This window comes from Pseudophryne corroboree, chromosome 7 (assembly GCF_028390025.1).
Source record: "Pseudophryne corroboree isolate aPseCor3 chromosome 7, aPseCor3.hap2, whole genome shotgun sequence".
Classification (NCBI taxonomy): domain Eukaryota; kingdom Metazoa; phylum Chordata; class Amphibia; order Anura; family Myobatrachidae; genus Pseudophryne; species Pseudophryne corroboree.
The window spans coordinates 343,533,065-343,677,243 of NC_086450.1; the positions used below are offsets into that span (position 1 = coordinate 343,533,065).

General features: G+C 48.5%; 1 protein-coding gene across 1 annotated transcript; it reads right to left on the reverse strand.

Moving 5' to 3' along the window:
- Nucleotides 1-29,451: 29,451 nt before the first annotated feature.
- ARL6IP1 (ADP ribosylation factor like GTPase 6 interacting protein 1) lies at nucleotides 29,452-115,060 on the reverse strand. Its single transcript, XM_063934390.1, has 6 exons — nucleotides 114,927-115,060; nucleotides 64,893-65,026; nucleotides 51,941-52,060; nucleotides 43,526-43,643; nucleotides 43,272-43,356; nucleotides 29,452-29,951 (listed from the first exon to the last, which is right to left on the reverse strand). Exons 1-6 carry the CDS (start codon nucleotides 114,960-114,962, stop codon nucleotides 29,833-29,835), a joined length of 612 nt encoding a protein of 203 aa, XP_063790460.1. The 5' UTR covers nucleotides 114,963-115,060; the 3' UTR covers nucleotides 29,452-29,832.
- Between the last annotated feature and the right edge of the window lie 29,119 nt (nucleotides 115,061-144,179).

Genomic DNA, 144,179 nt, shown 5'->3' on the forward strand with positions numbered 1-144,179 from the left:
TGTGGCAGGCCTGCCACAGAATGAGCAAGCTGAATTGTACTACAAATCCAACGAGCAATAGTCTGCTTAGAAGCAGGAGCACCCAGCTTATTGGGTGCATACAGGATAAACAGCGAGTCAGATTTCCTGACTCCAGCCGTCCTGGAAACATATATTTTCAGGGCCCTGACTACGTCCAGCAACTTGGAGTCCTCCAAGTCCCTAGTAGCCGCAGGCACCACAATAGGCTGGTTCAAGTGAAATGCTGAAACCACCTTAGGGAGAAATTGAGGACGAGTCCTCAATTCTGCCCTGTCCGTATGAAAAATTAGGTAAGGGCTTTTATAGGATAAAGCCGCCAATTCTGAGACACGCCTGGCTGAAGCCAGGGCTAACAACATTAGCACTTTCCAAGTGAGATATTTTAAGTCCACAGTGGAGAGTGGTTCAAACCGATGTGATTTTAGGAACCCCAAAACTACATTGAGATCCCAAGGTGCCACTGGAGGCACAAAAGGAGGCTGTATATGCAGTACCCCCTTGACAACCGTCTGAACTTCAGGAACTGAAGCCAGTTCTTTTTGGAAGAAAATCGACAGGGCCGAAATTTGAACCTTAATGGACCCTAATTTTAGGCCCATAGACAGTCCTGTTTGCAGGAAATGTAGGAAACGACCCAGTTGAAATTCCTCTGTAGGGGCCTTCCTGGCCTCGCACCACGCAACATATTTACGCCAAATCCGGTGATAATGTTGCACGGTTACTTCCTTCCTGGCTTTGATCAGGGTAGGGATGACTTCATCCGGAATGCCTTTTTCCTTCAGGATCCGGCGTTCAACCGCCATGCCGTCAAACGCAGCCGCGGTAAGTCTTGGAACAGACAGGGTCCCTGCTGTAACAGGTCCTCCCTGAGAGGAAGAGGCCACGGATCTTCTGTGAGCATTTCCTGAAGATCTGAGTACCAGGCCCTTCGAGGCCAATCTGGAACAATGAGTATTGTCTGCACTCTTCTTTGTCTTATGATTCTCAATATTTTTGAGATGAGAGGAAGAGGAGGAAATACGTAGACCGACTGAAACATCCATGGTGTCACTAGGGCGTCTACTGCTACTGCCTGAGGGTCCCGTGACCTGGCACAATACCTCCGAAGCTTCTTGTTAAGGCGTGACGCCATCATGTCTATTTGAGGAATAACCCAAAGACTTGTTGTCTCTGCAAAAACTTCTTGATGAAGTCCCCACTCTCCTGGATGGAGATCGTGTCTGCTGAGGAAGTCTGCTTCCCAGTTGTCCACTCCCAGAATGAAGACAGCTGACAGAGCGCTTACGTGATTTTCCGCCCAGCGAAGAATCCTGGTGGCTTCCGCCATCGCCACTCTGCTCCTTGTCCCGCCTTGGCGGTTTACCTGAGCCACTGCTGTGACGTTGTCTGATTGAATCAGAACCGATAGGTCGCGAAGAAGATTCTCCGCTTGTCGTAGGCCGTTGTATATGGCCCTCAATTCCAGTATGTTGATGTGTAGACAAGCCTCCTGGCTTGACCATAGTCCCTGAAAATGTCATCCTTGTGTGACTGCACCCCATCCTCGGAGGCTCACGTCCGTGGTCACCAGAACCCAGTCTTGAATGTCGAACCTGCGACCCTCTAGAAGGTGAGCACTCTGCAGCCACCACAGGAGAGACACCCTGGCCCTGGGGGACAGGGTTATTTTCTGATGTATAAGTAGATGGGACCCGGACCACTTGTCCTGAAGGTCCCACTGAAACGTCCTCGCATGAAACCTGACGAAGGGGATGGCCTCGCAGGCTGCCACCATGTTTCCCAGAACTTGAGTGCATTGATGAACAGACACTCTTTTTGGTTTTAGCAGTTCTCTAACCGTGTTCTGGAGATCCTGGGCTTTTTCCAATGGAAGAAAAACCCTCTTTTGTTCCGTGTCCAGAATCATGCTCAGGAATGATAGCCGAGTCGTTGGAACCAATTGTGACTTTGGCAGATTGAGAATCCAACTGTGCTGTTGCAGCACTTTCAGGGAGAGCGACACGCTCTTCAGCAATTGGTCTCTCGATCTCGCCTTTATCAGGAGATCGTCCAAGTATGGGATAATTGTGACTCCCTGCTTGCGCAGGAGCACCATCATCTCCGCCAATACCTTGGTGAAAATCCTCGGGGCCGTGGAAAGCCCAAACGGCAACGTCTGAAACTGGTAATGACAGTCCTGTACAGCGAATCTCAGGTACGCCTGATGAGGAGGATATATGGGGACATGAAAGTATGCATCCTTTATGTCGAGTGACACCATAAAATCCCCCCCTTCCAGACTGGAGATCACCGCCCGGAGCGATTCCATCTTGAATTTGAACTTTTTCAAGTACAGGTTTAGGGATTTTAGATTTAAAATGGGCCTGACCGAACAATCCGGCTTCGGGACCACGAACAAGGTTGAATAGTACCCTTTCCCCTGTTGGATTAGGGGAACCCTGACAACCACTTGCTGTTGACACAGCTTTTGAATTGCAGCTAACACCACTTCCCTCTCCGGGGGTGAAGCTGGCAAGGCCGACTTGAAAAATCGGCGAGGGGGCACCTCTTCGAATTCCAGCTTGTAGCCTTGGGAAACAATTTCCATCGCCCAAGGATCCACGTCTGAAAGAATCCAGATCTGGCTGAAAAGTCGAAGGCGTGCCCCCACCGGTGCGGACTCCCTTAGGGGAGCCCCAGCGTCATGCGGTGGATTTTGTAGAAGCCGGGGAGGACTTCTGCTCCTGGGAACTAGCCGAAGCAGGTGTTCTCTTTCCTCTACCCTTACCTCTGGCAAGGAAGGAGGAGCCCCGACCTCTTCTGGACTTATGCGACCGAAAGGACTGCATCTGATACTGTGGAGTTTTATTTTGCTGTTGGGGAACAAAAATAAGATTTTACTCACCGGTAAATCTATTTCTCGTAGTCCGTAGTGGATGCTGGGAACTCCGAAAGGACCATGGGGAATAGCGGCTCCGCAGGAGACTGGGCACAACTAAAGAAAGCTTTTAGGTCACCTGGTGTGCACTGGCTCCTCCCACTATGACCCTCCTCCAAGCCTCAGTTAGGACACTGTGCCCGGACGAGCTGACATAATAAGGAAGGATTTTGAATCCCGGGTAAGACTCTTACCAGCCACACCAATCACACCGTATAACTCGTGATACTATACCCAGTTTAACAGTATGAAAACAACTGAGCCTCTCAACAGATGGCTCAACAATAACCCTTTAGTTAACAATAACTATGTACAAGTATTGCAGACAATCCGCACTTGGGACGGGCGCCCAGCATCCACTACGGACTACGAGAAATAGATTTACCGGTGAGTAAAATCTTATTTTCTCTGACGTCCTAGTGGATGCTGGGAACTCCGAAAGGACCATGGGGATTATACCAAAGCTCCCAAACAGGCGGGAGAGTGCGGATGACTCTGCAGCACCGAATGAGAGAACTCAAGGTCATCCTCAGCCAGGGTATCAAATTTGTAGAATTTTGCAAACGTGTTTGCCCCTGACCAAGTTGCAGCTCGGCAAAGTTGTAAAGCCGAGACCCCTCGGGCAGCCGCCCAAGATGAGCCCACCTTCCTTGTGGAATGGGCTTTTACTGATTTAGGATGCGGCAGTCCAGCCGCAGAATGCGCCAGCTGAATTGTGCTACAAATCCAGTGAGCAATAGTCTGCTTAGAAGCAGGAGCACCCAGCTTGTTGGGTGCATACAGGATAAATAGCGAGTCAGTTTTCCTGACTCCAGCCGTCCTGGAAACATACATTTTCAAGGCCCTGACTACGTCCAGCAACTTGGAATCCTCCAAGTCCCTAGTAGCCGCAGGCACCACAATAGGTTGGTTCAAGTGAAAAGCTGATACCACCTTAGGGAGAAACTGGGGACGAGTCCTCAATTCCGCCCTATCCATATGGAAAATCAGATAAGGGCTTTTACATGACAAAGCTGCCAATTCTGACACACGCCTGGCTGAAGCCAAGGCCAATAACATGACCACTTTCCACCTGAGATATTTTAGATCCACGGTTTTAAGTGGCTCAAACCAATGTGATTTTAAGAAACTCAACACCACGTTGAGATCCCAAGGTGCCACAGGAGGCACAAACGGGGGCTGAATATGCAGCACTCCTTTCACAAACGTCTGAACTTCAGGTAGTGAAGCTAGTTCTTTCTGGAAGAAAATCGACAGAGCCGAGATCTGTACCTTAATGGAGCCTAATTTCAGGCCCATAGTCACTCCTGCTTGTAGGAAATGCAGAAATCGACCTAGTTGAAATTCCTCTGTTGGGGCCTTTTTGGCCTCACACCAAGCAACATATTTCCGCCATATGCGGTGATAATGCTTTACAGTTACATCTTTCCTGGCTTTAATCAGCGTAGGAATGACTTCCTCCGGAATGCCCTTTTCCTTCAGGATCCGGCGTTCAACCGCCATGCCGTCAAACGCAGCCGCGGTAAGTCTTGGAACAGACAGGGCCCCTGCTGTTATGATTCCAGTACTTCTGACCAGAGGAGATCTTATGACAGAGGCCAGAGTACTGGAAGGAAATGCTGGTTACGGGAGCGGGAAAGCCTAGTAACCCCTGGCGCCCTAACTCCGTTGTCTCGCCCGTGTAATCAGAAATCCCCTGCGAGACTATGGTTGCTTGAGCCCATGGCAGCCGCGTTTGAAGGGCGGATTATGTCTGCCCAACTCCGATGCCCCCTCAGGTCTTAATGGGAGACAAAGGGAAATCCGAGACAGGGTGATAACAAGGGGCCCTCTGACTCAGCAACCAGGCCAGGGGCTACAAGCTAACTAACTTAAACCAGAAGTATGTGCGGACAAACCGCCAGGGAAAAGGACAACCAAAAATCCACTAATCCGTTACTCCTATCCAGCACCGCTGGATACCAGAGTGGATTTGTGGGAGCGGAATCCTCCGCAAAAGGCTCCGAAACACAATATAACCAAATAATAAATAGTAAGCGGTCAAGCCGCAACACACGGCTACGCCGCGACTCACGAACACCACAGGATGTTAAAGGTGCTCGGTCTGGACTCCAGGAAAGGATGACAACTTCCGAGTACTGGATCACTGAGGACAGGAACGACCGGATAGAACAGGACTGGAAAACTCTCTGCAACTGACACAGCAAACAGGAAGCTATAACCGGCGTCTGTGAGAAGTCCTGAGAGTGCCTTTAAATGGAAGCCCTCCAATCAGGAGCCAGACAGGGCTAATTACAACATGCCGTGCAGCTGCATGCTGCACGGCCAGGAACCAGTGAGGTGATTAACTTAGACCCAGCAACGGGGAACGCGGTCCGACAGTGGCGTCCCCGTTGCTAGGGTCTGTGCGGCTCCGTGCGCCCGGCGTCTAGCGTTGCTAGGGAGCCGGCGGCTGTCCGCATGCGGCGTCCCTAGTTGCTAGGCGCCGGGCCGCACTGACGAGCGGACCCTCGGCGCCTAACAGTACCCCCCCCTTGAGGAGGGGTCAAGGAACCCCTAAGGCCAGGTTTCTGAGGAAATTCTCGAAAAAATGCCCTCTTGAGCCTCGGGGCATGGAGATCCTTATCCAGGACCCAAGACCTTTCTTCTGGACCATAACCTCTCCAATGTACCAGAAAATAAAGCCGACCCCGGGACAACTTGGAATCGAGAACCTTCTCCACCAAGAACTCCTGCTGACCCTGTACATCTACTGGTGATTTCCCCTGAGAGACCTTTCGAGGAAATCTACTGGAAGAAACGTATGGTTTCAACAAGGAGCAATGGAACGTATTTCCGATCCGGAGAGTTCTTGGTAAACGTAACCGGAAAGCAACTGGATTGATCTTTTTTATAATATGAAATGGTCCAATAAATTTGGGGCCCAATCTGGCTGAGGTTTGTCGAAGTTTAATGTTGCGAGTCGACAACCATACCCTATCTCCTACTTTAAAAGTGCAAGGCTGCCGGAGCCTGTCAGAAAAATTTTTCTCCCGAAATGCCGCTTTTCTGAGAGTGAGGTGCACTTTTCTCCAAATGAGTCTGAGATGAGAGGTCAAGGTCAGCGAGGAGACAGAGGAATGTTGAAAAAAGGAATTAGCCCTGGGGTGAAAACCGAAAACTGTAAAAAATGGAGACACATTGGTGGAGGAATGACAGGCATTGTTGTAAGCAAACTCCGCCAAAGGAAGAAACTCGGACCAATCATTTTGGAGTTTGGCCGAGTACAAACGCAAATACTGTTTTAATGATTGATTAACTCGCTCAGTCTGCCCGTTGGATTGGGGATGGTAGCCGGACGTTAAAGACAATTTCATCTTTAATGAGGCACAAAAAGACTTTCAAAATTGTGCAATGAATTGTGGACCCCGATCAGAAACAATATCAGTGGGTAATCCATGGAGTCTGAAAACATGGCGGAGGAACAAAACTGCCAATCCCTGGGCAGATGGCAGTCGGGGAAGAGCAATGAAATGGGCCATCTTGCTAAAACGGTCCACTACTACCCATATGACTCGGCATCCGGCTGACAGAGGGAGGTCTACCACAAAATCCATGGAAATATGAGACCATGGCCTGAGAGGAACATTTAAGGGCATAAGTTGACCGATAGGCAAGGAACGGGGAACTTTATGCTGTGCACAGACTTGACAAGAAAAAACAAACTCCTTAATGTCTTTGGAAAGACCAGGCCACCATACTGAGCGGGAGACTAATTCCAAAGTCTTAGAGATCCCCGGATGCCCGGCAACTTTGCTATCATGAAACTCAGTCAAAACAGTTGCTCTCAAAAACTCAGGGACATAAAGACGACCAGCAGGAGTATTTCCAGGAGCTTGATGTTGAAGCTGCTTTAACTGGGTGAATAAATCTTGTGTGAGACCTGCCCGAATGACTGAAGACGGAAGTATGGGAGTAACAGGACTGTTATCATGAACTGGAAGAAAACTGCGTGACAGGGCATCCGCCTTGGTATTCTTGGAACCTGGCCTGAAGGTGATAAAAAACTTGAAACGAGTAAAAAATAAAGCCCAACGAGCCTGCCGGGCATTCAGCCGTTTAGCTGATTCGATGTACTGAAGATTTTTGTGATCAGTCAAAACTGAAATGGTATGTGTTGCTCCCTCAAGCCAATGCCTCCACTCCTCGAAAGCCCATTTAATAGCCAGTAATTCCCGGTTACCAACATCGTAGTTGGATTCAGCAGAAGAGAATTTCCTGGACATAAAGGCACAAGGATGTAATTCTAGAGAGTCCGGATCCTTCTGAGACAGGATAGCCCCTACTCCAACCTCCGAGGCATCAACCTCAACAATGAAAGGCAATTCTGGGTTGGGATGTCTGAGGACTGGGGCTGAGATGAAGGCTTGTTTCAAGGCCTGAAAAGATACTTCAGCTTCACGTGACCAGTTGGTTGGATCCGCTCCCTTCTTAGTCAGTGCCACAATGGGAGCAACCAGGTCGGAGAAAGAATGAATAAATCTTCTATAATAATTCGCAAACCCTAAAAAGCGCTGAATTGCTTTTAAGTTGGTGGGTTGCGCCCAACTAAGGATGGCTTGGAGCTTCTTTGGTTCCATACAGAATCCCCGAGGGGAAATAATGTACCCTAAAAAGGATACTTCCGTGACATGAAATTCACACTTCTCCAGCTTGGCATATAGGTGATTTTCACGTAATTTTTGAAGAACCTGACGCACCTGGGTAACATGTTGTTCAATAGAGTCAGAATAGATCAAAATATCGTCTAAGTAGACGACTACGAATCTTCCAAGAAAATCACGGAGCACATCGTTAATGAGATCCTGGAAAACTGCCGGAGCGTTAGACAGGCCGAATGGCATAACCAGATACTCGTAGTGACCCGATTGAGTGCTGAATGCCGTTTTCCACTCATCTCCTGACTTGATTCGGATGAGGTTATACGCTCCTCTCAGGTCAATCTTAGAAAAAATCACAGCCGAACGTAGCTGATCAAAGAGGACAGAAATCAGCGGCAAAGGGTAAGTATTTTTTACTGAGATCTTATTCAAGGCTCTAAAGTCAATGCAGGGTCTGAGTGATCCATCTTTCTTCTCCACAAAGAAGAAGCCTGCACTTAAAGGGGATTTAGATGGCCTGATAAATCCTTTCCCTAGGCTCTCTTTAACATACTCATTCATGGCCACAGTTTCTGGTCCGGACAATGCATATAACCTTCCCTTTGGCAATGTGGCACCAGGAATTAGCTCAATAGCACAATCATAAGGCCGATGGGGAGGCAGAATGTCCGCATTGCCCTTGGAAAATACATCAACAAAATCCTGGTATTCCACAGGAATGGGTGCGGGAATGACAGCAGCAATTCTGAGGGGAAGCGTAATACATTCCTTATTACAGATGGTACCCCATTGTGAGATCTCCCCCGACTGCCAATCAATGATGGGGTTATGAAAGGCCAGCCAAGGGTGACCCAGAACCACTGGAACTGCTGGGCAATGGTTAAGGAAAAATTCAATTTTTTCGGAATGAAGAGCTCCAACCGAAAGTAGAACAGGGGGTGTACAGAGAGAAATAACCCCATTGGATAAGGGACTCCCATCTAAACCATGCATGGTGATATGCCTACCCAAGGTTAACTGAGGAATACCTAAGGCCTTGGCCCACGTTAAGTCCATAAAGTTCCCTGCAGCTCCACTGTCAACGAAAGCCGACACCGAAGAACAGAGGCTGCCAAAGGAAACTTTAGCTGGGACTAACAGGGAATTATTCGAGGAGATAAGCTGCAGACCAAAGTGAACCCCCTCACAATTCACTTGGTCGAGGCGTTTCCCGACTTGCTCGGACAATTACGGGCAAAATGTCCTTTACCCCCACAGTACAAACAAAGACCAGAATTTTGCCTTCTGGTTCTTTCTTCAGGAGACAGCTTGGAGAGACCCATCTGCATGGGCTCCTCTATGTCCACAGGAATGGAAAAAACACAAGGGGTAGACCCGACAGGTGCTCCTTTTTCAGCCCTCCGCTCTCTGAGACGACGATCAATCTTAATAGAAAGCTCCATGAGTTTATCGAGAGTCTCAGGAGCGGGATACTGAAGGAGACTGTCTTTTATAGACTCAGATAAGCCGAGGCGAAACTGACTGCGCAGGGCTGGGTCATTCCATCCACAGTCGTTCGACCAACGGCGAAACTCCGTACAATAAATCTCTGCGGGATTCCTACCCTGTCTGAGAGCACGTAACTGACTCTCGGCGGATGCCTCTCTATCAGGGTCATCATACAATAGCCCTAAAGACCCCAGAAAGGCGTCTACAGACAACAATGCCGGATCCTCTGTTCTTAAACCAAAAGCCCAGGTCTGGGGATCCCCCTGAAGTAAAGAAATAATAATTCCGACCCGCTGAGATTCCGTACCTGAGGAGACTGGTCTTAAACGAAAATAAAGTTTACAAGACTCTTTAAAATTAAAAAACTGCTTCCTATCACCAGAAAAACGGTCAGGCAAATGCATTTTCGGTTCAGGAACGACCCTCGGGGAAGTCCGTAAAAGATCTTCCTGTGACCTCACCCGAAGGGAAAGATCCTGAACCATCTGAGTAAGTTCTTGAATCTGGCTAACTAGAAGCTGGCCAGGATTTGGCCCTAAACCAGTGGGATTCATGAGGCCGACAAATCTTCTAAACTGAATAAGGGAAAAAATCAAACCCTGTTAAATTTTAAGTTTTGGTCTGGCCGGTTATAATGTTATGATTCCAGTACTTCTGACCAGAGGAGATCTTATGACAGAGGCCAGAGTACTGGAAGGAAATGCTGGTTACGGGAGCGGGAAAGCCTAGTAACCCCTGGCGCCCTAACTCCGTTGTCTCGCCCGTGTAATCAGAAATCCCCTGCGAGACTATGGTTGCTTGAGCCCATGGCAGCCGCGTTTGAAGGGCGGATTATGTCTGCCCAACTCCGATGCCCCCTCAGGTCTTAATGGGAGACAAAGGGAAATCCGAGACAGGGTGATAACAAGGGGCCCTCTGACTCAGCAACCAGGCCAGGGGCTACAAGCTAACTAACTTAAACCAGAAGTATGTGCGGACAAACCGCCAGGGAAAAGGACAACCAAAAATCCACTAATCCGTTACTCCTATCCAGCACCGCTGGATACCAGAGTGGATTTGTGGGAGCGGAATCCTCCGCAAAAGGCTCCGAAACACAATATAACCAAATAATAAATAGTAAGCGGTCAAGCCGCAACACACGGCTACGCCGCGACTCACGAACACCACAGGATGTTAAAGGTGCTCGGTCTGGACTCCAGGAAAGGATGACAACTTCCGAGTACTGGATCACTGAGGACAGGAACGACCGGATAGAACAGGACTGGAAAACTCTCTGCAACTGACACAGCAAACAGGAAGCTATAACCGGCGTCTGTGAGAAGTCCTGAGAGTGCCTTTAAATGGAAGCCCTCCAATCAGGAGCCAGACAGGGCTAATTACAACATGCCGTGCAGCTGCATGCTGCACGGCCAGGAACCAGTGAGGTGATTAACTTAGACCCAGCAACGGGGAACGCGGTCCGACAGTGGCGTCCCCGTTGCTAGGGTCTGTGCGGCTCCGTGCGCCCGGCGTCTAGCGTTGCTAGGGAGCCGGCGGCTGTCCGCATGCGGCGTCCCTAGTTGCTAGGCGCCGGGCCGCACTGACGAGCGGACCCTCGGCGCCTAACACCTGCTGCAGCAGGTCCTGTCTGAGCGGCAGAGGCCATGGGTCCTCTGAGATCATCTCTTGAAGTTCCGGGTACCACGCTCGTCTTGGCCAATCCGGAACCACGAGTATTGTTCTTACTCCTCGTTTTCTTATTATTCTCAGTACCCTTGGTATGAGAGGCAGAGGAGGGAACACATAAACTGACTGGTACACCCACGGTGTCACTAGAGCGTCCACAGCTATCGCCTGAAGGTCCCTTGACCTGGCGCAATATCTCTCTAGTTTTTTGTTTAGGCGGGACGCCATCATGTCCACCTGTGGCCGTTCCCATCGATTTACAATCAGCGTGAAGACTTCTGGATGAAGTCCCCACTCTCCCGGGTGGAGGTCGTGCCTGCTGAGAAAGTCTGCTTCCCAGTTGTCCACTCCCGGAATGAACACTGCTGACTGTGCTAGTACGTGATTTTCCGCCCATCGGAGAATCCTTGTGGCTTCTGCCATTGCCATCCTGCTTCTTGTGCCGCCCTGTCGATTTACATGGGCGACTGCCGTGATGTTGTCTGACTGGATCAGTACCGGCTGGTGTAGAAGCAGGGATTTTGCCTGACTTAGGGCATTGTAAATGGCCCTTAGTTCCAGAATATTTATTTGTAGGGAAGTCTCCTGACTCGACCATAGTCCCTGGAAGTTTCTTCCCTGTGTGACTGCCCCCCAGCCTCGAAGGCTGGCATCCGTGGTCACCAGGACCCAGTCCTGTATGCCGAATCTGCGGCCCTCTAGAAGATGAGCACTCTGCAGCCACCACAGCAGAGACACCCTGGTTCTTGGAGACAGGGTTATTAGGCGATGCATCTGAAGATGCGATCCGGACCATTGGTCCAACAGGTCCCACTGAAAAATTCTGGCATGGAACCTGCCGAAAGGAATTGCTTCGTAAGAAGCCACCATCTTTCCCAGGACCCGCGTGGAGTGATGCACCGATACCTGTTTCGGTTTCAGGAGGTCTCCGACTAGAGATGACAGCTCCTTGGCTTTCTCCTCCGGAAAAAACACTTTTTTTCTGGACTGTATCCAGAATCATACCCAGGAACAGTAGACGTGTCGTCGGAACCAGCTGTGATTTTGGAATATTCAGAATTCAACCGTGCTGGTGTAGCACCTCCTGAGATAGTGCTACTCCCACCAACAACTGCTCCTTGGACCTCGCCTTTATTAGGAGATCGTCCAAGTACGGGATAATTAAAACTCCCTTTCTTCGAAGGAGTATCCTCATTTCCGCCATTACCTTGGTAAACACCCTCGGTGCCGTGGAGAGTCCAAACGGCAGCGTCTGGAATTGGTAATGGCAATCCTGTACCACAAATCTGAGGTACTCCTGGTGAGGATAGTAAATGGGGACATGCAGGTAAGCATCCTTGATGTCCAGGGATACCATGTAATCCCCCTCGTCCAGGCTTGCAATAACCGCCCTGAGCGAATCCATCTTGAACTTGAATTTTTTTATGTATGTGTTCAAGGATTTCAAATTTAAAATGGGTCTCACCGAACCGTCCGGTTTCGGTACCACAAACAGTGTGGAATAGTAACCCCGTCCTTGTTGAAGTAGGGGCACCTTGACTATCACCTGCTGGGAATACAGCTTGTGAATTGCCTCTAGCACAGCCTCCCTGCCTGAGGGAGTTGTCGGCAAGGCAGATTTTAGGAACCGGTGGGGTGGAGACGCCTCGAATTCCAGTTTGTACCCTTGAGATACTATTTGCAGGATCCAGGGATCCACCTGTGAGCGAGCCCACTGATCGCTGACATTTTTGAGGCGGCCCCCCACCGTACCTGGCTCCGCCTGTGGAGCCCCACCGTCATGCGGCGGACTTGGAAGAAGCGGGGGAGGACTTTTGCTCCTGGGAACCTGCTGTTTGTTGCAGCCTTTTTCCCCTACCTCTGCCTCTGGACAGAAAGGACCCGCCTTTTCCACGCCTGTTTTTCTGAGTCCGAAAGGACTGTACCTGATAAAATGGCTCCTTTTTAGGCTGTGAGGGAACATGGGGTAAAAATGCTGACTTCCCAGCAGTTGCTGTGGAAACTAGGTCCGAGAGACCATCCCCGAATAACTCCTCACCCTTATAAGGCAAAACTTCCATGTGCCTTTTTGAATCTGCATCCCCTGTCCACTGGCGAGTCCATAAGCCTCTCCTAGCAGAAATGGACAATGCACTTATTTTAGATGCCAGCTGGCAGATCTCCCTCTGTGCATCTCTCATGTATAAGACTGAGTCTTTTATATGCTCTATGGTTAGCAGAATAGTGTCCCTGTCTAGGGTGTCAATATTTTCTGACAGGGAATCTGACCACGCAGCGGCAGCACTGCACATCCATGCTGACGCAATAGCTGGTCTAAGTATAATGCCTGAGTGTGTATATACAGACTTCAGGATCGCCTCCTGCTTTCTATCAGCAGGTTCCTTGAGGGCGGCCGTATCCGGAGACGGTAGTGCCACCTTTTTAGACAAACGTGTGAGCGCTTTATCCACCCTAGGGGGTGTCTCCCAACGTGACCTATCCTCTGGCGGGAAAGGGAACGCCATTAGTAACTTCTTAGAGATTACCAATCTTTTATCAGGGAAAGCCCACGCTTCTTCACACACTTCATTTAATTCTTCTGATGGGGGAAAAACTACGGGTAGTTTTTTCTCCCCAAACCTAATACCCTTTTTAGTGGTACCTGGGTTTATATCAGAAATTTGTAACACCTCTTTCATTGCTTCAATCATGCAACGAATGGCCTTAGTGGACATTAGACTAGACTCATCGTCGTCGACACTGGTGTCAGTATCCGTGTCGACATCTGCGTCTGCCATCTGAGGTAGCGGGCGTTTTAGAGCCCCCGATGGCCTTTGAGACGCCTGGACAGGCACGAGCTGAGAAGCCGGCTGTCCCGCATTTGGCATGTCGTCAAATTTTTTGTGTAAGGAGTCGACACGTGCACGCAATTCCTTCCATAAGTCCATCCACTCAGGTGTCTGCCCCGCAGGGGGTGACATCCATTCTATAGGCATCTGCTCCGCCTCCACATCATTATCCTCATCAAACATGTCGACACAGCCGTACCGACACACCGCACACACACAGGGAATGCTCTAACAGAGGACAGGACCCACCAAAGCCCTTTGGGGAGACAGAGTGAGAGTATGCCAGCACACACCAGAGCGTTATATAATGCAGGGACTAACCGAATGATGTCCCCTATAGCTGCTGTTATATATACTGCGCCTAAATTTAGTGCCCCCCCTCTCTTTTTTACCCTTTTCTGTAGTGTAGACTGCAGGGGAGAGCCAGGGAGCTTCCTTCCAGCGGAGCTGTGAGGGAGAAATGGCACCAGTGTGCTGAAGGAGATAGCTCCGCCCCTTTTTCGCGGACAATTCTCCCGCTTTTTTATGGATTCTGGCAGGGGTAATTATCACATATATAGCCTCTAGGGCTATATATTGTGGTATTTTTGCCAGCCAAGGTGTTTTTATTGCTGCTCAGGGCGCCACCCCCCCCCCCCCCCCCCCCTAGCGCCCTGCACCCTCAGTGACCGGAGTGTGAAGTGTGTATGAGGAGCAATGGCGCACAGCTGCAGTGCTGTGCGCTACCTTGGTGAAGACTGATGTCTTCTGCCGCCGATTTTCCGGACCTCTTCTTGCTTCTGGCTCTGTAAGGGGGACGGCGGCGCGGCTCCGGGACCGAACACCAAGGCCAGTTCCATGCGGTCGATCCCTCTGGAGCTAATGGTGTCCAGTAGCCTAAGAAGCCCAAGCTAGCTGCAAGCAGGTAGGTTCGCTTCTTCTCCTCTTAGTCCCTCGCTGCAGTGAGCCTGTTGCCAGCAGGTCTCACTGTAAAATAAAAAACCTAATTATATACTTTCTGTCTAGAAGCTCAGGAGAGCCCCTAGTGTGCATCCAACCTCGGCCGGGCACAAAATCTAACTGAGGCTTGGAGGAGGGTCATAGTGGGAGGAGCCAGTGCACACCAGGTGACCTAAAAGCTTTCTTTAGTTGTGCCCAGTCTCCTGCGGAGCCGCTATTCCCCATGGTCCTTTCGGAGTTCCCAGCATCCACTAGGACGTCAGAGAAAGGTAAAAAGGTAGACTTACCCGCGGTAGCTGTGGTAACCAGGTCTGCGAGCCCCTCCCCAAACAACACTTCACCCTTGTAAGGTAAAACCTCCATATGCTTCTTAGAGTCTGCATCACCCGTCCATTGGCGGGTCCATAGAGCTCGTCTCGCAGAAATAGCCATGGCATTGGAACCCAGCAGCCCAACGTCTCTTTGAGCGTCCCTCATATATAAGACTGCGTCTTTAATGTGGGCTATGGTTATTAAAATAGTATCCCTGTCTAGGGTATCAAGGTCAGCTGACAAGGAATCTGTCCATGCTGCAACTGCGCTACATACCCATGCCGATGCTATTGCCGGTCTGAGTAAAGCACCTGTATGCGCATAGATAGACTTTAAAGTAGTCTCTCGTCTGCGATCAGCAGGATCCTTGAGGGCTGCCGTGTCCGGAGACGGTAGCGCCACCTTCTTGGACAGGCGTGTTAAAGCCTTGTCCACCCTGGGAGAGGATTCCCAACGTACCCTGTCCTGTGCAGGGATTCCTTTTGGGAATCTGCAGTTTCTTATCGGGAGTTTCCAAAGCTTTTTCAAATAACTCGTTAAGCTCATGAGATGGGGGAAAGGTTACCTCAGGTTTCTTTTCCTTATACATGCGTATCCTCGTGTCAGGGACAGAGGGGTCATCTGTGATATGCAAAACATCTTTTATTGCAATAATCACACACTGAATACTTTTTGCCACCCTTGGGTGCAATCTTGCATCATCGTAGTCGACACTAGAATCAGAATCCGTGTCAGTATCAGTGTCTACTATTTGGGATATGGGACTTTTTTGAGACCCAGAAGGCCCCTGTGACCCAGTCCAATCCGTGGATTGACTCCCTGCTTTCTCCTTGGACTCTGCTTTGTCCAGTCTCTTATGTAATGAGGCCACACTTGCATTCAACATATGCCACATGTCCATCCAATCATGAATCGGCGTTGCCGACGGAGACACACCACTCATCTGCTCCACCTCCTCCTTGGACGAGCCTTCCGCTTCAGACATGCCGACACGTACGCACCGACACCCCCACACACTCAGGGATATATCTATAAGGGGACAATTCCCCAACAAGGCCCTTTGGAGAGAGAGAGTATGCCAGCACACACCCAGCGCCAACTGAAACTGGAACACACCCAGATAGTGCTTTTTATATATAATCAATGTGTATACACACTCACTGCGCCCCCCCCCCCCCCCCCCCCGCACCCATCAGTGCCTGTTCCGTGTGTGTAGTGTGTGGGAGCAATGGCGCACAGCGGTACCTCAGTGAAGATCTGAAGTCTTCTGCCGCCTTAAAGTCCGGCTCTGCGAGGACGGCAGCGCGGCTCTGGGACGAACGGCGGGGTGAGACCTGCGTTCCGACTCCCTCTGGAGCTAATGGTGTCCAGTAGTCTAAGAAGCAGAGCCTATCAGTTAAGTAGGTCTGCTTCTCTCTCCTCAGTCCCACGATGCAGGGAGCCTGTTGCCAGCAGTGCTCCCTGAAAATAAAAAACCTAACAAAATTCTTTTTCAGAGAAACTCTGGAGAGCTCCCCTGTAATGCACCCTATCTCCTCTGGGCACAAAATCTAACAGAGGTCTGGAGGAGGGGCATAGAGGGAGGAGCCAGTGCACACCCATACTAATAGTTCTTTTTAGTGCCCATGTCTCCTGCGGAGCCCGTCTATACCCCATGGTCCTTACAGAGTCCCCAGCATCCTCTAGGACGTAAGAGAAATGATGACTTACCCGCGGTAGCCGTACATACCAAATCAGCGAGGCAGTCACCAAACAATACACAACCTTTATACGGTAGAGACTCCATAGCTTTCTTAGAGTCAGCATCAGCATTCCATTGATGAATCCACAATGCTCTCCTAGCCCAGACTGCCATGGCATTGGCCCTTGATGCCAAGAGGCCAATATCTCTTGCAGCTTCCTTTAGGTAGACTGCAGCGTCCCTGATATAACCTAGTGTCAAAAGAATGCTATCCCTATCCAGAGCATCTATTTCAGATGACAAGTTATCAGCCCATTTTTCGATAGCACTACTCACCCACGCAGATGCAATGGCTGGTCTGAGTAGCGTACCCCTGGTGACATAAATGGATTTCAATGGATTTTCCTGCCTACGATCCGCAGGATCCTTTAGGGCTGCCGTGTCAAGGGACGGAAGAGCCACCTTTTTAGACAGCCGTGATAGAGCTTTGTCCACAATGGGGGGGGGGGTGATGACTCCCATTTTTCCCTATCCCCAGAGGGAAACGGATACGCCACTGGAATCCTTTTGGGAATCTGAAACTCTGTCAGGATTTTCCCAAACCTTTTCACAAAGCGTGTTCAGTTCATGAGAGGGAGGAAACGTTACCTCAGGTTTCTTTCCTTTATACATACAGACCCTAGTATCAGGAACAGTAGGGTCCTCGGTGATATGTAATACGTCTTTTATTGTCACAAGCATGTACTGAATGCTCTTTGCCAGTTTTGGATCTAATCTGGCATCACTATAGTCGACACTTGAGTCAGTGTCCGTATCTGTGTCTGCCAGTTGGGCAAATGAACGTTTTTGTGACGCCGAGGGGGTCTAGACTTGTAACAACACACCCTCTACGGATTTCTTCCATGCCTGGTTCTGAGACTCAGATTTATCAAATCTCTTATTTATCAGAGCCACATTAGCATTCAAAGCACTCAAAACATTCACCCAATCAGGTGTCGGCGGTGCCGACAGGGTCACTCCCACAGCCGTTTGTGTCTCTAACATAGTCTCCTCCTGGGAAGAGCACTCCGCCTCAGACATGCCGACACACGTGTACCCAACAAACACAGACACACTGGGCCTATAGGGGACAGACCCACAGTAAAGCCGGTCAGAGAGACACAGAGTTATTGCCAGCTCGCACCCCAGCGCTCAATCCCGGTCTGAAACACCACAGAAAATGCACCAGACCTGCAGCGCTTTTACAATTAACATATAATGCACCAAAATAACTGGAGTCTGGAGGAGGGGCATAGAGGGAGGAGCCAGTTCACAGCCCTTTTAAAGTCTTAAAGTGCCTATGTCTCCTGCGGATCCCGTCTATACCCCATGGTTCTTGATGTGACCCCAGCATCCTCTAGGACATACGAGAAACAAACCAGAAATTGCTTCATGGTCACACACTACAGAAGGAGATTATTAACTACTAATTTCTTTAACAATTGACCAGCACAGGAAGAATTGGAAGCAAAACTAGACTAATAGTCAGAATGGGGCAGTGATGATTTTATGAAGCCAGCTCTCACAAGTTGCGCACTTTCAAGTCAATTGAAGCCATACACTAAAGAGGTGCCTTCATAAAAATAGAAAAAAAATAAAAATAAGAATTTACTTACCGATAATTCTATTTCTCATAGTCCGTAGTGGATGCTGGGAACTCCGTAAGGACCATGGGGAATAGCGGCTCCGCAGGAGACTGGGCACAAAAAGTAAAAGCTTTAGACTAGCTGGTGTGCACTGGCTCCTCCCCCTATGACCCTCCTCCAAGCCTCAGTTAAGATACTGTGCCCGGATGAGCGTACATAATAAGGAAGGATCTTGAATCCCGGGTAAGACTCATACCAGCCACACCAATCACACCGTACAACTCGTGATCTGAACCCAGTTAACAGTATGATAACCGTAGGAGCCTCTGAAAAGATGGCTTCCAACAATAAACAACCCGATTTGTTTGTAACTATATACAAGTATTGCAGACAATCCGCACATGGGATGGGCGCCCAGCATCCACTACGGACTATGAGAAATAGAATTATCAGTAAGTAAATTCTTATTTTCTCTGACGTCCTAGTGGATGCTGGGAACTCCGTAAGGACCATGGGGATTATACCAAAGCTCCCAAACGGGCGGGAGAGTGCGGATGACTCTGCAGCACCGAATGAGAGAACTCCAGGTCCTCCTCAGCCAGGGTATCAAATTTGTAGAACTTAGCAAACGTGTTTGCCCCTGACCAAGTAGCTGCTCGGCAAAGTTGTAAAGCCGAGACCCCTCGGGCAGCCGCCCAAGATGAGCCCACCTTCCTTGTGGAATGGGCTTTTACAGATTTTGGCTGTGGCAGGCCTGCCACAGAATGTGCAAGTTGAATTGTATTACAAATCCAACGAGCAATCGTCTGCTTAGAAGCAGGAGCACCCAGCTTGTTGGGTGCATACAGTATAAACAGCGAGTCAGATTTTCTGACTCCAGCCGTCCTGGAAACATATATTTTCAGGGCCCTGACTACGTCCAGCAACTTGGAGTCCTCCAAGTCCCTAGTAGCCACAGGTACCACAATAGGTTGATTCATGTGAAACGCTGAAACCACCTTAGGGAGAAATTGAGGACGAGTCCTCAATTCCGCCCTAACCGAATGAAATATCAGGTAAGGGCTTTTATAGGATAAAGCCGCCAATTCTGATACGCGCCTGGCTGAAGCCAGAGCCAACAGCATTACCACTTTCCATGTGAGATATTTCAAATCCACTGTGGCAAGTGGTTCAAACCAATGTGATTTTAGGAACCCTAAAACTACATTGAGATCCCAAGGTGCCACTGGGGGCACAAAAGGAGGCTGTATATGCAGTACCCCTTTGACAAACGTCTGAACTTCAGGTAGTGAAGCCAGTTCTTTCTGGAAGAAGATCGACAGGGCCGAAATTTGAACCTTAATGGATCCTAATTTTAGGCCCATAGACAATCCTGCTTGCAGGAAATGTAGGAAACGACCCAGTTGAAATTCCTCCGTAGGGGCCTTCTTGGCCTCACACCACGCAACATATTTTCGCCAAATGCGATGATAATGTTTTGCAGTTACATCCTTCCTGGCCTTGATCAGGGTAGGGATGACTTCATCTGGAATGCCTTTTTCCTTCAGGATCCGGCGTTCAACCGCCATGCCGTCAAACGCAGCCGCGGTAAGTCTTGGAACAGACAAGGTCCCTGCTGGAGCAGGTCCTTCCTGAGAGGTAGAGGCCACGGGTCCTCCGTGAGCATCTCTTGCAGTTCCGGGTACCAAATTCTTCTTGGCCAATCCGGAGCCACGAGTATTGTTCTTACTCCTCTCCTTCTTATGATTCTCAGTACTTTTGGTATGAGAGGAAGAGGAGGGAACACATATACCGACTGGAACACCCACGGAGTTACCAGAGCGTCCACCGCTATTGCCTGAGGGTCCCTTGACCTGGCGCAATATCTGTCCAGTTTCTTGTTGAGACGGGACGCCATCATGTCCACCTTTGGTTTTTCCCAACGGTTTACAATCACTTGGAAGACTTCTGGATGAAGTCCCCACTCCCCCGGGTGGAGGTCGTGTCTGCTGAGGAAGTCTGCTTCCCAGTTGTCCACCCCCGGAATGAACACTGCCGACAGTGCTATCACATGATTTTCCGCCCAGCGGAGAATCCTTGCAGCTTCTGCCATTGCCCTCCTGCTTCTTGTGCCGCCCTGTCTGTTTACGTGGGCGACAGCCGTGATGTTGTCCGACTGGATCAATACCGGTTGACCCTGAAGCAGAGGCCTTGCTTGACTTAGGGCATTGTAAATGGCCCTTAGCTCTAGGATATTTATGTGAAGAGACGTTTCCATGCTTGACCACAAGCCCTGGAAATTTCTTCCCTGAGTGACTGCTCCCCAGCCTCTCAGGCTGGCATCCGTGGTTACCAGCATCCAATCCTGAATGCCGAATCTGCGGCCCTCGAGAAGATGAGCCTTCTGTAACCACCACAGGAGAGATACCCTTGTCCTTGGAGATAGGGTTATCCGCTGATGCATCTGAAGATGCGATCCGGACCATTTGTCCAGCAGATCCCACTGAAAAGTTCTTGCATGGAATCTTCCGAATGGAATCGCTTCGTAAGAAGACACAATTTTTCCCAGGACTCTCGTGCACTGATGCACTGACACTTGTCCTGGTTTTAGGAGGTTCCTGACTAACTCGGATAACTCCCTGGCCTTCTCCTCCGGGAGAAACACCTTTTTCTGGACTGTGTCCAGAATCATCCCTAGGAACAGTAGACGTGTTGTTGGAATCAGCTGTGATTTTGGGATATTTAGAATCCACCCGTGCTGACGTAGCACTACCTGAGATAGTGCTACTCCGACCTCTAACTGTTCCCTGGACCTTGCCCTTATCAGGAGATCGTCCAAGTAAGGGATAATTAATACGCCTTTTCTTCGAAGAAGAATCATCATTTCGGCCATTACCTTGGTAAAGACCCGTGGTGCCGTGGACAATCCAAACGGCAGCGTCTGAAACTGATAATGACAGTTTTGTATCACAAACCTGAGGTACCCTTGGTGAGAAGGGTAAATTGGGACATGTAGATAAGCATCCTTGATGTCTAGAGATACCATATAGTCCCCTTCTTCCAGGTTCGCTATCACTGCTCTGAGTGACTCCATCTTGAATTTGAACCTTTTTATGTAAGTGTTCAAAGATTTTAGATTTAAAATTGGTCTCACCGAGCCGTCCGGCTTCGGTACCACAAACAGCGTGGAATAATACCCCTGTCCCTGTTGTAGGAGGGGTACCTTGATTATCACCTGCTGGGAATACAGCTTGTGAATAGCTTCCAATACTGCCTCCCTGTCGGAGGGAGACGTTGGTAGAGCAGACTTCAGGAACCGGCGAGGGGGAGACGTCTCGAATTCCAATTTGTACCCCTGTGATACTACCTGCAGGATCCAGGGGTCCACTTGCGAGTGAGCCCACTGCGCGCTGAAATTCTTGAGACGGCCCCCCACCGTGCCCGAGTCTGCTTGCAGAGCCCCAGCGTCATGCTGAGGACTTGGCAGAAACGGGGAAGGGCTTCTGCTCTTGGGAAGAGGCTGCATGGTGCAGTCTTTTTCCCCTTCCTCTGCCCCGAGGCAGGAATGAGCGGCCTTTTTCCCTCTTGCCCTTATAGGGACGAAAGGACTGGGTTTGAAAAGACGGTGTCTTTTTCTGCTAAGAGGTGACCTGGGGTAAAAAGGTGGATTTTCCAGCCGTTGCCGTGGCCACCAGGTCCGATAGACCGACCCCAAATAACTCCTCCCCTTTATACGGCAATACTTCCATATGCCGTTTGGAATCCGCATCACCTGACCACTGTCGCGTCCATAACGTTCTTCTGGCAGAAATGGACATCGCACTTACTCTAGATGCCAGGGTGCAAATATCCCTCTGTGCATCTCGCATATATAGTAATGCATCCTTTAAATGCTCTATAGTTAATATACTGTCCCTATCCAGGGTATCAATATTTTCAGTCAGGGAATCCGACCAAGCCACTCCAGCGCTGCACATCCAGGCTGAGGCGATCGCTGGTCGCAGTATAACACCGGTATGTGTGTATATACCTTTTAAGATATTTTCCAGCTGGTTCCTTGAGAGCGGCCGTATCAGGAGACGGTAACGCCACTTGTTTTGATAAGCGTGTGAGCGCCTTATCTACCCTAGGGGGTGTTTCCCAACGTGCCCTAACCTCTGGCGGGAAAGGGTATAGTGCCAATAATTTATTAGAAATCAGCAGTTTTTTATCGGAGGAAACCCACGCTTTATCACACACCTCATTTAATTCATCTGACTCAGGAAAAACCACTGGTAGTTTTTTCACCCCCCACATAATACCCTTTTTTGTGGTACTTGTAGTGTCAGAAATGTTCAATGCCTCCTTCATTGCCGTGATCATGTAACGTGTGGCCCTACTGGACATTACGTTTGTCTCGTCACCGTCGACACTGGATTCAGTATCCGTGTCAGGGTCTGTGTCGACCATCTGAGGTAACGGGCGTTTTAGCGCCCCTGACGGTGTCCGAGACGCCTGAACAGGCACTAATTGATTTGTCGGCTGTCTCATGTCGTCAACAGTTTTTTGCAAAGTGCTGACATTGTCACGTAATTCTTTAATTACTACCATCCAGTCAGGTGTCGACTAACTAGGGGGTGACATCACTAACACAGGCAATTGCTCTGCTTCCACATCATTTTCCTCCTCATACATGTCGACACAATCGTACCGACACCCAGCACACACACAGGGAATGCTCTGATAGAGGACAGGACCCCACTAGCCCTTTGGTGAGACAGAGGGAGAGTTTGCCAGCACACACCAGAGCGCGCTATATATATATATATATATATATATATATATATATATATATATACACAGGGATAACCTTATATAAGTGTTACTCCCTGTTATAGCTGCTGTATTTATATATTAGCTGCCAATAGTGCCCCCCTCTCTGTTTTACCCTGTTTCTGTAGTGCAGGACTGCAGGGGAGAGTCAGGGAGCCGTCCTTCCAGCGGAGCTGTGAAAGAAAATGGCGCTTGTGTGCTGAGGAGAAAGGCTCCGCCCCCTTCACGTCGGCCTTTTCTCCCGCTTTTTTCAGGAAACTGGCAGGGGATAAATGCATCCATATAGCCCAGGAGCTATATGTGATGCATTTTTTTAGCCATATAAGGTTTTTATATCGATTTTATTGCGTCTCAGGGCGCTCCCCCCCAGCGCCCTGCACCCTCAGTGACCGGAGTGTGAAGTGTGCTGAGAGCAATGGCGCACAGCTGCAGTGCTGTGCGCTACCTTATTTGAAGACAGGAACGTCTTCTGCCGCCGCTTTCTCCGGACCTCTTCGCTCTTCTGGCTCTGTAAGGGGGCCGGCGGCGCGGCTCCGGGACCCATCCAGGCTGAACCTGTGATCGTCCCTCTGGAGCTAATGTCCAGTAGCCAAGAAGCCCAATCCACTCTGCAGGCAGGTGAGTTCGCTTCTTCTCCCATTAGTCCCACGATGCAGTGAGCCTGTTGCCAGCAGGACTCACTGAAAATAAAAAAACCTATTTAAACTTTTACTTCTAAGCAGCTCAGGAGAGCCACCTAGCTTGCACCCTTCTCGTTCGGGCACAAAAATCTAACTGAGGCTTGGAGGAGGGTCATAGGGGGAGGAGCCAGTGCACACCAGCTAGTCTAAAGATTTTACTTTTTGTGCCCAGTCTCCTGCGGAGCCGCTATTCCCCATGGTCCTTACGGAGTTCCCAGCATCCACTAGGACGTCAGAGAAATAAGATTTTACTCACCGGTAAATCTATTTCTCGTAGTCCGTAGTGGATGATGGGAACTCCGTACGGACCATGGGGAATAGCGGTTCCGCAGGAGACTGGGCACAACTAAAAGAAAGCTTTTAGACTACCTGGTGTGCACTGGCTCCTCCCACTATGACCCTCCTCCAAGCCTCAGTTAGGATACTGTGCACGGAAGAGCCGACACAATAAGGAAGGATTTTGAATCCCGGGTAAGACTCATACCAGCCACACCGTATAACTCGTGATACTATACCCAGTTAACAGTATGAACTATAACCTGAGCCTCTCAATAGATGGCTCACAACAATAACCCTTTAGTTAGGCAATAACTATATACAAGTATTGCAGACAATCCGCACTTGGGATGGGCGCCCAGCATCCACTACGGACTACGAGAAATAGATTTACCGGTGAGTAAAATCTTATTTTCTCTGACGTCCTAGTGGATGCTGGGAACTCCGTAAGGACCATGGGGATTATACCAAAGCTCCCAAACGGGCGGGAGAGTGCGGATGACTCTGCAGCACCGAATGAGAGAACTCAAGGTCTTCCTCAGCCAGGGTATCAAATTTGTAGAATTTAGCAAACGTATTTGCCCCTGACCAAGTTGCTCGGCAAAGTTGTAAAGCCGAGACCCCTCGGGCAGCCGCCCAAGATGAGCCCACTTTCCTTGTGGAATGGGCTTTTACTGATTTAGGATGCGGCAATCCAGCCGCAGAATGCGCCAGCTGAATTGTGCTACAAATCCAGCGAGCAATAGTCTGCTTAGAAGCAGGAGCACCGAGTTTGTTGGGTGCATACAGGATAAAAAGCGAGTCAGTTTTCCTGACTCCAGCCGTCCTGGAAATATAAATTTTTTAAGGCCCTGACTACGTCCAGTAACTTGGAATCTTCCAAGTCCCTAGTAGCCGCAGGCACTACAATAGGTTGGTTCAAGTGAAAAGCTGATACCACCTTAGGGAGAAACTGGGGACGAGTCCTCAATTCTGCCCTATCCATATGGAAAATCAGATAAGGGCTTTTACATGACAAAGCCGCCAATTCTGACACACGCCTGGCCGAAGCCAAGGCCAATAACATGACCACTTTCCACGTGAGATATTTCAGATCCACAGTTTTAAGTGGCTCAAACCAATGTGATTTTAGGAAACTCATCACCACGTTGAGATCCCAAGGTGCCACATGAGGCACAAAAGGGGGCTGCATATGTAGCACTCCCTTTACAAATGTCTGAACTCCAGGCAGTGAAGCCAGTTCTTTCTGGAAGAAAATCGACAGAGCCGAAATCTGGACCTTAATGGAACCCAAGTTTAGGCCCATAGTCACTCCTGACTGTAGGAAGTGCAGAAAACGACCCAGCTGAAATTCCTCTGTTGGGGCCTTCCTGGCCTCACACCACGCAACATATTTTCGCCAAATACGGTGATAATGGTTTGCGGTTACTTCTTTCCTGGCTTTTATCAGCGTAGGAATGACTTCCTCCGGAATGCCCTTTTCCTGTAGGATCCGGAATTCAACCGCCATGCCGTCAAACGCAGCCGCGGTAAGTCTTGGAACAGACAGGGCCCCTGCTGTAGCAGATCCTGTCTGAGCGGTAGAGGCCATGAGTCCTCTGATATCATTTCTTGAAGTTCTGGGTACCAAGCTCTTCTTGGCCCATCCGGAACCACGAGTATCGTTCTTACTCCTCGTTTTCTTATTATTCTCAGTACCTTTGGTATGAGAGGCAGAGGAGGGAATACATAAACCGACTGGTACACCCACAGTGTCACTAGAGCGTCCACAGCTATTGCCTGAGGGTCCCTTGACCTGGCGCAATATCTAGTTTTTTGTTTAGGCGGGACGCCATCATGTCCACCTGTGGCCTTTCCCAACGGTTTACCAACAGTTGGAAGACTTCTGGATGAAGTCCCCACTCTCCCGGGTGTAGGTCGTGTCTGCTGAGGAAGTCTGCTTCCCAGTTGTCCACTCCCGGAATGAACACTGCTGACAGTGCTAAGACGTGATTTTCCGCCCATCGGAGAATCCTTGTGGCTTCTGCCATCGCCATCCTGCTTCTTGTGCCGCCCTGTCGGTTTACATGGGCGACTGCCGTGATGTTGTCTGATTGGATCAGTACCGGCTGGTTTTGAAGCAGAGGCCTTGCCAGACTTAGGGCATTGTAAATGGCCCTCAGTTCCAGAATATTTATGTGTAGGGACGACTCCTGACTTGACCAAAGTCCTTGGAAATTTCTTCCCTGTGTGACTGCACCCCAGCCTCGAAGGCTGGCATCCGTGGTTACCAGGACCCAGTCCTGTATGCCGAATCTGCGGCCCTCTTGAAGATGAGCACTCTGCAGCCACCACAGTAGAGATAACCCGGTCTCCAAGGACCAGGGTATCAGCCGATGCATCTGAAGATGCGATCCCGACCACTTGTCCAAGAGGTCCCATTGAAAGGTTCTTGCATGGAACCTGCCGAATGGAATTTTGCTTCGTAAGAAGCTACCATTTTTCCCAGGACTCGTGTGTAGTGATGCACCGATACCTGTTTTGGTTTCAGGAGGTCTCTGACTAGAGATGACAGCCCCATGGCTTTCTCCTGCGGGAGAAACACCTTTTTCTGTTCTGTGTCCAGAACCATCCCCAGGAACAGTAGGCGTGTGGTAGGAACCAGCTGTGACTTTGGAATGTATAGAATCCATCCGTGCTGTTGTAGCACTTCCCGAGATAGTGCTACTCCGACCAACAACTGCTCCTTGGACCTCGCCTTTATAAGGAGATCGTCCAAGTACGGGATAATTAAAACTCCCTTTTTTCGAAGGAGTATCATCATTTCTGCCATTACCTTGGTAAAGACCCTCGGTGCCGTGGATAGTCCAAACGGCAGTGTTTGGAATTGGTAATGGCAATCCTGTACCACAAATCTGAGGTACTCCTGGTGAGGATGGTAAATGGGGACATGTAGGTAAGCATCCTTGATGTCCAGGGATACCATGTAATCCCCCTCCTCCAGGCTTGCAATAACCGCCCTGAGCGATTCCATCTTGAACTTGAATTTTTTTTATGTATGTGTTCAAGGATTTCAATTTTAAAATGGGTCTCACCGAACCGTCCGGTTTCGGTACCACAAACAGTGTGGAATAGTAACCCCGTCCTTGTTGAAGTAGGGGCACCTTGACTATCACCTGCTGGGAATACAGCTTGTGAATTGCCTCTAGCACAGCCTCCCTGCCTGAGGGAGTTGTCGGCAAGGCAGATTTGAGGAAACGGCGGGGGGGGAGACGCCTCGAATTCCAGCTTGTACCCCTGAGATACTACTTGAAGGATCCAGGGATCCACCTGTGAGCGAGCCCACTGATCGCTGAAATTTTTGAGGCGGTCCCCCACCGTACCTGGCTACGCCTGTGGAGCCCCCGCGTCATGCGGTGGACTCTGAGGAAGCAGGGGAAGAATTTTGATTCTGGGAACTGGCTGACTGGTGCAGCTTTTTCCCTCTTCCCTCGTCTCTGTGCAGAAAGGAAGCGCCTTTGACCCGCTTGCTTTTCTGAAGCCGAAAGGACTGTACCTGATAATACAGTGCTTTCTTAGGCTGTGAGGAAACCGGAGGTAAAAAATTTTCTTCCCAGCTGTTGCTGTGGATACGAGGTCCCAGAGACCATCCCCAAACAATTCCTCACTCTTATAAGGCTCTATGTGCCTTTTAAAGTCAGCATCACCTGTCCAGTGTCGGGTCTCTAACAGAATGGACATTGCATTAATTCTGGATGCCAGCCGGCAAAATATCCCTCTGTGCATCCCTCATATATAAGACGACGTCTTATGTTCGCAAAATAGTATCCCTGTTTGAAAGGGGTCACAGACCACGCTGCAGCAGCACTATCTGCAGGTCTCAGTCTAGTACCTGAGTGTGTAAATACAGACTTCAGGATAGCCTCCTGCTTTTTATCAGCAGGTACCTTCAAAGTGGCCGTATCCTAAGACGGCAGTGCCACCTTTTTTGACAAACGTGAGAGCGCCTTATCCACCCTAGGGGATATCTCCCAGCGTAACTTATCCTCTGGCGGGAAAGGGTACACCATCAGTAACTTTTTAGAAATTACCAGTTTCTTATCGGGGGAACCCACGCTTTTTCACACTTCATTCACTCATTTGATGGGGGAACAAAACACTGCCTGCTTTTTCTCCCCAAACATAAAACCCTTTTTTAGTGGTACTTGGGTTAATGTCAGAAATGTGTAACACATTTTTTATTGCCGGGATCATGTAACGGATGTTCCTAGTGGATTGTGTATATGTCTCAACCTCGTCGACACTGGAGTCAGACTCCGTGTCGACATCTGAGGGAGCGGGCGTTTTTGAGCCCCTGATGGCCTTTGAGACGCCTGGGCAGGCGCGGGCTGAGAAGCCGGCTGTCCCACAGCTGTATAGTCATCCAGCCTTTTATGTAAGGAGTTGACACTGTCGGTTTAGACCTTCCACCTATCCATCCACTCTGGTGTCTGCCCCACAGGGGGCGACATCACATTTATCGGCATCTGCTCTGCCATCACATAAGCCTCCTCATCAAACGTGTCGACACAGCCGTACCGACACACCGCACACACACAGGGAATGCTCTGACTGAGGACAGGACCCCACAAAGCCCTTTGTGGAGACAGAGAGAGAGTATGCCAGCACACACCAGAGCGCTATATAATTTAGGGATTAACACTATATTGAGTGAATTTTTCCCAATAGCTGCTTGTATATACAATATTGCGCCTAAATTTAGTGCCCCCCCACTCTTCTTAACCCTTTGAGCCTGAAAACTACAGGGGAGAGCCTGGGGAGCTGTCTTCCAGCTGCACTGTGAAGAGAAAATGGCGCCAGTGTGCTGAGGGAGATAGCTCCGCCCCTTTTTCGCTGACTTTTCTCCCGCTTTTTTATGGATTCTGGCAGGGGTATTTATCACATATATAGCCTCTGGGGCTATATATTGTGATATATTTGCCAGCCAAGGTGTTTTTATTGCTGCTCAGGGCGCCCCCCCCACAGCGCCCTGCACCCTCAGTGACCGGAGTGTGAAGTGTGTATGAGGAGCAATGGCGCACAGCTGTAGTGCTGTGCGCTACCTTGGTGAAGACTGATGTCTTCTGCCGCCGATTTTCCGGACCTCTTCTTGCTTCTGGCTCTGTAAGGGGGACGGCGGCGCGGCTCCGGGAACGAACACCAAGGCCAGTTCCATGCGGTCGAACCCTTTGGAGCTAATGGTGTCCAGTAGCCTAAGAAGCCCAAGCTAGCTGCAAGCAGGTAGGTTTGCTTCTTCTCCCCTTAGTCCCTCGATGCAGTGAGCCTGTTGCCAGCAGGTCTCACTGTAAAATAAAAAACCTAAAATAAACTTTCTTTCTAGGAGCTCAGGAGAGCCCCTAGTGTGCATCCAGCTCAGCCGGGCACAGAAATCTAACTGAGGCTTGGAGGAGGGTCATAGTGGGAGGAGCCAGTGCACACCAGGTAGTCTAAAAGCTTTCTTTTAGTTGTGCCCAGTCTCCTGCGGAGCCGCTATTCCCCATGGTCCTTACGGAGTTCCCAGCATCCACTAGGACGTCAGAGAAAGTGACAAAAATGAGCTACCAAAGTACTTGTATATTCTAGATTTTATTACATCCACTGACAGGTACACACATTTATATTTACTTTGCAGAAAAAACAAAAACAAATCCAAGACAATACACACGGAAATAAATATTTACAGAAGGGGACATAAAAATGGTAAAAAGGAAAGATTTTGGATTCAGGACAAGACCAAGATTACAGCAGTTTGTAAGAGACACACAGGAATATGGACTTTATACACTTCAGAAAGACTTAAGATTTCAGTGCAACAGGTTTCAAAGATACAGCATTGGCAATTATGGGGGAACTGAATGTTAACATGAAAGGTGAGACTGGTCTTATCCCAAAACGTTCAACAAGAAAATGCTCCCATGGAAGGTTTAGTATTGTATTTAGCAAAATTCTCTTTATTCATTCTTTTTCTCTTTTTGCTTGATCAGTTTGTTTATTTCACGCTTTCCCATTCCTACAAACTTCGTAATAATTCCATGTTTATTGAGGCCAGGAACCAACAGCACAAAACTCACTGCAATTAAAGAAAAAGCTCTTGTTAAAACAATTCATGTCAACCTGATTGGATCATACAAACAGCAAACGCCAAGCAGTGCATTCAAGGAAACAAATGTATGTTCCATGCTCAAAGCCATTAGGCAGTGGTTTAGCTTTGAATGATGGGAACAGGCCCTGAACTATGACTAAAGTATGAGAACTCAGGGGTTCTCATACTTTAGTCATAGGGCCTCAATCATTGCTGACAAGCAAGATAAGCTATGGGCAGAATATATCACACAGTGGCAGCAATTACATTTATAGCCCTTTTCCACTGCTGCAAAAACCGAGGTCATTGCCGGGTTTACTCAGGTCTGGCTCAGTGGAAAGGGTCCCAAAAAAATAACCGAGGTCCAGTTACCTGGAAAGGACCAAGGTAATGGGGCAGTGTAAAATGGGTGATACGGGTCATTCGACACAGGTCCCGTTAAAACCCTATGGAGTGCCAGCTCACCGGCACTTGGAGATGATGTCATCCCCAAAAACCGACAGAGGGAAGTCCAGGTGCAGCCAGCACTTTAAGCGGGTTTCAAGCCAGAGAGTGTGTTCAGTTACTTGGGCTGGACCTAGGTTTTAGATGGAACAAGGGGGGTAATTCCAAGTTGATCGCAGCAGGAATTTTGTTAGCAGTTGGGAAAAACCATGTGCACTGCAGGGGAGGCAGATTTACCATGTGCAGAGAGAGTTAGATTTCGGTGTGGTGTGTTCAATCTGCAATCTAATTTGCAGTGTAAAAATAAAGCAGCCAGTATTTACCCTACACATAAATAAAATAACCCACCCAAATCTAACACTTTCTGCACATGTTATATCTGCCTCCCCTGCAGTGCACATGGTTTTGCCCAACTGCTAACAAAATTCCTGCTGCGATCAACTTGGAATTACCCCCTAGGTTACTAGTTTCAGTGGTGGCTTCGGAGGTGGGGCTACAGCACAGTCCAAAATTCAAACAGGGGAGTCTCCCCTATTTAAATTTTGGACTGTGTTGCAGCCACCCATCAGGAGGCGAGACTGCTAGTATGGCACATGTACTAGACTCTACACAGGAAAACAACCCTGGTATCCAAAAAAGAAAAATAAGAATTTACTTACCGATAATTCTATTTCTCATACTCCGTAGTGGATGCTGGGGACTCCGTCAGGACCATGGGGGATAGCGGCTCCGCAGGAGACAGGGCACAAAAAGTAAGCTTTTAGGATCACATGGTGTGTACTGGCTCCTCCCCCTATGACCCTCCTCCAAGCCTCAGTTAGGTACTGTGCCCGGACGAGCGTACACAATAAGGAAGGATCTTGAATCCCGGGTAAGACTCATACCAGCCACACCAATCACACCGTACAACTTGTGAGTTGAACCCAGTTAACAGTATGATAACAACGAAGAAGCCTCTGAAAAGATGGCTCACAACAATAATAACCCAATTTTTGTAACAATAACTATGTACAAGTATTGCAGACAATCCGCACTTGGGATGGGCGCCCAGCATCCACTACGGACTATGAGAAATAGAATTATCGGTAAGTAAATTCTTATTTTCTCTAACGTCCTAGTGGATGCTGGGAACTCCGTAAGGACCATGGGGATTATACCAAAGCTCCCAAACGGGCGGGAGAGTGCGGATGACTCTGCAGCACCGAATGAGAGAACTCCAGGTCCTCCTTAGCCAGAGTATCAAATTTGTAAAATTTTACAAACGTGTTCTCCCCTGACCACGTAGCTGCTCGGCAAAGTTGTAATGCCGAGACCCCTCGGGCAGCCGCCCAAGATGAGCCCACCTTCCTTGTGGAGTGGGCATTTACAGATTTAGGCTGTGGCAGGCCTGCCACAGAATGTGCAAGTTGGATTGTGCTACAGATCCAACGAGCAATCGTCTGCTTAGACGCAGGAGCACCCATCTTGTTGGGTGCATACAGGATAAACAGCGAGTCAGATTTTCTGACTCCAGCCGTCCTTGAAATATATATTTTCAATGCTCTGACAACGTCCAGTAACTTGGAGTCCTCCAAGTCGCTAGTAGCCGCAGGCACCACAATAGGCTGGTTCAAGTGAAAAGCCGAAACCACCTTAGGCAGAAACTGAGGACGCGTCCGCAGTTCTGCCCTGTCCGAATGGAAAATCAGATATGGGCTTTTGTACGATAAAGCCGCCAACTCTGATACTCTCCTGGCTGAAGCCAGGGCCAGTAGCATGGTTACTTTCCATGTAAGATACTTCAAATCTACCGATTTGAGCGGCTCAAACCAATGGGATTTGAGAAATTCCAAAACTACGTTGAGATCCCACGGTGCCACTGGAGGCACAATCGGGGGCTGTATATGTAGTACACCTTTGACAAAAGTTTGTACTTCAGGCACTGAAGCCAATTCTTTCAGGAAGAAAATCGATAAGGCCGAAATTTGAACCTTAATAGACCCCAATTTGAGGCCCATAGACAATCCTGCCTGCAGGAAATGTAGGAATCGACCCAATTGAAATTCCTCCGTTGGGGCCTTCTTGGCCTCACACCACGCAACATATTTTCTCCAAATGCGGTGATAATGTTGTGCGGTCACTTCCTTCCTGGCTTTAATCAAGGTAGGAATAACTTCCTCTGGAATGCCCTTTTCTTTTAGAATCCGGCGTTCAACCGCCATGCCGTCAAACGCAGTCGCGGTAAGTCTTGGAACATACAAGGTCCCTGCTGAAGCAGATCCTATAATTCTCAGTACCTTTGGTATGAGAGGCAGAGGAGGAAACACATACACGGACTGGTACACCCACGGTGTTACCAGAGCGTCCACAGCTATTGCCTGAGGGTCTCTTGACCTGGCGCAATATCTGTCCAGTTTCTTGTTGAGGCGGGACGCCATCATGTCCACCTTTGGTTTTTCCCAACGGTTCACAATCATGTGGAAGACTTCTGGATGAAGTCCCCACTCTCCCGGGTGGAAGTCGTGTCTGCTGAGGAAGTCTGCTTCCCAGTTGTCCACTCCCGGAATGAACACTGCTGACAGTGCTATGACATGATTTTCCGCCCAGCGAAGAATCCTTGCAGCTTCTGTCATTGCTCTTCTGCTTCTCGTGCCGCCCTGTCTGTTTACGTGGGCGACTGCCGTGATGTTGTCCGACTGGATCAACACCGGCTGACCCTGAAGCAGCGGTTTTGCCAGGCTTAGAGCATTGTAAATCGCTCTTAGCTCCAGTATATTTATGTGAAGAGACGTCTCCAGGTTTGACCACACGCCCTGGAAGTTTCTTCCCTGTGTGACTGCTCCCCAGCCTCGTAGGCTGGCATCCGTAGTCACCAGGACCCAGTCCTGTATGCCGAATCTGCGGCCCTCTAACAGATGGGCACTCTGCAACCACCACAGAAGAGACACCCTTGTTCTTGGTGACAGTGTTATCCGCTGATGCATGTGCAGATGCGATCCGGACCATTTGTCCAGCAGATCCCACTGAAATATTCGTGCGTGGAATCTGCCGAATGGAATTGCTTCGTAAGAAGCCACCATCTTTCCCAGGACTCTTGTGCATTGATGTACTGACACATTTCCTGGTTTTAGGAGGTTCCTGACAAGTTCGGATAACTCCCTTGCTTTCTCCTCCGGGAGAAACACCTTTTTCTGAACAGTGTCCAGAATCATTCCCAGGAACAGCAGACGTGTCGTCGGGGTCAATTGAGATTTTGGAAGATTCAGAATCCACCCGTGTTGTTGAAGCACTACTTGGGTTAGTGCTACTCCGACTTCCAGCTGTTCTCTGGACCTTGCCCTTATCAGGAGATCGTCCAAGTAAGGGATAATTAATACGCCTTTTCTTCGTAGAAGAACCATCATTTCAGCCATTACCTTGGTAAAAACCCGAGGTGCCGTGGACAAACCAAACGGCAGCGTTTGAAACTGATAATGACAGTTTTGTATCACGAACCTGAGATACCCTTGGTGTGAAGGGTAAATTGGGACATGCAGATAAGCATCTTTTATGTCCAGGGACACCATGAAGTCCCCTTCTTCCAAATTCGCTATCACTGCTCTGAGTGACTCCATCTTGAACTTGAATTTCTGTATGTACAGGTTCAAGGATTTCAGATTTAGAATAGGTCTTACCGAACCGTCCGGCTTCGGTACCACAAATAGTGTGGAATAATACCCCTTTCCCTGTTGTAGGAGGGGTACCTTGACTATCACCTGCTGAGAATACAGCTTGTGAATGGCTTCCAATACCGTCGCCCTTTCTGAGGGAGACGTTGGTAAAGCAGACTTTAGGAACCGGCGAGGGGGAGACTTTTCGAATTCCAACTTGTAACCCTGAGATACTACCTGCAGGATCCAAGGGTCCACCTGTGAGCGCGCCCACTGTGTGCTGAAAATCTTTAGTCGACCCCCCACCGCCCCTGAGTCCGCTTGCACAGCCCCAGCGTCATGCTGAGGGCTTTGTAGAAGCCGGGGAGGGCTTTTGTTCGTGGGAAGTAGTTGCTTGCTGCAACCTCTTACCCCTTCCTTTGCCTCTGGGCAAATATGACTGTCCTTTTGCCCGCTTGTTCTTATAGGAACGAAAGGACTGCGGCTGAAAAGACGGTGTCTTTTTCTGTTGGGAGGTGACCTGAGGTAAAAAAGTGGATTTTCCGGCTGTTGCCGTGGCCACCAGATCCGATAGACCGACCCCAAATAATTCCTCTCCTTTATACGGCAATACTTCCATATGCCGTTTGGAATCCGCATCACCTGACCACTGTCGCGTCCATAAACTTCTTCTGGCAGATATGGACATCGCACTTACTCTCGATGCCAGAGTGCAAATATCCCTCTGAGCATCTCGCATATAAAGAAAAGCATCCTTTAATTGCTCTAAAGTCAATAAAATACTGTCCCTATCCAGGGTATCAATATTTTCAGTCAGGGAATCCAACCAAACCACCCCAGCACTGCACATCCAGACTGAGGCTATTGCTGGTCGCAGTATAACACCAGTATGTGTGTATATACTCTTCAGGGTAGTTTCCAGCCTCCTATCAGCTGGATCCTTGAGGGCGGCCGTATCAGGAGACGGTAACGCCACTTGTTTTGATAAGCGTGTGAGCGCCTTATCCACCCTAGGGGGTGTTTCCCAGCGCGCCCTAACCTCTGGTGGGAAAGGGTATAATGCCAATAACTTCTTTGAAATTAGCAGTTTTCTATCGGGGTTAACCCACGCTTCATCACACACATCATTCAATTCCTCTGATTCTGGAAAAGCTACAGGTAGTTTTTTCACACCCCACATAATACCCCCCTTTGAGGTACCTGCAGTATCAGAGATATGCAAAGCCTCCTTCATTGCCGTGATCATATAACGTGTGGCCCTATTGGAAAATACGTTTATTTCTTCACCGTCGACACTAGATTCATCTGTGTCGGTACCTGTGTCGACTGACTGAGGTAAGGGACGTTTTACAGCCCCTGACGGTGCCTGAGACGCCTGGACAGGTACTAACTGGTTTTCCGGCCGTCTCATGTCGTCAACTGACTTTTGCAGCGTGCTAACATTATCACGTAATTCCATAATTAAAGCCATCCATTCCGGTGTCGACTCCCTAGGGGGTGACATCACCATTACCGGCAATTGCTCCGCCTCCACACCAACATCGTCCTCATACATGTCGACACACACGTACCGACACACAGCAGACACACAGGGAATGCTCTTATCGAAGACAGGACCCCACTAGCCCTTTGGGGAGACAGAGGGAGAGTTTGCCAGCACACACCAAAGCGCTATAAAAATGTATATAAACAACCCTAAAAGGTGTTGTTTCTGTTATATGCGCTTAATATATAAAAATATCACCAAAATATGCCCCCCTTCTCTGTTTTACCCTGTTTCTGTAGTGCAGTGCAGGGGAGAGTCCTGGGAGCCTTCCTCACAGCAGAGCTGAGCAGGAAAATGGCGCTGTGTGCTGAGGAGACTAGGCCCCGCCCCCTAAAACGGCGGGCTCTTCTCCCGGAGTTTGCGATATATGGCAGGGGTTAAATACATCCATATAGCCTCAAGGGCTATATGTGATGTATTTTAGCCATAGAAAAAGGTATTATACATTGCTGCCCAGGGCGCCCCCCCCCAGCGCCCTGCACCCTCAGTGACCGCTGGTGTGAAGTGTGCCGACAACAATGGCGCACAGCTGCAGTGCTGTGCGCTACCTTATGAAGACTGAAAGTCTTCTGCCGCCTGTTTCCGGACCTCTGGACCTCTTCAACTTCGGCATCTGCAAGGGGGGTCGGCGGCACGGCTCCGGGACCGGACTCCATGGCTGGGCCTGTGTTCGATCCCTCTGGAGCTAATGGTGTCCAGTAGCCTAAGAAGCAAATCCATCCTGCACGCAGGTGAGTTCACTTCTCTCCCCTAAGTCCCTCGTAGCAGTGAGCCTGTTGCCAGCAGGACTCACTGAAAATAAGAAACCTAAAAAACTTTTTCTAAGCAGCTCTTTGAGAGCCACCTAGATTGCACCCTGCTCGGACGGGCACAAAAACCTAACTGAGGCTTGGAGGAGGGTCATAGGGGGAGGAGCCAGTACACACCATGTGATCCTAAAAGCTTACTTTTTGTGCCCTGTCTCCTGCGGAGCCGCTATCCCCCATGGTCCTGACGGAGTCCCCAGCATCCACTAGGACGTTAGAGAAAAATAAGATTTTAAACCTACCGGTAAATCTTTTTCTCCTAGTCCGTAGAGGATGCTGGGACTCCGTAAGGACCAAGGGGATAGACGGGCTCCGCAGGAGACATGGGCACTTTAAGAAAGACTTTGGATCTGAGTGTGCACTGGCTCCACCCTCTATGCCCCTCCTCCAGACCTCAGTTAGAGAAACTGTGCCCAGAGGAGACGGACAGTACGAGGAAAGGATTTTTGTTAATCCAAGGGCAAGATTCATACCAGCCACACCAATCACACCGTATAACTTATGATATACTAACCAGTTATCAGTATGAAAACAACATAGCATCAGTCCAAGACCGATGAAAACTATAACATAACCCTTATGTAAGCAAAACTATATACAAGTCTTGCAGAAGAAGTCCGCACTTGGGACGGGCGCCCAGCATCCTCTACGGACTACGAGAAAAAGATTTACCGGTATGTTTAAAATCTTATTTTCTCTAATGTCCTAGAGTATGCTGGGACTCCGTAAGGACCATGGGGATTATACCAAAGCTCCCAAACGGGCGGGAGAGTGCGGATGACTCTGCAGCACCGATTGAGCAAACAGGAGGTCCTCCTCAGCCAGGGTATCAAACTTATAGAACTTTGCAAAGGTGTTTGACCCCGACCAAGTAGCAGCTCGGCACAGCTGTAGTGCCGAGACCCCTCGGGCAGCCGCCCAAGACGAGCCCACCTTCCTAGTGGAATGGGCCTTAACCGATTTTGGTAACGGCAATCCTGCCGTAGAATGCACCTGCTGAATAGTGTTACAGATCCAGCGAGCAATAGTCTGCTTTGAAGCAGGGCCGCCGACCTTGTTGGCTGCATACAGGACAAACAGTGCTTCTGTTTTTCTGATCCTAGCAGTTCTGGCCACGTAACTTTTCAAAGCCCTGACCACATCAAGGGACTCGGAATCCTCCAAGTCATGTGTAGCCACAGGCACGACAATAGGTTGGTTCATATGAAAGGATGAGACCACCTTAGGTAGGAATTGAGGATGGGTCCGCAATTCCGCTCTATCCATATGGAAAACCAGATGGGGGCTTTTATGTGATAAAGCCGCTAATTACGAAACTCGCCTAGCCGAAGCCAAGGCTAACAACATGACCACCTTCCAAGTGAGATATTTCAACTCCACTGTTCTAAGTGGTTCAAACCAATGTGACTTAAGGAAACTTAACACCACGTTAAGGTCCCAAGGCGCCACCGGAGGTACAAAAGGAGGCTGAATATGCAGTACTCCCTTCACAAAAGTCTGTACTTCAGGTAGAGAGGCCAATTCCTTTTGAAAGAAAATGGATAAGGCCGAAATCTGAACTTTAATGGAGCCTAATTTTAGGCCCAAATTCACTCCAGTTTGTAGGAAGTGAAGAACGGCCTAGATGGAATTCTTCCGTAGGAGCATTCGGTGATAATGTTTAGATGTCACGTCCTTCCTAGCCTTTATTAGCGTAGGAATTACCTCATCCGGAATACATTTTTCCGCTAGGATCCGGCGTTCAACCGCCATGCCATCAAACGCAGCCGCGGTAATTCTTGGAACAGACAGGTACCCTGTTGCAACAGGTCCTGTCTTAGAGGAAGAGGCCACAGAGCATTTCCTGCAGATCCGGATACCAGGTCCTTCGTGGCCAATCCGGAACAATGAGTATTGTTCTCACTCCTCTTTTTCTTATTATTCGCAACACCTTGGGTATGAGAGGAAGAGGAGGAAATACATAGACCGACTGGAACACCCACGGTGTCACTAGGGCGTCCACAGCCACCTCCTGAGGATCTCTTGACCTGGCGCAATACCTTTGTAGCTTTTTGTTGAGACGGGACGCCATCATGTCTATTTGGGGCAGTCCCCACCGACTTGCAATCTGTGCGAAGACTTGCTGATGAAGTCCCCACTCTCCCGGATGCAGGTCGTGTCTGCGGAGGAAGTCTGCTTCCCAGTTGTCCACTCCCGGAATAAACACTGCTGACAGTGCGCTTACATGATTCTCCGCCAAACGAAGAATTCTGGTGGCATCCGCCATCGCCACTCTGCTCCTTGTGCCGCCCTGGCGTTTTACATGAGCTACTGCGGTGACGTTGTCTGACTGGATCAGAACTGGTTGGTCGCGAAGTAAGGTCTCCGCTTGACGTAGGGCGTTGTATATGGCCCTTAGTTCCAGGATGCTGATGTGAAGACAAGTCTCTTGACTTGACCAAAGGCCTTGGAAATTTCTTCCCTGTGTGACTGCTCCCCAACCTCGGAGGCTCGCGTCCGTGGTCACCAGGATCCAATCCTGAATGCCGAACCTGCAGCCCTCTAGAAGGTGAGCACTCTGCAGCCACCACAGGAGCGATACCCTGGCCCTGGGGGACAGGGTGATCCGCGGATGCATTTGCAGATGTGACCCAGACCATTTGTCCAATAGGTCCCATTGGAAAGTCCTTGCATGGAACCTGCCGAAGGGAATGGCTTTGTACGTCGCCACCATTTTTCCCAGGACTTGAGTGCAATGATGTACTGACACTTGTTTTGGCTTCAACAGGTTCTTGACTAGAGTCATGAGTTCCTGCGCTTTTTCTATCGGAAGAAAAACCCTTTTCTGGTCTGTGTCCAGAATCATGCCCAAGAAGGGCAGACGAGTTGTAGGATTCAGCTGCGACTTTGGAATATTGAGAATCCAGCCGTGTCGCTGTAACACCTTCAGTGAAAGTGATAGGCTGCTCAGCAACTTCTCCCGTGATCTCGATTTTATGAGGAGATCGTCCAAGTACGGGATAATTGTGACACCCTGCTTGCGCAGGAGCACCATCATTTCCGCCATTACCTTGGTGAAAATTCTCGGGGCCGTGGAAAGCCCAAACGGCAACGTCTGAAATTGGTAATGACAATCCTGTACCGCAAATCTCAGGTACGCCTGATGAGGAGGATATATGGGAACATGCAGGTATGCATCCTTTATGTCCAGAGATACCATAAAATCCCCCCCTTCCAGGCTGGCGATGACCGCTCTGAGCGATTCCATTTTGAATTTGAACCGTTTTAAGTAAAGGTTCAGGGATGTTAAATTCAAAATGGGTCTGACCGAACCGTCCGGTTTCGGAACCACAAACAGTTGAGTAGTACCCCTTCCCTCTTTGAAGCAGGGGAACCTCGACCACCACTTGTTGAAGACACAATTTGTGAATCGCATCTAACACTATCTCCCTTTCCAGGGGAGAAGTCGGTAGCACAGATTTGAAAAACCGGCGAGGAGGCACCTCTTTGAATTCCAGCTTGTATCCCTGGGAAACAATTTCTATTGCCCAGGGATCCACCTGTGAGTGAACCCAGATGTGGCTGAAAAGTCGAAGACGTGCCCCCACTGGAGCGAACTCCCTCAGGGGAGCCCCAGCGTCATGCGGTGGATTTTGTAGAGGCCGGGGAGGACTTCTGTTCCTGGGAACTAGCTGTGTTGTGCAGCTTTTTCCCTCTGCCCTTACCTCTGGCAAGAAAGGACGATCCACGTACTCTTTTGCTTTTATGTGAACGAAAGGACTGCATTTGATAATGAGGCGCTTTCTTAGATTGTGAGGGAATATAAGGCAAAAAATTCGATTTACCTGCCGTAGCTGTGGAGACGAGGTCAGAGAGGCCCTCTTCAAACAATTCCTCACGCTTGTAAGGCAAAAACTCCATATGCCTCTTTGAGTCGGCATCACCTGACCACTGTCGGGTCCATAAGACTCGCCTAGCAGAAATAGACATAGCGTTTATTCTGGAATCTAGTAAACTAATGTCTCTTTGAGCATCCCTCATATATAAGACAGCATCTTTTATATGCCCTAGGGTCATTAAAATGGTATCCTTATCAAGGGTCTCAATATCCGCTGATAAGGAATCTGTCCATGCTGCTACAGCACTACAAACCCAGGCCGACGCAATTGCCGGTCTGAGTAACGTACCAGAATGTGTGTAAATGGACTTCAAGGTAAACCTCCTGCTTGCGGTCAGCAGGATCCTTGAGGGTAGCCGTATCTTGGGATGGGAGCGCTATGTTTTTTGATAAGCGTGTCAAAGCCTTGTCTACCCTAGGGGAGGATTCCCACCGTATCCTGTCCTTTGGCGGGAAAGGATACGCTATAAGAATCCTTTTGGGAATCTGCAGTTTTTTGTCTAGAGTTTCCCACGCTTTTTCGCATAATTCGTTCAGCTCATGTGAGGAGGGAAAGGTGACCTCGGGTTTCTTTCCCTTATACATGTGTACCCGACTGTTCCTCTGTGATATGCAAAACATCTTTTATTGCAATAATCATATATCGAATACATTTAGCCACTTTCGGCTGTAATTTTGCATCATCGTAGTCGACACTGGAGTCTGAATCTGTGTCGGTATCTGTGTCTACTATTTGGGATAGTGGGCGCTTCTGAGACCCCGAAGGTCCCGGCGACATTGGGACAGACATGGGTTGACTCCATGACTGTACCATAGCTTCAGCTTTGTCTAATCTTTTGTGCAATAAATTAACATTAGCACTTAAAACATTCCACATATCCATCCAGTCAGGTGTCGGCGCTGCCGACGGAGACCTTACATTCATGCACTCCTCCTTAGGTGAGCCTTCAACCTCAGACATGTCGACACACGCGTACCGACACCACACACACACACACACAGGGAAGCTCTTTTCTGAAGACAGGTTCCCCACCAGGCCCTTTGGAGAGACAGAGAGAGAGTATGCCAGCACACACCCCAGCGCTATATGACCCAGGAAAAAACACAGAATGTTTACCCAGTAGCGCTTTTAAAGTATGTATATGCGCCAATTATGTGCTCCCCCCCCCCCCCCCTCTACTTTAAAACCCTCTTTCACAGTGGTATCAAGCAGGGGAGAGTCCGGGGAGCTTCCTCTCAGCGGTGCTGTGGAGAAAAATGGCGCTGGCGAGTGCTGAGGGAGAAGCCCCGCCCCCTTGGCGGCGAGCTTCTGTCCCGCTCAAAATTCTTAAAAACATGGCGGGGGCTCTTTATATACATGTACAGTGCCCAGCTGTACATGTATATATGTACATTTGCCACAGGAGAGGTTTATATTGCTGCCCAGGGCGCCCCCCCTGCGCCCTGCACCCTTACAGTGACCGATGTGTATGAGGTGAATGGGAGCAATGGCGCACAGCTTCACTGCTGTGCGTTACCTCTATGAAGATCAAGCTGTCTTCTGCCGCCTCTAAAGTCTTTTCCCCTCATACTACCCGGCTTCTATCTTCCGGCTCTGCGAGGGTGAGACCTGCGTACCGATCCCTCTGGAGCTAATGGTGTCCAGTAGCCTATGAAACAGAGCCCTGAAACTCAGAGAAGTGGGTCGGTTTCTCTCTCCTCAGTCCCTCGATCCAGGGAGTCTGTTGCCAGCAGGCTCCCTGAACATAAAAAACCTAACTAAAATACTTTCTTTACAGGAAACTCAGGAGAGCTCCCTGAAATGCACCCAGTCTCCACTGGGCACAGTATCAAACTGAAGTCTGGAGGAGGGGCATAGAGGGAGGGGCCAGTGCACACCCAGATCCAAAGTCTTTCTTAAAGTGCCCATGTCTCCTGCGGAGCCCGTCTATCCCCATGGTCCTTACGGAGTCCCAGCATCCTCTAGGACGTTAGTGAAATACAGCTTCATATAACCACCTTTCAAGCCATCATCAGATCTAAGCTGTACAGAAGTCTATTTTGATAGACTATGTTCCTCACCTTAACGTTCACCTCCTGTCCTGGGAAGTGATGTATCCTGCACATTATGTGACAGACTCTTAGTTTTAAGCAAAGCATGCAAATGAGGAAACCCCACACACCACATGCAGCACCTTTTACACTTTGGGAAAGCCATGTTGCACTGCAGGTGGGTCAGACTTACAGTGTGCAGAGATTAGGTCTGGGAGATGAGTGTCCAAACTGAAATCTAAATTGCCCAGCATTTGCTGCCTGCAGTACATGGAGGTCCATATTTACCCTGTATGCATAAATAAATGTATTTGAACTCCTTGCAGTGCAACATGGTTTGTTTGGTACATTTTGCTTTGCTCCGAACGCAGAATCAGCACCTATATCTTTGAGGGCTCAGAGTTTGCTCTCCTAGATTTAAGAGATGTGTGCTCTCTGAATGTTAGTGTGTGCCTGGAGGTCTTATACTAGGAAAGAGCTGAATTAGCTCAGCAACTGACAGCAGCTAAAGGATTCCCTTCTAAAATGATTCTGTCTTCAGTTTGCCTTTTCCTATTGCAGTCACTTACGAGTTTTAAGGTTTATATTTGTAGGTCTTCTATTTGCATGTAGCTTTAACTTGCTGGATCAAGCTTTTCCTTAAATGGAAATGTAACCTTTATAATGATTTCTGAGTAATAACCCTGGCTAATGTGAGACATTCTAGACCCCCCCCCTTGTCTAAAACAGCAAGAACAAAGATGTCACTGTGATCACAAATAATGGAGGAAATAAACATCTAATCTCCAGCAATATATAGAATCGATTATATTGTCTATGTGACTATACTGTATGAGTGGACAAGGAATCCACTAAGATATCCTAAATCTCTTCATGAAAGCCGAAAGAGCCCAGAGCGCTAAGCCATGGAACATTTAAGAGGATGTCTGATCTTCATGTAGGACTCTGTCCCCAGATATTTTAGCCAATACTTACGAAGTAGGTACGTCAGAAACAGGTTATGGACCTGCTGCCCAATCCAAGCAACAACAGCAAGAGCAGATATCATTGACATGAAATACTGGATGGAGAAAAACAAAGTTGGATCAATGACCTGAGCACAACATAGCTCATATACATATTACGTTATAGTGGTTAGAGATAATGGTAAAAAGACACGTGTCCTTCATATGAAAAAAATTATAACAGGATTGAGAGTATAGAGAATCATTTGTGACAAACAGTCCTACCATTTTAGGCTTCTCCTCCTTAAGGACAAAGAGGCGCTTCCACCAGCCAATAATCCGTCGCCGGGTTTTCACAAGGTTGCTGCAAATTTCATGCAGCCTCTGCTGCTGTTCTGTGGTCCTACAGTAACAGAAATATAACATTACGGGGCTGGGATGAAACAATACACCTGGAAACAGGCATGTGGTTATCATTTTGCCAGAGACTTCATTTGTTCCAACGGAAATATATCCATCGAATTCTATTTAGATGCATGAAAAATACAAAAACGAGAACTGCATGTACGCGTGTCCCCCCCGCCGCCTTGTATATAATCAACCTTATCCCACTGTCTGACCTATAGTCAAGCATTATGCCAAGATTAAGCTCTATCAAGTAGTACGACATGAACAATAACTGGACATTTTGAACAGTTTGCAACTATAAAGTTTATAAAACAAATATTTAAAACTGGGGTCATAGGGGGCGTGGCCTGGCAGGCAAGCAGGGTGGACGTGTCTGGAAGGAGCTCCCGCACTCAGCCTCCTAAAGTGCCTCTTCTGGCCCTATTGCAGAGCCTATATAACTCTCCCTGCCTCTCACCCCTATACCTGGTGTGTGGGGTCCCGGAGCCGGAGGGGGCCTTCTGCCTCCTTACGGGTTGGGGCCTGCACACCCTCCAGAAGCCGGGGGCTCAATTTCTGCTCCGACCGGTGCCGGGAGTTCCCCGCCGTGGGAATCACAGCTACGTCTGCTCTGTCCGGCGCCCGGCCTCCTGCTGTATCTGGCTCCCTCCACCTTCACACTGTGCTGATCATCCTCCCTGTGTGCGCCTGGTGGAGCGGGTAAGCGGGCTCCGGTCTCTGCGCCCGTCCCGAGGCCTACTTCCGCCCACTGAGCCAGGAGCTGTGGTGACGGCGGCTGCCGCGCGCTCCCGTGAGCCTGCAATCGGGCCGGACGCCTCCGCGGCTGGCCGGGAGGTGCTCCCTCCTGCACCGTGCGCATCCCGTTTCTCTGCACCTGGCACCCGTGGAGCCTGCTCGGCTGTGCCTGTGAGGCGTTGGGCCCTGGAGGCTCAGTCCTCTCCTGACGCCGGCGGCCATTTTGGATAAGGGCACTGTGGAGCTCCTGCCTTTCCCACTGGCTGATGGTCACAGTGAGGTGCCCTGGCTTTTGGCTGGGGCCTTCCACCAGGTAGGCACTACACCTCCTGCCGCTTGGGAGCACTGGGAGGGGGGGGGGGGGGGGGGGGGGGGGGAGTTGTGGGGAAAAAAGAAGATCTCCACCCCCATCGCATATTTCCCTATCCTTATTCTCACTGGATCCCTCCTACAAACTCACCACAATTGGGGGCCTGACCGCACTGCGCCACGGTGTTGGATATCGGTGGGGATGCCCCCATTAGGGCCTCTATTGCTACTACTGTATTTTTTCTTTTTGCTTCGCCTCGGCTGCTTTGCTTTATGTATGATAATTGAGGGTGGAGCTCCATCTACTGGTGGCTTTATTGTTGCATTCCAGCTGCCTGAGAGAGAGACAACTTTTCCAGTGATGTGATCCGCAGAATTCTGTCCTGAGTCCTGGGACATCTTATGTTATAATCTACACAGTATACTATCCCTACTACCGGGACTTTTCTAACTCTGTAATGCAGTGATCTTCTCCAGCTGTTCTACACGTAAGTTCCATCATGCCCAAAGGAGGCAAAAAGCAACACGGAGCGGATTTGAGCCAGAGCCTGAAAAAATTTGCCTACTCAAATGCTAAATCTCCGGGACAGGGGGCTCCCTCGCAGCCTGATATATCGGATTCAGAGGACTCAGATCATTCCCCATTGACCCGGAAAGATCTGCAAAGGCTTTTCCGTGAAATTCAGGAGACGAGGAAATCAGTACAGGCGGAGGTGCATACGGCCATAGCCTCTCTTAAGGCTGACGGTACGACCTTGGAGACAGAACGGACCACTTAAAGTCCAAAATGGATGAGGTGGTTGCCTTCCATCAGGGAGTGGGAGATGAAATTCACAGTCTCAAGCAGGAAATGCAACTGCTCCTAGAACGCCAAGAAGACCAGGATAATAGGGCGCGACGAAATAATCTGCGCATCCGAGGTGTCCCTGAGGACGTTGATATGACGTCCCTACACGATTACCTTAAGAAACAGTTTGTGCACCTGTCGCCCTCAACTCCGGTAGTCAACTCTTATTGGACAGGGCCCACAGGGTTCTCCGCCCTCGAACTCAGCTCAGCCCAGAGATGTTATTCTGCGATGCCATTACTATTCGGCTAAGGAGGACCTGCTCAGGGAGGCTAAGAAGCTCTCCAAGCTGGAGTTCATGGGACATTCTCTCCAAATGTTCCAAGATATTGCACCTAGCACCCTGCTCAAAAGGAAAGAATTCCGACCCATCACCTCGGCTCTTCGGGACAGTGGCATTCGCTACAGATGGGGTTTCCCCTTTCGCATTCTGGTGTGGCATCACAACCGCCTCCACTCGGCCAGGGACCTAGCCGAAGCTAAAGGACTCTTGCGTGACCTGGGTCTTTCCCCACCTCCGGCCTTGTCCGAGTCTCCGCGGCGGACGTGCGAGGCCTCTTCCGTAGAGTCGACTGCCACTCCGAGACGCTCTCTGAATCGAGACTGGTCGAGAGTACCCTCTGCGCGGAAATCTGCCTCGGCTGGCCCCCCCCCACCTGATGCCTTACGTGTTTAATTATTTAATTTCTATAATATATTACTTTACCGCATGTTTATTTTGTAGAGATGTACTTTCTCTCTTTTTTCGTTCCACTACTAGCCCGATTCCCCATTATACCTTGCATATGCACCTAGCCGCTTTGCTTCTATTACCGTAGCCGCTTATGCAGAGAGGCTATAGGGCTGAGGCTCCCCTTCTGGGAATTGCGTCCCCCAGTACTGGAACTGACACCTTTTGTATTATTTACTGTTTGCTAGTGCTATCCTCCGCCTACGGTGATGTTTGTTTCAGATATGGATAGTCACTATTGTTTTCATAGCTGTCCTATATGGTAGTGGGCTGTAGGAAAAGTTGTTTAATCTCTTATCCCCTTGACATTGGTCCCTAGACTCGGGACACACGTTGGTAAGTGTCCGCTGCTCTCGATGTACCTGGCCCGGCCAGGCCGCGTCCCCCTAGTCGGGTCTTATACCAGAGTCCGGTTGTTGTCACCTAGTGACCCCTTTCTATTATCCCCTGACCGGCACACTAGGCCAGATGTAGTTCTTTCTGGTCTCCAATCTTCCCCTTTCCCCTACTCTTCCCAGGTCTTGTTTCCCCTGTTCCAGACTTCTCTTTTTCTTCTTGATCAGATGTGTAGAAATGTTCGCTGATTGCCATGGGTATTCACAATGTTTTTGCTTTGGTTTGTTACAGGGCTGCGGTGTCCGGAGGGAGGTGGTGAGGCGTTCCGAAAACTCGCTGGTCATGGCTCTTAGGATCTACTCCCACAATGTTAAAGGTTTGAACAGCCCTCACAAACGCACCAAGCTCTTTCTCTCCCTTAAACAGACCAAGGGCGATTTAGTTTTCCTACAAGAAACCCACTTTAAGAAATCCCTCCACCCTGACTTAAAGTCTAAAGCCTACCCTATCACTTTTCATGCATGCGATGCTACACACAAGGGGGTCCCCATTTTGATAGCGGCCCACCTTACGTTTGAATTGGTGGACAGTCATGTGGATAAATCAGGTAGATGGCTCATTCTTATTGGGAAACTAAATGACATCCTATGTACCCTTGTTAATGTCTATGCACCAAACCAGAATCAGGCTGCATTTTTTAGGAGGTTGAATGTGCATTTGACTAGACTCTGTAGAGGGGAAGTCATAGTGGCAGGCGATTTTAACGAAGTGCTTGACGCCTCGTTGGATAGATCCTCCCCTCCCTCTTTTCGTTCTTTTATTCCTACACGCCCGACATCGGCATCTCTGGCCCTGCTAGACCTTTTGAAACTCCAGTTGCTATTTGACTCTTTCAGGCTAACTGACCCTACTATACTTTTTTTTCCTCTGTACATAAGTCCTATTCTAGGATAGACATGATCCTACTCCGTCGAGACCTGTCCTCTAAACTTAAATCTACTAGTATTCTTCCTAGGATATGGTCCGACCACTGCCCGATCGCGGTTGATCTCCACTCTATTGCCCCCCGTCCCCCTCCTGCCTCTTGGCGGTTGAACGATTCTCTATTACATAATCAGGAAGTCCCTAACCAGATTAAATGCTGCCTCACTGACTACTTTCTACTTAATGACCTTCCGGAGACTTCACCTATTACCCTTTGGGAGGCACATATGGCTGTCTTACATGGCCATTTGATTAGTCAGGCGTCCAGGTTTAAAAAGTCCCAGGAAGCTAGCTTCCTCTCCCTTTCCACCAAACTTCAGACCCTTGAGCGCCAACATAAACTCTCCCCTACCCCTTCCAACTTAGAGTCCTTGCTGGAAGTGCGGTCTGCGATCTCGCTATCTTTGTCAGAGCGTACGGCAAAGACTCTCCAGAGGCTTAATCAGACCTTTTATGACAAGGGGGACAAAGCTGATAGACTCCTGGCATCCCGCCTTAAGAGCACAGAGGTCACGGAATAACATTCTGGCGGTGCACACTGAGTCTGGTAGGGTCACATATGCCCCAGAGGGTATAAACAGGGTGTTCAGGGACTATTATAGCAAGCTCTATAATCTAAACTCAGCCGACTCAGGCCCCGGTCCCCCAGATGCCTTAATATCAGAGTTCCTGCATCGGGCTAATCTCCCTCGACTATCTGAATTCGACTCTTCGGAGCTGAACAAGGATATCACGGATGAAGAAATAGCTGCCGTTCTGAAGACTTTCAAATCTTCTAAAGCGCCGGGCCCTGATGGCTTTACGGCCTCTTACTATAAAAAATTTGCCTCCACTTTGGTCCCCCATCTCAGGGTACTGTTTAATGCTGTACTTCATGGCACCCCATTCCCGAGTAATATGCTGGAGGCCAGGATTACAGTTATCCACAAAGAGGGCAGGGATCCTCGGAAATTGCGCTAACTATCGGCCGATATCCCTATTGAATTTGGACATCAAACTCTGCAAAAATTTTGGCTACTCGCCTCAATGGTATGCTCCCTGGTCTGATACATTATGATCAAGTGGGGTTCATCCCTGGACGTCAGGCCAGGGACAACACTAGGAGAGCGGTCGACCTTATCCAATTGTTGAATCGCAGACAAACCCCATCCATTATCCTTTCTCTCGACGCCGAAAAGGCGTTCGATCGTATGTCATGGCCTTTCTTATTTCAGACATTACAGATGTTTGGGATATCAGCAGACTTTTTGACGGGAGTCTCTGCCCTATACTCCTCCCCTATAGCTAAGGTCCTCACTAACGGAATATTATCCCCTCCCTTCCCGCTGTCTAATGGCACGAGACAGGGGTGTCCTCTCTCTCGCCCCTAGTGTTTGCCATGGTCATTGAACCCCTGGCCACTATGATAAGAAACTCTGACGGAATTAGGGGAGTGAAGGTGGGCTCGCAGGAGTCTAAGATTTCGCTCTTTGCAGACGATGTTTTGTTGTCTCTTACTCAGCCGCAGTCTTCTCTCCCCGCCCTATATCGGATTATAGAGGAATATGGTTCCCTGTCGGGCTATAAAATAAATTTCATTAAATCCGAAGCTATGTTATTACATGTACCTGGAGATCTCAAACGCTCCCTGCAGTCCTCCTATAACCTTCGTTGGCAGACCACTAAGATCAAGTATCTTGGTGTTTATATCACTTCTCACTATAAATTCCCTGTACTCTGAAAATTTCCTGTGACTGTTGACCAAGATTAAATCTGATCTGGCAAAATGGAGATCACATTATATCCTGGCTGGGTAGGATCATTGCTCTCAAAATGACAATCATGCCGCAACTTCTCTACCTTTTTCAAACTCTACCTGTGAGGGTTCCGGAGGGGGTTCTTAGGGATGCCCAGGCCTCATTCGTGAGGTTTGTATGGAACGACAAACCCCCACGAATAGCCTTCACTGTGATCCGGCTACCCCGCTCAGAGGGAGGCCGTGGATTCCCTGATGTTAAATTTTATTACTTGGCGAGTCATCTAAGTCAAATAGTGGCCACCTTTGCGCCCCATGGTTCTATTGCCTGGGTGGATTTTGCAGCTCTTTCATTGGGAGTTCGGTCATTGGCCTCGCTGTGGGGTCTGGGCAAATCACACCAGCTCACTCTAACGAGCTCCTCTCCTTCTCTTAAATTCCATCTCTCTATTTGGCATAAATCTCTTACGAAATAGAAGCTGTCCTCCTCATGCTCCCCTCTCACACCCCTCTGGGACAACCCTGATTTCCCCGCTGGGATTTCACCCTATCGGTTCACACCCTGGTTTGGTGCTGGGATCCATGTGGTGCATGATATTTCTCTACAGGGCCATTGGATGTCAATAGACGATATCAAATGTAGGTTTTCCTCGCTATTCCCTCCCTTTTTTTGAATACTTTCAGCTCCGTCACTTTCTTCTTTCCCTGCCCCAGGCTGATGCTCTGCGGGATCTTACCTCCTTTGAGTCTCCATGCACTACAAAACCTATATGTGGAGGGTTAATTTAGCTGATCTATTCTATGTTGGTTGGAGTGTCCTCGGGGCCGCAGACTCGCCATGAGCGGGAGTGGGAAAGGGACCTGGGTCCCCCACCAGACGATGCCTGTTGGGAGGAAGTTCGGGAGGGTATTGCTAAAAGCTCTCTCTCTACGAGACTCAAGGAGACATCCTATAAACTATATTATAGGTGGTATTACACCCCGGACAAACTATCTAAGATGTTCCCTTCTGCCACCCCGTTTGTTGGCGGGGATGCGGTCAACGTGGAACTCTCTTCCACATTTGGTGGACATGTCCACGTATTGTTCACTTCTGAAATAGGGTACTCGATATATTGAACTCCATATCTGGTTTAGCACTCGACCTGGACCCGTGGATGTTTTTATTGGCCCGTCCACATCCAGATCTTGACCCTCTTTTGAATAAACTGTTTTCACATATATTAGTGGCTGCTAAATCATTAATAGCTAAAAATTGGAAGGCCTCCGCTGCTCCTACTATTCCAGCTTTGAATAATTATATTTGGTTCGTTGCTAATATGGAAAAGATCACTTATTATCTACATGACTGTCCCCCCAAATTTGAACTAGTTTGGGGCCCCTGGTTGCTTATGATGTCTCCCCCAATTTGATGCTCAAACCGTTTTTTTTTTTTTTTTGTCCCCGTCCTCTGAGCTCCTGACCGTGCTGTACCTGGATCCTCCCTCCGGGCGCCGCCATGCCCTCCTTGATCTTTGATTATTGAGTGATGTCTAGCTGAAAGTGTCTATATAGTTATTGTAATGTGTATGCATTGTTCTTAGAATCATTCGATGTTCTTTCCTCCTCATGACATAGATTGGCTCTGTTCTTTTTTCTGCATCTGCCCCTCTTCTTTCTCTTTCTGCTCCCCCCCCCTCTCTCTTTCCTCTTCCCTGTTTTTTTCTTTTATGTATATGGTCCTCGTATAGGGGACGTCTTTGTTTGTTTGTTAAATACGATCAAAATTATTTGAACGAAAAATTTCCATGGAGACTGATTCTCACCCTTTAATGTACAACTATGTCAGTAATGTCTAACTTTGTCTCTCCTGGTATAAAGAGTTTATAAAAAAAAAAAAAAAAAACTGGGGTCATAATATCCTGAAGAAACTGCTAAAAATAAAAGACCATATATAAAATAAAAAAAAATAAAAAAAAAAAACACAACACAACCCAACAACATCAATACATCTTATTTTCGACTATTACAAGAGCCTACATTTTATTACTATACAAGTGGTCATCAAAATATATGAATATAAGATATTCATCCTGCAGGAATCCATATTTATACAGATGACAGTTTTGGTACAACTGCTATACTGCCATGGAATGGCAGCACATATGGTGTAATAGGTAGCCCAGCATCTCTGTAGCCCACACCCCCATTAGTGATGCCAACAACTGGGCACGTTCCCATCAACTATTTGACACCACTTAATTGCCTCAAATACTTTGCTTATGGTCAGTAACAGCCTTCTACACTGCCCTGCTATCTTATATGCCCCTTTTTGGGGATTCAGGAGAATATCCCCACTGCATCATGCTCATTACACACTGCAGTGAGTTAAAGCGCAACACAAGCACAATGGCATTTCCGATTGATTACAGGGGAATCGGGAGATGCATGCTCTCACAGGTTTGCTATTAGTGAATGCTTAAATGGTGTCAGGGCATGCTGGGGCATGTAGTGTCACGACAGCAGGAGGTTGACCAAGCCTGCACTACTCCATAAAAGGTTCTGCTGCTAAAGTCTGCATTATTTCCTCCAGAATAAGTGTAACAATACGGATTTAGAAAACAGAAAGCTACAAACCATTGGTTGGAGCCAAAAATCTTGGGAGCCAAAGCTGGAACAAGATAGTCAGCCAGGCAGAAACACATAACGAAACAGGATACACCAGAAAGAACTGATGGGTCCAAGTAATAGATCATCCTGTAAGAGAAGTACATTTTAGTATAAACAGTTGAAATTAAAAATACAGAAATTAAGTCAGCAACTCCTATTACTCCATTTATTGATTGCTAGGTGGAAACCATTTGTCATTCAGTGTCGTAGCTCAGACCAACCAAAAACAAAAAATAGGATTTTGGTACTTACCAGGTAAATCCTTTTTTTTTGAATCCATAGGGGGCACTGGAGTACTCTTGGGATATGGACGGTTCCACAGGAACTAGGCACTGAATAAATTAAAATTTGAGACTACTCCTCTCCTCCATATCCCAGAGTACCTCAGTGTTTTTTACTGAGCCGAACAGGAGCTATAGAGGTTGACAATGGAGAATTACATATAACAAAACGGACAACAATAAAGTTGACACATAACGTTACTGACAACTAACAGTTGACACCAAACCCGATAGAACTTGCTAATTTGAAGCAGTTGGTGAGAGTGTGTTACCATAAGATTCTCTGAACCTACCACAACCAGGTAAAACTGCTCTGGCTGGGCGTCCAGTGCCCCCTATGGATTCAATGAAAAGGATTTACCTGGTAAGTACCAAAATCCTATTTTCTTTTTCATCCACTAGGGGTCACTGGTACGTCCCAAGAGTACTCCAAAGTTTCCCCCGTGGGCGGGAGAGCCGTTTGGCACCTGTAACACTAGACGGCCAAAGCTAGATGCTGATGCCGCAAAAGTATCAAACTCGTAAAAGCGCACAAACGTGTGCACTGAATACCATGTAGCCGCACGGCAAAGCTGTGTCGTAGAAGCTCCACGACCAGCTGCCCATGACGTTCCCACAGAACGTGTGGAATGAGCTGTTACTGATGTAGGCGGCTGTAACCTAGCATGAAGGTAAGCCTGACGTATGCTCAGTTTTATCCATCTGGATAAGGTCTGCTTAGAAGCTGGCCAACCCATCTTGGCCGCATCATAGAGGATAAACAACGTATCCGTCTTACGAACTGTAGACGTTTGGGATACATAAACGCGTAGTGCGCGTACCACATCCAAGGTTCCAGAATCTCCTGTTAACACAGGAACTACTATTGGTTGATTGATGTGAAAAGAGGACACTACTTTTGGTAGGAAAGCGGGATTCGTCCGGAGTTCCGCTCTATCATCATGAAACACTAAATACGGTGGCTTGCATGACAAGGCACCCAAATCTGAAACACACCTTGCCGAAGCCAAGGCTAGGAGAAAAATTGTTTTCCAAGTGAGAAACTTAATATCCACTTGTTGTAAGGGTTCGAAATAAAAAGACTAAGAAATCTTAAACCAGATTCAAGTCCCATGGCGCAGTAGGTGGAGTGAATGGAGGCTGTACTCGGAGGACACCCTGCATAAAAGGTGTGTACCGACGGCAATAGAGCCAATCTTCTTTGAAAATAAATGGACAACGCAGATATCTGCACTTTTAATGTGGATAAACGCAGACCTCCATCTAACCCCATCTGTAGAAATAACAAAAGACGGGATAACTTGAAAGATGATGTCGGAAACTTCCGAGCTTCACACCAACCTATATAGGCACGCCAAATTCTGTAATAAGGAGCTGCCGTAACCGGCTTCCTAGCTCGTAACATGGTTGGTATAACAGATTCTGGAATGCCCTCTCTTCTTAAGAGGGCTGTCTCAACAGCCATCCCGGCAAACGCAGTCGCGCTAAATCGGGGTAAAGGAACGGACCCTGTTGTAACATGTCCGGACGTAGTGGGAGCGGCCAAGGATAGTCTGCGAGTAGACAGCGGAGATCCGAAAACCAAGCTCTCCGAGGCCAATGAGGCGCCACTAGTATGACTGTGACGGACTCTCTTTTGATCCGTTTTAGCAACAGAGGGAGCAGCGGAAACAGATACACGATACTGTATGGCCACGTGATTGTGAGAGCATCCACCGCCACTGCCTTTGGATCTCTCGTTCTGGACACGTACTGGGGCGTTTGATGATTGTGGCGAGATGCCATCAGGTCCACTTGCAGGTAACCCCACTTCTGGACCAGCATGTGAAACACTTCTGGATTTAATGCCCATTCTCCTGGATGAAAATCCCGACGGCTCAGAACTTCCGCCTCCCAGTTGTCCACTCCCGGAATGAATACTGCCGACAATATCACTTGGTGATACTCGGCCCAATTGAGGATTCGAGCTACTTCCCGCATTGCCATGCGGCTTTTCGTTCCTCCTTGTTTGTTGATGTATGCGACCGCCGTCGCATTGTCTGACTGCACCTGAACAGCCTGAGCCTGCAGCATATGCACTGCTTGTCGTAGCGCATTGTAAATTGCCCGGAGTTCCAGGACATTTATAGACAGCAATCTTTCGTGATCCGCCCAGAGACCCTGGAGCTGATAATTTTGAACTACAGCTCCCCAACCTCTGAGACTCGCGTCCGCCGTGAGAATTATCCAATTCCAGGCGCCGAACCGTTTTCCTGCGGTTAGATTCTGTACTTTGAGCCACCAGAGTAGAGACACTCTGGCCCTTGGAGACAACCTCACCCTGCGGTGAATCTGCAGATGCGAGCCCGACCACTGTGCGAGCACATCCAGTTGAAAAGGACGTGAGTGAAGTCTTCCGAACTGAAGCGCTTCGAAAGCCGCCACCATTGTGCCTAAGAGGCGAATGCACAAATGAACAGAGACTGTGCGTGGCTTAATCACTAATTGTACCAGATGACGAATGACCTGTACTTTCTGTTCGGGTAGGTAAATTCTTTGATTTACCGTATCGAGAATCATACCTAGGAATTGAAGTCGTTGAGACGGAATTAGATGTGATTTCTTGAAGTCGTCAATCCAACCGTGGTGAACCAGTACATTGTATGTCAGCAACGCCTGTTGAAGGAGCATTTGTTGAGACGAAGCTTTGATGAGTAAATCGTCCAAGTACGGAACTATTATCACTCCCAGGGATCTGAGATGAGCTATCATCACATACATCACCTTGGTGAATACCCGAGGCGCTGACGAGAGGCCAAACGGTAGAGCCTGAAACTGGTAATGGTTCTGCCATATTGCAAACCGCAATAACCTTTGATGAGGTGGCCAAATCGGAATGTGTAAGTACGCATCCTTGAGATCCAGGGCAATCATGAATTCCTGTGGCTCTAGGCCTGCAATTACTGACCGCAGAGATTCCATCTTGAATCTGTAGTAAGTGACGTACTGATTGAGACCCTTTAAGTTCAATATTGGCCTGACCGAGCCATCCGGCTTTGGTACCACAAACAGACTGGAATAATAACCCTGACCCTGTTGGTGTACAGGGACCGGAATCAAAACTGCTGCATCCAGCAGAGACTGAATGTCAATCTGCAGAACCGCCTTCTTATCGTCCGACACAGGCAGTCCTGTCCTGAAAAACCGCATTGGCGGTAGACAGTCGAACTCTATTTTGTAACCTTTTAAAACTAAATCGCGGATCCACCCATCTGTGGACGTCTGAAGCCACGCCAACTGGAATGTCTGAAGGCGTGCTCCCACAATAGGAGATCCGAGATGGGCTGGGAGCCCGTCATGCCACTGGCTTGCCGGTGACTTTAGTATCCTGACGAGTGGTATTGGTTTGTTGGAAACCACGTCCCCGACCTCGTCTACCAGGTGTGGCCGTTCCCCTGCCACGCCCGCGAAAGGACTGAGGTCTAAAGGATTTGAACGCCGGTCCAGAATATCTCCTTCTAGGTACTGTTGGAGGCAATGGTAAGAAAACCGACTTTCCTCCCGTGGCATCAGAAATCCATTTGTCCAATTCAGGACCAAACAACTTCTCGCCCCCCGTAAGGTAACGCTTCTATACCTTTTTTGACCTCTGCCTCCGCTTGCCAAGAACGTAGCCAGAGCGCTGGTCGTGCTGTAACTAGCGATGATGAAAGGCGAGAAGTGAGCTGACATACGTCAGTAGAAGCTGTACATAGATAGCAGCTTCCCAGATTTGATCAGCGAGAAGTATAAGGTGATCATCACTTAAGGCAGACTTGAGTTCTGTTATCCATACCATTAGCGCCTTAGTTACCCAAATGCCACCCAACCCAGGTCTAAGCAACACTCCTGCTGCTGTATACATGGACTGTAGCATAGCTTCTATTTTACGGTCCGAAGGGTCCTTAAGCGTAGTAGCAGTTGGTACTGGTATGGTTAATTTCTTTGTACGTTTAGACACAGACGAATCCACCAATGGCGGATTCTCCCATGTAGCTGTTACAGAGTCTGGAAATGGATAACTAGACCTAAATCTGTGAGGTATAGAAAACCGTTTATCCGGATTCTTTCTTGTTTCTAGTAACATTTTATTAAGAGATTCCGAAACAGGAAAACACATTGGAGTTCTCTGTCGTTTAGTAAAGACGACCTCATCATTTGTCAGAGGCTCCTCAGTTCTGTAAACTTCAGAGACTGACGCACTGCTCTGATGAGATTATCAATGCCCGGGCTGTCAAAATCGTCACCATCTGACTGCTGGTCTACTTCGCCCTCCTCAACCTCATCTTGTACAGTGATGCCTGGCATAGAATCGTCAGAAAGCAACATAGCAGAAATCGGTAAATTATAAGACAAATGAAACTTATCCCTCGTACCCAAAGAGGATTTGGACTTTTGGTTTGGCTGAGACTCCTCCGGTAGTTCTAGCGGTCTCACCCTAGATTCAGATCTTGCCGCCTCTCGCTCTTGCCGAGTGGCGGCCAATTCTGATTGCAATCCAGCCAGGACATCTGCAAGCATAGCCCATGGCGGGTCCGGGGTTGAAATTGGCTTTGAAACCGGAGCAGAAATTGTATTTGTCTCTGAATTTACAAAACATACTGTACATGTGGTAGATCCATCCGGGAATACACTCTTACAGACATTGCGGTGAAACTGCTTTTTAGACTTTGCTGGTGTCTTACTCATTATGCAGACAGACAATACAAAATACAAAGACAGACAACTTGCGCGACTCAGTAAATAGCACTAAGGTGTCTCTATAAATATATATCTGGCCAAGTGCAGTGCACGCCAGCAATATGCCTGATCCCAAATTCCCCCTAACACCCCTGCGCCTTCAATGGAGGAGAGATGTAATACAGGAAATTCTGGAATACAACATGAAAAACAACAGGAAGCATGGTTAAATATATCCCCATGCTCACAGTATAACACAAAGTGCAGACTTATAATTATGTAAGCAGATTTAATAAACATCTTATGTTGCATTCAAACCTGCACATATAACTTGTATCCTGTTTAACAAAGGCTTAATAGCCTATTGTAATACATATGCAGCGCTGCTGTATTTTTTATAAACAAGAGTTGAACATGAGATTTTACTATGGAGCCTGCCTTTTTCAACTAACTCTCATTTGTGTGCCCCCCGTGCTCCGTGTACCGCTCACTATACACGGAGGCCGGGCTATGGTGGAGAGGGAGCCGGAAGCGGCATCGGGAGCCGGGGAGCGCGCTGAATAGAGCCGTGGAGCGGCCTATGCATAAATCAACGTGGCCGGCGCGGCTCAGAGCGGCAGCGTAACCAGCGTTGGGGGGCTGAAAGCAGCGGCGGGCGGCCACACACACACAGTATCCCCACACAGTGGGGCGGCAGCGTGAGCTGACAGTCCCGTCCCAACATACCTGGACCCTGTGGTGAGGGCTATGACGGGGCTTCTTCTGTAAGCTCCGTCCAGCCTTTTCTGCAGGAATCCTGCACGTGGTGGTGAGGGAGCTCTTTCAGAGAGGCCCGACACCCACAGCTGCTTCAGCAGCTTCCACTATCCCGGACCCTCGCATTTCTGGAAGGGGGGGGGGGGGGGGAAGGGATGTGGAACATTGGGGGGGGGGGGAAATCAAAAAAAATAAATAAAAAAAAATCAAAAGAAATCCAATAATTGTGTACCAACTCCACAAGCCTTGTTGCTCTGTGAGCACCGAAAAAACACTGAGGTACTCTGGGATATGGAGGGTAGGAGTAGTCTCAAATTTTAATTTATTCAGTGCCTAGTTCCTGTGGAACCGTCCATATCCCAAGAGTACTCCAGTGACCCCTAGTGGATGAAAAAGAAATTCAGTTTACTATAACACTATATTATTATGCAAAACTAATGATTAATTTCTCTTTTAAGAGCCACATAATGTGAGTGAGGAGTGGGGGTGGACATGGGGGAAAAAAAAAAAAAGAAAAAAAAAGAGGACAATAGCTTGCTGCAGTAAGGGTGTCATTTTCCAGTCAATAAGTCTATGGAGACTATTCCATCTAAGCCTGAAATGACTAATGGCGAACTATGGGCCTAATTCAGCATGGATCGATATTCTGACAAATTGCAGTTGTTTGCGAGTAGAAAGGCGCCGCCCTGACAGGAAAAGACGCCCGTGCAAGTATGTGAATGCATCGCAGATCGCTATCCATCCGCAGATGCATCCGCAATATCAACATTTTTTTTGCATCGGGGCAATTGTAAGTAGGTCTGAGGCTGCCACGGCCTAAAAGTGGTCTGCGCTGACGTCCGAGACCCTCCCAAAAAACGCCTGCGTTTTTCTAACACACCCAGAAAAACAAGATTTATGGTAAGAACTTACCTTTGTTAAATCTCTTTCTGCAAGGTACACTGGGCTCCACAAGGATAGACAATGGGGTGTAGAGTAGGATCTTGATCCGAGGCACCAACAGGCTCAAAGCTTTGACTGTTCCCAGAATGCACAGCGCCGCCTCCTCTATAACCCCGCCTCCCTGCACAGGAGCTCAGTTTTTAGTTAACAAGCCCAATGCAGTAGCAGGAAAAAAGAGACGACAACGTTAGTAGCCACATACACCACACTCTCACGACAGGAGAAGTGTCAGCGGCTAATGCCATACCAACCCAAAGAAGCTAAGCGTGTCAGGGTGGGCGCCATGTGGAGCCCAGTGTACCTCGCAGAAAGATTTAACAAAGGTAAGTTCTTACCATAAATCTCGTTTTCTGCCGCGGGGTACACTGGGCTCCACAAGGATAGACATTGGGGATGTCCTAAAGCAGTTCCTTATGGGAGGGGACGCACTATAGCGGGCACAAGAATCCGACGTCCAAAGGAAGCATCCTGGGAAGCGGCAGTATCGAAGGCATAGAACCTTATGAACGTGTTCACTGAGGACCACATAGCCGCCTTGCACAATTGTTCAAGGGTCGCACCACAGCGGGCCGCCCAAGAAGATCCAACAGACCAAGCAGAATGGGCCGTAATGTGAGCAGGAGCAGACAGACCAGCCCTCACATAAGCATGTGCAAACACCATTCTAATCCATCTGGCCAAAGTTTGCTTGTGAGCAGGCCAGCCCCGTTTGTGAAATCCAAACAGTACAAAGAGAGAATCAGATTTCCTAATAGAAGCAGTTCTTTTCACATAGATACGGAGAGCCCGTACCACATCCAAAGACCTCTCTTTGGGAGACAAATCAGGAGAAACAAGTGCCGGAACCACAATCTCCTGGTTAAGGCGGAACGAGGAAACCACCTTAGGTAAATATCCGGGACGAGTCCTAAGAACCGCCTGGTCATGGTGAAATATCAGATATGGGGAACTACAGGACAAGGCACCCAAATCAGACACTCCTCTAGCTGAAGCAATAGCCAGCAGAAACACCACCTTAAGGGAAAGCCACTTAAGATCAGCTGAACCAAGGAGGTTCAAACGGAGACTCTTGTAACGCCTCCAAAACCGACAAGTCCCAAGGAGCCACAGGCGGGACATAGGGTGTGTTGTGTATCCAACCTCCCCGAGTAAAGGTATGCACATCAGGTAAGGTCGCAATTTTTCTCTGAAACCACACCGACAAGGCAGAAACATGAACCTTGAGGGAGGCCAGACGCAGGCCTAAGTCCAGGCTCTGCTGAAAAAAAGCCAACAGCTTGGCTATACTAAACTTGGAAGAGTCATAATCGTTACATGCGCACCAAACAAAGTAAGAATGCCAGACCCTATAGTAAATCCGAGCAGAAGCCGGTTTCCGGGCCCGCAACATAGTTTGAATGACCGCCTCAGAAAACCCTTTAGCCCTTAAGACGGAAGCTTCAAGAGCCACGACGTCAAAGACAGCCGGGCTAGGTCCTGGTAGACACAGGGGCCCTGAACGAGGAGGTCTGGGCGTTGTGGAAGTAAAATTGGATGCTCTGACGATAAGCCTTGCAGGTCTGAGAACCAGTGCCGTCTTGGCCACGCTGGAGCTATGAGAAGCAGAATTCCTTTTTCTTGCTTGAACTTCCGAATTACCTAGGCAGGAGTGACACCGGGGGGGGGGGGGGGGGGGGGCGGGGGGGGGGTTTACATGTACGGCAGGCGAAACCTCCACGGCACCGCCAGCGCATCCACGAATGCTGCTTGAGAATCCCTTGTCCTTGCTCCGAAGACCGGAACCTTGTGATTGTGTCGAGACGCCATCAGATCTACGTCTGGAAGACCCCACTTTTCCACTAGGAGTTGAAACACTTCTGGATGGAGGCCCCACTCGCCGGCATGTACGTCCTGACGACCGAGAAAGTCCGCTTCCCAATTCAGGACTCCCGGAATGAAGATTGCCGATATGGCCGGTAGATGGCGTTCCGCCCAATGTAGAATCCGTGAGACTTCCTTCATTGCCAGATTGCTTCGAGTGCCGCCTTGATGATTTATGTAAGCCACTGTGGTGGCGTTGTCAGACCGCACTTGAACAGGATGGTTCTGAATTAAATGCTGGGCTAGGTTCAATGCATTGAAGACCGCCCGCAATTCCAGAATGTTGATTGAGGGGAGGGATTCCTCCTTGCTCCACCGACCCTGAAGGGAGTGTTGCTCCAGCACCGCGCCCCAACCTCTTAGACTGGCATCTGTCGTCAACAGGACCCAGTTGGATATCCAGAAGGGTCGGCCCCTGCACAATTGTTGGTCCTGGAGCCACCAGAGCAGCGACAGACGGACTTCCGGAGTCAATGAGATCATTTGAGACCTGATCCGGTGAGGTAGGCCGTCCCACTTGGCTAAAATCAGCCTCTGGAGGGGGCGAGAATGGAATTGAGCATACTCCACCATGTCGAATGCCGATACCATGAGGTCCAGCACCTGCACTGCCGAATGTATCGACACCTGCGGACGAGAAAGGAAGCAACGAATCCTGTCCTGAAGCTTCAGGACTTTCTCCTGACACAAAAACAACCTCTGGTATTGAGTGTCTAATAGCGCTCGCAGATGCACCATGCTCTGAGCAGGGATCAGGGAGGATTTCTTCCAGTTGATGAGCCACCCGTGGGCTTGCAGAAACCGGACCGTCCTATCTAGATGACGTAGGAAAAGTTCTGGGGAATTTGCCAGGATTAACAAGTCGTCCAGATACGGCAGTATCATGACCCCTTGACGGCGGAGTACCACCGTCATGACTTTGGTGAAGACTCGCGGAGCAGTTGTTAAACCAAAAGGTAACGCCCAAAACTGGTAATGGAGTTTGCCAATAGCAAACCTCAGGTATTGCGATGTGACGCTGCTATAGGAATATGCAGGTAAGCATCCTGTATGTCCAGGGAGACCATGTAGTCCCCAGGTTCCAAGGCCAGAACTATAGAGCGAAGGGTTTCCATACGGAACTTGGAAACCTTCACAAACCTGTTCAATGCCTTGAGGTTGAGAATGGGCCGGGAGGACCCATTCAGTTTCGGGACTAGAAACAGCAGAGAATTATACCCCCGGCCCCTCTGCGCAAGAGGCACCTGTACTACGACTCCTGCATCCAGGAGGGTCTATACCACCGAATGCAGAGTGTTTGCCTTTGTCTGGTCCAACGGGACGTTTGTCTGGCAAAATTGATGAGGGAGTCGGTTTTTGAAGGCTATGGCGTAATCTCAAATGACGACTTTCCATACCCAGGCATCTGAAGTGGTCTTCAACCATTCCTGGGTATACCCTAGAAGCCGGCCTCCCACCCTGGGATCCCCCAGGGGGGAGGCCCGCCCAGTCATGCGGCAGGCTTATCGGCCTTGGAAGCTGGCAGACGGGCCGCCCAGGCTCTTTTGGGCTTTGGCTCACCAGGTTTGGAAGTGCGGGCCTGCTTGTTGTACGCCTGACCTTTTGCTTTACCTGAAGGACGAAAGGGGCGAAAGGAAGTACCTTTAGCCTTCGACACAGAAGGAGCGGTACTTGGCAGACAGGCAGTTTTGGCAGTAGCCAAGTCAGCCACTATCTTATTTAAGTCCTCCCCAAACAGAATATCTCCCTTGAAAGGGAGTACCTCCAGGGTTTTTCTAGAGTCCAGATCCACAGACCAGGATCTCAGCCACAATATCCGGCGAGTCAGGACTGACGTAGTAGAGGCCTTGGCTGCCAGGATACCGGCATCAGAAGCCGCCTCTTTAATATAGCGAGAAGCTGTGACAATATATGACAAGCATTGTCTAGCATGGTCAGAGGAGATTTCAGCTTCCAACTCCAAGTCCCATGCTTCTATAGCCTCTGCAGCCCATGTTGCTGCAATAGTGGGCCTTTGTGCAGCACCCGTGAGGGTGTAAATCGCTTTCAGACAACCCTCCACACATTTATCCGTAGGCTCTTTTAGAGACGTGACAAGTAGAGCTGAGGAAACCACCATCCTAGCCACATGAGTCTACTGGAGGAGGAGTTTCCCAATTCTTAGACAGCTCTGGTGCGAGGGGATAGCGAGCCAGCATCTTCTTTTGAGGCACAAACTTCGTACCCGGGTTTTCCCAGGGTTCCTGACGTATATCCACTAGGTGGTCAGAGTGAGGTAAAACTTGTTTAACCACCTTCTGACGCTTTACCCTATCTGGTTTCTTAGGAGGGACAGATGGCTCGGGATCATCCGTAATCTGTAGAATTAATTTAATAGCCTCCAAAAGATCAGGAACATCCACATGTGAACTACCCTCCCCATCAGCAGTATCTGAGTCAGAACCTGTGGGGTCAGTATAAGTGCCGTCTTCATCAGACGAGGCGTCAGTGACAGCAGTGGATTGTGAGGAGACAAGCGCTCGCTTAGAGGACCCCTTGGGCTTAGGCGAGCGATGGTCAGACTTTTTAGTAGTCAAGGACTGGTTCAACTTCTTCAATTGAGCAGATAAATCGTCCGCCCACGGCGGATTAGCTGCAGGGACCACATACAGTTGTACCGGCATAGGGGGTCCCAGTTTATTAACTAGCGTATGTAGTAGCGTGGAAAAAGCGGCCCACGGTGGGTCATTATGTACCTCCGTTGCCACAGTCCCACTGGGGGGCAAGGAGCCCCCAGAACCAGAGCCCACAGCTGCTATATTCTCCTCATAGGGATCTGTGGCTTCAGCAACACCGGCAGTGTGTTCAGCCCCAGAACCGTACCCTCAGAAGCAGACATGATATAACTTGCAGTATCAGGTAACACAGTACAATTGGCAGCAGCACAATACCTCTTACCCAAACCCCTGCGCAGTGTAGTCAGCACTAGCAGAGATAAAGGAAAGATATGGTGACTAAATCACAGAGAAAAATACGTATAAAAGTATATCTTAGTGAAAATCCTATATCAATATAAAACCTGACTCACCAAGCCCCCTCAGGTTATAGAATATAGGGATAGCAAGTTGAGTGAAAGACACGAAATGGACACCACTCAGCTATTTAATGCACACACAGATAGTAATAACCTCTGCATTGTACAAACTGTGACTAACAACAATACTGCACTGGACTAGTGTATGTGTGTGTGTATATTATATATATATATATATATATATATATATATATATATATATATATATATATATATATATATATATATATATATATATATATATATATATATAGTTAATAGATATAACACTGCACAGTAAGAACTGGATGTATATCACAGGGTAATTGTACTAGAAAACTCTGACTAGAAAACTCTGCAGGTCTAAGCCTTATCCCCCTGCTGGCAAAACCACCGGGTACTGTGGGCTACTGAAATGGTTTAGAGAGAAAACCTGACCTGCACCCATGCCCTGGTGATCTAGTGGGATCGCATGTACTGCCAGTGTCCAACGCCAGCGCGCACGGCCCGCCTCCCAGTGACCGCGCCGGATCGCGATAAAGACCGGGTCCCGCAAGCGGGACCCACCCACCACCTCCCGAAGCGCAGCCACGCGTTCCCGGAGAGCCCCCGTCATGTATGCCTGATGTGAAGAAAACCGGAGCCTCCTGCTGTAGTTACACGGCAACCAGGGCTCGGGAGTGTATAGCGCCGCTGGGGAGAGCTGGAGCTGCAGCAGTGAATGTCTTCATACATATACCTCCGCTGCTGCCCTTGAAGTCTTCACTTTTTTCTTCAAAAAAAGCTCTTCTTAGGGCTGCCTGGAGCAGCCCCTCTGTTATGTGCCTGCTTACTGCAGCACCAACTACAAAACTGAGCTCCTGTGCAGGGAGGCGGGGTTATAGAAGAGGCGGCGCTGTGCATTCTGGGAACAGTCAAAGCTTTGAGCCTGTTGGTGCCTCGGATCAAGATCCTACTCTACACCCCAATGTCTATCCTTGTGGAGCCCAGTGGAGCCCGAAGCAGAAATGGCACGTTTTCTGTCAAACAGCGGCTACATTGCGATTATGATCTGTACACTATTTCTGTCGCTATTACCCCATGCGCGTGTGCAATCATACGACAATCGGTAGACTCTCATTAGTGATTTGTGCTGAATTAGGCCCTATATTTCTGTAAGGTAGCCGACAAATGATACACAATGTTTAAGATCATAACTGACAGACAAAGCTGCAGCATAAAAAGATCTGTACAACTGACAGGTGCTAGAACTAGTCAGATCAGACCGTCCGTTTGCTCAGAGCATGACAGACATGAAATGGGTCCATTTAATAAACAAACATTTACTTACAGAAACACAAAAGAAACTGCTCCCATTATAGCAGCTGGAAACCATGGCTTCTCCCAGCGAAGGACACGATCAGCAAGCAGGACCACTTCACCCCACCCTTGGAAATGCTCCTCAAGGCTAGCAGTCTCCGCAGCCTGCAAAGCAAACGTGATGTTCAGTCATTAATGTTCAAGACATTAAGGGAACTCAGTCAGTATTTTGTATTAACAGCAAGTCTTTACTCATCAACTGGATATTTTTACCCTAGCTATTACAGTATATTCACAACAGGTCGTGAGACTAAATGTAAAAAGTGCTTTCATCCAGAGACAAAGGGAGAAATTTTGTGGAGAGCCACAGTTCTTATTCACACAACTGTGCGCTGTAGGTTATCTTCACAACTTAAGGTGGGTACACACTAGGCGATGTATACACACTGTGCGAAATCACTAATGATATCGCTCAGTGACAGAGCATGCAGTTTTGGAGTCCAAATTTAGATGTATGGACAGGAGGGTCGTTAACGACTTGCGGGGCCGCGCACTGCTTGTCAGCGGCATACACACTTAGCGATAAAAATAAATAACCTCACTCAGGAAGGGTCAAAATGAGTGACGCTGTTTACTTTATGGATAAGTATGTACCCACTTTAAGACCGGATTAGCACATCTGCACTCATCAGGCAGCATTATTCCTCCATGAGGATTCCTGCAGTTATACTATATCACGTGTGCTCACTTCACCTACTTTGGCAGTAGCACCAGCTACTACCTGGCCTTATGTTTAATCTTGTACTTGTAAGTGGTATGTAGCCCTTTCTATTGGCCCACAAGACCCTTCTAAAAGTGTAATCCATACAAGCTAAAACAGCTGTATAAGACTGGGACATGCAAGGGCACTAAGGGGGGGGGGGGGGGGGAGGGGGGGGGGACACAACACAACAACCAACATAATGCTGAATACAAGAATATGTACCAAATGTTTTGCAATCGTCATCAAATGGACAAATACAATGTACAGCCTTCCTAATAAGAATTATTAATTAACCAACCAACCAACCACAAAACAAATGTAATTTAAAAATCAGTCAGATCATTATCTGGCAAGTCGGTAAATGTTATTCAGTGAAGCCGACCCCCCACACCACCCACCCTATTTATCTCCACAAATCCGCCGTAGTTAACCCTTCAAAGCCAAGTTTGGGAACAGTGGATGTCACTTCAGTGCGTTCAGCGTATTAATCTATTAGTTCCTGGATGCAGATTTCATGTTATTAGAGCTGTATGAATCAGGGTTGCAGTTGCAACTAACACATGTGCCCAGATACCGACCTTTGTCCTCACTACCCAAACTTCAACAAGGCTGTCTTTGACAGTTTCAGTGCATCAACTGGGACCCACTGAACCAGTTTCCCCTATATGTATAGTTTATAACCCAGCACTATTACAGCAAGCAGAACCACAATACTTTAGTTGCTGTGAACAATGCTATAATCAGGTTTCTGCATGGATGTGCAGCTCTAGAATGCCATCACCCATTACCAACTGGTCACCAACTGCTGCAGTACTGGGAGAAGGGGCATAGTAATAGTGCATACTCTTTGCTCTGATGACTATATATGGTTTGGCGATACTAGGCTGGACACCAACCTGTTATTTTAGGTGTATGGCTACAGGCTGGTAAACTGAATATATGCTTACTACCGTTACTACCTGCTTTGAATTGCTAGCTTCTAAACTTTTAGGGCCGATATAAAAAATAAATAAATAAATAAATAAATAAGAATTTACTTACCGATAATTCTATTTCTCTAACGTCCTAAGTGGATGCTGGGGACTCCGTAAGGACCATGGGGAATAGCGGCTCCGCAGGAGACTGGGCACATCTAAAGAAAGCTTTAGGACTAACTGGTGTGCACTGGCTCCTCCCCCTATGACCCTCCTCCAAGCCTCAGTTAGATTTCTGTGCCCGACGAGAAGGGTGCACACTAGGGGCTCTCCTGAGCTTCTTAGTGAAAGTTTTAGTTTAGGTTTTTTATTTTCAGTGAGACCTGCTGGCAACAGGCTCACTGCATCGAGGGACTAAGGGGAGAAGAAGCGAACTCACCTGACTGCAGAGTGGATTGGGCTTCTTGGCTACTGGACATTAGCTCCAGAGGGACGATCACAGGTTCAGCCTGGATGGGTCCCGGAGCCGCGCCGCCGGCCCCCTTACAGAGCCAGAAGAGCGAAGAGGTCCGGAAAAAGCGGCGGCAGAAGACGTTCCTGTCTTCAATAAGGTAGCGCACAGCACTGCAGCTGTGCGCCATTGCTCTCAGCACACTGCATACTCCGGTCACTGAGGGTGCAGGGCGCTGGGGGTGGGCGCCCTGAGACGCAATAAAACACGATTAAAATACCTTACATGGCAAAAAATACATCACATATAGCTCCTGGGCTATATGGATGCATTTAACCCCTGCCAGAATGTACAAAAAACCGGGAGATAAGGCCGCCGAAAAGGGGGCGGAGCCTATCTCCTCAGCACACTGAGGCCATTTTCCCTCACAGCTCAGTTGGAGGGAAGCTCCCCTGGCTCTCCCCTGCAGTCACTACACTACAGAAAAGGTTAAAAAAGAGAGGGGGGCACTAATTAGGCGCAGTATTAACAATACAGCAGCTATAAGGGGAAAAACACTTATATAAGGTTATCCCTGTATATATATATATATAGCGCTCTGGTGTGTGCTGGCAAACTCTCCCTCTGTCTCCCCAAAGGGCTAGTTGGGTCCTGTCCTCTATCAGAGCATTCCCTGTGTGTGTGCTATGTGTCGGTACGTTTGTGTCGACATGTATGAGGAGAAAAATGATGTGGAGACGGAACAGAGTGTCTGTAACAGTGATGTCACCCCCTAGGGGGTCGACACCTGAGTGGATGTACTGTTGAAAATTACGTGACAGTGTCAGCTCTGTATAAAAAAACAGTGGTTGACATGAGACAGCCGGCTACTCAGCTTGTGCCTGTCCAGACGTCTCATAGGCCTCTAAAGCGCCCGTTACCTCAGATGGCAGATACAGACGCCGACACGGATACCGACTCCTGTGTCGACGGTGAAGAGACAACCGTGATTTCCAGTAGGGCCACACGTTACATGATTGTGACAATGGAAAATGTGTTATACATTTCTGATAATACGAGTACCACCAAAAAGGGGTATTATGTTCGGTGAGGGAAAAACTACCTGTAGTTTTCCTGAATCTGAGAAATAAAATGAGGTGTGTGATGATGCGTGGGTTTCCCCCCGATAACAATTGATAATTTCTTAAAAAGTATTGGCTGTATTCCCTTTCCCGCCAGAGGTTAGGGTGCGTTGGGAAACACCCCCTAGGGGGGGATAAAGCGCTCACACGCTTGTAAGAACAAGGGCTCTACCCTCTCATGAGAGGGCCGCCCTTAAGGATCCTGCTGATAGAAAGCAGGAGGGTATCCAAAAAATAAGAATTTACTTACCGATAATTCTATTTCTCGGAGTCCGTAGTGGATGCTGGGGTTCCCAGGGGGATAGCGGCTCCGCAGGAGACAGGGCACAAAAAGTAAAGCTTTAGGATCAGGTGGTGTGCACTGGCTCCTCCCCCTATGACCCTCCTCCAAGCCTCAGTTAGGATACTGTGCCCGGACGAGCGTACACAATAAGGAAGGATTTATGAATCCCGGGTAAGACTCATACCAGCCACACCAATCACACTGTACAACCTATGATCTGAACCCAGTTAACAGCATGATAACAGCGGAGCCTCTGAAAAGATGGCTCACAACAAATAACCCGATTTTTGTAACTATGTACAAGTAATGCAGATAATCCGCACTTGGGATGGGCGCCCAGCATCCACTACGGACTCCGAGAAATAGAATTATCGGTAAGTAAATTCTTATTTTCTCTATCGTCCTAGTGGATGCTGGGGTTCCTGAAAGGACCATGGGGATTATACCAAAGCTCCCAAACGGGCGGGAGAGTGCGGATGACTCTGCAGCACCGAATGAGAGAACTCCAGGTCCTCCTTAGCCAGGGTATCAAATTTGTAGGATTTTACAAACGTGTTTGCCCCTGACTAAATAGCCGCTCGGCAAAGTTGTAAAGCCGAGACCCCTCGGGCAGCCGCCCAAGATGAGCCCACCTTCCTTGTGGAATGGGCATTTACATATTTTGGCTGTGGCAGGCCTGCCACAGAATGTGCAAGCTGAATTGTATTATACATCCAACTAGCAAAAGTCTGCTTAAAAGCAAGAGCACCCAGTTTGTTGGGTGCATACAGGATAACAGCAAGTCAGTTTTCCTGACTCCAGCCGTCCTGGAACCTATATTTTCAGGGCCCTGACCACATCTAGCAACTTGGAGTCCTCCAAGTCCCTAGTAGGCGCAAGACACCACAATAAGCTGGTTCAGGTGAAACACTAACACCACCTTAGGGAGAGAACTGGGGACGAGTCCGCAGCTCTGCCCTGTCCGAATGGACAAACAGATATGGGCTTTTTTGAGAAAAAAAACCACCAATTTGACACTCGCCTGGTCCAGGCCAGGTCCAAGAGCATGTTCACTTTTCATGTGAGATGCTTCAAATCCACAGATTTGACTGGTTTTAAACCAATGTGTTTTGAGGAATCCCAGAACTACGTTGAGATCCCACAGTGCCACTGGAGGCACAAAAGGGGGTTGTATATGCAATACTCCCTTGACCAACTTCTGGACTTCAGGAACTGAAGCCAATTCTTTCTGGAAGAAAAATCGACAGGGCCGAAATTTGAACCTTAATGGACCCCAATTTGAGGCCCATAGACACTCCTGTTTGCAGGAAATGCAGGAATCGACAGAGTTGAAATTTCTTCGTGGGGCCTTCCTGGCCTCACACCACGCAACATATTTTCGCCACATGTGGTGATAATGTTGTGCGGTCACCTCCTTTCTGGCTTTGACCAGGGTAGGAATGACCTCTTCCTGAATGCCTTTTCCCTTAGGATCCGGCGTTCCACCGCCATGCCGTCAAACGCAGCTGCGGTAAGTCTTGGAACAGACATGGTACTTGCTGAAACAAGTCCCTTCTTAGCGGCAGAGGCCATAAGTCCTCTGTGAGCATCTCTTGAAGTTCCGGGTACCAAGTCCTTCTTGGCCAAACCGGAGCCATGAGTATAGTTCTTACTCCTCTACGTCTTATAATTCTCAGTACCTTAGGTATGAAAAGCAGAGGATGGAACACATACACCGACTGGTACACCCACGGTGTTACCAGAACGTCCACAGCTATTGCCTGAGGGTCTCTTAACCTGGCGCAATACCTGTCCCGTTTTATGTTCAGACGGGACGCCATCATGTCCACCTTTGGTAATTCCCAACGGTTTACAATTATGTGGAAAACTTCCCCATGAAGTTCCCACTCTGCCGGGTGGAGGTCGTGCCTACTGAGGAAGTCTGCTTCCCAGTTTCCATTCCCGGAATGAAACACTGCTGACAGTGCTATCACATGATTTTCCGCCCAGCGAAAAGTCCTTGCAGTTTTTGCCACTGCCCTCCTGCTTCTTGTGCCGCCCTGTCTATTTACGTGGGCGACTGCCGTGATGTTTTATCCCACTGGATCAATACCGGCTGACCTTGAAGCAGAGGTCTTGCTAAGCTTAGAGCATTATAAATTTACCCTTAGCTATATTTATGTGGAGAAAAGTCTCCAGACTTGATCACACTCCCTGGAAATTTTTTCCTTGTGTGACTGCTCCCCAGCCTCTCGGGCTGGCCTCCGTGGTCACCAACATCCAAAACTGAATGCCGAATCTGGGGCCCTCTAGAAGATGAGCACTCTGTAACCACCACAGGAGAGACACCCTTGTCCTTGGATATAGGGTTATCCGCTGATGCATCTGAAGATGCGATCCGGACCATTTGTCCAGCAGATCCCACTGAAAAGTTCTTGCATGAAATCTGCCGACTGGAATTGCTTCGAAGGAAGTCACCATTTTTTTACCATGGCCCTTGTGCAATGATGCACTGATTTTAGGAGGTTCCTGACTAGCTCGGATAACTCCCTGGCTTTCTCTTCCGGGAGAAACACCTTTTTCTGGACTGTGTCCAGAATCATCCCTAAGCACAGCAGACTTGTCGGGATCAGCTGCGATTTTGGAATATTTAGAATCCACCCCTGCTGTTGTAACAGTATCCGAGATAGTGCTACTCCGACCTCCAACTGTTCCCTGGACTTTGCCCTTATCAGGAGATCGTCCAAGTAAGGGATAATTAAGACGCCTTTTCTTCGAAGAAGAACCATCATTTCGGCCATTACCTTGGTAAAGACCCGGGGTGCCGTGGACAATCCAAACGGCAGCGTCTGAAACTGATAGTGACAGTTCTGTACCACGAACCTGAGGTACCCTTAGTGATAAGGGCAAATTTGGGACATGGAGGTAAGCATCCCTGATGTCTCGGGACACCAGATAGTCCCCTTCTTCCCGGTTCGTTATCACTGCTCTGAGTGACTCCATCTTGATTTGAACCTTTGTAAGTGTTCAAATTTTTTTTTTAGATTTAGAATAGGTCTCACCTAGCCTTCTGGCTTCAGTACCACAATATAGTGTGGAATAATACCCCTTTTCTTGTTGTAGGAGGGGTAATTTAATTATCACCTGCTGGGAATACAGCTCGTGAATTGTTTCCCATACTGCCTCCTTGTCGGAGGGAGACCTTGGTAAAGCAGACTTCAGGAGCCTGCGCAGGGGAAACGTCTCGACATTCCAATCTGTACCCCTGGGATACTACTTGTAGGATCCAGGGGTCCTGTACGGTCTCAGCGTCATGCTGAGAGCTTGTCAGAAGCGGTGGAACGCTTCTGTTCCTGGGAATGGGCTGCCTGCTGCAGTCTTCTTCCCTTTCCTCTATCCCTGGGCAGATATGACTCTTATAGGGACGAAAGGACTGAAGCTGAAAAGACGGTGTCTTTTTCTGCAGAGATGTGACTTAGGGTAAAAACGGTGGATTTTCCAGCAGTTGCCGTGGCCACCAGGTCCGATGGACCGACCCCAAATAACTCCTCTTCCTTTATACGGCAATACACCTTTGTGCCGTTTGGAATCTGCATCACCTGACCACTGTCGTGTCCATAAACATCTTCTGGCAGATATGGACATCGCACTTACTCTTGATGCCAGAGTGCAAATATCCCTCTGTGCATCTCGCATATATAGAAATGCATCCTTTAAATGCTCTATAGTCAATAAAATACCGTCCCTGTCAAGGGTATCAATATTTTTAGTCAGGGAATCCGACCAAGCCACCCCAGCTCTGCACATCCAGGCTGAGGCGATCGCTGGTCGCAGTATAACACCAGTATGTGTGTATATACTTTTTATGATATTTTTCCAGCCTTCTGTCAGCTGGCTCCTTGAGGACGGCCCTATCTATAGACGGTACCGCCACTTGTTCTGATAAGCATGCGAGCGCCTTATCCACCCTAAGGGGTGTTTCCCAACGCGCCCTAACTTCTGGCGGGAAAGGGTATACCGCCCATATTTTCTATCGGGGGGAACCCACGCATCATCACACACTTCATTTAATTTATCTGATTCAGGAAAAACTACGGTAGTTTTTTCACATCCCACATAATACCCTCTTTTGTGGTACTTGTAGTATCAGAAATATGTAACACCTCCTTCATTGCCCTTAACGTGTGGCCCTAATAAGGAATACGTTTGTTTATTCACCGTCGACACTGGATTCAGTGTCCCTGTCTGTGTCTGTGTCGACCGACTAAAGTAAACGGGCGTTTTAAAACCCCTGACGGTGTTTTTGAGACGTCTGGACCGGTACTAATTGTTTGTCGGCCGTCTCATGTCGTCAACCGACCTTGGCGCGTGTTGACATTATCACGTAATTCCCTAAATAAGCCATCCATTCCGGTGTCGACTCCCTAGAGAGTGACATCACCATTACAGGCAATTGCTCCGCCTCCTCACCAACATCGTCCTCATACATGTCGACACACACGTACCGACACACAGCACACACACAGGGAATGCTCTGATAGAGGACAGGACCTACTAGCCCTTTGGAGAGACAGAGGGAGAGTTTGCCAGCACACACCAAAAACGCTATAATTATATAGGGACAACCTTATATAAGTGTTTTCCCTTATAGCATCTTTTTTATATATTTCTAACGCCAAATTAGTGCCCCCCCTCTCTGTTTTAACCCTGTTTCTGTAGTGCAGTGCAGGGGAGAGCCTGGGAGCCTTCCCTCCAGCCTTTCTGTGAGGGAAAATGGCGCTGTGTGCTGAGGAGATAGGCCCCGCCCCTTTTTCGGCGGCCTCGTCTCCCGCTCTTAACGGATTCTGGCAGGGGTTAAATATCTCCATATAGCCCCCGGAGGCTATATGTGAGGTATTTTTAGCCAAAAATAGGTTTTCATTGCCTCCCAGGGCGCCCCCCTCCCAGCGCCCTGCACCCTCAGTGACTGCCGTGTGAAGTGTGCTGAGAGGAAATGGCGCACAGCTGCAGTGCTGTGCGCTACCTTAAGAAGACTGAGGAGTCTTCATGCCGCCGATTCTGGACCTTCTTCTTGTTTCAGCATCTGCAAGGGGGCCGGCGGCGAGGCTCCGGTGACCATCCAGGCTGTACCTGTGATCGTCCCTCTGGAGCTAATGTCCAGTAGCCAAAGAAGCCAATCCATCCTGCACGCAGGTGAGTTCACTTCTTCTCCCCTAAGTCCCTCGTTGCAGTGATCCTGTTGCCAGCAGGACTCACTGTAAAATAAAAAACCTAAGCTAAACTTTTCTAAGCAGCTCTTTAGGAGAGCCACCTAGATTGCACCCTTCTCGGCCGGGCACAAAAATCTAACTGAGGCTTGGAGGAGGGTCATAGGGGGAGGAGCCAGTGCACACCACCTGATCCTAAAGCTTTACTTTTTGTGCCCTGTCTCCTGCGGAGCCGCTATCCCCCTGGGAACCCCAGCATCCACTAGGACGATAGAGAAATGTATTTACACACATACTGGTGTTATACTGCGACCAGCAATCGCCTCAGCCTGGAGGTGCAGTGCTGGGTTGGCATGGTCGGATTCCCTGACTGGAAATATTGATATCCTAGATAAGGATAATAAGAATTTACTTACCGATAATTCTATTTCTCGGAGTCCGTAGTGGATGCTGGGGTTCCTGAAAGGACCATGGGGAATAGCGGCTCCGCAGGAGACAGGGCACAAAAAAGTAAAGCTTTTACCAGATCAGGTGGTGTGCACTGGCTCCTCCCCCTATGACCCTCCTCCAGACTCCAGTTAGGTACTGTGCCCGGACGAGCGTACACAATAAGGGAGGCAATTTGAATCCCGGGTAAGACTCATACCAGCCACACCAATCACACCGTACAACTTGTGATCTAAACCCAGTTAACAGTATGATAACAGAAAGAGCCTCTTAAAGATGGCTCCTTAACAATATAACCCGAATTTGTTAACAATAACTATGTACAGTATTGCAGATAATCCGCACTTGGGATGGGCGCCCAGCATCCACTACGGACTCCGAGAAATAGAATTATCGGTAAGTAAATTCTTATTTTCTCTATCGTCCTAAGTGGATGCTGGGGTTCCTGAAAGGACCATGGGGATTATACCAAAGCTCCCAAACGGGCGGGAGAGTGCGGATGACTCTGCAGCACCGAATGAGAGAATTCCAAGTCCTCTTTTGCCAGGGTATCAAATTTGTAGAATTTTACAAACGTGTTTTCCCCCGACCACGTAGCTGCTCGACAGAATTGTAATGCCGAGACCCCTCGGGCAGCCGCCCAAGATGAGCCCACCTTCCTTGTGGAATGGGCCTTAACAGATTTAGGCTGTGGCAGGCCTGCCACAGAATGAGCAAGTTGAATTGTGTTACAAATCCAACGAGCAATCGTCTGCTTAGAAGCAGGGGCACCCAACTTGTTGGGTGCATATAGTATCAACAGCGAGTCAGATTTTCTGACTTCAGCCGTCCTTGAAATGTATATTTTTAAGGCTCTGACAACGTCCAACAACTTGGAGTCCTCCAAGTCGCCAGTGGCCGCAGGCACCACAATAGGTTGGTTCAGGTGAAACGCTGATACCACCTTAGGGAGAAAATGCGGACGAGTCCTCAGTTCTGCCCTATCCAAATGGAAGATTAGATAAGGGCTTTTATAAGATAAAGCCGCCAATTTAGATACTCTCCTGGCGGAAGCCAGGGCCAGTAACATAGTCACTTTCCATGTGAGATATTTAAAATCCACCTTTTTCAATGGTTCAAACCAATGGGATTTGAGGAAATCTAAAACTACATTTAGATCCCACGGTGCCACCGGAGGCACCACAGGAGGCTGTATATGCAGTACTCCTTTAACAAAAGTCTGTACCTCAGGAACTGAGGCCAATTCTTTTTGGAAGAATATTGACAGGGCCGAAATTTGAACCTTAATAGATCTCAATTTGAGACCCATAGACAATCCTGATTGTAGGAAATGTAGGAAACGACCCAGTTGAAATTCCTCCGTCGGAACACTCCGATCCTCGCACCACGCGACATATTTTCGCCAAATGCGGTGATAATGTTTCGCGGTGACTTCCTTCCTTGCCTTAATCAAGGTAGGAATGACTTCTTCTGGAATGCCTTTCCCTTTTAGGATCTGGCGTTCAACCGCCATGCCGTCAAACGCAGCCGCGGTAAGTCTTGAAAGAGACAGGGACCCTGTTGTAGCAGGTCCCTTCTCAGAAGTAGAGGGCACGGGTCGTCCGTGACCAACTCTTGAAGTTCCGGGTACCAAGTCCTTCTTGGCCAATCCGGAGCCACTAGTATTGTTCTTACTCCTCCTCACCGTATAATCTTCAATACCTTTGGTATGAGAGGCAGAGGAGGAAACACATATACTGATTTGTACACCCAAGGTGTTACCAGTGCGTCCACAGCTATTGCCTGTGGATCTCTTGACCTGGCGCAATACTTGTCCAGTTTCTTGTTGAGGCGAGACGCCATCATGTCTACCATTGGTCTTTCCCAACAGTTTATTAGCATGTGGAAGACTTCTGGATGAAGACCCCCCTCTCTCGGGTGAATATCGTGTCTGCTGAGGAAGTCTGCTTCCCAGTTGTCCACGCCCGGGAAGAACACTGCTGACAGTGCTATTACGTGATTCTCCGCCCAGCGAAGAATCTTGGCAGCTTCTGCCATTGCACTCCTGCTTCTTGTGCCGCCCTGTCTGTTTACATGGGCGACCGCCGTGATGTTGTCCGACTGAATCAACACCGGTATTCCTTGCAGGAGTGGTTCCGCCTGGCTTAGAGCATTTTAGATTGCTCTTAGTACCAGAATGTTTATGTGAAGAGACTTTTCCAGGTTCGTCCATACCCCCTGGAAGTTTCTTCCTTGTGTGACTGCTCCCCAACCTCTCAGGCTGGCGTCCGTGGTCACCAGGATCAAATCCTGTATGCCGAATCTGCGGCCCTCCAATAGATGAGCCTTTTGCAACCACCACAGAAGATATACCCTTGTCCTTGGCGACAGGGTTATTCGCAGGTGCATCTGAGGATGCGACCCTGACCATTTGTCCAACAGATCCCTTTGGAAAATTCTTGCATGGAATCTGCCGAATGGAATTGCTTCGTAAAAAGCCACCATTTTTCCCAGGACTCTTGTGCATTTATGTACAGACACCTTTCCTGGTTTTAGGAGGTTCCTGACAGGTCGGATAACTCCTTGGCTTTTTCCTCGGGAAGAAAAACCTTTTTCTGAACCGTGTCCAGAATCATCCCTAGGAACAGCAGACGTATCGTCGGAAAACAGCTGCGATTCTTGGAATATTTAGAATCCAGTCGTGCCGTCGAAGAACTACATTAGATAGTGCTCTTCCGACCTCCAACTGTTCTCTGGAACTTGCCCTTTTTAGGTCGTGCAAGTAAGGGATAATTTAGATGCCTTTTTTCTTTGAAGAAACATCTTTTCGGCCATTACCTTGGTAAAAAGGCCCGGGGTGCCGTGGATAATTCAAACGGCATCGTCTGAAACTGATATTGACAGTTCTGTACCACGAACCAGAGGTACCCTTGATGAGAAGGACAAAATTTGGACATGGAGGTAATCCTTGATGTCCAGGGACACCATATAGTCCCCTTTTTTCCGGTTCGCTATCACTGCTCTGAGTGACTTTATCTCGATTTGAACCTTTTATGTAAGTGTTCAAAACATTTTAGATTTAGACTATGTGTCACCAAGCCGTCTGGCTTCAGTACCACAATATAGTGTGGAAAAATAATACCCTTTTCCTTGTCGTAGGAGGGGTACTTTGATTATCACCTGCTGGATATACAGCTTGTGAATTGTTTCCAATGCTGCCTCCCTGTCGGAGGGAGCCGTTGGTAAAGCAGACTTCAGGAACCTGCGAGGAGAAGATGTCTCGACTCTCCAATCTTTACCCCTGGGATAATACTCGTACGATCTAGGGGTCAACTTGCGAGTGATCCCACTGCGCCCTGAGACTCTTGAGACTACCCCCCCACCTTGAGTCCGCTTGCACGGCCCCAGCGTCATGCTGAGGACTTGGCAGACGCGGTGGAGGGCTTCTTTTCCTGGGAAAGGGCTGCCTGCTGCAGTCTACTTCCCTTACCTCTATGTCTGGGCAGATATGACTGGCCTTTTGCCTGCATGCCCTCATGGGAAAGGAAAGATTGAGGCTGAAAAGACGGTGTCTTTTTTAGCTGAGATGTAACTTGGGGTAAAAAAGGTTGGATTTCCCAGCTGTTGCTGTGGTCCCCAGGTCCGATGGACCGACCCCCAAATAACTCCTTCCCTTTATACAGCAATACTTCCATCTGCCGTATGGGATCTGTATCACCTGACCACTGTCGTGTCCCTGACATCTTCTGGGAGATATGGACAACGCACTTATCTTGATGCCAGAGAGCAAATATCCCTCTGTGCATCTCACATACATATATATAGAATGCATCCTATTAAATGCTCTACATGAATAAAATATTTTCAGTCAGGGAATCCGACCAAGCCAACCCAGCACTGCATCTCCAGGCTGATGGCGATCGCTGGTCGCAGTATAACCACCGTATGTGTGTATATACTTTTTAGGATATTTTTCCAGCTTCCTATCAGCTGGCTCCTTGAGGGCGGCCGTATCTGGAGACGGTAACGCCACTTGATAAGCGTGTGAGCGCCTTATCACCCTAAGGGGTGTTTCCCAACGTACCCTAATTTCTGGCGGGAAAGGGTATAACGCCAATATTTGCTATCGGGGTAACCCTACGCATCATCACACACTTCATTTTATTTTATCTGATTCAGGAAAAACTACAGGTAGTTTTTTCCACTCCCACATAATACCCTTTCTTGTGGTACTTGTAGTATCAGAAACACGTAACACCTCCTTCATTGCCCTTAACGTGTGGCCCTAATGAGAAATACGTTTGTTTATTCACCGTCGACACTGTATTCAGTGTCCGTGTCTGTGTCTGTGTCGACCGACTGAGGTAAATGGGCGTTTTTAAAACCCCTGACGGTGTTTCTGAGACGCCTGGACCGGTCCTAATAGATTGTCGGCCGTCTCATGTCGTCAACCGACCTTGCAGCGTGTTGACATTCTCACGTAATTCTCTAAATAAGCCATCCATTCCGGTGTCGACTCCCTAGAGAGTGACATCACCATTACAGGCAATTTCTCCGCCTCCTCACCAACATCGTCCTCATACATGTCGACACACACGTACCGACACACAGCACACACACCGGGAATGCTCTGACAGAGGACAGGACCCACTAGCCCTTTGGGGAGACAGAGGGAGAGTCTGCCAGCACACACCAAAAACGCTATAATTATATAGGGACAACCTTATATAAGTGTTTCTCCCTTATAGCATCTTTTATATATATACAATATCGCCAAAATCAGTGCCCCCCCTCTCTGTTTTAACCCTGTTTCTGTAGTGCAGTGCAGGGGAGAGCCTGGGAGCCTTCTCTCCAGCTTTTCTGTGAGAGAAAATGGCGCTGTGTGCTGAGGAGATAGGCCCCGCCCCTTTTTCGGCGGGCTCGTCTCCCGCTATTTTTGAAGTTAGGCAGGGGTTAAATATCTCCATATAGCCTCTGTGGGCTATATGTGAGGTATTTTTTGCCTCTAATAAGGTTTTTATTTGCCTCTCAGAGCGCCCCCCCCAGCGCTCTGCACCCTCAGTGACTGTTGTGTGAAGTGTGCTGAGAGGAAAATGGCGCACAGCTGCAGTGCTGTGCGCTACCTTTATGAAGACTCAGGAGTCTTCAGCCGCCGATTTTGGACCTCTTCTCTCTTCAGCGTCTGCAAGGGGGCCGGCGGCGCGGCTCCGGTGACCATCCAGGCTGTACCTGTGATCGTCCCTCTGGAGCTAGTGTCCAGTAGCCAAGCAGCAAATCCACTCTGCACGCAGGTGAGTTCACTACTTCTCCCCTAAGTCCCTCGTTGCAGTGATCCTGTTGCCAGCAGGACTCACTGTAAAGTAAAAAACCTAAGCTAAACTTTCTCTAAGCAGCTCTTTAGGAGAGCCACCTAGATTGCACCCTTCTCGTTCGGGCACAAAATCTAACTGGAGTCTGGAGGAGGGTCATAGGGGGAGGAGCCAGTGCACACCACCTGATCTGGTAAAAGCTTTACTTTTTTGTGCCCTGTCTCCTGCGGAGCCGCTATTCCCCATGGTCCTTTCAGGAACCCCAGCATCCACTTAGGACGATAGAGAAAGTATATTATTGCCGATAGAGCATTTAAAAGATGCATTTCTATATATGCATGATGCACAGCGGAATATTTGCCGACTGGCATCAAGTATAAGTGCATTGTCCAATTCTACCAGTAAAATGGTCAGGTGATGCGGATTCCAAACGGCATTTGGAAGTATTGCCTTTAAAAGGGGACATTTGGGGTCGGTCTTTTAGACCTGGTGGCCACGGCAACAACTGGGAAATCCACGTTTGTACCCCAGGTCGCCTCTCAAAATAAGACGCCGTATTATCAGGCGCAGTCCTTTGTTGGCAAGCGGACAAAAGGTTCCTCTTTTCTGCTCGTGACAGAGGGAGAGGAAAAAGGCTGCAGAGATTAGCCAGTTCCCAGGAACAGAAACCCTTTCCCGCCTCTGCCAAGCCCTCAGTATGACGCTAGGGCTTTACAAGCTCAGGCACGGTGGGGACCCGTTCTCAATGAATTTCAGTGCGCAGTGGGCTCACTCGCAAGTAGACCCCTGGATCCTTCAGGTAATATCTCAGGGGTACATATTGGAATTCGAGACGTCTCCCCTTCGCCGTTTCCAAAAGTCGGCTTTACCGACGTCTCCCTCTGACAGGGAGGCAGTTTTGGAAGCCATTCACAAGCTGTATTCCCAGCAGGTGATAATCAAGGTACCCCTCCTGCAACAGGGAACGGGGTATTATTCCACACTATTGTGGTACCGAAGCCAGACGGATCGGTGAGACCGATTCTAAATCTAAAATCTTTGAACACTTACATACAGAGGTTCAAATTCAAGATTGAGTCACTCAGAGCAGTGATTGCGAACCTGGAAGAAGGGGACTACATGATGTCTCGGGACATCAAGGAGGCTTACCTTCATGTCCAAATTTACCCTTCTCACCAAGGGTACCTCAGGTTATGGTACAGAACTGTCACTATCAGTTCAGACGCTGCCGTAGGGATGGTCCACGGCACCCCAGGTCTTTACCAAGGTAATAGCCGAAATGATATCCCTTCGAAGGAAGGGAATTTTAGTTATCCCTTACTTGGACGATTCCCTGATAAGGGTAAGATCCAGGGAACAGTTGAAAGTCGTTGTAGCACTATCTCAGGTAGTGTTGCGGCAGCACGATTGGATTCTCAATATTCCAAAATCGCAGCTGGTTCCGACGACTTGTCTTCTTTTTCCTAGGGATGATCCTGGACACAGTCCAGAAAAAAGGTGTTTCTCCCGGAAGAGAAAGCCTGGGAGTTATCCGAGCTAGTCAGGAACCTCCTAAAACCGAACCAAGTCTCAGTGCATCAATGCACAAGGGTTCTGGGTAAAAATGGAGGCTTCCTACAAAGCAATCCCATTCGTTAGATTCCACGCAAGAACTTTCCAGTGGAACCTACTGGACAAATGGTCCGGGTCGCATTTTCAGATGCATCAGCGGATAACCCTGTCACCAAGGACAAGGGTATCCATCCTGTGGTGGTTGCAGAGTGCTCATCTTCTAGAGGGCCGCAGATTCGGCATTCAGGACTGGGTCCTGGTGACCACGGATGCCAGCCTGCGAGGCTGGGGAGCAGTCACACAGGGAAGGAATATCCAGGGCTTAGGGTCAAGCCTGGATACATCACTTCACATAAATATCCTGAAGCTAAGGGCCATTTACAATGCTCTAAGCTTAGCAAGACCTCTGCTTCAAGGTCAGCCGGTGTTGATCCAGTCGGACAACATCATGGCAGTCACCCACGTAAACAGACAGGGTGGCACAAGAAGCAGGAGGGCAATGGCAGAAGCTGCAAGGATTCTTCGCTGGGCGGAAAATCATGTGATAGCACTGTCAACAGTATTCATTCCGGGAGTGGACAACTGGGAAGCAGACTTCCTCAGCACGACCTCCACCCAGGAGAGTGGGGACTTCACCCAGAAGTCGTCCACATGATTAAAAAACTCGACAGGTATTGCGCCAGGTCAAGAGACCCTCAGGCAATAGTTGTAGACGCTCTGGTAACACCGTGGGTGTACCGGTCAGTGTATGTGTTCCCTCCTCTGCCTCTCATACCCAAGGTACCGAGATTGATAAGATGGAGAGGAGAAAGCACTATATTCGTGGCTCCGGATTGGCCAAGAAGGACTTGGTAACCGGAACTTCAAGAGATGCTCACGGAGGATCCGTGGCCTCTACCTCTAAGAAGGGACCTGCTCAAGCAAGGACCCTGTCTGTTCCAAGACTTACCGCGGCTGCGTTTGACGGCATGGCGGTTGAACACCGGATCCTGAAGGAAAAAATAAGAATTTACTTACCGATAATTCTATTTCTCGGAGTCCGTAGTGGATGCTGGGGTTCCTGAAAGGACCATGGGGAATAGCGGCTCCGCAGGAGACAGGGCACAAAAGTAAAGCTTTCCGATCAGGTGGTGTGCACTGGCTCCTCCCCCTATGACCCTCCTCCAAGCCAGTTAGGTACTGTGCCCGGACGAGCGTACACAATAAGGGAGGAATTTTGAATCCCGGGTAAGACTCATACCAGCCACACCAATCACACCGTACAACTTGTGATCTAAACCCAGTTAACAGTATGATAACAGCGGAGCCTCTGAAAAGATGGCTCACAACAATAATAACCCGATTTTTGTAACTATGTACAAGTATTGCAGATAATCCGCACTTGGGATGGGCGCCCAGCATCCACTACGGACTCCGAGAAATAGAATTATCGGTAAGTAAATTCTTATTTTCTCTATCGTCCTAGTGGATGCTGGGGTTCCTGAAAGGACCATGGGGATTATACCAAAGCTCCCAAACGGGCGGGAGAGTGCGGATGACTCTGCAGCACCGAATGAGAGAACTCCAGGTCCTCCTTAGCCAGGGTATCAAATTTGTAGAATTTAGCAAACGTGTTTGCCCCTGACCAAGTAGCTGCTCGGCAAAGTTGTAAAGCCGAGACCCCTCGGGCAGCCGCCCAGGATGAGCCCACCTTCCTTGTGGAATGGGCATTTACATATTTTGGCTGTGGCAGGCCTGCCACAGAATGTGCAAGCTGAATTGTATTACACATCCAACTAGCAATAGTCTGCTTAGAAGCAAGAGCACCCAGTTTGTTGGGTGCATACAGGATAACAGCAAGTCAGTTTTCCTGACTCCAGCCGTCCTGGAACATATTTTCAGGGCCCTGACAACATCTAGCAACTTGGAGTCCTCCAAGTCCCTAGTAGGTGCAAGGCACCACAATAAGCTGGTTCAGGTGAAACACTGACACCACCTTAGGGAGAGAACTGGGGACGAGTCCGCAGCTCTGCCCTGTCCGAATGGACAAACAGATATGGGCTTTGAGAAAAAAACCACCAATTTGACACTCGCCTGGTCCAGGCCAGGGCCAAGAGCATGGTCACTTTTCATGTGAGATGCTTCAAATCCACAGATTTGACTGGTTTTAAACCAATGTGATTTGAGGAATCCCAGAACTACGTTGAGATCCCACAGTGCCACTGGAGGCACAAAAGGGGGTTGTATATGCAATACTCCCTTGACAAACTTCTGGACTTCAGGAACTGAAGCCAATTCTTTCTGGAAGAAAATCGACAGGGCCGAAATTTGAACCTTAATGGACCCCAATTTGAGGCCCATAGACACTCCTGTTTGCAGGAAATGCAGGAAACGACCGAGTTGAAATTTCTTTGTGGGGCCTTCCTGGCCTCACACCACGCAACATATTTTCGCCACATGTGGTGATAATGTTGTGCGGTCACCTCCTTTCTGGCTTTGACCAGGGTAGGAATGACCTCTTCCGGAATGCCTTTTTCCCTTAGGGTCCGGCTTTCCACCGCCATGCCGACAAACGCAGCTGCGGTAAGTCTTGGAACAGACATGGTACTTGCTGAAGCAAGTCCCTTCTTAGCGGCAGAGGCCATAAGACCTCTGTAAGCATCTCTTGAAGTTCCGGGTACCAAGTTCTTCTTGGCCAATCCGGAGCCATGAGTATAGTTCTTACTCCTCTACGTCTTATAATTCTCAGCACCTTAGGTATGAGAAGCAGAGGAGGGAACACATACACCGACTGGTACACCCACGGTGTTACCAGAACGTCCACAGCTATTGCCTGAGGGTCTCTTGACCTGGCGCAATACCTGTCCCGTTTTTTGTTCAGACGGGACGCCATCATGTCCACCTTTGGTATTTCCCAACGGTTTACAATCATGTGGAAAAAACTTCCCGATGAAGTTTCCACTCTCCCGGGTGGAGGTCGTGCCTGCTGAGGAAGTCTGCTTCCCAGTTTCCATTCCCGGGATGAAACACTGCTGACAGTGCTATCACATTATTTTCCGCCCAGCGAAAAGTCCTTGCAGTTTTTGCCATTGCCCTCCTGCTTCTTGAGTCGCCCTGTCTGTTTACGTGGGCGACTGCCGTGATGTTTTTCCCACTGGATCAATACCGGCTGACCTTGAAGCAGAGGTCTTGCAAAGCTTAGAGCAGGCATGTCCAACCTGCGGCCCTCCAGCTGTTGTGAAACTACATATCCCAGCATGCCCTGACACTGTTTTGCTGTCAGAGAATGCTAAAGCTGTGTCAGGACATGCTGGGATGTGTAGTTTCTCAACAGCTGGAGGGCCGCAGGTTGGACATGCCTGGCTTAGAGCATTATAAATTTACCCTTAGCTCCAGTATATTTATGTGGAGAAAAGTCTCCAGACTTGATCACACTCCCTGGAAATTTTTTCCTTGTGTGACTGCTCCCCAGCCTCTCGGGCTGGGCTCCGTGGTCACCAGCATCCAATCCTGAATGCCGAATCTGCGGCCCTCTAGAAGATGAGCACTCTATAACCACCACAGGAGAGACACCCTTGTCCTTGGATATAGGGTTATCCGCTGATGCATCTGAAGATGCGATCCGGACCATTTGTCCAGCAGATCCCACTGAAAAATTCTTGCGTGAAATCTGCCGAATGGAATTGCTTCGTAGGAAGCCACCATTTTTACCAGGATCCTTGTGCAATGATGCACTGTTTTTAGGAGGTTCCTGACTAGCTCGGATAACTCCCTGGCTTTCTCTTCCGGGAGAAACACCTTTTTCTGGACTGTGTCCAGAATCATCCCTAGGCACAGCAGACGTGTCGTCGGGATCAGCTGCGATTTTGGAATATTTAGAATCCACCCGTGCTGTTGTAGCAGTATCCGAGATAGTGCTACTCCGACCTCCAACTGTTCCCTGGACTTTGCCCTTATCAGGAGATCGTCCAAGTAAGGGATAATTAAGACGCCTTTTCTTCGAAGAAGAATCATTATTTCGGCCATTACCTTGGTAAAGACCCGGGGTGCCGTGGACAATCCAAACGGCAGCGTCTGAAACTGATAGTGACAGTTCTGCACCACGAACCTGAGGTACCCTTAGTGAGAAGGGCAAATTTGGGACATAGAGGTAAGCATCCCTGATGTCCCGGGACACTATATAGTCCCCTTCTTCCTGGTTCGTTATCACTGCTCTGAGTGACTCCATCTTGATTTGAACCTTTGTAAGTGTTCAAAAAAAATTTTTTAGAATAAGTCTCACCTAGCCTTCTGGCTTCAGTACCACAATATAGTGTGGAATAATACCCCTTTTCTTGTAGTAGGAGGGGTAATTTAATTATCACCTGCTGGAATACAGCTTGTGAATTTTTTCCCATACTGCCTCCTTGTCGGAGGGAGACCTTGGTAAAGCAGACTTCAGGAGCCTGCGAAGGGGAAACGTCTCGACATTCCAATCTGTACCCCTGGGATACTACTTGTAGGATCCAGGGGTCCTGTACGGTCTCAGCGCCATGCTGAGAACTTGTCAGAAGCGGTGGAACGCTTCTGTTCCTGGGAATGGGCTGCCTGCTGCAGTCTTCTTCCCTTTCCTCTATCCCTGGGCAGATATGATCTTATAGGGACGAAAGGACTGAGGCTGAAAAGACGGTGTCTTTTTCTGCAGAGATGTGACTTAGGGTAAAAACGGCGGATTTTCCAGCAGTTGCCGTGGCCACCAGGTCCGATGGACCGACCCCAAATAACTCCTCTTCCTTTATACGGCAATACACCTTTGTGCCGTTTGGAATCTGCATCACCTGACCACTGTCGTGTCCATAACATCTTCTGGCAGATATGGACATCGCATTTACTCTTGATGCCAGAGTGCAAATATCCCTCTGTGCATCTCGCATATATAGAAATGCATCCTTTAAATGCTCTATAGTCAATAAAATACTGTCCCTGTCAAGGGTATCAATATTTTTAGTCAGGGAATCCGACCAAGCCACCCAGCTCTGCACATCCAGGCTGAGGCGATCGCTGGTCGCAGTATAACACCAGTATGTGTGTATATACTTTTTATGATATTTTCCAGCCTCCTGTCAGCTGGTCCTTGAGGACGGCCCTATCTATAGACGGTACCGCCACTTGTTTTGATAAGCGTGTGAGCGCCTTATCCACCCTAAGGGGTGTTTCCCAACGCGCCCTAACTTCTGGCGGGAAAGGGTATACCGCCCATAATTTTCTATCGGGGGGAACCCACGCATCATCACACACTTTATTTAATTTATCTGATTCAGGAAAAACTACGGTAGTTTTTTCACATCCCACATAATACCCTCTTTTGTGGTACTTGTAGTATCAGAAATATGTAACACCTCCTTCATTGCCTTTAACGTGTGGCCCTAATAAGGAATACGTTTGTTTATTCACCGTCGACACTGGATTCAGTGTCCCTGTCTGTGTCTGTGTCGACCGACTAAAGTAAACGGGCGTTTTAAAAAACCCTGACTGTGTTTTTGAGACGTCTGGACCGGTACTAATTGTTTGTCGGCCGTCTCATGTCGTCAACCGACCTTGCAGCGTGTTGACATTATCACGTAATTTCCTAAATAAGCCATCCATTCCGGTGTCGACTCCCTAGAGAGTGACATCACCATTACAGGCAATTGCTCCGCCTCCACACCAATATCGTCCTCATACATGTCGACACACACGTACCGACACACAGCAGACACACAGGGAATGCTCTTAACGAAGACAGGACCCCACTAGCCCTTTGGGGAGACAGAGGGAGAGTTTGCCAGCACACACCAAAAGCGCTATATATGACAGGGATAGCCTTATAATAAGTGCTCCCTGTATAGCTGCTTTTATAATATAATTTTTGCCACTATTTTGCCCCCCCTCTCTTGTTTTACCCTGTTTCTGTAGTGCAGTGCAGGGGAGAGATCTGGGAGCCGTCCTGACCAGCGGAGCTGTGTAAGGAAAATGGCGCTGTGTGCTGAGGAGATAGGCCCCGCCCCTTTTCCGGCGGGCTCGTCTCCCGCTCTTTAGTGTATTCAGGCAGGGGTTAAATATCTCCATATAGCCCCGGAGGCTATATGTGAGGTATTTTTTAGCCAAATAGGTTTTCATTTGCCTCCCAGGGCGCTCCCCTCCCAGCGCCCTGCACCCTCAGTGACTGCCGTGTGAAGTGTGCTGAGAGGAAAATGGCGCACAGCTGCAGTGCTGTGCGCTACCTTTAGAAGACTGAGGAGTCTTCTGCCGCCGATTCTGGACCTCTTCATGTTTCAGCATCTGCAAGGGGGCCGGCGGCGAGGCTCCGGTGACCATCCAGGCTGTACCTGTGATCGTCCCTCTGGAGCTGATGTCCAGTAGCCAAGAAGCCAATCCATCCTGCACGCAGGTGAGTTCACTTCTTCTCCCCTAAGTCCCTCGTTGCAGTGATCCTGTTGCCAGCAGGACTCACTGTAAAATAAAAAACCTAAGCTAAACTTTCTCTAAGCAGCTCTTTAGGAGAGCCACCTAGATTGCACCCTTCTCGGCTGGGCACAAAAATCTAACTGGCTTGGAGGAGGGTCATAGGGGGAGGAGCCAGTGCACACCACCTGATCGGAAAGCTTTACTTTTGTGCCCTGTCTCCTGCGGAGCCGCTATTCCCCATGGTCCTTTCAGGAACCCCAGCATCCACTAGGACGATAGAGAAAAGGCATTCCGGATGAAGTCATCCCTATCCTGATCTAAAGCCAGGAAGGATGTAACCGCAAAAACATTATCACCGCAATTGGCGAAAATATGTTGCGTAGTGCGAGGCCAGTAAGGCCCGACGGAGGAAATTCAACTGGGTCGATTCCTACATTTCCTGAAAACAGGAGTGTCTATGGGCCTGAAATTGGGGTCCATTAAGGTTCAGATTTCGGCCCTGTCAATTTTCTTCCAAAAAAGAACTAGCTTCAGTCCCTGAAGTTCAGACGTTTGTAAAAGGGGTACTGCATATACAGCCTCCTTTTGTGCCTCCAGTGGCAATTTGGGATCTCAATGTAGTTTGGGTTCCAAACGTCACATTGGTTTGAACCACTTAAATCTGTGGAGTTAAAATATCTCACATGGAAAGTGGTCATGCTGTTGGCCCTGGCCTGGGCCAGGCGCGTGTCAGAATTGGCGGCTTTATCCTGTAAAAGCCCTTATCTGATTTTCCATTCGGACAGGGCGGAATTGAGGACTCGTCCTCAGTTTCTCCCTAAGGTGGTTCCAGCATTTTCACCTGAACCAACTTATTGTGGTGCCTGCGGCTACTAGGGACTTGGAGGAATCCAAGTTGCTGGATGTTGTCAGGGCCCTGAAAATATGTTTCCAGGACGGCTGGAGTCAGGAAATCTGACTCGCTGTTTATCCAGTATGCACCCAACAAGCTGGGTGCTCCTGCTTCTAAGCAGACTATTGCTCGTTGGATTTGTAGTACAATTCAGCTTGCACATTCTGTGGCAGGCCTGCCACAGCTAAAATCTGTAAAAGCCCGTTCCACAAGGAAAGGGGCTCATCTTGGGCGGCTGCCCGAGGGGTCTCTGCTTTACAACTTTGCCGAGCAGCTACTTGGTCAGGGGCAAACACGTTTGCTAAATTCTACAAATTTGATACCCTGGCTGAGGAGGACCTGGAGTTCTCTCATTCGGTGCTGCAGAGTCATCCGCACTCTCCCGCCCGTTTGGGAGCTTTGGTATAATCCCCATGGTCCTTACGGAGTTCCCAGCATCCACTAGGACGTCAGAGAAAATAAGAATTTACTTAACGATAATTCAAATTCTCATAGTCCGTAGTGGATGCTGGGCGCCCATCCCAAGTGCGGATTGTCTGCAATACTTGTATATAGTTATTGTTACAAACAAATCGGGTTGTTTATTGTTGGAAGCCATCTTTTCAGAGGCTCCTACGGTTATCATACTGTTAACTGGGTTCAGATCACGAGTTGTACGGTGTGATTGGTGTGGCTGGTATGAGTCTTACCCGGGATTTAAGATCCTTCCTTATTATGTACGCTCGTCCGGGCACAGTATCTTAACCGAGGCTTGGAGGAGGGTCATAGGGGGAGGAGACAGTGCACACCAGCTAGTCAAAAGCTTTTACTTTTTGTGCCCAGTCTCCTGCGGAGCCGCTATCCCCCATGGTCCTTACGGAGTTCCCAGCATCCACTACGGACTATGAGAAAATAAGAATTTACTTACCGATAATTCTATTTCTCATAGTCCGTAGTGGATGCTGGGGACTCCGTAAGGACCATGGGGAATAGCGGCTCCGCAGGAGACTGGGCACATCTAAAGAAAGCTTTAGGACTAACTGGTGTGCACTGGCTCCTCCCCCTATGACCCTCCTCCAAGCCTCAGTTAGGATACTGTGCCCGGACGAGCGTACACAATAAGGAAGGATTTTGAATCCCGGGTAAGACTCATACCAGCCACACCAATCACACCGTATAACTTGTGATCTGAACCCAGTTAACAGTATGATAACAGAGGAGCCTCTGAAAAGATGGCTCCCAACAATAATAACCCGATTTTTGTAACAATAACTATGTACAAGTATTGCAGACAATCCGCACTTGGGATGGGCGCCCAGCATCCACTATGGACTACGAGAAATAGAATTACCGGTGAGTAAATTCTTATTTTCTCTGACGTCCTAAGTGGATGCTGGGACTCCGTAAGGACCATGGGGATTATACCAAAGCTCCCAAACGGGCGGGAGAGTGCGGATGACTCTGCAGCACCGAATGGGCAAACTCTAGGTCCTCCTCAGCCAGGGTGTCAAACTTGTAGAATTTAGCAAATGTGTTTGACCCCGACCAAGTAGCTGCTCGGCAAAGTTGTAGAGCCGAGACCCCTCGGGCAGCCGCCCAAGAAGAGCCCACCTTCCTCGTGGAATGGGCTTTCACTGATTTAGGATGCGGCAGTCCAGCCGCAGAATGTGCAAGCTGAATCGTACTACAGATCCAGCGAGCAATAGTCTGCTTTGAAGCAGGTGCACCCAACTTGGTGGGCGCATACAGGATAAATAGCGAGTCAGACTTTCTGATTCCAGCTGTCCTGGAAACATAAATTTTCAGGGCCCTGACTACGTCCAACAACTTGGAAGCCTCCAAGTCTTTAGTAGCCGCAGGCACCACGATAGGTTGGTTCAGATGAAAGGCTGATACCACCTTAGGGAGAAATTGGGGACGAGTCCTCAATTCTGCCCTATCCATATGGAAAATCAGATAAGGGCTTTTACATGACAAAGCCGCCAATTCTGATACACGCCTGGCCGCAGCCAAGGCCAACAACATGACCACTTTCCACATGAGATACTTCAATTCCACGGTTTTAAGTGGCTCAAACCAATGTGACTTTAGGAAATCCAACACCACGTTGAGATCCCAAGGTGCCACTGGAGGCACAAAAGGGGGCTGAATATGCAGCACTCCCTTAACAAAAGTCTGAACTTCAGGTAGTGAAGCCAGTTCTCTCTGGAAGAAAATCGATAGAGCCGAAATCTGGACCTTAATGGAACCCAATTTTAGGCCCATAGTCACCCCTGACTGTAGGAAGTGCAGGAAACGGCCCAGCTGAAATTCCTCCGTTGGGGCCTTCCTGGCCTCACACCACGCAACATATTTTCGCCATATGCGGTGATAATGGTTTGCGGTTACTTCTTTCCTAGCTTTAATCAGCGTAGGAATGACTTCCTCCGGAATGCCCTTTTCCTTCAGGATCCGGTGTTCAACCGCCATGCCGTCAAACGCAGCCGCGGTAAGTCTTGGAACAGACAGGGCCCCTGCTGCAGCAGGTCCTGTCTGAGCGGCAGAGGCCATGGGTCCTCTGAGATCATTTCTTGAAGTTCCGGGTACCAAGCTCTTCTTGGCCAATCCGGAACAAGGAGTATAGTTCTTACCCCTCTTCTCCTTATTATCCTCAGTACCTTTGGTATGAGAGGAAGAGGAGGGAACACATAAACCGACCGGTACACCCACGGTGTCACTAGAGCGTCCACAGCTATCGCCTGCGGGTCTCTTGACCTGGCGCAATATCTTTCTAGCTTTTTGTTTAGGCGGGACGCCATCATGTCCACCTGTGGCCTTTCCCAACGGTTTACAATCAGTTGGAAGACTTCTGGATGAAGTCCCCACTCTCCCGGGTGGAGGTCGTGCCTGCTGAGGAAGTCTGCTTCCCAGTTGTCCACTCCCGGAATGAACACTGCTGACAGTGCTAACACGTGATTTTCCGCCCATCGGAGAATCCTTGTGGCTTCTGCCATCGCCGTCCTGCTTCTCGTGCCGCCCTGTCTGTTTACATGGGCGACCGCCGTGATGTTGTCTGACTGGATCAGTACCGGCTGGTTTTGAAGCAGGGGTTTTGCCTGACATAGGGCATTGTAAATGGCCCTCAGTTCCAGAATATTTATGTGTAGGGAAGTCTCCTGACTTGACCATAGTCCTTGGAAGTTTCTTCCCTGTGTGACTGCCCCCCAGCCTCGAAGGCTGGCATCTGTGGTCACCAGGACCCAGTCCTGTATGCCGAATCTGCGGCCCTCTTGAAGATGAGCACTCTGCAGCCACCACAGCAGAGACACCCTGGTCCTTGGAGACAGGGTTATCAGCCGATGCATCTGAAGATGCGATCCGGACCACTTGTCCAACAGGTCCCACTGAAAGGTTCTTGCATGGAACCTGCCGAATGGAATTGCTTCGTAGGAAGCTACCATCTTTCTCAGGATCCGCGTGCAGTGATGCACCGACACCTGTTTTGGTTTTAGGAGGCCTCTGACTAGAGATGACAGCTCCTTGGCCTTCTCCTCCGGGAGAAACACTTTTTTTCTGTTCTGTGTCCAGAACCATCCCCAGGAACAGTAGACGTGTCGTAGGGACCAGCTGTGACTTTGGAATATTTAGAATCCAGCCGTGCTGTTGTAGCACCTCCCGAGATAGTGCTACCCCGACTAACAACTGCTCCCTGGACCTCGCCTTTATCAGGAGATCGTCCAAGTACGGGATAATTAAAACTCCCTTCTTTCGAAGGAGTATCATCATTTCGGCCATTACCTTGGTAAAGACCCTCGGAGCCGTGGAGAGACCGAACGGCAACGTCTGGAATTGGTAATGACAATCCTGTACCACAAATCTGAGGTACTCCTGGTGAGGATGGTAAATGGGGACATGCAGGTAAGCATCCTTGATGTCCAGTGATACCATGTAATCCCCCTCGTCCAGGCTTGCAATAACCGCCCTGAGCGATTCCATCTTGAACTTGAATTTTTTTATATACGTGTTCAAGGATTTCAAATTTAAAATGGGTCTCACCGAACCGTCCGGTACCACAAACATTGTGGAATAGTAACCCCGTCCTTGTTGAAGTAGGGGCACCTTTACTATCACCTGCTGGGAATACAGCTTGTGAATTGCCTCTATCACTGCCTCCCTGCCTGAGGGAGTTGTTGGCAAGGCAGATTTGAGGAAACGGCGGGGGGGAGACGTCTCGAATTCCAGCTTGTACCCCTGAGATACTACTTGAAAGATCCAGGGATCCACCCGTGAGCGAGCCCACTGATCGCTGAAATTTTTGAGACGGGCCCCGACCGTACCTGGCTCTGCCTGTGGAGCCCCAGCGTCATGCGGTGGACTTAGAGGAAGCGGGGGAAGACTTTTGCTCCTGGGAACTGGCTGTATGCTGCAGCTTTTTCCCTCTACCTCTGCCTCTGGGCAGAAAGGACGCGCCTCTAACCCGCTTGCCCTTATGGGGCCGAAAGGACTGTACCTGATAATACGGTGCTTTCTTTGGCTGTGAGGGAACATGGGGTAAAAATGCAGACTTCCCAACTGTTGCTGTGGAAACTAGGTCCGAGAGACCATCCCCGAACAACTCCTCACCTTTATAAGGCAAAACTTCCATGTGCCTTTTAGAGTCTGCATCACCTGTCCACTGCCGAGTCCATAACCCTCTCCTGGCAGAAATGGACATTGCACTTATTTTAGATGCCAGCCGGCAAATATCCCTCTGTGCATCTCTCATGCATAAGACTGCGTCTTTAATATGCTCTACGGTTAGCAATATAGTGTCCCTGTCTAGGGTATCAATATTTTCCGACAGGGAATCTGACCACGCAGCTGCAGCACTGCACATCCATGCTGAAGCAATAGCTGGTCTCAGTATAATACCTGTGTGTGTATATACAGACTTCAGGATAGCCTCCTGCTTTCTATCAGCAGGTTCCTTTAGGGCGGCCGTATCCGGAGACGGTAGTGCCACCTTCTTTGACAAGCGTGTGAGCGCTTTATCCACCCTAGGGGATGTTTCCCAACGTGACTATCCTCTGGCGGGAAAGGGTACGTCATTAGTAACCTTTTAGAAATTACTAGTTTCTTATCGGGGGAAGCCCACGCTTCTTCACACACTTCATTTAACTCCTCAGATGGAGGAAAAAAATAAGAATTTACTTACCGATAATTCTATTTCTCGTAGTCCGTAGTGGATGCTGGGGACTCCGTCAGGACCATTGGGGATTAGCGGCTCCGCAGGAGACAGGGCACAAAAGTAAAAGCTTTAGGACTAGGTGGTGTGCACTGGCTCCTCCCCCTATGACCCTCCTCCAAGCCTCAGTTAGGATACTGTGCCCGGACGAGCGTACACAATAAGGAAGGATTTTGAATCCCGGGTAAGACTCATACCAGCCACACCAATCACACTGTACAACTTGTGATCTGAACCCAGTTAACAGCATGATAACAGAGGAGCCTCTGAAAAGATGGTTCACAACAATAATAACCCGATTTTTGTAACAATAACTATGTACAAGTATTGCAGACAATCCGCACTTGGGATGGGCGCCCAGCATCCACTACGGACTACGAGAAATAGAATTACCGGTAAGTAAATTCTTATTTTCTCTGACGTCCTAAGTGGATGCTGGGAACTCCGTAAGGACCATGGGGATTATACCAAAGCTCCCAAACGGACGGGAGAGTGCGGATGACTCTGCAGCACCGAATGAGAGAACTCCAGGTCCTCCTCAGCCAGGGTATCAAATTTGTAGAATTTAGCAAACGTGTTTGCCCCTGACCAAGTAGCAGCTCGGCAAAGTTGTAAAGCCGAGACCCCTCGGGCAGCCGCCCAAGATGAGCCCACCTTCCTTGTGGAATGGGCATTTACAGATTTTGGCTGTGGCAGGCCTGCCACAGAATGTGCAAGCTGAATTGTACTACAAATCCAACGAGCAATCGTCTGCTTAGAAGCAGGAGCACCCAGCTTGTTGGGTGCATACAGGATAAACAGCGAGTCAGTTTTCCCGACTCCAGCCGTCCTGGAAACATATATTTTCAGGGCCCTGACAACGTCTAGCAACCTGGAGTCCTCCAAGTCCCTAGTAACCGCAGGCACCACAATAGGTTGGTTCAGGTGAAACGCTGACACCACCTTAGGGAGAAACTGGGGACGAGTCCGCAGTTCTGCCCTGTCCGAATGGAAAATCAGATATGGGCTTTTGTGAGACAAAGCCGCCAATTCTGACACTCGCCTGGCCGAGGCCAGGGCCAACATGCAGCATGGTCACTTTCCATGTGAGATATTTCAAATCCACAGATTTGAGCGGTTCAAACCAATGTGATTTGAGGAATCCCAGAACTACGTTGAGATCCCACGGTGCCACTGGAGGCACAAAAGGGGGTTGTATATGCAGTACTCCCTTGACGAATGTCTGGACTTCAGGAACTGAAGCCAATTCTTTCTGGAAGAAAATCGACAGGGCCGAAATTTGAACCTTAATGGACCCCAATTTGAGGCCCATAGACACTCCTGTTTGCAGGAAATGCAGGAATCGACCGAGTTGAAATTCCTCCGTGGGGGCCTTCCTGGCCTCACACCACGCAACATATTTTCGCCAAATGCGGTGATAATGTTGTGCGGTCACCTCCTTCCTGGCTTTGACCAGGGTAGGTATGACCTCTTCCGGAATGCCTTTTTCCCTTAGGATCCGGCGTTCAACCGCCATGCCGTCAAACGCAGCCGCGGTAAGTCTTGGAACAGACAGGGTCCTTGCTGAAGCAAGTCCCTTCTTAACGGCAGAGGCCATGGGTCCTCTGTGAGCATCTCTTGAAGTTCCGGGTACCAAGTCCTCCTTGGCCAATCCGGAGCCACGAGTATAGTTCTTACTCCTCTCCGTCTTATAATTCTCAGTACCTTGGGTATGAGAGGAAGAGGAGGGAACACATACACTGACTGGTACACCCACGGTGTTACCAGAGCGTCCACAGCTATTGCCTGAGGGTCCCTTGACCTGGCGCAATACCTGTCCAGTTTTTTGTTGAGGCGGGACGCCATCATGTCCACCTTTGGTTTTTCCCAACGGTTCACAATCATGTGGAAGACTTCCGTGTGAAGTCCCCACTCTCCCGGGTGGAGGTCGTGCCTGCTGAGGAAGTCTGCTTCCCAGTTGTCCACTCCCGGAATGAACACTGCTGACAGTGCTATCACATGATTTTCCGCCCAGCGAAGAATCCTTGCAGCTTCTGCCATTGCCCTCCTGCTTCTTGTGCCGCCCTGTCTGTTTACGTGGGCGACTGCCGTGATGTTGTCCGACTGGATCAGCACCGGCTGACCTTGAAGCAGAGGTCTTGCTAGGCATAGAGCATTGTAAATTGCCTTTAGCTCCAGTATATTTATGTGGAGAGAAGTCTCTAGACTTGACCACGTTCCCTGGAAATTTCTATCAGCTGCGATTTTGGAATATTTAGAATCCACCCGTGCTGTTGTAGCAGTACCCGAGATAGTGCTACTCCGACCTCCAACTGTTCCCTGGACTTTGCCCTTATCAGGAGATCGTCCAAGTAAGGGATAATTAAGACGCCTTTTCTTCGAAGAAGAATCATCATTTCGGCCATTACCTTGGTAAAGACCCGGGGTGCCGTGGACAATCCAAACGGCAGCGTCTGAAACTGATGACAGTTCTGTACTACGAACCTGAGGTACCCTTGGTGAGAAGGGCAAATTGGGACATGAAGGTAAGCATCCTTGATGTCCAGGGACACCATATAGTCCCCTTCTTCCAGGTTCGCTATCACTGCTCTGAGTGACTCCATCTTGAATTTGAACCTTTGTATGTAAGTGTTCAAAGATTTCAGATTTAGAATAGGTCTCACCGAGCCGTCTGGCTTTGGTACCACAAATAGTGTGGAATAATACCCCTTTCCTTGTTGTAGGAGGGGTACTTTGATTATCACCTGCTGGGAATACAGCTTGTGAATTGCTTCCAATACTGCCTCCCTGTCGGAGGGAGACGTTGGTAAAGCAGACTTCAGGAACCTGCGAGGGGGAGACGTCTCGAATTCCAATCTGTACCCCTGGGATCCTACCTGTAGGATCCAGGGGTCCACTTGCGAGTGAGCCCACTGCGCGCTGAAACTCTTGAGACGACCCCCCACCGCACCCGAGTCCGCTTGTAAGGCCCCAGCGTCATGCTGAGGACTTGGCAGAAGCGGTGGAGGGCTTCTGTTCCTGGGAAGAGGCTGTCTGCTGCAGTCTTTCCCTTTCCTCTACCCCGGGGCAGATATGACTGGCCTTTTGCCCGCTTGCCCTTATGGGGACGAAAGGACTGAGGCTGAAAAGACGGTGTCTTTTTCTGCTGAGAGGTGAGTTGGGGTAAAAAGGTGGATTTTCCAGCTGTTGCCGTGGCCACCAGGTCCGAAAGACCGACCCCAAATAACTCCTCCCCTTTATACGGCAATACTTCCATATGCCGTTTGGAATCCGCATCACCTGACCACTGTCGTGTCCATAAACTCTGGCAGAAATGGACATCGCACTAAGGGTGTGTACACACGGTGAGATCCTTGCTATGTCCTATTTTTACTTGCGATTTCCCTTGAACTCCCCGGAGGCCAGATAGTACAGATCTCAAGAAAAGTTAGTCAAAATCTGTCCTATGTGTGCTTACGATTTTGGCTTATGTGAGATTTTGGTTTATGTGAGATGTCATTGACATGTGAGAAGAACTAGATAGTACACCGATCTAGCAAGGATTGACTTGCCTGCACAGTCTATCTTTTCTTGCGATGCCGACCTGGCGGGACCGCGCATCGGGATCGCAAGGTGACTTTCACCTTGCGATCTGCACTAACTTTTCTTACGATTTTGACTATATAGTCAAAATCTTAAGAAAAAATCTCACCGTGTACACACCCTTACTCTTGATGCCAGGGTGCAAATATCCCTCTGTGCATCACGCATATATAGAAACGCATCTTTTAAACGCTCTATAGTCAATAAAATACTGTCCCTGTCCAGGGTATCAATATTTTCAGTCAGGGACTCCGACCACGCCACCCCAGCGCTGCACATCCAGGCTGAGGCAATCGCTGGTCGCAGTATAACACCAGTATGTGTGTATATACTTTTTAGGACATTTTCCAGCTTCCTATCAACTGGCTCCTTGAGGGCGGCCGTATCAGGAGACGGTAACGCCACTTGTTTTGATAAGCGTGTGAGTGCCTTATCCACCCTAGGGGGTGTTTCCCAACGCGCCCTAACTTCTGGCGGGAAAGGGTATAATGCCAATAATTTCTTAGATATCAGCAATTTTTTATCGGGGGAGACCCACGCATCATCACACACTTCATTTAATTCTTCTGATTCAGGAAAAACTACAGGTAGTTTTTTCACACCCCACATAATACCCTTTTTTGTGGTACTTGTAGTATCAGAAATATGCAAAGCCTCCTTCATTGCCGTGATCATGTAACGTGTGGCCCTACTGGAAAATACGTTTGTTTCTTCACCGTCGACACTGGAGTCAGTGTCCGTGTCTGTGTCGACCGACTGAGGTAATGGGCGCTTTAGAGCCCCTGACGGTGTTTGAGACGCCTGGACAGGCACTAACTGACTTGCCGGCTGTCTCATGTCGTCAACAGTTTTTTGTAAAGTGCTGACACTATCACGTAATTCCTTAAATAAGACCATCCAGTCAGGTGTCGACTCCCTAGGGGGTGACATCACTAATACAGGCAATTGCTCCGCCTCCACACCATTTTCCTCCTCATACATGTCGACACACGCGTACCGACACACAGCACACACACAGGGAATGCTCTGATAGAGGACAGGACCCCACTAGCCCTTTGGGGAGACAGAGGGAGAGTTTGCCAGCACACACCAGAGCGCTATATATGTATAGGGACAACCTTATAAATAAGTGTTTCTCCCTTATAGCTGCTATATATGTTTTTATATGCCAAATTAGTGCCCCCCCCCCCCCCCCCCTCTCTTTTTTACCCTGTTTCTGTAGTGCAGGACTGCAGGGGAGAGTCAGGGAGACGTCCTTCCAGCGGAGCTGTGAGGGAAAATGGCGCTTGTGTGCTGAGGAGATAGGCTCCGCCCCCTTCACGGCGGCCTTTCTCCCGCTTTTTATGAGGTAAAATGGCAGGGGTTAAATACATCCATATAGCCCAGGAGCTATATGTGATGTATTTTTTACCATAAAATAAGAATTTACTTACCGATAATTCTATTTCTCGGAGTCCGTAGTGGATGCTGGGGTTCCTGAAAGGACCATGGGGAATAGCGGCTCCGCAGGAGACAGGGCACAAAAAGTAAAGCTTTCCGATCAGGTGGTGTGCACTGGCTCCTCCCCCTATGACCCTCCTCCAGACTCCAGTTAGGTACTGTGCCCGGACGAGCGTACACAATAAGGGAGGAATTTTGAATCCCGGGTAAGACTCATACCAGCCACACCAATCACACTGTACAACCTGTGATCTGAACCCAGTTAACAGTATGATAACAGCGGAGCCTCTGAAAAGATGGCTCACAACAACAATAACCCGATTTAGTTAGCAATAACTATGTACAAGTATTGCAGATAATCCGCACTTGGGATGGGCGCCCAGCATCCACTACGGACTCCGAGAAATAGAATTATCGGTAAGTAAATTCTTATTTTCTCTATCGTCCTTGTGGATGCTGGGGTTCCTGAAAGGACCATGGGGATTATACCAAAGCTCCCAAACGGGCGGGAGAGTGCGGATGACTCTGCAGCACCGAATGAGAGAACTCCAGGTCCTCTTTTGCCAGGGTATCAAATTTGTAGAATTTTACAAACGTGTTCTCCCCCGACCACGTAGCTGCTCGGCAAAGTTGTAATGCCGAGACCCCTCGGGCAGCCGCCCAAGATGAGCCCACCTTCCTTGTGGAATGGGCCTTAACAGATTTAGACTGTGGCAGGCCTGCCACAGAATGTGCAAGTTGAATTGTGCTACCAATCCCACGAGCAATCGACTGCTTAGAAGCAGAAGCACCCAGCATTGTTGGGTGCATACAGGATAAACAGCAAGTCAGATTTCCTGACTCCAGCCAACCTGGAAACTATATTTTCAGGGCCCTGATAACATCCAGCAACTTGGAGTCCTCCAAGTCCCTAGTAGCCGCAGGTACCACAATAAGCTGGTTCAGGTGAAACGCTGACACCACCTTAAGGAGAAACTGGGGACGAGTCCGCAGCTTTGCTCTGTCCGAATGGACAATCAGATATGGCTTTGTGAGATAAAGCCGCCAATTCTGACACTCGCCTGGCCGAGGCCAGGACCAACAGCATGGTCATTTTCCATGTGAGATATATCAAATCCACAGATTTGAGTTGTTTAAACCAATGTGATTTTTTAGGAATCCCAAAACTACGTTGAGATCGCCCAGAGCCACTGGAGACATCAAAGGGGCTGTATATGCAGTACTCCCTTAACAACTTCTGGACTTCAGGAACTGAAGCCAATTTCTTTCTGGAAGAAAATCAACAGGCCGAAATTTGAACCTTAATGGACCCAATTTGAGACCCATAGACACTCCTGTTTGCAGGAAATGTAGAAATTAACCTAGTTGAAATTCTTCCGTGGAGCCTTCCTGGACTCACACCCTGGCACATATTTTCACCTAAGTGGTGATAATGTTGTGCGGTCACCTCCTTCCTGGCTCTGACCAGGGTAGGGATGACCTCTTCCGGAATGCCTCTTTCCCTTAGGATCCGGCGTTCACCCGCCTTGGCGTCAACGCAGCTGCGGTAAGTCCCGGAACAGACACGGTTCTTGCCGAATCAAGACCCTTCTTAGTATCTCTTGAAGTTCCGGGAACCAAGTCCTTCTTGGCCAAACCGGAGCCACGAGTATAGTTCTTACTCCTCTCCTTCCTATCATTTTCAATACATTGGGTATGAAAAGCAGAGGATGGAACACATACACCGACTGGTACACCGACGGTGTTACCAGAGCGTCCCAGCTATTGCCTGAGTGTCTCTTGACCTGGCGCTTCAGGTGGGACGCCATCATAACCACCTTTGGTCTTTCCCAACGGTTTACAATCATGTGGAAACTTCCAGATTAAGTTTCCACTTTTCCGGGTGGAATTCATTTATGCTGAGGAAATCTTCCCAGTTGCCCACTCCCGGAATGAACACTGCTGACAGTGTTATCACATGATTTTCCGCCCAGCGAAGAATCCTTGCTGTCATTGCCCTCCTGCTTCTTGTGTCGCCCCGTCTGATAACGTGGGCGACCGCCATGATGATGTCCTACTGGATCAGCACCGGTTGACTTTGAAGCAGGAGTCTTCCTAGGCTCAGAGCATTGTAAATTGCCCTTAGCTCCAGTATATTCATGTGGAGAGAAGTCTCCAGACTTGACCACACTTCCTTGGAAATTTTTTCCCTGTGTGACTACTCCCCAGCCTCTCAGGCTGGTATCCGTGGTCCCCAGAACACAGTCCTGAATGCTGAGTGTGCTGCCCTCTAAAAGATGAGCACTCTGCAGCCCCCACAGAAGAGACACCCTTGTCCTTGGAGACAGGATTATCCGCTGATGCATCTGAAAATGCGATCCGGACCATTCGTCCAGCAAATCCCCTGAGATCTGCCGAATGGAATCGCTTCGTAAGAAGCCACCATTTTTCCCAGGACTCCTGTGCATTGATGCACTGATACTTGGCCTGGTTTTAGGAGGTTTCTGACTAGGTCGAATAACTCCTTGGCTTTTTCCTCCCGGAGGAACACCTTTTTCTGGACTATGCCCAGAATCATTCCTAGGAACAGCAGACGTATCGTCGGAAAACAGCTGCGATTCTTGGAATATTTAGAATCCAGTCGTGCTGTCGTAGAACTACTTTAGATAGTGCTCTTCCGACCTCCAACTGTTCTCTGGAACTTGCCCTTTTCAGGATATCGTCCAAGTAAGGGATAATTTAGATGCCTTTTTTCTTTGAAGAAACATCTTTTCGGCCATTACCTTGGTAAAAGGCCCGGGGTGCCGTGGATAATTCAAACGGCATCGTCTGAAACTGATATTGACAGTTCTGTACCACGAACCAGAGGTACCCTTGTTGAGAAGGGCAAATTTGGACATGGAGGTAATCCTTGATGTCCAGGGACACCATATAGTCCCCTTTTTTCCGGTTCGCTATCACTGCTCTGAGTGACTCCATCTCGATTTGAACCTTTTATGTAAGTGTTCAAAGATTTCAGTTTAGACTATGTCTCACCAAGCCGTCTGGCTTCAGTACCACAATATAGTGTGGAAAAATAATACCCTTTTCCTTGTTGTAGGAGGGGTACTTTGATTATCACCTGCTGGATATACAGCTTGTGAATTGTTTCCAATGCTGCCTCCCTGTCGGAGGGAGCCGTTGGTAAAGCAGACTTCAGAAACCTGCGAGGAGAAGATGTCTCGACTCTCCAATCTGTACCCCTGGGATAATACTTGTACTATCTAGGGGTCAACCTGCGAGTGATCCCACTGCGCGCTGAGACTCTTGAGACTACCCCCCCACCTTGAGTCCGCTTGCACGGCCCCAGCGTCATGCTGAGGACTTGGCAGACGCGGTGGAGGGCTTCTTTTCCTGGGAAGGGGCTGCCTGCTGCAGTCTACTTCCCTTACCTCTATGTCTGGGCAGATATGACTGGCCTTTTGCCTGCATGCCCTCATGGGAAAGGAAGGATTGAGGCTGAAAAGACGGTGTCTTTTTCAGCTGAGATGTAACTTGGGGTAAAAAGGTTGGATTTCCCAGCTGTTGCCGTGGTCCCCAGGTCCGATGGACCGACCCCAACTAACTCCTTCCCTTTATACGGCAATACTTCCATGTGCCGTATGGGATCTGTATCACCTGACCACTGTCGTGTCCATGACATCTTCTGGGTGATATGGACAACGTACTTATCTTGATGCCAGAGAGCAAATATCCCTCTGTGCATCTCACGTACATATATATATATAGAATGCATCCTATTAAATGCTCTATATGAATAAAATATTTTCAGTCAGGGAATCCGACCAAGCCAACCCAGCACTGCATCTCCAGGCTGATGGCGATCGCTGGTCGCAGTATAACCACCGTATGTGTGTATATACTTTTTAGGATATCTTTCCAGCTTCCTATCAGCTGGCTCCTTGAGGGCGGCCGTATCTGGAGACGGTAACGCCACTTGATAAGCGTGTGAGCGCCTTATCACCCTAAGGGGTGTTTCCCAACGCGCCCTAATTTCTGGCGGGAAAGGGTATAACGCCAATATTTGCTATCGGGGTAACCCCACGCATCATCACACACTTCATTTTATTTTATCTGATTCAGGAAAAACTACAGGTAGTTTTTTCACTCCCACATAATACCCTTTTTTGTGGTACTTGTAGTATCAGAAATATGCAACACCTCCTTCATTGCCCTTAACGTGTGGCCCTAATGAGAAATACGTTTGTTTATTCACCGTCGACACTGGATTCAGTGTCTGTGTCTGTGTCGACCGACTGAGGTAAATGGGCGTTTTTAACGCCCCTGACGGTGTTTCATGAGACGCCTGGACCGGTACTAATAGTTTGTCGGCCGTCTCACGTCGTCAACCGACCTTGCAGCGTGTTGACATTCTCACGTAATTCCCTAAATAAGCCATCCATTCCGGTGTCGACTCCCTAGAGAGTGACATCACCATTACAGGCAATTTCTCCGCCTCCTCACCAACATCGTCCTCATACATGTCGACACACACGTACCGACACACAGCACACACACCGGGAATGCTCTGACAGAGGACAGGACCCACACTAGCCCTTTGGGGAGACAGAGGGAGAGTTTGCCAGCACACACCAAAACGCTATAATTATATAGGGACAACCTTATATAAGTGTTTTCCCTTATAGCATCTTTATATATATCTCAATATCGCCAAAATCAGTGCCCCCCCTCTCTGTTTTAACCCTGTTTCTGTAGTGCAGTGCAGGGGTGAGCCTGGGAGCCTTCTCTCCAGGCTTTCTGTGAGAGAAAATGGCGCTGTGTGCTGAGGAGATAGGCCCCGCCCCTTTTTCGGCGGGCTCGTCTCCCGCTATTTAGTGAATCTTGGCAGGGGTTAAATATCTCCATATAGCCTCTGGGGGCTATATGTGAGGTATTTTTCGCCAAAAAAGGTTTTCATTTGCCTCCCAGGGCGCCCCCCTCCCAGCGCCCTGCACCCTCAGTGACTGCCGTGTGAAGTGTGCTGAGAGGAAAATGGCGCACAGCTGCAGTGCTGTGCGCTACCTTTAGAAGACTGCAGGAGTCTTCAGCCGCCGATTCTGGACCTCTTCTTACTTCAGCATCTGCAAGGGGGCCGGCGGCGCGGCTCCGGTGACCATCCAGGCTGTACCTGTGATCGTCCCTCTGGAGCTGATGTCCAGTAGCCAAGAAGCCAATCCATCCTGCACGCAGGTGAGTTCACTCCTTCTCCCCTAAGTCCCTCGTTGCAGTGATCCTGTTGCCAGCAGGACTCACTGTAAAATAAAAAACCTAAGCTAAACTTTCTCTAAGCAGCTCTTTAGGAGAGCCACCTAGATTGCACCCTTCTCGGCCGGGCACAAAAATCTAACTGGAGTCTGGAGGAGGGTCATAGGGGGAGGAGCCAGTGCACACCACCTGATCGGAAAGCTTTACTTTTTGTGCCCTGTCTCCTGCGGAGCCGCTATTCCCCATGGTCCTTTCAGGAACCCCAGCATCCACAAGGACGATAGAGAAATAGTGTTTTCATTGCGTCTCAGGGCGCCCCCCCCCAGCGCCCTGCACCCTCAGTGACCGGAGTGTGAAGTGTGCTGAGAGCAATGGCGCACAGCTGCAGTGCTGTGCGCTACCTTTCTTGAAGACAAGATGACTTCTGCCGCCGATTTCTGGACCTCTTCACTCTTCTGGCTCTGTAAGGGGGCCGGCGGCGCGGCTCCGGGACCCATCCATGGCTGGGCCTGTGATCGTCCCTCTGGAGCTAATGTCCAGTAGCCAAGAAGCCCAATCCACTCTGCACGCAGGTGAGTTCGCTTCTTCTCCCCTTAGTCCCTCGATGCAGTGAGCCTGTTGCCAGCAGGACTCACTGAAAATAAAAAAAAACCTAAGTCTATACTTTTATTCTAAGCAGCTCAGGAGAGCTACCTAGATTGCACCCTTCTCGGCCGGGCACAAAAACCTAACTGAGGCTTGGAGGAGGGTCATAGGGGGAGGAGCCAGTGCACACCACCTAGTCCTAAAGCTTTTACTTTTGTGCCCTGTCTCCTGCGGAGCCGCTAATCCCCCATGGTCCTGACGGAGTCCCCAGCATCCACTTAGGACGTCAGAGAAACTACTGGTAGTTTTTTCTCTCCAAACATAATACCCTTTTCTCTATCGTCCTAAGTGGATGCTGGGGTTCCTGAAAGGACCATGGGGGAATAGCGGCTCCGCAGGAGACAGGGCACAAAAAAGTAAAGCTTTTACCAGATCAGGTGGTGTGCACTGGCTCCTCCCCCTATGACCCTCCTCCAGACTCCAGTTAGATTTTGTGCCCGAACGAGAAGGGTGCAATCTAGGTGGCTCTCCTAAAGAGCTGCTTAGAGAAAGTTTAGCTTAGGTTTTTTACTTTACAGTGAGTCCTGCTGGCAACAGGATCACTGCAACGAGGGACTTAGGGGAGAAGTAGTGAACTCACCTGCGTGCAGAGTGGATTTGCTGCTTGGCTACTGGACACTAGCTCCAGAGGGACGATCACAGGTACAGCCTGGATGGTCACCGGAGCCGCGCCGCCGGCCCCCTTGCAGACGCTGAAGAGAGAAGAGGTCCAAAATCGGCGGCTGAAGACTCCTGAGTCTTCATAAAGGTAGCGCACAGCACTGCAGCTGTGCGCCATTTTCCTCTCAGCACACTTCACACAACAGTCACTGAGGGTGCAGAGCGCTGGGGGGGGCGCTCTGAGAGGCAAATAAAAACCTTATTAGAGGCAAAAAATACCTCACATATAGCCCACAGAGGCTATATGGAGATATTTAACCCCTGCCTAACTTCAAAAATAGCGGGAGACGAGCCCGCCGAAAAAGGGGCGGGGCCTATCTCCTCAGCACACAGCGCCATTTTCTCTCACAGAAAAGCTGGAGAGAAGGCTCCCAGGCTCTCCCCTGCACTGCACTACAGAAACAGGGTTAAAACAGAGAGGGGGGGCACTGATTTTGGCGATATTGTATATATATAAAAGATGCTATAAGGGAGAAACACTTATATAAGGTTGTCCCTATATAATTATAGCGTTTTTGGTGTGTGCTGGCAGACTCTCCCTCTGTCTCCCCAAAGGGCTAGTGGGTCCTGTCCTCTGTCAGAGCATTCCCGGTGTGTGTGCTGTGTGTCGGTACGTGTGTGTCGACATGTATGAGGACGATGTTGGTGAGGAGGCGGAGAAATTGCCTGTAATGGTGATGTCACTCTCTAGGGAGTCGACACCGGAATGGATGGCTTATTTAGAGAATTACGTGAGAATGTCAACACGCTGCAAGGTCGGTTGACGACATGAGACGGCCGACAATCTATTAGGACCGGTCCAGGCGTCTCAGAAACACCGTCAGGGGTTTTAAAAACGCCCATTTACCTCAGTCGGTCGACACAGACACAGACACGGACACTGAATACAGTGTCGACGGTGAATAAACAAACGTATTTCTCATTAGGGCCACACGTTAAGGGCAATGAAGGAGGTGTTACGTGTTTCTGATACTACAAGTACCACAAGAAAGGGTATTATGTGGGAGTGAAAAAACTACCTGTAGTTTTTCCTGAATCAGATAAAATAAAATGAAGTGTGTGATGATGCGTAGGGTTACCCCGATAGCAAATATTGGCGTTATACCCTTTCCCGCCAGAAATTAGGGTACGTTGGGAAACACCCCTTAGGGTGATAAGGCGCTCACACGCTTATCAAGTGGCGTTACCGTCTCCAGATACGGCCGCCCTCAAGGAGCCAGCTGATAGGAAGCTGGAAAAATATCCTAAAAAGTATATACACACATACGGTGGTTATACTGCGACCAGCGATCGCCATCAGCCTGGAGATGCAGTGCTGGGTTGGCTTGGTCGGATTCCCTGACTGAAAATATTTTATTCATGTAGAGCATTTAATAGGATGCATTCTATATATATGTATGTGAGATGCACAGAGGGATATTTGCTCTCTGGCATCAAGATAAGTGCGTTGTCCATATCTCCCAGAAGATGTCAGGGACACGACAGTGGTCAGGTGATACAGATCCCATACGGCAGATGGAAGTATTGCTGTATAAAGGGAAGGAGTTATTTGGGGGTCGGTCCATCGGACCTGGGGACCACAGCAACAGCTGGGAAATCCAACCTTTTTTACCCCAAGTTACATCTCAGCTAAAAAAGACACCGTCTTTTCAGCCTCAATCTTTCCTTTCCCATGAGGGCATGCAGGCAAAAGGCCAGTCATATCTGCCCAGACATAGAGGTAAGGGAAGTAGACTGCAGCAGGCAGCCCTTTCCCAGGAAAAGAAGCCCTCCACCGCGTCTGCCAAGTCCTCAGCATGACGCTGGGGCCGTGCAAGCGGACTCAAGGTGGGGGGGTAGTCTCAAGAGTCTCAGGGCGCAGTGGGATCACTCGCAAGTTGACCCCTAGATCGTACGAGTATTATCCCAGGGGTAAAGATTGGAGAGTCGAGACATCTTCTCCTCGCAGGTTCCTGAAGTCTGCTTTACCAACGGCTCCCTCCGACAGGGAGGCAGCATTGGAAACAATTCACAAGCTGTATATCCAGCAGGTGATAATCAAAGTACCCCTCCTACGACAAGGAAAAGGGTATTATTTTTCCACACTATATTGTGGTACTGAAGCCAGACGGCTTGGTGACACATAGTCTAAATCTAAAATGTTTGAACACTTACATAAAAGGTTCAAATCGAGATAAAGTCACTCAGAGCAGTGATAGCGAACCGGAAAAAAGGGGACTATATGGTGTCCCTGGACATCAAGGATTACCTCCATGTCCAAATTTTGTCCTTCTCATCAAGGGTACCTCTGGTTCGTGGTACAGAACTGTCAATATCAGTTTCAGACGATGCCGTTTGAATTATCCACGGCACCCCGGGCCTTTTTACCAAGGTAATGGCCGAAAAGATGTTTCTTCAAAGAAAAAAGGCATCTAAATTATCCCTTACTTGCACGACCTAAAAAGGGCAAGTTCCAGAGAACAGTTGGAGGTCGGAAGAGCACTATCTAAAGTAGTTCTTCGACGGCACGACTGGATTCTAAATATTCCAAGAATCGCAGCTGTTTTCCGACGATACGTCTGCTGTTCCTAGGGATGATTCTGGACACGGTTCAGAAAAAGGTTTTTCTTCCCGAGGAAAAAGCCAAGGAGTTATCCGACCTGTCAGGAACCTCCTAAAACCAGGAAAGGTGTCTGTACATCAATGCACAAGAGTCCTGGGAAAAATGGTGGCTTTTTACGAAGCAATTCCATTCGGCAGATTCCATGCAAGAATTTTCCAAAGGGATCTGTTGGACAAATGGTCAGGGTCGCATCCTCAGATGCACCTGCGAATAACCCTGTCGCCAAGGACAAGGGTATATCTTCTGTGGTGGTTGCAAAAGGCTCATCTATTGGAGGGCCGCAGATTCGGCATACAGGATTTGATCCTGGTGACCACGGACGCCAGCCTGAGAGGTTGGGGAGCAGTCACACAAGGAAGAAACTTCCAGGGGGTATGGACGAACCTGGAAAAGTCTCTTCACATAAACATTCTGGTACTAAGAGCAATCTAAAATGCTCTAAGCCAGGCGGAACCACTCCTGCAAGGAAAACCGGTGTTGATTCAGTCGGACAACATCACGGCGGTCGCCCATGTAAACAGACAGGGCGGCACAAGAAGCAGGAGTGCAATGGCAGAAGCTGCCAAGATTCTTCGCTGGGCGGAGAATCACGTAATAGCACTGTCAGCAGTGTTCTTCCCGGGCGTGGACAACTGGGAAGCAGACTTCCTCAGCAGACACGATATTCACCCGGGAGAGGGGGGTCTTCATCCAGAAGTCTTCCACATGCTAATAAACTGTTGGGAAAGACCAATGGTAGACATGATGGCGTCTCGCCTCAACAAGAAACTGGACAAGTATTGCGCCAGGTCAAGAGATCCACAGGCAATAGCTGTGGACGCACTGGTAACACCTTGGGTGTACAAATCAGTATATGTGTTTCCTCCTCTGCCTCTCATACCAAAGGTATTGAAGATTATACGGTGAAGAGGAGTAAGAACAATACTAGTGGCTCCGGATTGGCCAAGAAGGACTTGGTACCCGGAACTTCAAGAGTTGGTCACGGACGACCCGTGCCCTCTACTTCTGAGAAGGGACCTGCTACAACAGGGTCCCTGTCTCTTTCAAGACTTACCGCGGCTGCGTTTGACGGCATGGCGTTTGAACGCCAGATCCTAAAAGGGAAAGGCATTCCAGAAGAAGTCATTCCTACCTTGATTAAGGCAAGGAAGGAAGTCACCGCGAAACATTATCACCGCATTTGGCGAAAATATGTCGCGTGGTGCGAGGATCGGAGTGTTCCGACGGAGGAATTTCAACTGGGTCGTTTCCTACATTTCCTACAATCAGGATTGTCTATGGGTCTCAAATTGAGATCTATTAAGGTTCAAATTTCGGCCCTGTCAATATTCTTCCAAAAAGAATTGGCCTCAGTTCCTGAGGTACAGACTTTTGTTAAAGGAGTACTGCATAGACAGCCTCCTGTGGTGCCTCCGGTGGCACCGTGGGATCTAAATGTAGTTTTAGATTTCCTCAAATCCCATTGGTTTGAACCATTGAAAAAGGTGGATTTTAAATATCTCACATGGAAAGTGACTATGTTACTGGCCCTGGCTTCCGCCAGGAAAGTATCTGAATTGGCGGCTTTATCTTATAAAAGCCCTTATCTAATCTTCCATTCGGATAGGGCAGAACTGAGGACTCGTCCGCATTTTCTCCCTAAGGTGGTATCAGCGTTTCACCTGAACCAACCTATTGTGGTGCCTGCGGCCACTGGCGACTTGGAGGACTCCAAGTTGTTGGACGTTGTCAGAGCCTTAAAAATATACATTTCAAGGACGGCTGAAGTCAGAAAATCTGACTCGCTGTTGATACTATATGCACCCAACAAGTTGGGTGCCCCTGCTTCTAAGCAGACGATTGCTCGTTGGATTTGTAACACAATTCAACTTGCTCATTCTGTGGCAGGCCTGCCACAGCCTAAATCTGTTAAGGCCCATTCCACAAGGAAGGTGGGCTCATCTTGGGCGGCTGCCCAAGGGGTCTCGGCATTACAATTCTGCCGAGCAGCTACGTGGTCGGGGGAAAACACGTTTGTAAAATTCTACAAATTTGATACCCTGGCAAAAGAGGACTTGGAATTCTCTCATTCGGTGCTGCAGAGTCATCCGCACTCTCCCGCCCGTTTGGGAGCTTTGGTATAATCCCCATGGTCCTTTCAGGAACCCCAGCATCCACTTAGGACGATAGAGAAAATAAGAATTTACTTACCGATAATTCTATTTCTCGGAGTCCGTAGTGGATGCTGGGCGCCCATCCCAAGTGCGGATTATCTGCAATACTGTACATAGTTATTGTTAACAAATTCGGGTTATATTGTTAAGGAGCCATCTTTAAGAGGCTCTTTCTGTTATCATACTGTTAACTGGGTTTAGATCACAAGTTGTACGGTGTGATTGGTGTGGCTGGTATGAGTCTTACCCGGGATTCAAATTGCCTCCCTTATTGTGTACGCTCGTCCAGGCACAGTACCTAACTGGAGTCTGGAGGAGGGTCATAGGGGGAGGAGCCAGTGCACACCACCTGATCTGGTAAAAGCTTTACTTTTTTGTGCCCTGTCTCCTGCGGAGCCGCTATTCCCCCATGGTCCTTTCAGGAACCCCAGCATCCACTACGGACTCCGAGAAATAGAATTATCGGTAAGTAAATTCTTATTTTTTGTGGTACCTGGGGTAACATCAGAAATGTGCAACACATTTTTCATAGCCTCAATCATGTAACGTGTGGCCCTATTGGAAGTAACATTAGTCTCATCGTCGTCGACACTGGAGTCAGTATCCGTGTCGACATCTGTGTCTGCCATCTGAGGTAGCGGGCGTTTTAGAGCCCCTGATGGCTTTTGAGACGCCTGGGCAGGCACAGGCTGAGAAGCAGACTGTCCCATATTCGGTATGTCGTCAAACTTTTTATGTAAGGAGTCGACACTGTCACGTAATTCCTTCCACATAACCATCCACTCAGGTGTCGGCCCCGCAGGGGATGACATCACATTTATAGGCATCTGCTCTGCCTCCACATAAGCCTCCTCATCAAACATGTCGACACAGCCGTACCGACACCGCACACACACCGGGAATGCTCTGACAGAGGACAGGACCCCACAAAGCCCTTTGGGGAGACAGAGTATGCCAGCACACACCAGAGCGCTATAATAATACAGGGATTAACTGAATTATTTCCCCTTATAGCTGCTATATAAGTTATACTGCGCCTAAATTTAGTGCCCCCCCTCTCTTTTTTACCCTTTGTAGCTTGATACTGCAGGGGAGAGCCAGGGAGCGATCCTTCCAGCGGAGCTGTGAGGGAAAAATAGCGCCAGTGTGCTGAGGGAGTTAGCCCCGCCCCTTTTTCGGCGGACTTTTCTCCCGCTTTTTTCAGGAATTCTGGCAGGGGTAATTTATCACATATATAGCCCTGGGACTATATATTGTGATGATTTGCCAGCCAAGGTGTTTATATTGCTGCTCAGGGCGCCCCCCTCCAGCGCCCTGCACCCAGTGACCGGAGTGTGAGGTGTACATGAGGAGCAATGGGGCACAGCTGCAGTGCTGTGCGCTACCTTGGTGAAGACCGAAGTCTTCTGCCGCCGATTTTCCGGACTCTTCATGCTTCTGGCTCTGTAAGGGGGACGGCGGCGCGGCTCCGGGAACAAACACCAAGGTCGGGTCCTGCGGTCGATCCCTCTAGAGCTAATGGTATCCAGTAGCCTAAGAAGCCCAAACTACCACCTGTTAGGTAGGTTTGCTTCTTCTCCCCTTAGTCCCTCGCTGCAGTGAGTCTGTTGCCAGCAGATCTCACTGTAAAATAAAAAACCTAAATATACTTTCTTTCTAGGAGCTCAGGAGAGCCCCTAGTGTGCATCCAGCTCAGCCGGGCACAAGATTCTAACTGAAGTCTGGAGGAGGGTCATAGTGGGAGGAGCCAGTGCACACCAGTTAGTCTAAAGCTTTCTTTTAGTTGTGCCCAGTCTCCTGCGGAGCCGCTATTCCCCATGGTCCTTACGGAGTTCCCAGCATCCACTTATGACGTCAGAGAAATACCGATGGCCGGAATCCCAGCCGTCAGTATACAGACAATGGCATGCCCGCCGTTAGTTGTCGACAGTGGGGCAAGCACAAATTGTCCCCTTGCGGACTCGCTCCACTCGCCACAGGTGCTGTTCCTGCTCTATGGGTGTCGTGGACACCCATGAGTGGGACTAGCCCTTGCCAGCCGGGATTCCGGCTGTCGGCATTGTCAACGGTCAGGATTCCAGCATCGATATACTGACCGCCAGGATCCGACCGTCGGCAAATTAAATGCATACCGTCACAGGAATAGTATACATTACATAACAGCTACACATCCTGCCTGTATATGGGATACTGACAATCTTTAAAATTCATAATTATTTAAAATGACACATAAAATACCTTTAAGAAGACTTCCAAAAAGGTGGAATTAGCTGCATATCCTCTCCCTCGCCTCCCTGCACATTTTTTGTGACATATTTCAATTTAAAGACCCACCATACAGCATGTGTGGTACTAAATGCAGAGACACGCTTTGTGTAAGGGTGAGATATTGGACCAATATGCCGTATGGGAACGTCCAATAGTCTACATCGTCTAGTGTGTGAACCAGAAAGATAAAAGTGAATAATCTTGGACTGGTTAAAGCATAGGGGACTAAATTACCCTTTGCCAATACAACCTGTACAAATTCGGGGAAAAAAAGCCCAATATCTGTCTGTATATCCCCACAATAATGCTATTCAGAGAGATCCTGATCTATTTCTCTAATACACCTAAATCAATTTCTGTGACCTACACGTAAGAGTTAACCCTCTCATTCACCCGACTGCTCTTTGTTGAGTACAGTGCACCCAGTCAATGCTATACCGCAGTGATGGCTAACCTTGACACTCCAGCTGTTGTTGAACTACACATCCCAGCAAGCCCTGCATCAGTTTTAGCATGGCCAAATAACAAATCTGTAGCAGGGCATGCTGGGATATGTAGTTCAACAACAGCTGGAGTGTCAAGGTTAGCCATCACTGCTATACCGGCTACTCTGAAGACATGAACCAGAGAGACCAGTAGGAACTAGAAACAGCCTCCACCAGAGAGGTGCTGTAGTAGCTACACACACACACACCGCTCAGACGTAAGCACTGCCAGATACTTGGGACGGAGCCTACTCCTCTCCCATATCCAGGGCACCATAGCTATGCACAGTTGAGGCTTATGGGGCCCATACATCAGGCCAATGCCTGGGTAAGGGAAATCTAATACAGGTTGAGTATCCCTTATCCAAAATGCTTGGGACCAGAGGTATTTTGGATATGGGATTTTTCCGTATTTTGGAATAATTGCATACCATAATGAGATATCATGGTGTTGGGACATAAATCTAAGCACAGAATGCATTTATGTTACATATACACCTTAAACACACAGCCTGAAGGTCATTGTAGCCAATATTTTTTGTAACTTTGTGCATTAAACAAAGTGTGTCTACATTCACACAATTTATGTATGTTTCATATACACCTTATACACACAGCCTGAAGGTCATTTAATACAATATTTTTAATAACTTTGTGTATTAAACAAAGTTTGTATACATTGAGCCATCAAAAAACAAAGGTTTCACTGTCTCACTCTCACTAAAAAAAGTCCGTATTTCGGAATATTCCGTATTTCGGAATATTTGGATATGGGATACTCAACCTGTACTGTATGTTGGAAATCCACAATTCCAGCCAAAAAATAACCGACGAGCTGCAGATTTTTAACATACTGTATTTTTGCAGATTCCCCGATCATCCATGTCCACCAATCGGGATATTGGAAGAACAGGGAGCGGTGGCTTAACTTGTATGGCCCGCATTAGAGTGTCTGCTGGGTAAAACACGCCAGTAGTAGTGAGAAACTTGATATTAGACTGAAAGCAAGAGGATCCCCACCAAGAAACTTCCCCCTTAGGCAGGGTACTCAGTAACCATATAAGAAACTATAGAACTAAACTATAGCATCCTCCCTCTTTTATTTTGCTGTAACGGTTACTCCGTTCTCAATGCACTTTGCCAGTGGTGTTTTTGCCCTTGCCACTGGATTGTAACATCATTGCACTAGTCTGTTATCATATGGATTGGATGTATTGTTCCCCATATTTGCCTTATATTGACTGTACCTCATTTTTTGTTAAATCACTGCCTCTGTTGCATTGTAGTTGTACTTTTCTACCAAAAGACAGACAACTATAGTAATGGTAACAAAAGTTTCTGTCTTAAAGTGCAGCATAGATACAGCCAGGCAAAGAATTCGGCAGCAATTGAATGGGCCCCTATGTGTTTTCTGCTCACTGTGTGCTAAAGTGTGTATATAGGTCTGCTGGAATGCAAACCTACAAGTAAATATTCCAGGACAACTTCTAGCATTAGGTTTTACTGAACATTACAAATGGGAATACTACAGTCAACCACACCAGTCTGTGTTACCGGCATGGCTGCACAAATCCGTTGCATTCTTGCTTCCCCTGTTCTGTGAAGCCATGTAAACAATCAGATAATAACAGACACCTCCCTGCTTGCGGCCTGCCCTGTCACAAAGCAGGCAAGTCATCCTCACTAAAAAACATATCTGCTGCAGCTATTAGGGCTGCAGGACCAGTTCAATTCCATGAACGTTGCTCCATAAGCTTAGCTGCAGGTTTCTAGGCACCGGACAGAAAGACTAGTCGGATGCACGATATGCTGCTTGTGTGTCACTATGGCAGAATGCTTTTAGAAGCCAACTTTGCAGAAAGCAATGGAGAATGACAAGATATGCATCAAATTCAGTTTCTTAGGTCAGATGCAGAGCAAGTTCCCACATGCACTGACATGCTAGGGCATGCTGGAACATGCAGTTCAACCACAACTGTAGAGGCACAGACTGCCTGTCCATGCCCTGCTAAATAACGCTGAGGCGGGGTTTAGTTATGTTGACAGTGATGGTCACATGGTCACTATGTTGACATAGAACACCGACATTCAGTTTCAACACTTATGAAATGACGACAATTTGCAATGTATCCCTAACAGTGATATAACCACTGCATTTCAGATGTCTGTGCTGACATTTCATGCATGCTGACATAATTGTGTATCCTGCGGCCAGTTGCAGGCAGAAAACCTGACCAGCAGCTCCTTTACACCATTAAAACACTGGAATGACATCAGAGAACAGATTCCTCGCTTTCGTCATGGATGTATATTGCTGCACTATTTACAGTGCCCTCTAACTCACACAGGATAGGCACACGGTGTATGACAGGGAGAATGAGACAGCAGTAAGCCCAGGTAACTGGGGCACAGATGCCAGGAAAGCCAATTATAGAGGCAAGGCCCATAAGGTACCTCTAAACACGCATTACATAATGACGACAGGGTCGCCTGAGTAACCACATACAATGCAGACTGTGCTTACCAGCTGATTAGTGCTCTTGTTGTCCCCCTCCGCCATTGTGTGTCACACAGCAGTCTTACAGCACCCACACAGTCACCACAGCACTCACAACTGCCTGATGCTCTCCGGAGCAGGACATAAATAGCCGCTCCCAGCATACACCGCGACACACGGGCTGCCTAGGAACGCCATCGAATGCGCGCTGTGATTGGCTGAGTCGTGCATAAACTTCGTCATGACAGCCAATCACCGCGCTCTTTTCAATAAGTTGACAGTTATTATTTGAATTGCAAAAGACAGTCAGTACAGTGCTAGTTCTTCCCAGCACTGTGTCTGTGTATTGTAGTAGTAGGTGCCAGGCTCTCAGCAGAAGCAGGGCAGGCTCAGTCACACAGCAGCAGTGAGTCAGGGACTGTAAGTGTGTCAGGCTGGCAGCTGCTGCATTATAATGCCACCTGATTATTATTGTGCTGACTGAATCAAAGGTACTGCTACAGTGTAACAATAGCATTAATCTATGAACGTGCACATCACTCTGAGCTGCTAATATGTGTCCCCACTGAAAAAAAGACAGTGCTATAAAGGCATTAAAAATTAAGGGGAAAAAAGCACAAGTTATATATTTCTTTTTCCATTTTGAATATATTTAATGCCTTTACAGGCTTCTGCAAGATTGACAAGACAGTGGAGTTTTTATTCTTAATTAAAAAGCATAACATAAATAGAACAACATATATACCAACTACATAATTGAAAAGTAGAAATGAATCCAGGTATGAAATAAAAGTCACTGAAATAATTCAATCACCATAACAGGGTTCGCCAGCATCCCGTCCATCATGATGCCAACTACATCCTTACTGAACCATACGACCATCCATAATAGCTTCCCATTCCCATAGCTGATTAGCTGTTACTCATTGCAGCCTCATACAGTATGTGAGCCTCTGAAGAAAGAGCTGCAGTGAGTCTCAGGTGAGTTATACCACTTTTACAGAGAATTGTGGGGCACACCCAGGATTTTGTAGCCAGCTCCAACCCCAATGGGACCCATTTGAGATCCTGATCAGACTGGTGGGTTGGTGACGTCAGTTGTCACGTGTACAGTTTTCAGGAGATGCGACCATCTCCTAGCACTGGCTTTCCTATGCTGTAAACGTGTTCCAGAGTGTATCGACCCTGCAAGCTAGCCAGGGTTGGATTCCCAGATCACTGGACCCAAGTAAACCCTTTTACACTGAGCCACACCTCGGATTAACCCTGCAATAATCAGGGTCAAAAGCTTGGTGTAAAAGGGGTAATTGGCATAATGATCAGAAAAAGTTCTGCCTTCAAAGTGAAAGTGTGACTTCACTGTAATGTCATTCTAAAGTCAGGCCCTGTGCTCATTATGGCAAATTAAACAGATCTGCATGTAGCTTGTTAGCAGTAAACATTGAAATTTCCTGTATGTCATTAATTTATTGACACATTTTATCTCTAATAAGATCTATTCCAGTATGGGCCAACCGCACAATAACATTCTTATTTTTTGGGTGTTACAGTCAGTTCTAACCATTCTTATTCTAATGGCTGTTTAACTAAATATTATTGACAGAGTGTTGCAATGTCGGATAGGGATTTTATTCCACACAACGGCACTTAACCAGGATGATTGGTTTATTCAGATAACAGATATTACAGCTTGTAGTATACAGAAGATGTTCTGCAGCAGCATGAACTCACAGTATACATGTGATGTACAGCGGTGACACAGCGATTCAGTACACACAGGATGCGGCTGCATACACAGTGGGTGTGGCTGCGGGGTACACAAGGTCACACAGAAATTGCAGGACTGCAGGTCAGTGCAGTTGTCTCTCCCAGGAAGAACTCTCTCAGACTGTGCACTAAGCACCTCCTCCTGCACTGAGCTAACACTAGAAGGGAAAACACTGGAGCAGGGAAGCTGCCTCTAGAGCTGGGAACGGAGACAGACAGCAGAGTGATCCACTGTATAACAAATATGTGTATAATACGTATATTTATATAAGGAAGTAAGACATTTTGTGAGTTCCCCTGTTTTTGCCATGTAAATGGTTGCTACTTAAAAAAAAAAAAAAAAAAACAGGAGAAAACAATCAGACCCCATTGTATTTGCTCTTGTCCGCTTCCTAAAATATGTGGTCTTCTTATTGTAAATCTTAAAACAATAAAAATGACATTTTCTTCAACGTAGTGGTCAGAGATGGTATTCACAATATCCATAGTGGGAGAGGTACTTGTTCCTTACGGACCCTTTTTTATTTAGATATTTTACCAACATATTATATTCCATGCAAACTTACTCATGTGTCTTATGCCTTAAACTCAGTAGCCGCCAAGCCTCTTTGCAGTTTAGAGCGACTCCAGAGGTGGGAATCCAAAATTCAAATAAGGAAGCCACACAAACTGCCGGGGAGTCCCAGCCAGCGATGTTTGGCAACATTTGTTGTGGTAGTTGGTGTGTCTCCTCCATTTGAATTTTGGACTGTGCTGCAGCCACAACTCTGGAGCCGCCACTGACTGCTGGAGCCACTGGACCAGGTAAGTTACAGCTAGATCGCCAGTAACATTTTGTCGACATTCTAATCATGTCCACAATTCATTAGTATCAACACGATGAATGTTGACATTAATGATGGCAGCAAAATAAAACAAACCCAAATCTTGGGGGTTTGTTTAATTAGCTCAATCTGTTACATTTATTTTTCATATGTAGTATTCTGTGGTCACTGTAGATCAGGGGTGGGGAACGTCCGACCCGCGGGCCGTATAAGGCCTGCATAGCCACTTTGCCTGGCCCGGCCAGAGTACCAGGGAACAAGCAGGAGAGGAGGAGGACGGCATCCGACGGAGGTGACGGACGGAGGAGGACGTGGACTAGGGGGATGGCAGCATGCAGGACTAGGAGAGGGATGGAGGACGTGGGTGATGAGGGTTACCTGGAAACAGCAGGCGGGACTACGAAGGGGACAGAAAATAACGTGGATGATGTGGGTTACTTGGCAACCGTGGACAGGATGGAGTAGGAATTGGGTGACGTGGGTTACCTAGCAACCGCGGGCGGCAGGCGGGACTAGCAGGGGGATGGAATCATGGGTTACCAAGGTAGCGATCTAATCACTGACATCCTGCCAAGAGTATTCAACCAGCCCAGCACTCTGATATTTTTGGCGGAATCAGAAATGCCCTCCAAACTCCATGATCTGCCGAGAGTCTCCTGGACCAGCCGGTCCCTTGTGGCTGCTTTGGTTACCTAGTGGTAAATCTGCTACGGCGGGCGTGTTACAATCGGTGCGTGTGTGTGTGTCTGGTGTGTGTGTGTTTGGGGGGGGGGGCGTGTTATATAAAATTTAAAGAATACTGTAATGAAGTACACTTTAAGACCTCGTTTTTTTCTGTGCACTTCCTGGCTCCGCTGTCTAAGCATCTGACGTCATACACACGTGTGTCATGACTGGCCACACGCACAATACTGCAGGACTGGAGACACAGACATGCACTGGAGCCGGCACCTAACAGCTGTCTAATCACTGACAGTCTGCCGGGAGTATTCAGCCAGCCCAGCTCTCAGAAAATTTTGGTGAAGTTTGTGGTCCGCCAGAAATACCCTTTATACAGCCTTGTCAGCGAGCCGCCTGGGACCAAGAGGGCCCTAAGCAGTCGCTTTGGTTGCCTTGTGGTAAATCCTCCTCTGGGCGGGACTAGGAGGGGGCCTGACCTTGCAGCCAAGGAAGTGGGTTGCATATCACCGAAGGCTGCCACTGATAAAAAAGAGGTGGTGGTGAGATATTGTGGACCTGGATAGAGAGTGCACTCAGGTACACACACACACACTTCCTTACCCCACATACTGGGCCTGTTGCAATTATAGAAGCAGTTCCAACCATCACATTATGGGTGAGTTAATTATTTTATTTATTATAAATATCCAAATAGCCCTTGGTAGAAAAAAGGTTCCCCACCCCTGCCGTAGATAATAATTGAATGTGCCACCTTTCCCAAAAAAAATTCCATTTGTCAAAACATTTTATTGCGACCAGTTTGAGGTCTCTGGCATAATTCTTTCTCTGACGTCCTAGTGGATGCTGGGAACTCCGTAAGGACCATGGGGAATAGCGGCTCCGCAGGAGACTGGGCACAAAAGTAAAAGCTTTAGGACTACCTGGTGTGCACTGGCTCCTCCCCCTATGACCCTCCTCCAAGCCTCAGTTAGATTTTTGTGCCCGGCCGAGAAGGGTGCACACTAGCGGCTCTCCTGAGCTTCTTAGTGAAAAGTTTTAGTTTTAGGTTTTTTATTTTCAGTGAGACCTGCTGGCAACAGGCTCACTGCATCGAGGGACTAAGGGGAGAAGAAGCGAACTCACCTGCGTGCAGAGTGGATTGGGCTTCTTAGTCTACTGGACACCATTAGCTCCAGAGGGACCGAACACAGGCCCAGCCTCGGAGCTCGGTCCCGGAGCCGCGCCGCCGGCCCCCTTACAGAGCCAGAAGCAAGAAAAGGTCCGGAAAAATCGGCGGCAGAAGACATCAGTCTTCAACAAGGTAGCGCACAGCACTGCAGCTGTGCGCCATTGTTATTCAGGCACACTTCACACTCCGGTCACTGAGGGTGCAGGGCGCTAGGGGGGGGCGCCCTGAGCAGCAATGTAAAACACCTTGGCTGGCATAAATACACCACATATAACCCTCAGGGCTATATGGGTGTATTTTAACCCCTGCCAGAACTTACAAAAAAGCGGGAGAAAAGGCCGCCGAGAAGGGGGCGGAGCCTATCTCCTCAGCACACGGGCGCCATTTTCCATCACAGCTCCGCTGGAAGGACGTCTCCCTGACTCTCCCCTGCAGTCCTGCACTACAGAAAAGGGTAAAAAAGAGAGGGGGGGCACTAATTTGGCGCAGTTTTATATTAACAGCAGCTATAAAGGGAAAAGCACACTTTTATAGTGGTATTCCTGTATATATATAGCGCTCGGGTGTGTGCTGGCATACTCTCCCTCTGTCCCCCCAAAGGGCTAGTGGGGTCCTGTCCTCTATCAGAGCATTCCCTGTGTGTGTGCGGTGTGTCGGTACGATTGTGTCGACATGTTTGAAGAGGAAAATGAGATGGAGGCGGAGCAATTGCCTATTATACAGTTGTCACCCCCTAGGGAGTCGACACCTGAGTGGATGAGCTTGTGGAAGGAATTGCGTGACAGTGTCAGCTCCTTGCGACAGACAGTTGACGACATGAGACAGCCGGCTAATCAGCTTGTGCCTGTCCAGGGGTCTCAAACGCCATCAGGGGCTTTAAAACGCCCGTTACCTCAAATGGCAGACACAGACACGGATACTGACTCCAGTGTCGATGATGAGGAGACAAACGTGACTTCCACTAGGGCCACACGTTACATGATTGAAGCAATGAAAAATGTATTGCATATATCTGATAATACAAGTACCACTAAGAAGGGTATTATGTTTGGTGAGAAAAAACTGCCTGTAGTTTTTCCTGTATCCGAGGAATTAAATGAAGTGTGTGATGAGGCGTGGGTTTCCCCCGATAAAAAACTGATAATTCCTAAAAGGTTATTGGCATCGTACCCTTTCCCGCCAGAGGATAGGGCACGTTGGGAAACACCCCCTAGGGTGGATAAAGCGCTCACACGCTTGTCTAAACAGGTAGCACTACCCTCTCCTGATACGGCCGACCTAAAGGAACCTGCCGATAGGAAGCTGGAGAATATCCTAAAATGTATATACTCTCACACGGGTGTTATACTGCGACCAGCAATAGCCTCAGCCTGGATGTGCACTGCGGGCCTGGCGTGGTCGGATTCCCTGACTGAAAATATTGATACCCTTGATAGGGACAGTATATTATTGACTATAGAGCATTTGAAGGATGCATTTCTATATATGCGTGATGCACAGAGGGATATTTGCCGACTGGCATCAAGAGTTAGCGCGCTGTCCATTTCTGCAAGAAGAGGTTTATGGACGCGGCAGTGGTCAGGTGATGCGGATTCTAAAAGGCACATGGAAGTATTGCCTTATAAGGGGGAGGAGTTATTTGGGGTAGGTCTATCAGACCTGGTAGCCACGGCAACTGCTGGTAAATCCACATTTTTACCCCAGGTAGCTTCTCAACCTAAGAAGACGCCATATTATCAGGCGCAGTCCTTTCGGCCCCATAAGGGCAAGCGGGCAAAAGGCGCCTCATTTCTGCCCCGTGGCAGAGGGAGAGGAAAAAGGCTGCAACAAACAGCCAGTTCCCAGGAACAAAAGCCCTCTCCCGCCTCCGCAAAGTCCTCAGCATGACGCTGGGGCTTTACAAGCGGACTCAGGCACGGTGGGGGCCCGTCTCAAGAAGTTCAGTGCGCAGTGGGCTCACTCGCAAGTGGACCCCTGGATCCTTCAGGTGGTATCTCAGGGGTACAAATTGGAATTCGAGACGTCTCCCCCTCGCCGTTTTCTAAAGTCTGCTTTACCGACGTCTCCCTCAGATAGGGAGGCAGTATTGGAAGCCATTCACAAGCTGTATTCCCAGCAGGTGATAATCAAGGTACCCCTCCTACAACAGGGAAAGGGGTACTATTCCACACTATTTGTGGTACCGAAGCCGGACGGCTCGGTGAGACCAATTTTAAACCTGAAATCCTTGAACACTTACATACAAAGGTTCAAATTCAAGATGGAGTCACTCAGAGCAGTGATTGCAAACCTGGAAGAAGGGGACTATATGGTGTCTCTGGACATCAAAGATGCTTACCTACATGTCCCAATTTACCCTTCTCACCAAGGGTACCTCAGGTTTGTGGTACGGAACTGCCACTATCAGTTTCAGACGCTGCCGTTTGGATTGTCCACGGCACCCCGGGTCTTTACCAAGGTAATGGCCGAAATGATGATACTCCTTCGAAGGAAGGGAGTTTTAGTTATCCCTTACTTGGACGATCTCCTGATAAGGGCAAGATCCAGGGAACAGTTGGAAGTCGGGGTAGCACTATCTCAGATAGTGCTGCGCCAGCACGGTTGGATTCTCAATCTTCCAAAATTGCAGCTGATCCCGACGACACGACTTCTATTCCTAGGGATGATCCTGGACACAGTCCAGAAAAAGGTGTTTCTCCTGGAGGAGAAAGCCAGGGAGTTATCCGAACTAGTCAGAAAGCTCCTAAAACCAGGCCAAGTCTCAGTGCATCAATGCACAAGGGTTCTGGGAAAAATGGTGGCTTCTTACGAAGCAATCCCATTCGGCAGATTCCACGCAAGAACCTTCCAGTGGGATCTGCTAGACAAATGGTCCGGGTCGCATCTTCAGATGCATCAGCGGATAATCTTGTCTCCAAGGACAAGAGTGTCTCTCCTGTGGTGGTTGCAGAGTGCTCATCTTCTAGAGGGCCGCAGATTCGGCATTCAGGACTGGGTTCTGGTGACCACGGATGCCAGCCTGAGAGGCTGGGGAGCAGTCACACAGGGAAGAAATTTCCAGGGCTTGTGGTCAAGCCTGGAGACATCACTTCACATAAATATCCTGGAGCTAAGAGCCATCTACAATGCTCTGAGCCTAGCAAGACCTCTGCTTCAAGGTCAGCCGGTGCTGATCCAGTCGGACAACATCACGGCAGTCGCCCACGTAAACAGACAGGGCGGCACAAGAAGCAGGAGGGCAATGACAGAAGTTGCAAGGATTCTTCGCTGGGCAGAAAATCATGTGATAGCACTGTCAGCAGTGTTCATTCCGGGAGTGGACAACTGGGAAGCAGACTTCCTCAGCAGACACGACCTCCACCCGGGGGAGTGGGGACTTCACCCAGAAGTCTTCCACATGATTGTGAACCGTTGGGAAAAACCAAAGGTGGACATGATGGCGTCCCGCCTCAACAAAAAACTAGACAGGTATTGCGCCAGGTCAAGGGACCCTCAAGCAATAGCTGTGGACGCTCTGGTAACACCATGGGTGTACCAGTCAGTGTATGTGTTCCCTCCTCTGCCTCTCATACCCAAGGTACTGAGGATCATAAGAAGGAGAGGATTAAGGACTATACTCGTGGCTCCGGATTGGCCAAGAAGGACTTGGTACCCGGAACTTCAAGAGATGCTCACAGAGGACCCGTGGCCTCTACCTCTAAGAAGGGACCTGCTCCAGCAGGGACCCTGTCTGTTCCAAGACTTACCGCGGCTGCGTTTGACGGCATGGCGGTTGAACGACGGATCCTGAAGGAAAAAGGCATTCCGGATGAAGTCATCCCTACCCTGATCAAAGCCAGGAAGGATGTAACCATACAACATTATCACCGTATTTGGCGTAAATATGTTGCGTGGTGCGAGGCCAGGAAGGCCCCTACAGAGGAATTTCAACTGGGTCGTTTCCTGCATTTCCTGCAAACGGGACTGTCTATGGGCCTAAAATTAGGGTCCATTAAGTTTCAAATTTCGGCCCTGTCGATTTTCTTCCAAAAAGAACTGGCTTCAGTTCCTGAAGTACAGACGTTTGTCAAGGGGGTACTGCATATACAACCTCCTTTTGTGCCTCCAGTGGCACCTTGGGATCTCAATGTAGTTTTGGGGTTCCTAAAATCACATTGGTTTGAACCACTTTCCACTGTGAACTTAAAATATCTCACATGGAAGGTGGTAATGCTGTTAGCCCTAGCTTCAGCCAGGCGTGTCTCAGAATTGGCGGCTTTATCCTATAAAAGCCCTTACCTAATTTTTCATACGGACAGGGCAGAATTGAGGACTCGTCCTCAATTTCTCCCTAAGGTGGTTTCAGCCTATTGTGGTGCCTGCGGCTACTAGGGACTTGGAGGACTCCAAGTTGCTGGACGTAGTCAGGGCCCTGAAAATATATGTTTCCAGGACGGCTGGAGTCAGAAAATCTGACTCGCTGTTTATCCTGTATGCACCCAACAAGCTGGGTGCTCCTGCTTCTAAGCAGACGATTGCTCGTTGGATTTGTAGTACAATTCAGCTTGCACATTCTGTGGCAGGCCTGCCACAGCCAAAATCTGTAAAAGCCCATTCCACAAGGAAGGTGGGCTCTGTGAGGAGACCAGGGAAAGGGATGTCTAGGACATGCTTTCATGTTAAAAAGGATAGAGTTAATCCTATGGCCCAAGTTCTGAGTTCTTAAATTGAAGCCCTCAGTCTGCAGAAGTCACACACAGGAAGTATCCCAGAAGCATACAGCAGGGGAGTGTTTCTTTTAGAAAAGCCCTCCTCCTTCCCCTCTGGAAAGACTGACAGCATGATCCACCAATCAGAAAGGAGGAGAGAGAAGGAACCAGCAAGGGGGAATTGTGGGGAGAGGAAGTGGCTGGGAGAGGGAGACTGTGTGTGTGTGGAGGTGATGGTGCACAGCTAGACTCACTGGAGGTTGGGGTGTCGTCCCCTCTCAGTGTCATCAGTGACCAGCCACTCTGTGTGCCCTGCTACAGCTGTCATTACTGCCCAGGCCTGGAGGAGATATACAGCAGCTGGTAAGGACTTTGCTGAACTCTGAGTGGACATTATTAGTATAACCCTGCTTGCTGTTCACTGGATTTCTGGGTCTCCCTGAATAAAGATCACCTTGATTTTCATTATAACTGGCTCCACAGTGTGATCCCTGAACCCCAGGATACCCAGGTCACCCGGTATCCTCACATTTGGCGGCAGCGGTGGGATATCACACAGTTCCTGTAGTGTTTCCAGGGAGAGAGTTTCCAGGGAGCTAATGCACAAAAGTATCAGCATGGAGAGTCAGCCAGCAGTTGTGGCCAGCAGTCAAGGGGAGAATGCAATGAGAGAGCAGGAGAAGTTTTACCGTACAGCTCGGAAACCTCACCTACAAGGATTTTGCAGGATGAAGGGAATTACTTATGATGGGACTGAGACCAGGGAAACTCTGGTACTTCGGTTGTTGGAGTGGGATCGGGGGCACCCAGAGGATCCTGACCACCTGAGTGATGATGAAGAGGGACCAACAGGCATTGGTAGTAATTCATCCAATAAGTTACCAGAGTTGACCGATGCCACTCCTGCCATACTGCAGAGCTTGCTGGGGGCGCTAGGCGAAGGTGCGACCCCACAGGAGAGAGCTGGAGTGATCCAAGCTATACTAGGAGTACAAATTCCTGCTGGCAGTGGAATTCCGGAGTCCCCCCGAAGTTTTGAACAAGAGAAGCGACGCTTGGGATTTAAGGATGTTCCCACATTTCGGGAAAATGAAACAGACATTGACACTCACCTCCAGATCTTTGAAAATCTCATGGGGGTGTATGGAATAGAGCCAGCTGACTGGCCAAAGTACTTAGGGCCAAGTCTCACTGGCAGGGCTCTGGAAGCCTATCGGGCCCTAACCCCCCAGGAATGTGGAGTCTATGCCTTTATAAAGAAAGCATTGCTTGCTAAGTTCCAGATAACTGCAGAATCTTATCGTCTTAAATTCAGGACACTGAATAAAGGTGGAACTGATTCCTACCAAGAGTTTGCTAGTCAGCTACGGCAAGCCTGTGGGAAATGGCTTGAAGGAAGACAGGCCTCCACTGTGGAGCAGATTGTCAACTTAATTGTGGTAGAACAGCTAATGATTAAGATGGCACCAGAGGTACGGGAGTGGGTCGCAGACAGGAAGCCCAGTACACCTGAACAAGCTGCGGAATGGGCTGATGAATATATAGCCAATCGTCCGCAATGGAGAATCTTCAGTGCAGCAGGCGGTACAAGAAACCCACGAGTGGAGAAGCTCTCTGATAAAGAACCGCAAGTCAAAGATAGTAATAAAGGAGGCCCTATCAAAAACATCACTTATCAGCCACCCAGATTCAGAGTGGCTAACCCAGAACCTCGGAAGTGTTATCGCTGCAATCAACCAGGACACGTACTTAGGGACTGTCCACGCACAAGAGGGCCATTCCCTGGGGCTAGACCGGCTCCAGTCTCTGTGGTATGTTACCCCACGGAGGAGTATGGTGAAGAGGTCGTCCAGTCAGATATGGATGGGATGATGGGTGGGGTGTATATTGTGGACTTGGTTCTGGGGGAGGAGAAGGCGACTCCCTGGAATATGCGAGGGCACCTACAGACTGTGATAGTGGAGAACCAGCAGGTACAGGGCCTACGAGACTCTGGGGCCTCACTTACGTTGATTGAGCCAGACCTGATTCCTGCCTCCCAGGTGATACCTGGACAGTATGTGCGAATTGCCACTGCCGGGGGACAACAGGCCGATATTCCTGTTGCCAAGATACATCTGGACTGGGGAGCTGACCAAGGAATCGTGGAAGTCGGAGTACTCAAGGGGCTACCAGCCAAGGTAATCCTCGGGAATGATCTGGGACAAGGACTAGTGACACGCTTCGTCCAGGTGGTAACCAGAAGCCAAACACGAAGAGAGGTGACCCAGGCTACAGATATGGTCCAGAATCAGCCTACCCAGACAATGGTGAGTGACTCTAGTTCATTGTCCAGTACTTTAGAGGTAGACTTGGGGGAGGTGGACCGGAGTGAGTTCCGACAGGCCCAACGGACTGACCCCTCCCTGAGCAAATTGAGGAGTGCAGCCGAACTGGGGTTGGAAACAGCTGATAGAAGTAAGATAGTGTGGGAAGAGGAATTACTGTACCGAGTGGTCATCCCTCGGCCCGGACAGGAAGCAGTCATGCCTACTAAACAGTTGGTGGTACCTACACAATACAGAGCACAATTACTAGCTCTTGCCCACGACATCCCTGCAGCTGGCCATTTTGGCACCCGGAAAACATTGGCCCGACTGTTGCGGAATTTCTTCTGGCCACGGATTTCTAGAGACGTTAAGCAGTATCGGGACACCTGTGATACCTGTCAGAGACTGGGAAAGCCCCAACAGAAAGCTTTTCTGCACCCATTACCTATTATAGGGGAGCCATTTGCCCGTGTTGCCATAGACCTAGTTGGACCATTAGCTATTCCCAGTCACACGGGCAAGAAGTACATCTTGACACTGGTGGACTTTACGACACGTTACCCTGAAGCCGTGGCCCTGTCATCCATTGACACGGAACATGTTGCGCAAGCACTGACGGACATATTCAGTCGGGTCGGATATCCACAGGAAGTCGTCACAGACCAAGGGCCTCAATTCCAAGGTGAACTAATGCAAACCCTGTGGGAAAAGTGGGGGGTTCGGCCTCTTCGGACCACCCCTTATCATCCGCAGACCAATGGACTATGTGAAAGATTCAATGGAACGCTGAAAAGACTCCTACAAGCTTACGTACAGTCCGAGGGGAGGGACTGGGAGAGAGCCCTGCAACAGCTTCTATTTGCTTATCGGGAAGTTCCACAAGCATCTACCGGATATTCCCCGTTTGAACTTCTGTACGGCCGGAAAGTGCGGGGGCCCCTAGACCTGGTCAAAGAGAGTTGGGAGGGAACTTTCCAAGAACACCAGCAGCCCATTTTACAATATGTAGAGAACATGCGGAATCGGATGAGAAGATTGCTACAGTTAACCCAAGAGTATCTCCGGGAATCACAAGAGAAACAAAGGCAATGGTACGATGCCCACGCTCAAGACCGTGAGTTGAATCCAGGGCAAAAGGTCATGGTGCTTATCCCAGTGCGTAGAAACAAACTGCAAGCCACCTGGGATGGACCGTATACAGTGGTAAGGCGTACCGGACCGGTCAATTATGTGATCGCCCTGGATAAGGGAGGGAAGCGCCTACGCACCTTCCATATAAATAGAATTAAAGCTTATAGAGATCGTCAAGTAGCGGCCATGATGGTATGTTGCCCTCCGATGGAGACACCAGAAACTGATCCATTGCCTGACCTTTTGGGAGCTGCTAAAGAGAATAAGGGAGTGGAATCAGTCCAGGTGGGACTACAATTGAATACGGCACAGCAGCAAGAGATGCAGAGGATCTTAGAGGCTGAACAAGCCCAGTTTTCATGTCAACCTGGTCGAACTCACCTGACCACTCACCATGTGGACACAGGGAACAGTAAGCCCATCCGACAAGTCGCTTACCGAATGACCCCAGATGTTATGAGACAGGTGAAGACTGAGATCAAAGAGATGCTAGCTTTGGGGGTCATTGTGCCATCTAAAAGCCCATGGGCCGCTGGGGTCGTGTTGGTTCCCAAGAAAGATGGGACTACACGGTTTTGCGTGGACTATCGCAAATTGAATGAAGTAACCATAACTGATGCTTACCCTATGCCCCGTATTGACGAGCTACTGGACCGGATTGGAGGGGCCAAGTTCGTCTCAACGCTGGACTTAAGCAAGGGTTACTGGCAAATCCCACTTACCAAAGAAGCCCAGGAGCGTTCTGCCTTCATCACACCCATAGGACTCTTTGAGTGTACTACCATGCCTTTCGGGATGAAGAACGCCCCTGCCACATTCCAGCGAATGGTGAATGACCTACTGGAGGGATGTCAAGACTTTGCACAAGCCTACCTCGATGATATCGCCATCTTCAGCCATACCTGGGCAGACCATTTAACTCATGTGGCAGAAGTGCTCAAAAGGATCAGACAGGCCGGGCTCACCATACGCCCAGATAAATGTCAGATGGGGATGGCTGAGGTTCAGTACCTAGGACATCAGGTTGGAGGAGGATCTATTAGACCAGAACCGGCAAAGGTGGAGGCTATTGTCAACTGGCCCCGACCTGTCAACCAGAAGCAAGTGCGGGCCTTCCTTGGGGTTGCTGGCTATTACAGAAAATTTATACCACATTACAGCACCGTGGCCAAGGCCCTAACGGACTTGACCAAAAAGAGATATGCTCGGAAGATTGAATGGACTGTTGAGTGTGAGCAAGCCTTCACCATCTTAAAAGACACGCTGACTCGAGCCCCAGTGTTGGCTGCCCCTGACTACCATAAAAAGTTTATTGTGCAGACAGACGCTTCGGGGTGTGGACTTGGGGCAGTGTTGTGCCAGGTGGGAGAAGATGGTAGGGAACACCCAATTGTGTATCTATCTCGTAAGCTAGCTGACCGAGAGATAGCCTATGCAACTATTGAGAAGGAGTGTCTAGCCATAGTCTGGGCCTTAAAGAAACTACAACCTTATCTCTATGGTAAAGAATTCACTGTTATTACTGACCATAACCCGTTAAATTGGCTAAACAGAACCTCAGGGGAAAATGGGAGGTTGTTGAGGTGGAGTTTGGCGTTACAAGGTTTCAACTTTTCTATTTCTCACAAAAAGGGACGAGACCATCACAATGCTGACGGGTTATCCAGACGTGAGGAAACAAATGCCAGACTTCGCAGACCTTCGGGCCGAGACAACAGTCAGGACTCCAACATTGGCATCATGCCTGACTCCTCGATTTAAGAAGGGGGAGGTATGTGAGGAGACCAGGGAAAGGGATGTCTAGGACATGCTTTCATGTTAAAAAGGATAGAGTTAATCCTATGGCCCAAGTTCTGAGTTCTTAAATTGAAGCCCTCAGTCTGCAGAAGTCACACACAGGAAGTATCCCAGAAGCATACAGCAGGGGAGTGTTTCTTTTAGAAAAGCCCTCCTCCTTCCCCTCTGGAAAGACTGACAGCATGATCCACCAATCAGAAAGGAGGAGAGAGAAGGAACCAGCAAGGGGGAATTGTGGGGAGAGGAAGTGGCTGGGAGAGGGAGACTGTGTGTGTGTGGAGGTGATGGTGCACAGCTAGACTCACTGGAGGTTGGGGTGTCGTCCCCTCTCAGTGTCATCAGTGACCAGCCACTCTGTGTGCCCTGCTACAGCTGTCATTACTGCCCAGGCCTGGAGGAGATATACAGCAGCTGGTAAGGACTTTGCTGAACTCTGAGTGGACATTATTAGTATAACCCTGCTTGCTGTTCACTGGATTTCTGGGTCTCCCTGAATAAAGATCACCTTGATTTTCATTATAACTGGCTCCACAGTGTGATCCCTGAACCCCAGGATACCCAGGTCACCCGGTATCCTCACAGGCTCATCTTGGGCGGCTGCCCGAGGGGTCTCGGCTTTACTAGTTTGCAGAGCAGCTACTTGGTCAGGGGCAAACACGTTTGCTAAATTCTACAAATTTGATACCCTGGCTGAGGAGGACCTGGAGTTCTCTCATTCGGTGCTGCAGAGTCATCCGAACTCTCCCGCCCGTTTGGGAGCTTTGGTATAATCCCCATGGTCCTTACGGAGTTCCCAGCATCCACTAGGACGTCAGAGAAAATAAGAATTTACTTACCGATAATTCTATTTCTCGTAGTCCGTAGTGGATGCTGGGCGCCCATCCCAAGTGCGGATTGTCTGCAATACTTGTACAAAGTTATTGTTACAAAAATCGGGTTATTATTGTTGTGAGCCATCTTTTCAGAGGCTCCTCTGTTATCATGCTGTTAACTGGGTTCAGATCACAGGTTGTACGGTGTGATTGGTGTGGCTGGTATGAGTCTTACCCGGGATTCAATATCCTTCCTTATTGTGTACGCTCGTCCGGGCACAGTATCCTAACTGAGGCTTGGAGGAGGGTCATAGGGGGAGGAGCCAGTGCACACCAGGTAGTCCTAAAGCTTTTACTTTTGTACCCAGTCTCCTGCGGAGCCGCTATTCCCCATGGTCCTTACGGAGTTCCCAGCATCCACTACGGACTACGAGAAATAGAATTATCGGTAAGTAAATTCTTATTTTTCTTAAGGTGATTTTATCCCTCAAATATTGTTGATTGAACAATATGCAACTTGCATACACAAATCTCATAATAAAGTTTCTGAATGTAAACAAATAAAAAAAAATCAAACCTATATAACAGTTATCATGGTATTCTTTTTTAAATTATAAATAAATGTGTCAAATATTGTTTATAGATAATAAAAATCTCACTCAGGGCCGCATTTACCGCTAGGCAATCTAGGCCCTCCGAAATCTGGCCCTGATTGAGGGTTCCTGGGCTACTGTCTGCAGGAGAGGACTGGGTACTCTACTGCATGTGAGAGTTTGTATGACAACGCTTATGGGGAAACACTTTGTTCTCCCCACAAGCACTGTACTCCATTCATCCAGACTGTGGTAGACATTACAATCAATATAAAATCTTCATGGCAAAGCACTGCTTGACAATAAGTGCTTTCCCATGAGCATTGTGAAGTCTGCCACAGTCTGGATGAATGGAGTGCTGATATATCACTCCGACAGGCAGCCTGCCTGTCACCATCGGCGTCAGTGGGGTGTTGTGTGCTGTATACCTGGGGGAGGGGGTGAGAGAGGGGATTGCCTGGGTCATTCCTGTTGGCTGCTGCCTGTCAGGCCAGTTAGGGGTGTCTGCCTCACTCCTTATTACTCCTCCTTCCCACAATTGCCCACCCACCGCCTCCCGCAATTGCCCCATAGGCATCTGGGAGTTTGGACCCACAATAGCGGTTATTTCCACTTCACTTCCCCTATAACCAGGGCCTGATCAACCAATAGGCTGATCAGGCTGCAGCCTGGAGTGCTGGGTCCTGGGGGTGCGCGGTGGACATCATGTGCATCATGACATCATGCGCCGTACCCGGCCGTGCTTCCATGGATGCTCTCTCTGTGATACCGAATACTGTCAGTGTAATTGTGTCATGGCACTAGCCAGGCGCTTGTGGAACCTCTGCTGCATCGCTCACACTAGTGGTTCAGCTTCACATGATGATGGAAGCCCTCTGTCACAACTGAGGGTTTTGGCTGACAGGAGAAAGCCTCAGTTGTAGGGGCTGAGAGGAACTTAAACCGGGGAGGTTTAATCAGACCCCTGGACATGTAAGTGTTAAAAGGAAACCCGAAGGTGTGACCATGACAACCAGGTAAAAGTAAAAATAAAAGTTTATTAACAGACTCCGTGTAAACAAACAGCATTCAAGGTAAATAATGGCAATGATAAATAATATGATTCCTGGAGCACTCTGACCATGAAATGGTTACACAGGACACTGGTAGGTAAGAACAGCTGTTACAGTCCTTAGATGGAATAACCTTACCAGTCCTGGCTGTAGTAGTGAAGATATCCAAGGAACATGCCAGTAGATGGAACAGATGAAGTTGGTAACTTGAATCAGCTGTTGTAATTGCTGGATGGAACCAGCCAGGTGGTAAGACACGGAGTGGATGCGGAATGGAATCAGCCAGATGATAAAGTCACTGAATGAATGCTGGGTGGAACCAGCCAGGTGATGAAACACGGAGTGAATATAGTAAGATGCTAGGGAGCGTGGAAACAGAGGAATTGAAGGATGATTACCGGTGGTAGTGGATACTGCTGGAAGCAGATGAAATAGCTGGAAGCTGGAAACTGGATCAGCCACGGAGGACTGCAGAGTCAGGCTGCACCGCAGGATGGTAGGCAGGTGCGGGTCTCTTTGGTGGATGCTGGAGACAGGAGCTGGAACCTGGAAACACAACCACAGGAGAGAGACTGGAACAAGGTATGACAAACAAAGCACTGACCATTTCCTGGCCCAGGCACAGGATACTTATACCTGCAGCAATGCAGGTATTGGCTGGGCAATTATGCAGATTTCCAGGCAGTGGATTGGAGGAACTGAAGCATGTGATTAGATCCAACATGGCTGCGCCCATGTTAGAACTTGGAGGGAAAACTGGCTTGGGAAACCATGTGGAAACATAACTGTAATGGCAGCGCCGGCCACAGAGGACAGGAGACGCCAGACTGGCAAATGTATGCTGAGACTCGTGGATGACAACGGAGGCCGCGGCAGGCATGGAACACCACACTGACAACCTGCACCTATAACACAGGAGCGGCGGCGGAGGCCGCGGAGAACGGGAGACGCCATGCAGGATTCAAACATGGCGCCGCTGTGACAGCATCTCAGCGTGACAGGAGGAATGTGCAGTATGTGGACACAGATGAGATCTGGCCTTGGAACGCTGAGCGAGCCTCAGGAGACATCTGAAAGGCAGGTAATGGCGTCCAGATACCCGGATCGTGACAGCACCCCCCCTTTTAGGAGTGGCCCCAGGACGCTTCTTAGGCTTTAGAGGAAACTTCAAGTGGAAATTCCGGACCAAGGCAGGAGCATGGACATCAGACGCATTGGTCCAAGAGCGTTCTTCAGGACCATAGCCCTTCCAGTCAATAAGATACTGCAACTGACCGTAACGGAAACGTGAGTCCAGAATCTTGGCCACCTCATACTCGATTCCCCGTTGAGTCTGAACTTTAGGAGTTGGAGGAAGTGCAGAATGAAACCGATTCAGGATCAGCGGTTTCAACAGGGAAACATGGAATGTCCTGGGTATTATCAAGAAGGGAGGTAACTGGAGTCTGTAAGCAACAGGATTGATGACTTGTTCAATTTTAAAAGGACCAATGTAACGAGGAGCAAATTTCATGCTGGGAACTCTCAACCTCAAATTCTTTGTGGACAACCATACTCGATCACCCACCTTGAGAGCAGGAACAGCTCTACGCTTCCTATCGGCAAACTTCTTGTACCTAAATGAGGCTTTAAGCAGGGCTGCGCGGACATTCTTCCAGTTGTTTGAAAACTGACGCAAGGTGACATCCACTGCTGGAACAGAAGTTGCTGGAAGCGGTTAGAATTCTGGAACCTTAGGGTGAAATCCATAGTTGATGAAGAATGGCGTTGAGGAGGATGAGGAATGGTATTGATTGTTGTGGCTAAACTCGGCCCAAGGAAGGAGTTGAACCCAGTCATCTTGGGAGGAAGACACATAAATGTGGAGGAAGGCCTCCAAGTCCGGATTCACCCTCTCGGTTTGACCATTGGTCTGAGGATGGTAAGCTGTAGAAAACCTTAACTTGACTTGGAGGGCTTGACACAAACTTCGCCAAAATTTGGCTACAAATTGTACTCCACGATCGGAGATGATCTCTTCAGGAAGACCGTGAAGTCGGAAGATCTCTTGGATAAACACTTGGGCCAACTTGGAAGCTGACGGGAGACCGGTGAGGGGTATGAAATGTGCCATCTTGGTGAACCGGTCAACTACCACCCAGATGGTATTAAACTTATTGCATATAGGCAGATCTGTAACAAAGTCCATCGACAAATGGGTCCACGGTCGACTGGGAACAGATAGTGGAACCAGTTGCCCCGCAGGAGACTGGCGGGGGACTTTGTGTTGGGCACACTTTGGGAAAGAGGCAATAAACTCCTTGACGTCCTTCTTCAGAGTTGGCCACCAGTAGGACCTAGAGATAAACTCGAGGGTTTTCTGAATGCCTGTATGTCCGGCAAAACGGGAAGCATGGACCCAATGCATGAGCTTCTTCCTTAACACCGGCTTCACAAAACTTTTCCCTGGTGGGGGCGTAGAGTCCATTCCTACCGTGGAGAATGCCAACGGATTAATAATAGGATGCTTGTCTGAAGACTCTGACTCGTTTTCTTGCTCCCAAGAGCGGGAAAGGGTATCGGCCTTGCGATTCTGAGAGCCCGGACAGAACTGGAGTTTAAAGTCGAACCTGGAAAAGAAAAGTGCCCATCTGGCCTGACGGGGGTTAAGACATTGTGCGCCTTTCAGGTATAAAAGATTCTTGTGGTCGGTAAGTATCGTAATTGAATGAGAAGCTCCCTCCAACAGATATCTCCACTCCTCAAGAGCGAGCTTGATGGCTAGCAACTCCTGGTCGCCAATGGCATAGTTGCGCTCAGCTGGGAGAACTTCCGGGAGAAGAAACTGCAGGGATGTAGATGGCCATCTTTAGCCCTCTGGGATAACAACGCTCCTACTCCAACGGAGGAGGCATCCACCTCTAAGATGAAAGGAGAGTCGGTGTCGGGCTGTTTCAGAACTGGTGCAGAGATGAAACGTTGTTTTAGAAGATGAAAAGCTTGCGTAGCTTCTTCAGACCACTTGGACGGGTTAGCACCCTTCTTGGTTAATGCAGTGATAGGCGCCACAATGGTGGAAAAGTCTCGTATGAACTTTCTGTAATAATTGGCGAACCCTAAGAACCTCTGGACCCCTTTGAGGGTTAAGGGTATCGGCCAATTCTGGATTGCTTGTAGTTTCTCAGGATCCATCTCTAGTCCGGAACCGGACACAATGTAACCTAGGAACGGAATGGATTTAACTTCAAAGACACATTTCTCCAATTTGCAATAGAGATGATTGACACGGAGACGGGACAGAACCTCCTTTACCCAGAAACGATGTTCCTCTAGATTATTGGCAAAGATGAGGATATCATCTAGATAAACCACGACATGGCGGTATAAGATGTCTCTGAAGATCTCATTCACGAAATGCTGGAAGACAGCTGGAGCGTTGCTCAATCCGAAGGGCATGACGAGGTACTCATAATGTCCATCACGGGTGTTAAAAGCGGTCTTCCACTCGTCACCCTCACGGATCCGGATGAGATTGTAGGCACCCCTCAAATCCAACTTTGTAAAGATGGTTGCTCCGCTGACTCTATCGAAGAGCTCTGTAATCAAAGGTAAAGGATACCGGTTCTTGATGGTAATGTCGTTCAGACCTCTGTAATCGATGCACGGTCGCAGACCACCGTCCTTCTTCTTAACGAAGGAGAAGCCTGCGCCAGCTGGAGAAGAAGAAGGTCGGATAAAACCTTTCGCCAGGTTCTCTTTGATGTACTCCTCCATGGAGTGCGTCTCAGGCAGAGACAACAGGTAAGTTCGGCCTCGAGGTGGAACCTTCCCTGGAATGAGATCAATTGGGCAGTCCCATTCTCTATGAGGAGGAAGGATATCAGCAGAAGCCTTACTGAACACGTCCGTGTAGTCTTGATATGGAGGAGGTGGAACATCAGACGACCTGGGGAAAGAAGAACAAACATGAAGCACTTTGGACAAACAAGTCTTAGCACAGGAGGGACCCCATGCTAGTATTTGCGTAGTCGTCTAGTCACTCAACGGATTGTGGAGACGGAGCCATGGAAGGCCCAAAACGACTGGATGTGTGGCTCTTGGAATCACTAGGAAGGAAATAAATTCTGCATGAAGAACTCCCACTCTCAGACAAACTGGTAGAGTCCTTAGAGAAATAACTGCGTCAAAAATCTTGCTGCCATCTACTGCAGTTAAGGAGATGGACGAAGGAAGTCTCTCGGTGGGTAGGGACCACCGTTTAACATAAGCTTAGGTTATGAAATTCCCAGCTGCTCCGGAATCAAGGAGGGCAATGACGTTCCTGTAACGTTGAGCAATTTGGAGCGAGACTGGGAGATTACAATCATGAGGAGATGGAGAGGAGATCATTACTCCTAGCTGGCCCTCTCCTTGGCGAGCTAGGATTTGGAGTTTCCCGGACGTTTGGGACAGGCATTGATAATGTGAGACGGAGCTGCACAATAGAGACAGAGAGACTCAGAGAGACGTCTTCGGCGCTCAGCGGGAGATAGACGGGAACGGCCAATTTGCATGGGCTCATCCTTGGATGGAGACGGTTGACGAAGAGGAGGAGCAGAAGATTTTGGAGCAGACGATCTTCCTCGCTCGGTTGCTCTCTCTCTGAAACCTAGATCAACCTTCGTACAAAGATAAATTAGCTCATCCAACTTAGAGGGCAAGTCTCTGATAGCTAACTTATCCCTGATGCGTTCTGATAAGCCATGCCAGAATGCAGCATACAGGGCCTCGTCGTTCCATGCCAGTTCAGATGCCAGGATTTTGAACTGAATGAGATACTGTCCCACAGTACGTGTTCCCTGGTGTAAACGGAGAATCTAGGATGAAGCAGAGGTTACCAGGCCTGGCTCGTCGAAGATGCGCCTGAATGTTGCCACAAAGTCCGTATAGGAGAACAGCAGGGGATCAGACTTCTCCCATAAAGGTGATGCCCAGTCAAGGGCTGAGCCACTGAGAAGGGAAATGATATAGGCAATTTTAGTATGGTCGCTGGGGAAATTGCCAGGCTGAAGCTCAAAGTGGATTTCGCATTGGTTAAGAAATCCCCTGCAGAACCTTGGAGATCCGTCAAACTTTGCTGGCGTTGGGAGATGAAGACGTGGAATGGAAATGGGTAAGGTGGGTGGGGCTACAGCTGGTGTCACTGTAGTGGACGCACCGGACTTGCCAGGTCCACGGAGGGTCGTTTGAATCCCATCCAGCCGCGTAGAGAGATCCTGGAGACAGCGAATGATGTGGCCTTGTGCAGCCTCCTGATGTTCGAGTCTGGCTGCCAGTTCTTGCATCGGCCTAGCCGCTTGATCCTGGTCTCCGGCTGGATTCATATGGTCAGTGCTTACTGTCACAACTGAGGGTTTTGGCTGACAGGAGAAAGCCTCAGTTGTAGGGGCTGAGAGGAACTTAAACCGGGGAGGTTTAATCAGACCCCTGGACATGTAAGTGTTAAAAGGAAACCCGAAGGTGTGACCATGACAACCAGGTAAAAGTCAAAATAAAAGTTTATTAACAGACTCCGTGTAAACAAACAGCATTCAAGGTAAATAATGGCAATGATAAATAATATGATTCCTGGAGCACTCTGACCATGAAATGGTTACACAGGACACTGGTAGGTAAGAACAGCTGTTACAGTCCTTAGATGGAATAGCCTGGCTGTAGTAGTGAAGATATCCAAGGAACATGCCAGTAGATGGAACAGATGAAGTTGGTAACTTGAATCAGCTGTTGTAATTGCTGGATGGAACCAGCCAGGTGGTAAGACACGGAGTGGATGCGGAATGGAATCAGCCAGATGATAAAGTCACTGAATGAATGCTGGGTGGAACCAGCCAGGTGATGAAACACGGAGTGAATATAGTAAGATGCTAGGGAGCGTGGAAACAGAGGAATTGAAGGATGATTACCGGTGGTAGTGGATACTGCTGGAAGCAGATGAAATAGCTGGAAGCTGGAAACTGGATCAGCCACGGAGGACTGCAGAGTCAGGCTGCACCGCAGGATGGTAGGCAGGTGCGGGTCTCTTTGGTGGATGCTGGAGACAGGAGCTGGAACCTGGAAACACAACCACAGGAGAGAGACTGGAACAAGGTATGACAAACAAAGCACTGACCATTTCCTGGCCCAGGCACAGGATACTTATACCTGCAGCAATGCAGGTATTGGCTGGGCAATTATGCAGATTTCCAGGCAGTGGATTGGAGGAACTGAAGCATGTGATTAGATCCAACATGGCTGCGCCCATGTTAGAACTTGGAGGGAAAACTGGCTTGGGAAACCATGTGGAAACATAACTGTAATGGCGGCGCCGGCCACAGAGGACAGGAGACGCCAGACTGGCAAATGTATGTTGAGACTCGTGGATGACAACGGAGGCCGCGGCAGGCATGGAACACCATACTGACAACCTGCACCTACAACACAGGAGCGGCGGCGGAGGCCGCGGAGAACGGGAGACGCCATGCAGGATTCAAACATGGCGCCGCTGTGACAGCATCTCAGCGTGACAGGGGGAATGTGCAGTATGTGGACACAGATGAGATCCGGCCTTGGAACGCTGAGCGAGCCTCAGGAGACATCTGAAAGGCAGGTAATGGCGTCCAGATACCCGGATCGTGACACCCTCATCCTCCCGCTAGAAAAATGATAAGAGTTAAGATGGAAAAAGCACAGCAAAGAACTGTGCGTTGTAATATGTTATCACAAATCCCCAAGGAGAGTCCAAGTGTTTCGGCGGTTGCGATGCCTGATCTTCCCAACACTGGACGGGAAGAGGTGGCTCCTTCCACCATTTGCACGCCCCCTGCAAGCCAAAACCAAAACACGAAAGTGGAATTAGAACCAAAACACGAAAGGTGCCAGCCGTATATCTCTAGTTCATTAGAGTAAATCGCATTTAGGAACACATCAGGAGGAATCTAAACAACTTTTACTGCCAGCGGAGTTACATCTCAGTGACTTTGTTAATTTCATCTTTTGGGGATTAATACCTCAGCAAAGATATAAACTTAATGTGACTGTGCATCCATGTTTACAAGGACCAGACACCAGAGGGGCTCACAGCACTGAAAAGGAGGCTGTTAGTACCCTCTGTTCTGTAAGATTGACGTTCACAGTCCTTTGCATATATATTTCTATAAACAAAAATAATACTCCCCTCCTGCGCTATTCTATTATGATATAAGGGATGTGAGAAAAAGTATCCAGGCGATACTAATACAACTGGGTGCCTGATTCCACTAAGTTCCCTGTTAGAGGAAACTAAACATAGAAATGAAGTAAGAAATAGAGGAATAGGGCGCCCAGGGATTATGTCAATCCCAAAATTGAAAGAACCTCAGAAAATTACACGGTATGATTAGATCTGGCATTAAAATATACTGTTCATTTAATAATTTATTAAAAATATACAGGAGCATACATGGTGTCCATCATATTACATAGTTAACAAGATGCAAATCTCCTGTGTTTTGTGGAAGGGTGCAGATAAACTTCTGCCTGTATCCTTAATCTTCCTTATTGAGTATTTGGAGATAACATCAGAAAACAGAGTAATAGCCCAACGCGTTTCGTCTAATATCAATACTTCATCAGGGGCGTGTCTAGAATCATAGGACAACTAGTCAATGCATAGCATTTATATAGCCATTACGAATTACAATATACAAAAAATATGATTGATTAAGAATAATAAAAAGTGAACAGTATAAAAACGATTAAGCAAGACATGGTGTAACAGAGCAGTATTATTATCAAACATAGTCACAGAGAGAATGAAGGGAACATGGAAAAAACAAGGAACAAAGAAAGGGGACACCCGAGCATCATAATTACAAAACAGGACATACCTCTGATCTTTGATAAATAATGACAAAATAGAACTATTTTGATGAACCCAGACAATCAATCAAGGATATTCATAAGGAAAATTTGATAACCACCATTGTGGTAATATCACTCCAACCTAATAGGAACATATTAATTGAAGTTGTAATCAAATATGTAAAAAGGCACCAGATTCACATATTTGGGTATTACACCACATACCTCTAGAGTCGACTACCCAAATTCAAACCATCAATAAAGGAGGTTCAAAAGGATAATGAAGTCGGCTAATTCCAACCCAAAAGAACCTAATGGATAAATTAATTACCATTGATTAGTATTAATGTGTGTAAGGCTTGAACAGGAGACACTAAGAATTTCAAATAATAGCAATCTTTCTAAAAAAAAGTTGTAACTCATATCTTACATATCAAAAAGATTTATGTGCTAAATACCCCATCCTTTATCTGTACATTAACGTATGGTTAGATTTAAATTGATTCGATAGACTATTCCAAAAATCTTTTTTTATATATATATATATATATATATATATATATATATATATACCGTATATACTCGAGTATAAGTCGACCCGAATATAAGCCGAGGCACCTAATTCTACCACAAAAACCTGGGAAAACTTATTGACTCGAGTATAAGCCTAGGGTGGGAAATGCAGCTCTAGCCGTACACAGCCCTCAATGCCAGATATGCCCCCACAGTGCCAGATATGCCCTCATACTGCCAGATATGCCCTCATACTGCCAGATATGCCCCCACAGTGCCAGATATGCCCTCATACTGCCAGATATGCCCCCAGTGCCAGATATGCCCCCACAGTGCCAGATATGCCAGATATGCCCTCATGCTGCCAATTATGTTCCACAGTGCCACATATGCCCCTCATTCTGCCACATACCGTATGTCCCTCATGCTGCCACATATGTCCCTCAATGCTGCCAGTTGTGCCCTCATGCTGCCAGTTGTGCCCTCATGCTGCCAGATAAGCCCCTCATGCTGCCAGATATGTCCCCTCGTGCTGCCACATATGCCCCCTCATGCTGCCAGATATGTCCCCTCATGCTGCCACATATGCCCCCTCATGCTGCCAGATATGTCCCCTCATGCTGCCACATATGCCCCTCATGCTGCCAGATATGTCCCCTCATGCTGCCACATATGCCCCCTCATGCTGCCAGATATGCCCCACAGTGCTGTTACAACCGCTTTACAGGAAACATACACTGAAGTGTATGATAAATGAAATTAAATGGAGCCTTGCAAATTAAATGCATGCAAAAAAGGGTCTGAAAAAAAATCACAAAAAAAATCACATTTCCTTAAGGATTTTATATTAATTGATAAATTACTAATTGATCCAATTCAGGAGGTGATGTCATTCCTCCTCCCCTATATAAGTTAGGCATTGTTCCCCATGCTTCATTGCATGGACGTTTGGACAATCACTGACTTGCTGTTGGAAGGTAAGGTACCTATATACAACATTTAGAACAAGGCTCCATTTAATTTATCATACACTTCAGTGTATGTTTCCTGTAAAGCGGTTGTATGTATTACTACATTCTGATACTTATGAATGGATATTGTTTGCACTAGAAATTCCCCTAAATCAAATATGTCACCCGTAAGGGTATTATTCTCTATGATGATCAATGTATGAGTAGTCAGAATTCATATGTGTTTATTTCAAACGTGTCTCCTTTATATATTTATATACATACACATATGTCACCCAGACCTTATTAAACGCTTTCTTCTTTTTGAAACCTCTTTCTTATTAAAGCTAGATATCAATGGATACCAAACTGAAATTTATTACTCGAATTCTCAGGTTCCAAAATCCATTTATTCATACAAGGATCTTTTGTGTGCATGAGCTCCATTTTTTGAGCTGACCTTTGAGGTATGTCATTATACACCCTTTATATATATATTATATATATATATATATATATATATATAAAAAGATTTTTAGAATAGTCTATTGAATCAATTTAAATATAACCATAAGTTAATGTACAAATAAAGGATTGGGTATTTAGCACATAAATCTTTTTGATATGTAAGATATGAGGTACAACATTTTTTTAGAAAGATTGCTATTATTTGAAATTCTTAGTATCTCCTGTTCAAGCCTTACACACATTAACACTAATCAATGGTAATTAATTCATCCATTAGGTTCTTTTGGGTTGGAATTAGCCGACTTCATTATACTTTTGAACCTCCTTTATTGATGGTTTGAATTTGGGTAGTCCTATGATTCTAGACACACCCCTGATGAAGTCTTGATATTAGACGAAATGCGTTGGGCTATTACTCTGTTTTCTGATGTTATCTCCGAATACTCAATAAGGAAGATTAAGGATATAGGCAGAAGTTTATCTGCACCCTTCCACAAAACACAGGAGATTTGCATCTTGTTAACTGTGTAATATTATGGACACCATGTATGCTTCTGTATATTTTTAATAAATTATGAAATGAACAGTATATTTTAATGCCAGATCTAATCATACCGTGTAATGTTCTGAGGTTCTTTAAATTTTGGGGTTGACATAATCCCTGGGCGCCCTATTCCTCTATTTCTTACTTCATATATATTTCTATGTATACTAGAGATGTGCGGTTGACACTTTTCGTGTTTTGGTTCTAATTCTGTTTTCGTGTTTTGGTTTTGGCTTGGTTTTGCCCAAACCACCCTTTCGTGTTTTGGTTTTGGATCTGGATGATTTTTGAAAAAAACATAAAAACAGCTAAAATCACAGAATGTGGGGGTAATTTTGCTACTACAGTATTATTAACCTCAATAACATTCATTTCCACTCATTTCCGGTCTATTGTTTTTAGGCCTAAAAGTTGCACTGAGGTGGTTGTATGACTAAGCTATGCGACACAAGTGTGCGGCACAAACACCTGGCCCATCTAGGAGTGGCACTGCAGTTGCAGACAAGATGGCACTATTCAAAAACTAGTCCCCAAACAGCACATGATGCAAAGAAGAAAAAGAGGTGCACCGGGGCTGCTGTATGACTAAGCCAAGCGACACAAGTGTGCGGCACAAATACCTAGCCCATCTAGGAGTGGCACTGCAGTGTCAGACAGGATGGCACTTTTCAAAAACTAGGTCCCAAACAGCACCTCATGCAAAGATGTAGAAGAGGTGCAATGAGGTAGCTGTAAGACTAAGCCAAGCGACACAAATAATTAGCCCATCTAGGAGTGGCACTGCAGTGGCTGACAGAAGGGTAGATATCAAAAAAAGGCCCCAAACAGCACATGATGCAAAGAAGAAAAAAAGGTGCACCGAGGTTGCTGTATGGCCAAGCTAAGCGACACAACCACCTGGCCCAACTAGTAGTGTCACGCAGTGGCTGAATGTCGAGAGTGGATTGCAATTGTTCAGTTCATTGACAGCATCTCCAGCACGCCCCTGTCATTTTTAAAAAATTCTGCAATTGGTGGACTTATACGGCAGTACCCCAGGACTAATACAGCAGTACCCATGGATTCATACAGCAGTGTCAGACAGGATGGCACTTTTCAAAAACTAGGCCCCAAACAGCACCTCATGCAGAGATGTCGAAGAGGTGCAATGAGGTAGCTGTATAACTAAGCCAAGCGACACAAACAATTCCCACTGGAATTATACGTCCAAATCACTGGAATTATACGTCAAAATCACTGGAATTAAATGGCAAAATCACTGGAATTATACGTCCAAATAACTGGAATTAAATGGCTGTACCAATGGACATATACAGAAGTGTCAGATAGGATGGCACTTTAAAAAAATTAGTCCCCAAACAGCACATGATGATAAGAAGAAAAAAAGGTGCAAGATGGAATTGTCCTTGGGCCCTCCCACCCACCCTTATGTTGTATAAACAGGACATGCACACTTTAACAAACCAATCATTTCAGCAACAGGTCACGTGACCGGGCCATGGGACACGTCACTATAGCGGGAGGAGCGGAGATCCATCATGATTACATGACGATATGATGCGGCGAAATCTGAAGCCCGCACTAGATCACATGACAACATGACCTGGCGGAATCGGAAGTCCTTGTTAGGAAGCAGCGCCAGTCATATTAATAGGGATACAAGGAAAACAGCTGAACTATTGGGCTGCATAGTCATGTGATGAGGGAAGCGAGGGGACGGCTACCATAGCAACCGATTAGTTTATACCATTGACCAATGGGATATTTTGATGGGAAAAAAATCTACACCATGTGACACGGGTCACGTGATCGGACCTCTTCCGATATTTAACAAAAACTGCTTTTTAGCACCTTTATCCATCTCGTTTTTAAGTGAGATTAGTACCATTAAAGGATGTTTGCCTTACTGCTGCTATATATGTATAGATAAAGTTATTTTGTGTTCATGAATATAATAAAATGTGAACAGGTGTTTTAGGTATGGATAATTGATATCTTTATATAAGAGCCATATGAGCCCAGTATGAGCACCTTTGATAAAGCTGCCAAAACGCCAGCGAAACGCATTAGAGGACCAGCCTTGACCCTGACACTTCAAAGCCACCTTCAGGGCACCTTGACAGTCATCGTCACTTTGGACATTTTCA

Coding starts and splice junctions, on each gene's coding strand:
- ARL6IP1 (XM_063934390.1), bottom strand. CDS start 114,962: ATGGCGGAGGGGGACAACAAGAGCACTAATCAGCTG. Junction 65,027..114,926: donor ACAAGAGCACTAATCAGCTG/GTAAGCACAGTC, acceptor TTTGCTTTGCAG/GCTGCGGAGACTGCTAGCCT. Junction 43,644..51,940: donor ATTTTTGGCTCCAACCAATG/GTTTGTAGCTTT, acceptor CTGTTACTGTAG/GACCACAGAACAGCAGCAGA.